General features: G+C 42.0%; 1 protein-coding gene across 2 annotated transcripts; it reads right to left on the bottom strand.

Moving 5' to 3' along the window:
* Positions 1 to 16,083: 16,083 nt before the first annotated feature.
* Positions 16,084 to 87,030, bottom strand: ZBTB46 (zinc finger and BTB domain containing 46). 2 transcript variants are annotated; one of them, XM_039326926.1, is made up of 5 exons: positions 86,514 to 87,030; positions 71,332 to 72,301; positions 52,200 to 52,481; positions 23,986 to 24,161; positions 16,084 to 17,107 (listed from the first exon to the last, which is right to left on the bottom strand). In XM_039326926.1, the coding sequence occupies exons 2-5, from the start codon at positions 72,266 to 72,268 to the stop codon at positions 16,967 to 16,969; spliced, it is 1,536 nt and encodes a 511-aa protein (XP_039182860.1). In that variant the 5' UTR covers positions 72,269 to 72,301; positions 86,514 to 87,030; the 3' UTR covers positions 16,084 to 16,966. The 2 variants fall into 2 exon arrangements, with proteins under 2 accessions (XP_039182860.1, XP_039182861.1); XM_039326927.1 differs by lacking the exons at positions 16,084 to 17,107; positions 23,986 to 24,161 and adding exons at positions 40,903 to 42,150; positions 42,234 to 42,286.
* Between the last annotated feature and the right edge of the window lie 14,591 nt (positions 87,031 to 101,621).

The raw sequence follows: 101,621 nt of genomic DNA, 5'->3' as shown, positions 1-101,621 counted from the left end.
TTACTTCCAATATCTCGGAAGCTGCCCCAAAGAAGAGGGAGTCAAGCTATTCTCCAAAGCGCCTGAAAGCAGGACAAGGAGCAACGGATGGAAACTAACCAAAGAGAGAAGCAACCTGGAACTAAGGAGAAACTTCCTGACAGTGAGGACAATTAACCAGTGGAACAACCTGCCTCCAGAAGCGGTGAATGCTCCCAACACTGGAAGTCTTTAAGAAGAGACTGGACAGCCATTGGTCAGAAATGGTAGAGGGTTTCCTGCCTGAGCAGGGGGCTGGACTAGATGACCTCCAAGGTCCCTTCCAACTTTATTGCTATTATTATTATAGTTCCGTTAAGGAAACGTCTGCAAGAAAACAACCACGCTCAGCGAGTACCAAGGACCCCTCGCTTCCACCCTGAGTTAGAAATATTCTCCTTTATTGGAATTATTTCCCCCCAATGGGTATCCTGTGGAGAAGCTGGGATGTTCCCCACCCATCTGCACACCCAACAAGTTGTGAATGGCTGTCCCAAGCAAACTGGTGCTTCCCTTCTCTTACCCCGCCCCCCCCCCAATTTTTAAAGCTTTGCTCTGCAGTATGGTGGCTGCATCAGAGTGGGCAAAGACCTCCATCCGTGATTGTTAATTTTGGAGATAAATCAATTCTGTCTGCCTGCATCCAAAGTGGCTCCCCCCTCCCCCCCAGGGCTTAGCCATCATCCTGTTGCAAATCTATTCGCAGTGTGTCCTATCGAATGCAGGGGAACATACTTCTCACCTCGCGCTGCACTTCAAGGATGTTGTAATGAATGAACGAACGTTTCATTTCTTGTTAATTCAGGAAGCTTTCTATGTACACTTATTCCCAGATGTGCGCACATACATAACTTTTGAATTGGTAAAAAAAAAACAATACAGATTATTATTTTTAACTGTACGAGTCTTGTCGGCTTTACCTTTTGACCGTCGGCCCGGCTGGGCTTCAAACTTGGGAACCAGCCTCGCTCCAGGTAAGTCCTCGACTTGCAGCAGTTCGGTTTAGTGACCCGTTTCAAAGTTACGACGGCACTGAAAAAAAGGGGACTTGGGAACCATTTTTCACCCGACTTGTAGCCTCCTCCCCCTATGGGCCCGTGATCAAAATTCAGAGGCTTGGCCAGCGGTTCGTGCTTACGACGGTCGCAGCGTCCTGGGATCAAGTGATCCCCTTTTGCGTCCTGACAAGCTAAGTCAACGGGGAATCCAGATTCACTTAACAATCATGTTACTAGCTCAATAAATGCAGTGATCTGCTTAACACAGTGTTTTTCAACCTTGACAATTTTAAGGCATGTGGACTTCAACTCCCAGAATTCCACAGCCAGCAATGCTGGCTGTGGAATTCTGGGAGTTGGAAGTCCACATGCCTTAAAATTGTCAAGGTTGAGAAACACTAGCTTAACAGATGTGGCAAGAAAAGTCATATAAAACGGGGCAAAACTCACTTAACAAATGTTTCACTTAGCAACATAAATTTTGGGCTCAGGTCTGGTCGTAAGCTGAGGACTACCTGTGTTGCTAGAGGCCTTCTAATCAACAAGCAAATTCCAATGGGAAGCCAGATCCGTTTAATGACCGTGTTACCAACTTAATGGCAGTGAGTCACTTAAGGTGGGCAAAAAAGAAAAAGTGGTAAAATGGGGCGAATCTCTCAACTGTCTCGCTCAGCAATGGGAATGTTGAGCTCCGTTGAGGTCGTAAGTTGAGGACTACATGTAGAGTCAGATCCAGCAGCCGGCGGGCAATAGGACAACGCAAACCACAATTTCCAACCACAATCGGAACCAGGATTGCTTCTACGCAATTTGTTGAGTGAGTCGTGCTTGATTTTACCGTGGTAACGTGAATCCCTGCAGTTGTTAAGGGGGACTGTGCGGTTGTTAAGCGAATCCAGCTCCCCTCGTTGACTTTGCTTGTTGAAAGCCGGCTGGGTCACAAAGATGCTTCCATGACTCTTAAATACATGTATTTCCGTGCCTTTTGATCATGTGACCATGAGGATGCTGCGATGGTTGTAAGTACGAGGATCAGTTGTCATGAAACATCTGCAAGAAAGCCACAAAGCTCAAGAGTCCCACAGTCCTCCTCTTCCCCACACACTCCACTCCTTTCTAGCCCTGATGACGTTACCTACTTGGGTTGCGAAACGTCTGCAGGCAAACCACCAAGCTCAGAGAGTATCAAGGACCCCACAGTCGTCCTCTTCCTCCTCCCACACACCACTCCCTTCTAGCAGTAATGACGTGACCTACTTAATCATAAAGTTGGAAGGGTCCTTGGAGGTCATCTAGTCCAAACCCCTGCTCAGGCAGGAAAGCCTATACCAGTGGTGGTGAACCTATGGCACGTGTGCCAGAGGCAGCACTCAGAGCCCTATCTATGGGCACGCGCGCCATGCCCCAGAGATGGCAACCGTCCCTCTTCAACCAGCCGCCCGCTAACTCGGCGAGGTTCCACATGGCCAGATGCATCCCAGCATGGCTGGTTTCCTTCTCCCCCCACCCTGTCCCATCCCTCCTGGCCTCGCATGCTCTCCTTTTCCCGGGCACGACCCACTGCATCGCTTCAACTGTTGGCCGGCCGTCCAGCTCAGAGGCAGCTTCTCTGAACTGCTGGGGGCGAGCTGTGGAGCCCCAGAGTGTGCTGGTTGAGGGGCTGGCAGGCTGCGGCAGCTGACGGACACTGTTGGCCCCCATGCGCTTGCTGGCCTCTGTGTGTGGGGGCCCATGGTGTCAGGCAGAAGTCACCCCAGCCTCTGCCTCGCCTTGCCCTGCGACAATGGCAGCCCCGCCCTGCCATGCCTCACCCCGCAGGACAAGCCTCCTGCCCACCGCCCCACCTGCCAGAGACCCCCTGGATCTCCCCCAACCCTGCCCGGCCCCCACAGGCGTCCCCCACAAGCAACATCAAGGTGACCACGCCCACCTTGGCAACACCCACCCAGTCTGCTATGACTACAGCCACACCCACCCAATGGGCCACACCCACCTGGCACCCGGTGATACATAAGTGGGTTTTGGGTTGCAGTTTGGGTACTCGGTCTCTAAAAGATTCGCCATCACTGGCCTATACCAACTTTATTGTTATTATTATTTCAGACAAATGGCTGTCCATTTTTAAAAACTTTCAGTGTTGGAGCATTCACCGCTTCTGGAGGCAGGTTGTTCCACTGGCTAATTGTTCTAACGGTCAGGAAGTTGCTCCTTAGTTCTAGGTTGCTTCTCTCCTTGGTTAGTTTCCATCCGCTTGGGCCATGAAACGTCTGCAGGTAAACAACCAAGCTTAGAGACCACCAAGGACGCCACAGTCCTCCTCCTCCTCCCCCACACACTCTCCACTCCCTTCTAGCACTGATGGCGTTACCTACTTGGGTCATGAAAACGTCTGCAAGCTCAGAGAGCACCAAGGAACCCACATCTAAATTGCAAAAACTCGTATGGAATTAATTAAAAGAAATACAGTGAAATTCTAAGTACTCATAACATTTTAGCAGCAACGTCCTGATTTATTGAAACAGACTGGGTTGGTGTTTTTTTTTGTTTTTTGTTTTGTGTGCACTGAAGTTAATCCCATGATAAAATACAATCAAACAGGCAGATGGTGGACTGACTGCCTAGGGCGGTGAGTCTCAATCTTGACAAATTTTAAGAGATGTGGGTCTCAGTTATAATAATAAAGTTGGAAGGGGCCTTGGAGGTCATCTAGTCCAACCCCCTGCTCAGGCAGGAGACCGTATACCATTTCAGACAAATGGCTGTCCGGTCTCTTCTTAAAAACTTCCAGTGGTGGAGCATTCACAGCTTCTGGAGGCAGGTTGTTCCACTGGTTAATTGTTCTAACTATCAGGAAGTTTCTCCTTATATTCTAGGTTGCTTCTCTCCTTGATCAGTTTCCACCAGTTGCTTCTTGTCCTGCCTTCAGGTGCTTTGGAGAATAGCTTGACTCCCTCTTCTTTGGGGCAGCCCCTGAGATATTGGAACACTGCTATCATGTCCCCCCTCGTCCTTCTCTTCATTAAACTAGACATGCCCAATTCCAGCAACCGTTCCTTGTATGTTTTTAGCCTCCAGTCCCCTAATCATCTTTGTTGCTCTTCTCAACTGGCTGCTGGGGAACTGGAAGCTGGAAGTTCACATCTCTTTAAAAGTTGTCAAGGTTGAAAAACGCTGCACCTAGACCCCCAGGAAAGTTTGAAATGTTTCAGAAAACCAACTTGGTTACCTGAACTACGGAGAAAAAAGTACAAACGCATGTATCCCCAAGACATAGGGGCACTGAAACCTCTCGTCCCCTCATCTCCCCAATATTAAACATTGCCAATACAAACACAAGTTTATAATAATATATAAAGTCAGTATAATATAGAATATTCTCAGGGGGAAAAAAAAACACCAGTGCTTAAATGCTGTCATCATTTGCTTCAGTAGATAGTGGAAAGCACATCAAAAAATAAATATATATATACATACACATATGTTTATGAAAGCGCGCGCAGAGTATCCCTTATTCTGAAGGAATCCTTTAAAAAAGGCATCAATCCAAATCATACGTTAGAGAATCATAAAAAATTAAAAAGAACACCATTCAGTATGGCTTTTTTTTTTCATCAACAATTGCGCAGGTCACAGAATGAAATAAAATACTGCTATTGCGTTTCCCCCCCCTCCCCAATTTTTGCTTATTTTAAAAAAAAAAAACCTGGAGTTTTAAGTCTCTGGCATTATAACAAAGGAAGAAGCCGCGCAAATTTGGAAGCAACTGAAATGATAGCAGGTCAGCCCATGTTTTATCATAAGGCTGCTGTGATTGAGCCCACAAGCAGAGGCAAAAAAACAAATTGTACACGCATTAAGACATCCTGATGACTTCCCCCCCCCCATGCTGTCTGAATGAGCCTAAGGCAGGGGTCTTCAAATTTGGCCCTTTTATGACTTGTGGACTTCAGCTCCCAGAATTCCTCAGCCAGCCTCCATTTTGTTTATTAGATTTAAGACCGGGGTCTTCAAACTTGGCCCTTTTATGACTTGTGGACTTCAACTCTCAGAATTCCTCAGCCAGCGTGAGGTGGCTGGCCTAAGGTGAATCAAATCTTTGAGGCAGCATCCCTAGAGGCTATTCACAATGGCTGATAATGTCGTTCCGAGGTTTCTGATCTGTAAGAAACATTCGTACATGCATTCGGGCCAGAAACTTTGAAGCAATTGCTACAAAAAAAAAAAATCAATAGATTAGACCAGGGGTCTTCAAACTTGGCCCTTTTATGACTTGTGGACTTCAACTCCCAGAATCCCTCAGCCAGGCAAGCCTGGCTGAGGGATTCTGGGAGTTGAAGTCCACAAGTTTGGATTAGACAGATTTACCTGAACCTGTTCAATCTCTGCTCTTGCAGGAAGAACTGGAAAAAACGTTGATCAGAAACCTCGGAACGACATTATCAGCCATTGTGAATAGCCTCTAGGGATGCTGCCTCAAAGATTTGATTCACCTTAGGCCAGCCACCTCACGCTGGCTGAGGAATTCTGAGAGTTGAAGTCCACAAGTCATAAAAGGGCCAAGTTTGAAGACCCCGGTCTTAAATCTAATAAACAAAATGGAGGCTGGCTGAGGAATTCTGGGAGCTGAAGTCCACAAGTCATAAAAGGGCCAAGTTTGAAGACCCCTGGTCTAATCTATTGATTTTTTTTTTTTTTTTTTGTAGCAATTGCTTCAAAGTTTCTGGCCCGAATGCATGTACGAATGTTTCTTACAGATCTGTCGACAAAGGGGCACGGGCCCTTTGTGACAGGGTCCGTCACCTGAAAGGAGAAAAATCACCATGTGGTCTCTCTTCCCTTTTCACCATTTTGCGCAGCAGGGGGTCAGGCTTCATTGTAAAAAGGGAGGGTTGTGGTTTAAAGTCCCGGAGGAGAGGATGCTGATTCCCTCTCTGCCTTGGGGCGAGGTGGGGAAGAAAATCAATTATATTTGAAGCTGGAAGGAAATTCACCCTATGAAAGCATTTAAATCGATCAGACCCTGGTTTGCTTACACAGGAAAAAAAATTTCTTAACTGATTTCCGAAATGGAATCAGACATATTTGTTTACACAGACATTAAATGCCTGTGTCAAGACTGCTAACATTGGATGTTCTTGCTTGCCATATATGAAGAAGCAAACCTGTCTTATTTAGCACTTCTAGAGTTAAAGCAGATAAAACTAGCCTAGTGGATGGGAAAATTTGCTAGTTAACCATAACAATGTCTGAGCACAATGTTGCCAAGGTCAGCTGTAACTGAAGGGGCACTTCACACTTCACATTAATTGGAGAATGTGATTGATGACTGTAAAATGAAGAAGTGAGTTATGCTTTGTTAGGGGTATTTGGGGGAGGGAAGATTCAGTTTTTGGCTTAACTTTGAATGTGCCGAAGCTAGGAAGAAAATAAAGGATTCTTTAAGGTAAATAAGCCTCAAAGTTCTTTGAAAAGCTGCTTCTTTTCGGAACCATGACAGCCTGATTGTGTTGGCTTTTTCTTTTTTGAAAATCCAACTTGTCACCCTTTAGAACAGGGGTCTTCAACCTTGGCAACTTTAAGACTTGTGGACTTCAACTCCCAGAATCCCTCAGCCAGAATTCTGGGAGCTGAAGTCCACAAGTCTTAAAGTTGCCAAGATTGAGGATGCCTGTTTTAGAAGGCCAATAGTATCCAGAAGTATTCAGAACATGGTTCTCAACCTTTTTAATGTCGTGACCCCCAACCGGTTGTAAGTCGAGGACTACTCAACCGGTCATAAGTCAAGGACTACTCAACTGGTGCAGCACCGTTTGCAGACTGGGACTTTTGGTGGGCTCAGCAGGGCAGAGACAGCCTGGACAATTCCTATTGGCTTTTGAAAGCCAATAGAATTAGACTCTATTCAAGAGAGTCTATTGTATTGGCTTTCAAAAGCCAATAGAATAAAAGGGAGTAGCACAGCTAAGGAAAAGGGGAAAAAAATGGCGGACTGCGTTGTTTGGTGACCCCCGTGAAATGGTTGTTCGACCCCAAATGGGGTCCCGACCCACAGGTTGAGAACCACTGATCCAGAAGATGCTTTTTAGGCCTAAGCCCTAAAGAACCAAAGTAAAGCTACTACCAGTTGGAAAGATCAATTATATATTCAGAGGATGTCTCGCTAATTGAGTACGAGAGTTTCAGGTCTTCGAAGCTGCATGGAGTCAAAACTGGCACCCAATAAAAGCTGAACCGAGGAAGACCTGCCATTATTAACTGGTTAAACATTTCTTTTCGTCCTTCAGACCGCTGCTTGCAAAATGCCCTCGGCGTTTATTGCACCGAAATACAAAGAAAATGCTTTCAGTTCATGAAATTGTGTTTTAATGCTGGGGGGGGGGGGCATGGAGAACCCGTAAAACTGGTTGGAGCTGCACGATGCCCTGGTAGGGTTTTTTTTTTCCTGAAGGTGCAGCTTGCGTGTTATGACCCAAACCAAAAGTGGGGAGTATCATAGCGTAGCATCTTGGCGGCTCAAGATGTTCAGCTAAAAAGTCCATAATGCCCTTTTCCAAACTGGAGAGTTTGGAAAAAATTCAGAGAAGAGCAACTAAGTCAACCTTGGCTCTTTTATGACTCATGGACTTCAACTCCCAGAATTCCTGAGCTAGCATGGGGGAACTATGGCCCCCTCATGACTTGTGGACTTCAGTTCCCAGAATTCCTGAGCCAGCATGGCTCAGCTTCGAAACCTCCCCCTTTTCCCTCAGCATGGCTGGCTCAGGAATTCTGGGAGTTGAAGTCCACGAGTCATAAAAGAGCTAAGGTTGCCTAGCCCTTAACTAAGATGATTGAAGGCCTGGAGACTAAAACATTCGAAGAACGGCTGCAGGACTTGGGTTTGGCTAGTCTAAAGAAAAGAAGAAATAAGGGAGACACGATAGCAGCGTTCCAGTATTTGAGGGGCTGCCACAAAGAAGGGGGGGGTCACGTTCACCAAAGCACCAGAGGGAAGGACGAGAAAAAATGGATGGAAACTGATCAAGGAGAGAAGCAACCTGGAATTAAGGAGAAACTTCCTGACAGTGAGGACAATCAACCAGTGGAACAGCTTGCCACCAGAAATCGTGGGTGCTCCAGCACTGGAGGTTTTTAAGAAGAGACTAGACAGTCACTTGTCTGAGACAGTATAGGTTCTCCTGCTTGAGCAGGGGGCTAGACTAGAAGACCTCCACAGTCCCTTCCAGCTCTATTCTATTCTATTCTATTCTATTCTATTCTATTCTATTCTATTCTATTCTATTCTATTCTATTTATTAAAATCATGAGTAGATGGATGGGTGAGTTTCCCTTAGCACAGTTGAGGTGGCAGTCCAAGGATTTCAGGAGTTGTGTATGATATCACATATAGCCAGCAGACTGCTAGCGCTTGTCACTCAAATCTGTTCTCCACCCCCCCTCCTCCCCCGGATAGTCTAATGATAGGGCCAGCCTTGTGGGTCACACCCACCCTTCCTCTAATGCAGGCTTTGCCAACCTTGGCAACTTTATGATGTTGGATTTCAACTCCCAGAATTCCTCAGCCAGCCATCTGGCTGGGGAATTCTGGGAGTTGAAGCCCAAACATCTTAAAGGCAACCCCCAAGTACTCTAGCATCCATCAATGCCTCTTGTCAACTTTACGAGTCATCTAGACTGGATATATATTTTTTCCGTGCTACTGAAGAATCCATAATTGGCCAAAAAAACAGGCTGCATACAGCACCCTTTTCTATTTGGTCCTCTATCCTTACTGGCTGAAAATCGGTGAGTTTTCCTGGCGTGTCGAGGCACTGAACGCCCAAAACGTAAAGCACAAAACCTCATAGTTTTTAAAAAACCCAAACACCTCCAAACCTACATCTCAGCATTTCTCATCCAAAATCAACATCCAGCTATAAATACCATGTTTACAAACTCCAAGGGCTGGCTTTACACAATACGTAAGCCTAGTAGTACAACAGGCCAGCCCGGCTTTTGATTTCCCTCTGGTGTATTGTCTTTTTTTTTTTTTTTTGTACAAATCACCGCAACGGCCAGAACAGCAAACATGCCTGGCTTGTTTGCAGAACAAAGCAAGCATCACGATCCAGTTGGCCACCGGCCCGTTGAGCCTTAGGATTGCGCCAAAATTGATAGAATTTTATTTTTAGCAGCTTGCAAAGCAACCGCAAATAGAACGACTCACAACAGGTAGAAAATCCCGTGGATAAAATAGTGATAGCACTTAGATACCACTTCACAGTGCTTTTACAGCCCTCTCTGAGCAGTTTACAGAGTCAGCTCTTGCCCCCAATAATCTGGGTTCTCATTTTATTGTAGGATGAAAGGCTGAGTCAACCTTGAGTCGGTCAGGATCAAACGCCTAGCAGTGAGTTTGCCTGAAATGCTAGATTCTGACTGTTGGGCCATCACGGCTCTTAAAAGCTGTACAACATGGCTTATGCCGCACAACCTGTAGGTTTGGAAACTCCCAAGATGTCAGCCGCTTTTCCAACAGCTCCCTATTCGTGGAACATAAAACACAGACACGACCAATGGCTCAACATCAAGCAATCACGTTTTCCACAGGATTTGACGCCTGAACATCTGGAGGTGTATCCCTTGTGGTCACATGAACACAAAGAGCAATGCAACCAACATGGGCGCTAACTTTACAGACTTTAAGGTGTGGTTGCTTCTCCTCTGCCTTTGTTGATAAACAGCTACAAAAGCAAAAAAAAAAAAAAAAAAAGCCCACTATGTTAAGCAGAAAGGAAAGAGAGAAAAGAGAGAAGAACAAAAAAATGAAATAAAAAATAGTCTCTTCAAAATAAATAAAACCCTAACCAACATGGAACAGGGAAGGAAAGGGGAACTAAACAGCTACTTGGAGAGACCAGGGTTAGCTGGATTGTATTCAACACTTTTGTCTCAATTATATGCTAACATTGTAGATTGGACCCACTTGGAACCAATTTTGGCCAGAGGGCAGAGGCAAGAGAAGGCACAAGGAGAGATCCAGGAGAAATTAAAAGCCCCCCCCCCCCCAAATCCCTCTTTTTGTATAGGACTGCATTTCATGTGTATAATTGGAAGTAAAAGTTAGCTTGCCGGAGAACTAACTTGAATAACGCAGCAGAGTGGGAAATGCTATTCTCAAGTCTGGGTATGAGGGAAATGGAATGTCCCCCAAACCTGAAAATTGACACACACACATACCAAATATCTGAATTTGTACCCAGCATTTTTTTTTTTTTTAAAAAGATACCCATTGACATGGAAGCAAGAGGGAACATGGAATCTCAAGAATGCTTTTGGAACCATCATGGATAAATGAGGAAGTTGTCAAGGCAAAGACAGCCGAGAAGCTGAAGAAAAAGTCGGTATCCTGCCCCCAGTGAGGTGGGCATAATTGCTGATTTTTCCCTTTTAAAAAAGTATAAAAATCTTAACATGTCGGCCTCCAGTTGAGATACAATATAAAATGTAAGAAGTTGCCAAGATCTATTAAAATAAAAAAAACCTTACTCCTTTCCCTCCCTTTTGCCCTTCTTTTATTTGAAAATGGGAATAAAATATTTGGTTAGATGTGTTTTTTTTTTTCTCAATGGTTAAATGAACACACTGCTTTGCAACTTAATAGAAGTCCGTGATCTATTCCAATCACCTAAATATCCCACATTCATGCAAGAACTGTATTTCTCCAACCTCCTTAACCAGGACAGAAGCAGACTTAACATCTGCATTTATACATTTATTTATCAAATTTACATGCTGCTCATCTCGTGAGTTGATGCTACATTCGGTTACTTTTAACCTTGGTTTTGGTGTTGTGGGAAGTCAGCTCCCCAGAGAAGGAAATATTAAAAGGGCAGAAAAATATATTTCCTCAAAGGATCTTAAAGAGGCAGAAAAGCATGCCCAATTTTTCTTAATAGCCCCAAATCTCCCTCCCCCAAGCAGCTCTGTAGAAATGCAGATGTAAATAATCCATTCAGGAAGGTTGGAGGCCTCCAGCTAGAAGATTAAGAAGACAAAGACATCTAAAATCTACATACCCCACCCAAACTCTAAGACAGGACATAATAGGATTAATCCACAGATGCCAAAGGGCGCACCCAGACTCAAATCAGAATACACGACACAGGAAATACAAAGCTTCAAACAGGAACAGGAAACAACTCCAAACAAAAGCCCCAGAGGGTATAAAAACCCACTCCCTACATGTGCTCTCTCTCTTTTCTGCCAGAGTCATCTTTCTGTCTGGCTCTCTTCTTCAATAAACTGCAACTTTCTTTCTAAAGCAGTCCCCATGTTGTTTATTCCCGGCTTGGACTGAACCATGATGAAGACTTTTCCTTCAAATGGTCTGAACTCTGTCTGGTTAATTTATGGTTCAATTATTCCGTAAACTCAGAAAACAAGTGGGTGCAATAACTATGTTCAGCACATTGGGTTAACACAGGCGATAAATACATTCTTTGACTTCAGGAAAAGAGTAGCTAAACCCCAGCCTTTCAACAAATGGGTAGTGTGGGAAAAATGACAACTACGATGAGGAAAAACTGACAATTGATAGGTTGGGAAAAAAAGACGTGAACAGAATGGCGCATTTCTTAAATTCCCCTTTCGGTTCTCTTTGCTGCGCAATGTTTTACCCCGGTAAAAGAAGAAGGAAACAGCGAAGCTGTGATAGGTAATGAAATAAATGTAGGTAAAATATTGCCTTGGCAGATCAAGAGCTTGGAGGAAGCCGTTTCTTAGTGCAAACTGGAGTGCAATTTCTGCTCGGACGTTCCGGTGAGAAGTGCAAAACTTAAACGGGAAGCATTTTAGCACCGATAAGCTGCTACTACTGTCAAAGAATGTCTTTCTTTGGATTTGAAGCCCTTTTAGGGGGGGACGCAAACAATTCCGCCTCCCAAATCAACTTGCAGGACGCTTTGGGTGGAGCCCATTCAGTCTTTGGGGCCGAGTGTCAGCCTGCTAGACTCTGTAGAACAGTGGTTCTCAACCTTTTTAATGCCGCAACCCCCAACCGGTCGTAAGTCGAGGACTACTCAACCAGTTGTAAGTCGAGGACTACTCAACTGGTGCAGCACTGTTTGCAGAATGGGACTTTTGGCGGGCTCAGCAGGGCAGAGAGAGCCTGAACAATTCCTATTGGCTTTTGAAAGCCAATAGAATTAGACTCTATTCAAGAGAGTCTATTCTATTGGCTTTCAAAAGCCAATAGAATAAAAGGGAGTAGCACAGCTAAGGAAAAGGGGGAAAAAAATGGCGGACTGCGTTGTTTGGCGACCGCCGTGAAATGGTCGTTCGACCCCAAATGGGGTCCCGACCCACAGGTTGAGAACCACAGCTGTAGAAGCACAAGCAGGCAATTTTATTGCTCTTCATAATCCATTGTTAGACTAGATGTAAGTACTTACATGTATATGCTGCATTTGAAGCAGGCTGTGCAATAAGACTTGGATGTATTTTCTTGTCAGGCTCACCGGATGGATAAGGCCACCTTAGAGCCCAAAAACCTGGCTCTGCCACTTGTGGGCATCCTATTTTGGAAGTGGCTACTAGAAAGATCTCACCTCCATCCCATCTATGTATTGGTTCTTTTTATCTGTCGTAATATTACTTTGAATGTTTCAGCTTTGAACAGCTGATGTTTTAATGTTTAATGTTTTAATTCTGTAATATTCTCTGTCTCTCTGTCTCTGTCTGTCTGTCTGTCTGTCTGTCTGTCTGTCTCTCTCTCTCTGTTAAGGGGGCTTTTTCTGGAGAATTAACAAGGCCAGATGCCTTTCATTCTTGTACGTTTCTCCCTCCTCCATTGACTTATGAAATCAACTGAAAATTAATACAGAAAAAGAAAAAAAAAATCTCTGTTAACTAGAATGTTCCCAGTTCCTTAAGTTACATTATTAAAACCCTCCAGATTCCAATATTGGGTTAGGACCGGCGCCAAAGAAGGAAAGGATACATTACTCTTTAGAAATTGTGATATACTACCTTCGTTGTCAGGTACTGCATCTGATAACACACAGATATGTTAGACACACAAACAAATGCACAAACACAAGGAATCAGCACCTTTCACTATTTGACCTCTCTGATTCTGAGACTTGTTTTTTTTTTTTTAAGGTCAGTTTTAAGATAGTCGTTTTGAGCCTCAAAGTATTCGGAATAAAACCACAAGTTCTGCAACTAAGAACGGAGGTTTCCCTGCTCAAGGCAGGAAGCAAAGATAAAAGGGCAAATTGGCAAAATGACCTTTTAAAGCTGCCCCAGGAAAGTAGCAGTAACCAGCCAGAAATCCTATTGAATCATTAAAGAGAAGGTAACAAAATATCTTGTTTAGAGACTGGGCAGTCACTGTCTGAGATGGTATAGGCCGGGGTAGGCAACCTTGGCTCTTTTACGACTTGTGGACTTCAACTCCCAGAATTCCTGAGCCAGCCAAAGTTGAAGTCCACGAGTCATAAAAGAGCCAAGGTTGCCTACCCCTGGTATAAGTTCTCCTGCTTGAGCAGGGGGGCTGGACTAGAAGACCTCCAAGGTCCCTTCCAGCTCTATTCTATTCCAAATACAGAAGTTTGCTTCCCCAAATGTGCAGATCGTAAAACTCCAGAGAAAGAGGTACTAAGCCCTTTTGAAGAATATGTGGGGTTTTTGTAGGGTTGACAAAAACATCTCCTGACCAGGCTGGGAAACCAAGTGGAAATTTCCCTGCTCAAAAGACTTGCTGTATTGATGTGGTCTTGTGGACTGCTTCAAATGGGGGCTAAAATGGGATAATGTACATATTAACCTGCCCCCGCGAGATGATTAGCACTCGTTCCTTGAAAGGGACTGTGCCACAGACGATCCGTATAGATTCCCCACTCCACAAAACAGCAAAATCGGCCCAGCTGACGTACACGTAGTCCTTGATGTACAACAGTTCATTTAGTGACCATCTGAAGTTACAACAGCATCGAAAAAAAATGACATGACCATTTTTTTACACTTATGACCACTGCAGCGTCCCCGTGGTCATGTGATCAAAATTCAGACACTTGGCAAATAGCAACAGCATTTAGACTTATATGCCGCTTCACAGTGCTTTACAGCCCTCTCTAAGCGGTTTACAGAGTCAGCCTCTTGCCCCCAACAATCTGAGTTCTCATTTTACCAACCTCGGAAGGATGGAAGGCTGAGTCAACCTTGAGCCAGTCAGGATCGAACTGCTGGCAATGGGCAGAGTTAGCCTGCAATGCTGCCTTCTAACCACTGCTCCACCAGGGCCCTTCCTTCCTCCCTCCCTTTTCCTTCCTTCCTTCCTTCCTTCCTTCCTTCCTTCCTTCCTTCCTTCCTTCCTTCCTTCCTTCCCTCCCTCCCTCCCTCCCTCCCTTTTCCTTCCTTAATCTTCCTTACTTCCTTAGGACTTAGCAATAGCACCTAGACTTATTTATTATTTCACTGTGCTTCACAGCCCTCTCTAAGCGGTTTAAAGAGTCAGCATGTTGTCCACAACAATCTGGGTCCTCATTTTATCAGCCACGGAAAGATGGAAGGCTGAGTCAACCTTGAGCCGGTCAGGATCGAACTGCCAAATTGCTGGCAATCGGCAGTCAGCAGAATTAGCCTGCAGCACTGCATTTTAACCCGTGGCACCACAGCTCATAAATCACTCGTATTTCTGACGGTGGCAGTGTCCCGGGATCATGTAATCCCCTTTTGCGACCTTCTGACAAGCAAAGTTGAATGAGGGAAGCCGGATTCGCTTAACGACCATGTGACTAACTTAGCAACTGCAAACGATTCACTTAAGCACTGTGGCAAGAAAAGTCGTAAAATGGGGCAAAACCAGTGGTGGGATTGAAATACCAGAACAACTGGTTCTATTATGTGATGCAGGCCTGGGCCTCCGATGCCTAGAATGGACTTCCGAAAGTGGCATCCATGCACTTCCGGTGGGCCGTTCTAGGCCTGGGAGGCCTCCTCCAGACCTCCGACGCGTAGAACAGACTTCCGGAAGTGGCATCCACACACTGCCGGTGGGCCATTCTAGGCCTGGGAGGGCTCCTCCAGACCTCCGATGCCTAGAACAGATTTCCGGAAGTGGCATCCACACACTTCCGGTGGGCCATTCTAGGCCTGGCAGGACTCTCCAGGCCTCCGAGGCTTAGACTGGACATCTGGAACCCAGCCGGTTCTCCGAATTCAGGTAAATTAAGCTACCGGTTCTCCTGAACTGGTGCGAACTGGCTGAATCCCACCACCGGGCAAAACTCATTGAACAAATGTCTCACATAGCAACAGAAATTCTGGGCCCAGTTGGGGTTTGTAAATTGAGGACTACCTGTAGTGACTCAATACATCCAAGGCTTAGTAACAAGCTACGCGGCTATTTCTTTTAGAGAGCTTGGCCAAGGAAACCCTTTGGTTCCTCCGACTGCTACAATGCCTGGGTTCAAACCTTGGTTCTTTTCCCCAAACGAGAGGAAAAAAAACTTTTTGAAAAAGACAGAAAAGTGAATGTTTGAGACTTAGCCACGAGGGGGCCTATCTGTGGCACGAAAGCCTCACTCTTCCCTCATCAGCAAGCAAAAGCTATGTAAACGGAGGCAACCTGAGGTTTACAAATAGCCCGTGGGCTAAATTAATCCTTGGATCAACCCACTTCAGGGAAAGAGGACCACAGTCTAGGGCAGGGGTAGGCAACCGTGGCTCTTTTATGACTCGTGGACTTCCAGAATTCCAGAGCCAGCATGGGGGAACTATGGCCCCCTCATGACTCGTGGACTTCAACTCCCAGAATTCCAGAGCCAGCATGGGGGAACTATGGCCCCCTCATGACTCATGGACTTCAACTCCCAGAATTCCAGAGCCAGCATGGGGGAACTATGGCCCCCTCATGACTCGTGGACTTCAACTCCCAGAATTCCTGAGGCAGCATAGAGAACTATGGCCCCCTCATGACTCGTGGACTGCAACTCCCAGAATTCCTGAGCCAGCATGGGGGAACTATGGCCCCCTCATGACTCGTGGACTTCAACTCCCAGAATTCCTGAGCCAGCATGGCTCAGCTTGGAAACCTCTCTTTCCCCTCAGCATAGCTGGCTCAGGAATTCTGGGAGTTGAAGTCCACGAGTCATAAAAGAGCCAAGGTTGCCTAGCCCTGGTCTAGGGAAGGATGCAGACTGGAAAGACCCGTTCTTCTCCTGGGCTAAGCTCTCAAATGCTCCCACTGTTTTGTTTACCACGGGCAACCTCGATACCACGTTCCCTTGCTGCTGGGAGGGTAGTTATTTTAAAACATTTTTTTTTATAATTATCGTGGGAGAAGCACACGTCCTCCGTAGGTTAAGTTTGACCGTGTGTGTGGGGGGGGGGGGGGAAACGTATATATTTGAGCGAGGAAATTCCACACGGCCTGTATAATCACCTGGTCGGTTCCGATTGAAAGACTGAGGGGTGGGTTTCTTCCCCCCCCTATTTTTAAAACGATTGGGAGGATTTAAAAGAAGGAAGCGACAGCACGGAGGCAAAGTGTGATCAGAGAACTTATCAGGTGTTCTTTGAAAAAAAAGAAAAGAAAAAAGGGAAGTCTTCACACGTAACACGCTTCTATACACGGGGACCAATGGCCAGTCTCCTTGAGTTTTCCTGATACAGCTCTTCCCACCTTGCGATCCCCCAAACGGCAGGAAAAAAAACCCCAGAAATCCCTAAGAAATCCAAGTGAAATCCTTGTTGGTCTCCTCAGGGTTCTCCTGCTCTGGGCCAGAGTCACTGCCATCCTTCTCGTTTTCCAGAATCGCCTCGTCTTGGGAAATCTCGGCCTCCTCTTTCCATTTCAGCTCCTCCTCTTCCCCGATGTCTTCGTCTCCTTCCGCCTTGAGATCCTCGGGGTCTTCAGCGTAGGGGCCGTACAAGCCCTCCGAGGACCCGTCTCCGCCGGCGGCCTCTCAGTGGCCGGCCAGGCCGTGGCCAGAACAGTCGGTGCACACGCCGTGGCGCCTGGAACCGTGCTTGATGCCCACGCTGGCGGCAGACATGAACACCCGGCTGCACACTTTGCAGACGTATTTTTTGTCTTTGCTGTGGACCTGGGGAGGAAGGGAAAAATGAAAGCCGAGAAAATGAGCAGAGGAAAAAGTCTAGTGTAGATTGTACAGTTCATTTGTTGTACGCTCTGTTGTTCTGTTACTTAGTAACCGTTCGAAGTTACGTCACTGAAAAAAAGTGACTTGTGATGCTTTTTCCACACTTACGACCAATGGTGGGATTCAGCCGTTTTGCTCCACTTTGGCAAAACTGGTAGCTAATTTTTTGTTGCCCAGGCCCAGAATGGACTTCTGGAAGTGGCATTCACACAGAGAACCTGTTGTTGACATATTTGAATCCCTCCCTCCCTCCCTCCCTCCCTCCCTCCCTCCCTCCTCCCTCTCCTCCTTCCTTCCTTCCTTCCTTCCTTCCTTCCTTCCTTCCTTCCTTCCTTCCTTCCTTCTTCCTTAACTTCCCTTCCCTTTGTTTCCTACTCTTGGTTATTATCTGCCCTAAGCCACAAAAGCAAAGCACAAATTAAATAAAATACCCTTGATGTAATAGTGTTTTGCCCCAACTTTATTATTTTATAAGTAACTCAAGGTGGCAAACATACATAATACTTCTTGGAGGGGGGGTTCTTGGTACTCTCTGAGCTTGCTTGTTTTCTCGCAGACATTTCTTTACCCAAACTTGGTAACATCATTATTTCCTGACAGTCAGAACAATTAACCAGTGGAACAATCTGCCTCCAGAAGTGGTGAATGCTCCAACACTGGGAGTTTTTAAGAAGAGACTGGACAGCCATTTGTCTGAAATAGTATAGGGCAGTGGTTCTCAACCTGTGGGTCGGGACCCCATTTGGGGTCGAACGACCATTTCATGGGGGTCGCCAAACAACGCAGTCCGCCATTTTTCCCCCCCCTTTCCTTAGCCGTGCTACTCCCTTTTATTCTATTGGCTTTGGAAAGCCAATAGAATAGACTCTCTTGAATAGACTTTAATTCTATTGGCTTTCAAAAGCCAATAGGAATTGTCCAGGCTGTCTCTGCCCTGCTGAGCCCGCCAAAAGTCCCATTCTGCAAACGGTGCTGCACCAGTTGAGTAGTCCTCGACTTACGACCGGTTGAGTAATCCTCGACTTACGACCGGGTGGGGGTCGCGGCATTAAAAAGGTTGACAACAACTGGTATAGGGTTTCCTGCCTGAGCAGGGGGTTGGACTAGAAGACCTCCAAGGTCCCTTCCAACTCCATTATATTATTATTATTATCGATCATTGCACAGTCAGCCAGATGTTCAGACTGGATTTGGCATTTTGTCTACCTATCGAGTCCTTACCCAGGACCTGGGATAGGCAGATGTGGATGTTTGATGGTATTACAGGTATCGTCGCAGGATGGAAGCAGTTCCTAATAAGGCCGCCTTTTGCAATTGACTAATAGCAAATGTGTCAATGCCAATGGTGTTCAAGTGGTGCTCCAGTTGTTCTGGGATTGCACCCAAGGTGCCTATGACTATTGGTACTACCCTTGCTTGCTTTTGCCACAGTCTTTCTATTTCTATTTGTAGGTCTTTGTATTTTGTTATCTTCTCCAGTTCTTTCTCTTCTATTCTGCTATTTCCAGGCACTGCCACGTCCACTATCCAGACTTTTTTGTCTTTCTTATCGACAAATGTTAAGTCTGGGGTGTTATGTTGCAGGTGCTTGTCTGTTTGAATTCTGAAGTCCCAGAGCAGTTTAATTTTATCATTTTCTATGACTTTCTCTATTTTATGATCCCACCAGTTTTTGCTTACAGGCAAATGATATTTTTAGCAGATCTTCCAATGCACCATTGTTGCTACTTTGTCATGCCGCTGCTTGTAATCAGTCTGTGCAATCTTCTTGCAACAGCTTACCAAGTGGTCCACTGTTTCTTCAGCTTCTTTGCATAGGCGGCACTTACTGTCTGTTGCTGTCTTCTTAATTTTGACTTTGTATGCATTTGTCCTTAAGGCTTGGTCTTGTGCAGCCAGAATTAGTCCTTCGGTCTCTTTCTTCAATTTTCCTGCTCTTAGCCATTGCCAGGTTTTATTATTATCTGCTTTCCCAGCTATTTTTTTCATGTATTGGCCATGTAGTGCTTTGTCTTCCCATGCCTCTATTCTGTTCTTCATTTGGTCGTTCTTGAAGGCCAGTTTGGTCTCTCCAGTAGTTAGTAAGCCTTCCTGATATACTAATTTCAGTGCATCTTCATCATTGTTCTTCAGATATTCTTCCAAAGCCATTTTTTCTTCTTCAACCATCTGATGTACTTGTAGCATTCCATGCCCACCTATTTGCCTTGGTAGATAAAGTCTATCATGTCACTGCCTGGATGAAAGGCATGATTCATTGTCATTATTTTTCTGGTCTGCCTATCCATTGCTTTTAGTTCTGCTTGAGTCCAGTCCACTATTCCAGCTGTGTACCTAATGACTGGGATTGCCCAGGTGTTGATTGCCTTTATGGTATTTCCTCCATTCCATAAAGGCAATCAACACCTGGGCAATCCCAGTCATTAGGTACATTATTATTATTATTATTATTATTATTATTATTATTATTATTATTATTATTATTATTATTGCTAGCACTGATGCTGTTACCTAGTTTGGGTAATTAAACATCTGTAAGAAAACAATCAAGCTTAGAGAGCACTAAGGACCCCTCATATCAAGCCTGAGCTGCAAATAGTCTCCTTTATTAATAATGCTCACTCCTGCTCCTATTTTCACCACAACAGCAGCCCCTATATATTTGAAAGGACATAAACCTACAAGCTTTTCCTTTTTTCTTTTTTTTTTTTGCATTTTTGTGCAAATAGTTTTTATTGTTCATTATCGGCTGACGATCGCTTGTACCCCTTGTACGTGCCTTGCAATTTTCCCCAAAATTTGTTTTTTTTTCAAAATGTACCTGAAATTCAACCGCCGTGGGGTGAGAGTTTGATTTCAACGAAGAACAAAGAAGAGATCTGAGGCATGTGTGTCTGCAGCTGAATTAATATCTCAGAGGCTACCCCAATGGAGCAAATCAAGGGGCATCTGGGGAGCAATTGGTCCCATGTCCAGATGGCCGGGCAGTCATCCGAATGGACAAGGATTCGTGGAGAGGAGGATGGAGGCAGCAGGTTCTGGGTACTATGGCAACAGAGTGCACTGGCCCCTAAATATTGCTACGGAAGCAATGCAAGCTAGCTGCCCATCTTATCCAACAAAATGCCGCCATTTGGCACGACAAGATGCAACCTTGCACCTGCGGTAAGCAGACAGTAGCTTATCGGCTGAGCGTTGACGGTTTTCCCCCGTGGAAAGGAAGACAGCCATTTCCAGGAGGCAACTGGGTGCAAAGACAGGCTGTCTGCAAAATATCCTGCCCGATATCCAGAGAACAGCTGGGAGGAAACAGGATTTCTTTCACGGATGCACTTCCTATGTTTGGATCTTGCTCCAAAAATCTTCGGGATGGTTTAGAGACCTATTCCATCTAAATGACTCTTCAACTTAATGTTCACTCATTTGTCTTTTCCCTTTTAAAAATCTGAAGCATTTGAAATATTCTGTCAGGCTTGTCAGAGGCTATATTTTGTCTATCCTGCTCTATGGAGTAGAGAGTTGGTCTCTGTAAATGTGGATTTACAGGCGGCTGTTACGTAGAAGCTGGGTTGACAAGATCAGAAATGAGGAGGTGATCAGCCGCCTGGGAAAGCCAAGGGAAATCACCAAAACAATTAAAAAACGAAAGTTAGAATATTTCGGACATGTGGTGTGACACCCAGAATAATCGGCATACTCCAGGGAAAGATTGAAGGCAAATGAGGTCCAGGCAGAAGAAGAACATTGTGGCTTCAAAATCTAAGGGACTGGTTTGGACAAAACTCAGCAGCATTTTTTCGTGCGGCTGCTGATAAAAACAGGATCAACCAGGACCGCCAACGTCCGATAATGGATATGGCACAAGAAGAAGAAGTTGGTTCTTCAAGCCATTCTGGAGGAGTGTGTGGGGATGGGTTAGGAAAGCATTGGTCTATTCATAAAACACATTTCACTGGTTCCTGATTTAACCTAGTTTTAAGTCCAAACTGAACAGTACGCTGGATCCTAAAGTAGTCCAATGGACTGAAGGTGCACAATATGCTGTGCTGCCAAAAACTATAACCAAGATTAACCCTAAACCTGCTAGGGCTTTCACTGGCTTGCTTCAATGTGTTGTGTGAATTTGACCAGAAATGCCACTACAGATTTCTTTTCTAGAAGAATGTGACTGTTAAAACATTATGGACATTGACTAACAACTTTTCATCTAGTGGCTGCTCAAAGTCACAATGGCACTGCAAAAAAGTGACTTACAGTAGTGGCCAAAATTGTGGAAACCTTTTGGGAAAAGTGTATTTTTGAGGTTTGATGGCTAATAACACCACTTTTTGGGGGGGGAGCAGTACCATAAAATTATATATCAATGGAAAGATAATTTAATCAAGAATGTAATGCAACAAAGTTTGTTCAATTATCTTTGTTGTATTCTATGAAAAGTTATAGCCAATTAACCAGAAAAAGGAAGCACAACTTGCTTAGGTAGCTTTCCTTCATCTGACTGTAGCCAATGAGCGTGAGTGTTTAGAGAGCCAATCAGGTATCATCTTGTTTTGGCCATGAGCCAATCAGATCACAGTAGGATTCGGTTATTGATGTCCTGTATTGAAGCTGAGAGGAGGACATGTGTCATTGTGTTATGTGATCGCTATTAAGTTAGTTGGCTTTTTTTGTGTTCTTTCCTTTAGTGAGCTTGTAAAACATAATAAAATTAAAGTAATGGTGCAAAGAGTTGACTGGTCGCCCAGAAATGTAAAATGTAAGATGTAAAATAGTATTATTAAGTGAACAAGGCTACAGTTATAAAGAAATTAGAAGAAAAATGGGTGGCAACTTAACCAAAGGTGGCATTTCTACTGTACACTTTTCCCAAAAGGTTTCCACAATTTTGGCTACTACTGTAGTATGTTTAAATGTGTGTTATGTGTAAGGATCTCTTTGCATCTTAAGAAGACAGAACTCTTGGAATAATTCTTCCAACAGGCATCCTTTATTAAGAGAAAATGGTTGCAGGCGTTCTAGACAGGACTTGGGGTCCAAGCTCTCCCATTCAAGGTTTTAAGGGGTTCCCCAGTAGCCCCACCCAATCACCCCCTTCTTCCAGCGACAGTCTCAGGCATTATACTCCCACCCCCTTTTCCTTACTGCCAGCTGGATGGAGACTTCAGAGAGGAGTACATGAAAGGTAATAGCCCCATTGTTATGATTAGTCCTTTTGGTGATATCCACATTCAGCCCCTTTGAAGTGTACTGAAGGAAGTGAGGGCCATAAAGCCCCTTTGTTCACCCCCCCTTCCCCTTCACCGTATGACAGAATCCAGAGAAGGCAGAAATGGGGTTTTCTATAGTTGATAACTAGAGATGAAATATAATTGGATTCTGACATTAAGTATGTGTACACTTTGAGAGCAAGCAACTAAATCTCATTCTTAATGCGTGCCATTCTGCCCACAGTAAAAAATGACAATAAAGCTTATCTATCTATCTATCTGATCATATAGTTTGGCAAAAATATTTCTCTACTTTATAACTATATTGGTTTTCAACAACAAAATGAATTATTTGTCAATTTGTTAGGCCAGGTAGCAAACAAGAAAGAACACTGCTAACACACACTAGCAATGGATTTTAAAAACCTGCTTCTCAAAATCAATATGTACATTCTCTTCATATCGAGCATGCACTGTTAATTTTATTTTACATTTTATTCTGGTCTACTGGATAAGGCAGCAGGCTCAAGAAGCCAGGAGACTGAGAGTTCTAGTCCTGCCTTAGGCACAAAAGCCAGCTGGGTAACTTTGAACCAATCACGAGGAGAGGGTGAGTTCTACTCCCATCTTAGGCACAAAAGCCAGCTGGGTGACTTTGGGCCAATCACCAGGAGACTGAGAGTTCTAGTCCCGCCTTAGGCACAAAAGCCTAAGGTGACTTTGGGCCAGCAATCGCTCACAGGGTTGTTGTGCAGAAAATAGGAAAAGCAGGAGGAGAAAAGAGTATCGTATGTATTTGTCACCTTGATTTATTTCTGAAAAAAATAATAAAGGCAGGATGCAAATAAATAAATAAAAATAAAACCATATTCTGGTTTTGTGTCTTTATTGTTTTCATAGCTCTGTTATGAATTTTATATTGTTATGGATTTTATGATTTTTGCTAACATCATCCTAGGCCAGTGGTTCTCAACCTTTTTAATGCCGCGACCCCCAACCGGTCGTAAGTCGAGGACTACTCAACCGGTTGTAAGTCGAGTACTACTCAACTAGTGCAGCACTGTTTGCAGAATGGGACTTTTGGCGGGCTCAGCAGGGCAGAGACAGCCTGGACAATTCCTATTGGCTTGTGAAAGCCCATAGAATTAGACTCTATTCAAGAGAGTCTATTCTATTGGCTTTCAAAAGCCAGTAGAATAAAAGGGAGTAGCACAGCTAAGGAAAAGGGGGAAAAAATGGCGGACTGCATTGTTTGGCGACTCCCGTGAAATGGTCATTCGACCCCAAATGGGGTCCCGACCCACAGGTTGAGAACCACTGTCCTAGGCAATGTTGGCAAAAAATCACCGCCCAATGAATAAAAAGAAGGCTGCAAAAACTCCGGGCCAAACATCCCTAGGCCGGGGTAGGCAACCTCGGTTCTTTTATGACTCATGGACTTCAACTCCCAGAATTCCTGAGTCAGCATTCCGGGAGTTGAAGCCCATGAGTCATAAAAGAGCCGAGGTTGCCTACCCCTGCCCTAGGCTCACCCATTTTCTCTTTCATGCAGCCCTCCGTCCCATTTCTGTCTGTCGTCTGCCTCTGGAAACGTCGCTAGAGATCCCAACTTACCAAGGTGTGCCGCTTCATGTGCTCTCGCCGGGTGAATTTCTTCCCGCAAATTTCACACGGGTAGGGCCGTTCCCCTGTGTGGGACCGCATGTGCCTTTTCAGGATGCACTGGTGCATGGCTGAGAAGCTGCAGTAAGGACACTTGAACTTCTTCCTGATGACCGTGAATTCATTTACTGAAAAGAAGAATAAAGCAATGCAGATTACAGTTCCCTACTGAGGTTTTGGGTACGATTTGTAAAAATAATAAAAGCGGGATACAAACAAACAAACCAACCAACCGTAAAGTACCATAAAGACAATCAACCAGTGGAACACCTTGCCACCAGAAATTGTGGGCGCTCCATCACTGGAGATTTTTAAGAAGAGACTAGACATTCCCCTGTCTGAGATGGTGTAGGTTCTCCTGACTGAGCAGGGGGCTGAACTAGAAGATCTTCAAGGTCCCTTCCAGCACCTATTCTATTCTATTCTATTCTATTCTATTCTATTCTATTCTATTCTATTCTAGTCTAGTCTAGTCTAGTCTAGTCTAGTCTAGTCTAGTCTAGTCTAGTCTAGTCTAGAATCTGTTTATTCTATTCTATTCTATTTTACAATCAGTTTATTCTCTTCTGTTCTGTTCTGTTCTATTCTAATTCTATTCTATTCTACAATCTGTTTATTCTATTCTATTCTATTCTATTCTATTCTATTCTATTCTATTCTATTCTATTCTATTCTAGTCTAGTCTAGTCTAGTCTAGTCTAGTCTAGTCTGTCCTGTCCTGTCCTATCCTATCCTATCCTAGTCTAGTCTCATCTCAATGTTTCTCTGGTATCGTCTCAACCTATAGTCCTTGGCACAGGCATAACTCCTGTGCTTGAATAGGGGGCTGGACTAGAAGACCTCCAAGGTCCCTTCCAGCTCTATTCTATTCTATTCTATTCTATTCTGTTCTGTTCTGTTCTGTTCTACTCTATTCTGTTCCACTCTATTTCTATTTCTATTCCTATTCTATTCTATTATTCTACTCCACTCCACTCCATTCCATTCCAAGTAGCCTCTGCCACTGATTATTTCTGCATTTTCCCACAAATGCTCTGGATATGGCTTCAGAAAAAAAAATTGCAGAGAGTTATCTTGTAAGCTTTCAACGTTTTTATTTGTGGCGGTGATCATACTATATTTTACAAGGAAGGAATTGGAACAGTCTCTTAATTCCTTCCCCTGCTTAATTTCATTGTGAGTTAAACAGTGACAATATCCACTCTATTTTATTCTACAGGGAAAAGGGAAGGAAAGAAAAAAAAGTTTAAAAGACTCTATGAGGCTCAGATTTGGGGCAACAGCCCCTAAGTACTTCAGAATCTCCTCTACAAGTATCTGATTTAACATTGTTTGATAAAATGTTATCGCAATTTTACACGTCTGATCGAGCATTCTGGGCTAGATGACCGATTATATAATGAGGCATGAAATAAGAAGCTTTAATGAAAGGCCATTTTAACAACTACAATAATTTCTATAGATTTAAAATTACAAGGTAATTTAACAAAAAAAATATTGCAGTACATGTATTGGATATCTATTCCAGCTGGTGGGCATACATCAGTGATGGCGAACCTTTTAGGGACTGAGTGCTCAAACTGCAACCCAAAACCCACTTATGCATCGTCGGGTGCCGGGTGGGTGTGGCCAATTGTCTGGGCGTGGCCTATTGTCTGGCCGTGGCCCATTGGCTGGGCGTGGCTGCGGTGGTAACGGAAGACTGGGTGGGACTAAAAAGTTCAATCAATCAATTCCAACTTTGCAAGATCTTTTTTTTCCATGAGAAGTTGAAATTGACTGATTGATTGAACCTTCTTTTTTTTTTGCACACGGCGGCGGAGGCCTAAAGCAAAAAGGTTTTATAAAACCCAGCTGAAGGCCTAGGACTGGGGTGATGGCGCACGTGCCCACAGAGAGGGCTCTGAGTGCCGCCTCTGCCACCCGTGCCATAGGTTCGCCACCACTGGCACAGATGTTCAATGGGCAGGTTTGGTTAATTGTGGGAGATGGGTCATTGAAATCAACATTTATTCATTTAATGGAGTCACAACTGACTGTCTTTCAAACGCAGGTTATTTACTTATTTCAATAAGAGACAATATCGCTAGCTGTGGGGTTCTTGATGCTGAACTTGGTTGTTTGCCTGTAGACATTTTATTATCCAGCTAGGTTTTATTATCAGTGGCAGTGAGTATGAGGTTAGCTGCAAGTAGCTTATATTGTACTGCCAATTTGCTAAGGGTGTAATTTCCTCTTCGGTGATTCCTGGATTAGATTTATTTATGGTTGTTTTTGTTTTGAAGATTCATTGTTTTTGCCCCCCAAATGTTTACATTATTTCTAAATATTTTCTGAGTGCTTATATTATTTTCTGGGAATGAACAGGAAGATAATGGAAATCGTGCGTGCTTTGATGTTGAAAAGAAATGTATTTATTCTGTCTGTTTTAAAATCTGGAATGACTCTCAGAGGTTTACATCTTAAAATAAATTTGGAACGGCCCTTCAAGGAACAGTGCTAAGCAATAAAAGTGATTTTAAAAAAACCAACATGACAAAGTGATCAATTTGGCAATGTAACATGAAACTTCGAAGTTGCCTCAAGAAAAATTTCTGTCTTAAGGAATGATTTATGAATTAGAGCAGGGGTAGGCAACCTTGGCTCTTTTATGACTCGTGGACTTCAACTCCCAGAATTCCTGAGCCACCTTGGCTCAGCTTGGAAACTTCTCCCTTTCCCCTCAGCGTGGCTGGCTCAGGAATTCTGGGAGCTGAAGTCCATGAATCATAAAAGAGCCAAGGTTGCCTATCCCTGCACTAGATAAAATAGGGCTCTTCAAACTTCGTTCTTTTATGACTCGTGGACTTCAACAGCCAGAATTCCTGAGCCAGCATGAGGGAACTATGGCCCCCTCATGACTTGTGGACTTCAACTCCCAGAATTCCTGAGCCAGCATGGCTCAGCTTGGAAACCTCTCCCTTCTTCCTCAGCGTGGCTGGCTCAGGAATTCTGGGAGTTGAAGTCCACGAGTCATGAAAGAGCCAAGGTGGCCTACCCTTGGGTTAGAGGCACCTGGATTGTCAGAGAAGACCATTGGGTTAAACACTAGCTACCCCTGGAAAACTACGTCTCCACATTCTCACTTGTACATGTAATCCTCGACATATGACCACGACTGACTCCAAATTTCTGTTTCTAAGCAAGACAAGTATTAAGTGAGTTTTGCCCCATTTTACAACATTGTTTGCCACAGTTGCTAAGTGATTCACTGCAGTTGTTAAGTTAGTAATGCGGTTGGAAAATGAATCCGGCTTCTCCATTGACTTGTAGAGTGTTAATACTACTTTACAATGTCTTGGTAAGGCTACACTTGGAATGCTGCATCCAGTTTTGGTCATCATGATGTAAAAAAGATGCTGAGACTCTAGAAAGAGTACAGAGAAGAGCGACAAAGATGATCAGGGGACTGGAGGCTAAAACATACAAAGAACGGTTGCTGGACTTGAGTCTATCTAGTTTAACGAAGAGAATGACGAGGGGAGACAGGATAGCAGTGTTCCAATATCTCAGGGGCTGCCCCAAAGAAAAGGGAGTCAAGCTATTCTCCAAAGCCCCTGAAGGCAGGACAAGAACCAATGGATGGAAACTAATCAAGGAGAGAAGCAACCTAAAACTAAGGAGAAACTTCCTGACAGTGAGAACAATTAACCAGTGGAACAACTTGCCTCCAGAAGTGGGGAATGCTCCAACACTGGAAGTTTTTAATATGTATATGTATATGTAATTGAAATACGGTCATATGTCACATTTTTCAGTGTCACTATAATTTTGAACAGTCTCTAAATGAACTGTATTGTATGTATAAATATGAATATATATATTTAGGATTATTTCTTTAGTACATAATCAGCTCCTGTGTTTATGCAAATTTCTTCTTTGGTTTTTGAGATCTACTATTACTGCTTTTCTATAGGTTACTGCTGAGATTCTGCCAAAGTTTCTAAATTTTTCACTAGCTCAAGATGTTCTCATGGGAAAAATATGAGGAAGGAGGTGTATTGATTATATTTGCTGCCTTCGGTTATTTGTAAAAAAAAAAATAAATAGAGGCAGGATATAAATAAATAAAAAATAAGTACAGTGAGAGCCAGATTTCTTAGGAGGGTAAACCAGTGCAACCAGATACACTGATTTAAGCTGCACCAGTTTCCTAATGCTTGTACTGTTTAGAGATGTATATAATCTCACTTTGTTGATGTAGGCAGAAACATAACAATAACAATAACAACAACAATAATAATCAGAATTCAAACAGACAAGCACCTGCAACATAACACCCCGGAGTTAACAATTGTCGATAAGAAAGGCAAAAAAGTCTGGATAGTGGATGTGGCAGTGCCTGGAGACAGCAGAATAGACGAGAAAGAACTGGAGAAGATAACAAAATACAAAGACCTACAAATAGAAATAGAAAGATTGTGGCAAAAGCAAGCAAGGGTGGTACCAATAGTAATAGGCTCCTTGGGTGCAATCCCAAAACAACTGGAGCACCACTTGAACACCATTGGCATTGACAAATTCGCCATTACTCAATTGCAAGAGCCGGCCTTACTAGGAACTGCTTCCATCCTGTGACAATATCTGTAATACCATCAAACATCCACATCTGCCTATCCCAGATCCTTGGGAAGGACTCGATAGGTAGACAAAAATGCCAAATCCAGTCTGAACATCTGGCTGACTGTGTAATAATAATAATAATAATAATAATAATAATAATAGTAGTAGTAGTAGTAGTAGTAGTAGTAGTAGTAGTAGTAGTAGTAATAAAATGGAGTTGGAAGGGACCTTGGTGGTCATCTAGTCCAACCCCCTGCTCAGGCAGGAAACCCTATACCATTTCAGACAAATGGCTGTCCGGTCTCTTAAAAATTTCCAGTGTTGGAGCATCCACAACCTCTGGGGGCAGGTTCTGGAGTCACATGGGTGACTTAATCACAAGTTTGAGTATTTTGCTGCAGGTACAAGGTGGCAATATGTCTGAGTCCTGATGAGGCACTAAGTAATAATTAGTAACTGTCTTCTATATGGATTTTTGATGTCCAGGCTGAGCCTGTCCCTAGCAACAATGCCCTGGTGCATGGAATGAGGCCAGAAATAAATCTGGAAATGATGTCTACTTAGCTCTAATAATGTCATTCAGAACAGAAACACATATTTCAGAAATAAGGAGAGAGGCACTCATTTAATAGCAGGCAGCTTTAAACCATCATCCCTGCTAAAATGAAGTAGAGCATCTCAGTAATCAGATATAAGGTCTGGAATCAAGCCAGCTTCTACTACATAGGTTGTTGTTTACAATGCCAACTAACGCTCCTAACTCCTAGGTCAGGGGCAGGCAACCTTGGCTCTTTTATGACTCGTGGACTTCAACTCCCAGAATTCCTGAGCCAGCCACGCTGAGGGGAAAGGGAGAGGTTTCCAAGCTGAGCCATGCCGGCTCAGGAATTCTGGGAGTTGAAGTCCACGAGTCATAAAAGAGCCAAGGTTACCTACCCCTTTCCTAGGTTGACAAGGCTTGCATGTTATATGTCAATAGGAGACCTGCATGAACATTGAAGATGTGGCTCGTGCCCCTTGCCGTGCTTTTTATGCACAAAGAGGTCCTAGAACAGTGGTTCTCAACCTTTTTAATGCCGTGACCCCCAACCGGTCGTAAGTCGAGGACTACTCAACTGGTGCAGCAACGTTTGCAGAATGGGACTTTTGGCAGGCTCAGCAGGGCAGAGACACCCGGGACAATTCCTATCGGCTTTTGAAAGCCAATAGAATTAGACTCTATTCAAGAGAGTCTATTCTATTGGCTTTCAAAAGCCAATAGAATAAAAGGGAGTAGCACAGCTAAGGAAAAGGGGGAAAAAATGGTGGACTGTGTTGTTTGGCGACTCTCGTGAAATGGTCGTTCGACCCCAAATGGGGTCCCGACCCACAGGTGGAGAACCACTGTCCTAGAAAGATGTATTCTCAGACAGCTGCAATAACAAGAACCCATGGGTCTAATTTACTAGCCGAATTCACAGCGGACTCAGGAAATGTTGCCCCCTCCAAAGGGAACAGGAATACTCTCTAAGTAAACAGAGGAGGTGAAGCAGGCAGCTTCCATCTTCCTTGCTGAAAAGATTATTTTATGTATTTACTGGGGCTTACGTGCTGCAACTTCCTGTGGGTTCCAAGTGGCCATCCAAACACAGGGTTAAAAATGTTGCATCTTAGGAGGCCGCCTATGCCCGGAGGTAGTCTCAATTTCCACATTGCCTTCAAGCAGGGGTCTTCAAACTTGGCCCTTTGATGACTGGTGGACCAACTCCCAGAATTCCTCAGCCAGGCACGGGTGCCTGGCTGAGGAATTCTGGGAGTTGAAGTCCACCAGTCATCAAAGGGCCAAGTTTGAAGACCCCTGCCTTAAAGCCTTCCAAAATGATCGATCCTTTTAGCCCTCTGGAAGCCCAATAAACTGAGGCAGGCTTGTTCCCCAGGAAGAGGGGCATCACGCGGAAGGGTTACCCCTCTGTTCTATGGTCGCTGACATTTCCACCACCTACAGAGTATCTTCAACAGGTGCTCTCTTCCTAATCTCACTGGGCAGGCAGTGCTTTCATAGGTATCCAGGTCCAGAACCATGAAAGGCTTTAAAGACGATAATCAGAACCTTGAATTATACCTGGAAGGTAACTGGCAGCCAGTGCAGCTCCCAAAATAACACCATGATGGGGGCAAATTTCAGTCTCTCCACAATTACACAGATAGCTGCAGGGATGGTGAATAAATTGCAGCAGCCCCGCTGAGACCCCATGAGAGCATGAATGCTGACCGTGCCTTAGGTGTTTCCGATACAGGAATGACCGCAATTGGCAGAGGAAATGCAATTACGGCAATGGTTCTCAACCTGTGGGTCGGGACCCCATTTGGGGTCGAACGACCATTTCACGGGGGTCGCCAAACAACGCAGTCCGCCATTTTTTCCCCCTTTTCCTTAGCTGTGCTACTCCCTTTTATTCTATTGGCTTTTGAAAGCCAATAGAATAGACTCTCTTGAATAGAGTCTAATTCTATTGGCTTTCAAAAGCCAATAGGAATTGTCCAGGCTGTCTCTGCCCTGCTGAGCCCGCCAAAAGCTCCAGTCTGCAAACGGTGCTGCACCAGTTGAGTAGTCCTCGACTTACGACCAGTTGAGTAGTCCTCGACTTACGACCGGTTGGGGGTCGCGGCATTAAAAAGGTTGAGAACCACTGAATTAAGGGAAGGTTCTCCTGAGCTTGGCTTCCGCCACAAATTCCAAAGAACCCTCCAATTGTGATTCAGCTAGAATACCAGATGAACAATCTAGAATTAAGGACTGATCTCAGGGGTGGGATTCAGCCAGTTTGCACCAGTTCGGCAAACTGATAGCTTAAATTTTGCTGAGTTCAGAGAAGCAACTGAATGGACACTGCTTCCGGAAGTCCAGTCTAGGCCTCGGAGACCTGGAGGAGGCCTCTCAGGCCTAGAATGGCTGAGCGGAAGTGCGTGGATGCCACTTCCGGAAGTCTGTTCTAGGCTTCGGAGTTCCAGGCCTGCATCCAATAAGAGAACTGGTTGTTCAGGTATTTGAATCCCACCACTGACTGATCTCCTATAGCAGTGATGGCGAACCTTTTAGAGACCAAGTGCCCAAAAAATGGCCCCACCCCTGCCCTACCCCTGCCCCTTCTATGACTATATCACATATTTAATCTTAGTATCTGCTAAACCAATTTTGTTATATTTGTTAGTGTCAGCATTCAATTGTCTGAGAAAGAAAATCCAGCAGGCGAAACTCTGATTAGTATATTGTCACTATAGGTAATGGAAAAGAAAACAGGACTGAAGAAAACAAGAGCAATTTTATAGCCAATAATGCAGAAAATACGGATTTTGTCCCAATTCCTCATTTCAAAAACCCAATGAAATTTGGAAAAGTTGAACCATAGGAAAGGCTGAGCGCCAAAGAATTGAGGCCTTTGAACTACGGTGCTGGAGAAGACTCCTGCGAGTCCCCTGGACTGCAAGGCGATCCAACTGGTCAGTCCTAGAGGAGATCCACCCTGACTGATCTTTAGAAGGCCAGATCCTGAAGTGGAAACTCAAGGACTTTGGCCACCTAATGAGAAGGAAGGACTCACTGGAGAAGAGCCTGATGCTGGGAATGATGGAGGGCAAGAGGAGAAGGGGACGTGTAAGGACCCACCCCACTTTGCATCTTAAGAAGACAGAACTCTTGGAATAGTTCTTCCAACAGGCATCCTTTATTAAGAGAAAATGGTTGCAGGCGTTCTAGACAGAACTTGGGGTCCAAACTCTCCCATTCACGGTTTTAAGGGGTTTCCTAGTAGCCCCACCCAATCACCCCCTTCTTCCAGCGACAGTCTCAGGCATTACACTCCCACCCCCTTTTCCTTACTGCCGGCTGGATGGAGACTTCAGAGAAAACTACATGAAAGGTAATAGCCCCATTGTTATGGTTAGTCCTTTTGGTGATACACACATCCAGTTCCTTTCTTCAGAGAAAACTACATGAAAGGTAATAGCCCCATTGTTATGATTAGTCCTTTTGGTGATATCCACATTCAGCCCCTTTGAAGTGTACTGAAGGAAGTGAGGGCCATAAAGCCCCTTTGTTCACCCCCTTCCCTTCATCGTATGACAGAATCCATAGAAGGCAGAAGTGGGATTTTCTATAATTGATAACTAGAGATGAAATATAATTGGATTCTGACAGAGAAGGAGGTGGCTGGATGGAGTCACTGAAGCAGCAGGCGTGAGCTTAAATGGACTCCAGAAGATGGTAGAGGACAGGAAGGCCTGGAGGATCGTTGTCCATGGGGTCGTGATGGGTCAGACACGACATCGCACCAACAACAAATCAAAGAATTATCAAAATAACATTATGTATTCGAGACTAGAAGCAAAGAAATACATGGGAGTATTAAATCCACTTTCACACAATAAAGCAATTATTCATTCCTCTATTGCCCGATCATTTCTGTAGAAAACCAACCTATATTCACTCATCTGTACGGAATTCCGGGTGTCAAACTGATATATGCCAGCTTCAAACATATCAGATTGTTAAGGATGAAGTTCCTTGGTAAGGACAAAGATTCAAGAAGAATAGACTAAAATATCTGAGACGGAATAAACAGGTAAGAGAAAATAGAAGCTACGGCAGTGCATCCCGGGGCGATTTCACTCTTTCCAACTGATAATCTAATTTAATCCTAATCTAATCATTTTTATAGGAGCTTAGGGCAGCTTACTTCTGGGATCCCCCTTCCTTTTATTCTCACCGCAATTACCCTATATCAGTGATGGCGAACCTTTTGGAGACCGAGTGCCCAAACTGCAACCCACTTATGCATTGTCGGGTGCCGGGTGGGTGTGGCCCATTGGGTGGGCGTGGCCCATTGGGTGGGCGTGGCCCATTGGGTGGGCGTGGCTGCGGTGGTAACGGCAGACTGGGTGGGACTAAAAAGTTCAATCAATCAATTCCAACTTTGCAAGATCTTTTTTTTCCCGCAAGAAGTTGAAATTGACTGATTGATTGAATCTTTTTTTTGTACAAGGCGGCGGAGGCCTAAAGCGAAAAGATTTTATAAAACCCAGCTGAAGGCTTAAGACTGGGGTGATGGCACGTGTGCCCTCAGAGAGGGCTCTGTGCGCCGCCTCTGGCACCCGTGCCATAGGTTCGCCACCACTGCCCTATATGATATACATTAGGTTGAATGTTTGTTTGTTTCATTTGCATCCTGCCTTTATTATTTTTACAGCTAACTCAAGGCGGCAAACATATGTCCCCCACATCCTCCTATTTTCCCCACAACAACAGCCCTGTGAAGTGGGTTGGACTGAGAGAGAGCCTGCTTTCATGGCTAAGGCAGAGGTTGAATTCTGCCTTACCCTTGAAAGCTGGCTGAATGACTTCAGGCCACTCTCCTGCTTTCTAGCCTGATGCCTTAACTACTAGACCAGGGGCCTTCAAACTTGGCCCCTTTGCAACCTGTGGACTTCAACTCCCAGAATTCCTGAACTAGCCACTGGGAGGAAGTGGGCAACTCTGGCCCCTTTACAACCTGTGGACTTCAACTCCCAGAATTCCTGAGCCACCACGGAACTCTCAGGAATTCTGCGAGTTGAAGTCCACAGGTCTTAAAGGGGTCCAAAGCTGTCCACTTCTGCCCAATTGACTTTGCTTGTCAGAATTCAGTTGGGAAGGTCACAAATGACTCCGGGATGCTACAATAGCGTGGCTGGCTGAGGAATTCTGGGAGTTGAAGTCCACAGGTCATAAAAGGGCCAAGTTTGAAGACTCCTGGACTAGACCAAACTGGATCTCAATACTGGCACAGAATCCTTCAGTGAATTTCCATAGCTGAAAATTCTATGCCAGTGATGGAGAACCTTTTAGAGACCGAGTGCCCAAACTGCAACCCAAAACCCACTTATGCATCGTCAGGTGCCAGGTGGGTGTGGCCAATTGGGTGGGCGTGGCTGCAGTGGTAACAGCAGACTGAGTGGGACTAAAAAGTTCAATCAATCAATTCCAACTTTGCAAGATCTTTTTTTGTCCCTGCAACAAGTTGAAATTGACTGATTGATTGAACCTTTTTTTTTTTGTACACGGCAGCAGAGGCCTAGAGTGAAAAGGTTTTATAAAACCCAGCTGAAGGCCTAGGACTGAAGTGATGGTGCACGTGCCCACAGAGAGGGCTCTGAGTGCCACCTCTGGCACCCGTGCCATAGGTTCGCCACCACTGTTCTATGCTAATCCAACAGTTCAATTACATGCTGTGAAGGATGTGCAAAAACACTTTTTTTGTTGTTTAAAATAGCCCCGTGAAAAAATATACCGTTATACCTATTAGTAGCCATGAATTTGCAACACACACACACACGGTTGTTCTGATTCCTAAAATTTACTGTCCCAGCTTGCTTTGCTTGCAAACATTTCATGACCTGACTAGGTAACATCATTAGTGTTAAGCGAGCGTGGGTCTTTTTCTCTGTTCATGTACAGCAGCTTGCCCTGCCAGTGTTGGTGGGCGTGTGGTTTTCTCCTTGGTGTTTCTTGAGGAGGGTATTGTTTTCTGTTTGATTGTTTGCCTGGTGTTAATCCCTGCTTATCTGGGTGTTGGTTGCTGGAAAGATGGTGTAAAACTAATCGGGAGCAAACCCCACGTTCACTAGCTCTGATGATGCTAACTAATTGGGTAAAGAAATGTCTGCAAGCAACCCAACCTCAGAAAACAGCAAGAACCAAGGTGGCGCAGCAGTTAGAGTGCAGTACTGCAGGCCACTTTAGCTGACTGTGTTCAGCAGGTCAGCGGTTCAAATCTCACCGGCTCAAGGTTGACTCAGCCTTCCATCCTTCCGGGGTAGGTAAAATGAGGACCCAGATTGTTGGGGGCAATATATACATTGCTTACTGGTGTACACCGCTTAGAGAGTGCTTGCACTTAAAGCGGTATATAAGTCTCATACATAAATAAATAAACAAACAAACTTTACAGTTCAACCCTGACTGGATACATTCTCTTTTATTCCATGCTCACCGTGGGTGGAGCACATTCCTCTCACGCACCTCGGTACCAACCACAGCAGCCAGCCACTCACGCAGGTCCATTAGGCTGCCGCCCAGAGCTGCAGGCCGGCCCAGCATGAAGGAGGTGAAGCGATCAGCTGGGAAGCCCCATGTAGACATGGTAGACCACGGCCAGGGCCAGTAGGGAAAAGGCTACCCTGAGCAGGGAAAGTGGATCCCCATCGGCATCATGGCCACCCAGGCCCAGCAGAGATGGGGGGAGGCACACAATGCTAGCTGGGACTGGGCGTCCACAGCGCCAATGGGGATCCGACTTTCCCCGCTCGGGGTGGCCTTTGGCTTGCTAGCTGGCCGCTTTGCCTCCTTTGTGCTGGGTGGGCCAGGTGCTCCGGGCCTGCATGAGCTGCTGGTGGCGGCAGCGCGTGTCCACAGAGAGGGCCTCTGGCACGCGTGCCATAGGTTCGCCACCACTGGTATAGGGTTTCCTGCCTGACCATGGGGTTGGATTAGAACAGTGGTCCCCAACTTTTATGGCTTGGCAGCCTGACTGGGGGAGAGGGGCGAGGGAGGAACTGGGCCACTTGACTTGCACGAGTGGTGGGCCGGCACACACACGATGGCCCGCCGGCCCACCATTTTTGCAAGTTGAGCTGTGTGCATGTGCACTCCAGCCAGCCACTCACGGGACCCATTTCTGAATAGCCTGGTCATGAGCCCACGGCCCAGAGGTTGGGGACCCCTGGATTAAAAGATCTCCAAGGTCCCTTCCAATTTTGTTCCTCTGTTGTTCTCTGTGCAGGTGACCTCTGGAAGTGCTTGGAATTGGCTCACGGCCTTGTAACAATTACCTTGTAAATGAACAAAGTTGCAATGCTTCACACTCCTTGAAGTCAGCCTTGCTGGCACAATCAGCTTCCACTGAACTGGAAACCAAGTGAAAACAACCTGCTGGGAACATTTTGCTTAAGCCCAACCTTGAGGGATTTCACTTTAGTGATGGGACACGCATGGGAGCGTGTCACAGGCAGCCATTAGCTTCTGGCCTCAGCAAGTGATCTGCCGGTCTCCTTCTTAGCTTAAAGAAAAAAAAAAAGCATATTGTTTCCCCCCAGAGTATCAAATCTAATCTGCTGATCTCTGCCGGTCCATGCTGTGCTTTCTTCTTTCCCCACCCACTGTTTGTCAAAGAGCACAATAAATTATTTAGCAGTCGCCAGACTGTAAAATTGCAGGCTGGCTGTGTTAATTGGAAGGAGAGAGAGGGGGAAAAAAAAATTTGTTTGCACACTCCCGGCAAGCATTTTGCTAGTCCATAAAAGAGGGCAACCGATTTAAAGATTTGCTATTTGGAAGGCAAAGGTTGAGAATAATTTCTACCCGTTTTCACATAAGATACCACAGGGGGAAAATTCTGCTTGGGTTTCCCCCCCCCCCCAGTTCAACTCGGTATACTTTGTATAAATAATTAAAAAAAATAGTTTATCTGCAAGTCTCTACTTAAAGCAGTGGTTCTCAACCTTTTTAATGCCACGACCCCCAACTGGTCGTAAGTCGAGGACTACTCAACCGGTCGTAAATCGAGGACTACTCAACCAGTCGTAAGTCGAGGACTACTCAACTGCTGCAGCCCCGTTTGCAGAATGGGACTTTTGGCGGGCTCAGCAGGGCAGAGGCAGCCTGGACAATTCCTGTTGGCTTTTGAAAGCCAATAGAATTAGACTCTATTCAAGAGAATCTATTCTATTAGCTTTCAAAAGCCAACAGAATAAAAGGGAGTAGCACAGCTAAGGAAAAGGGGGAAAAATGGCGGACTGCGTTGTTTGGCAACCCCCGTGAAATGGTTGTTCGACCCCAAATGGGGTCCCGACCCAACAGGTTGAGAACCGCTGACTTAAAGTAATGATTGGCTTTCAAAGATCATTTGAAATCTGTCGTATCAACTGTTATGTGAAGAATTCCCAGAGGGAGTATTTATGAAAATACAACAGGACAGAATTTCAGGATACTGTCGCCAATAGATCTGAAAACTATCTTAATCAAGAAATATAAATGATGTGTTCTAAATTATTCTACTAACAGTCTTTAATTGTTTCTAAGATTGGTGTCTCCTATGCCTACAAAGCCAGGTTAAACATGTTTCAAGACAGCTTATTTAGAGATGCTGTTACAGGAGAGTACAGGCAGTCCTCAACTTATGAGCCCAAAATTTCTGTTGCTAAGCGAGACACTTGTTAAGAGTATTTTGCCCCATTTTGCGACTTTTCTTGCCACAATTGTTAAGTGAATCACTGCAGTTTGTTAAGTTAGTAACACGGTTGTTAAGTGAATCTGGCTTCCCCCATTGAGTCTCTGCCTGTCAGGTTGCAAAAAGGGATCACGTGACTCCAGCACAACAAAACTGTCATAAGTACGAGTCAGTTGCCAAGCGTCTGAATTTTCATCACATGACCACGGGGACGCTGCAACGGTTGTGAAGTGGAAAACGGCCGTAAGTCACTTTTTTCAATGCTGTGGTAACTTTGAACGATCACTAAACGAGCTGTCTTAATCGAGGCCTGCCTGCATATTTGGAAAAACGAAACCGACCAATTTTTTTTTATAGGCCTTATGAAACTGCTAAGATTAGGCTTCCCGGGAAGTAAGGTTGAAGTGAAGATGCCTTGGTAAGGCCACACCTGGAATACTGCATCCAGTTTTGGTCACCAAAAGTCTGGAAAAAAATCCAGAGAAGAGCCACTAAGATGATCAAAGGCCTGGAGACTCAAACGTACGAACAACCGCTGTGGGACTTGGATTTGGCCAATCTAAAGAAAAGGGGAGACATGATAGCAGTGTTTCAGTATCTGAGGGGCTGCCACAAAGAAGAGGAGGTCAAACTATTTTCCAAAGTGCCAGAGGGCAGGAGAAGAAACAATGGTTGGAAACTGACCAAAGAGAGAAGCAATCTGGAATTAAGGATAAACTTCCTGACAGTGAGGACAATCAAGCAGTGGAACAGCCTGCCACCAGAAATCGTGGGCACTCCATCACTGGAGATTTTTAAGAAGAGACCAGCGGTTCTCAACCTATGGGTCACGACCCCTTTTGGGGTTGAACGACCATTTCACGGGGGTTGCCAAACAAGGCTGTCCGCCATTTTTTTCCCCTTTTCTTTAGCTGTGCTACTCCCTCTTATTCTATTGGCTTTTGAAAGCCAATAGAATAGATTTTCTTGAATAGAGTCTAATTCTATTGGCTTTCAAAAGCCAATAGGAATTGTCCAGGCTGTCTCTGCCTTGCTGAGCCCGCCAAAAGCCCCAGTCTGCAAACGGTGCTGCAAGACGAACTTTCTGGAAAGCTTCCCTCCCTGCTGAGCAACTACTAAAAGTAAGTAAAAGAAGGCCAGGGGTGGGAGGTGGGAGGCCGGTGGGCGCAGGGAGGATTGCTGGCGCACGTGGAGCCCGGCGGGTGCCTTACTTCCCTTGGGCTGGGCCAGCTGGTGGTCCAGCCAGTGGTCGGCCTGCGCTATCTCTGCCGCTTGCCAGCTATGCCTCGGCCGGCGCAGGGGGCAGCACCATGCATGCGCGGCGCTCCCAGGCCGAGGCGGTCACTGGGCGACGGCCCGCATGAAGCTGCAGGAGAGGAGGCGGAGCATGCGCGCCTCCTCCTGTCCCGCCCTCAGGGAAATACAGGTAGTCCTCGACTTACGACCACATGGCTGGGGTTGTGGCATTGGGAAGGTTGGAACCACTGGACTAGACAATCACGTGTCTGAAATAGATCCTCCTGCTTGAGCAGGGGGCTGGACTAGAAAACCTCCAAGGTCCCTTTGAGCTCTGTTCTATTCTATTCTATTCTATTCTATTCTATTCTATTCTATTCTATTCTATTCTATTCTATTCTATTCTATTCTATTCTTGCACAAAAGTCCTTTCCCAAACAAATTTAAGGGAAAAAAGAAAAGCCCACCAACAGTTTGAATGACATAGGCAACACAATTTCCTCACTAGTACATTTACTACCAGAGAAATCGCCCAGGGTACCATGATAATCCACTATCCAAATGTCCACCGTGTGAATGAATTCATTTTTTTAAAAAGCTGTCTAGAATTATCCAAGCAACCTCTTTAAGCGACCCTTGACCAGTACAATGCCTCCTTCACAATGCGTTTTCCATTCTTTTTTTTTTTTTTTTCAGTTGGGAGCTTAACTCTTCGACTTAAGCAAAAAAAAATTGATCTTGCCTTGAAGAGGATGAAGTTCAATTTGACTTAGAAGCCAGGCCTTTAATTTTGCAAATCACACTTAACAGGTGACTGTTTTGCAGATGGCCTTGCAAGCGTGTTGAGTTGGCAGTTTTGAAGGGAGTTGTATTTCATAATATAGGTGAGGACCTGAGGTACCAAATTATTTTTCAGAAATCAGCATTTTGCTTTTCTCACAATAGCATCCAGCTACCTTATATGTATCCCCTTGCTATACGTACACAACAAGTTCTTCCCTTTTTTTGCGAAAAGAATAAAGGGCAGCACAATTCAGGGTTTGCCTTTGTGTTCTTGTACTGGCTTGAATTATGTCAAACTTAGTCCATGAGACTGAGAGTTTGTAATAGAACCAATGTGTAGAAATGATAAATATGAAGAAAAAAAATAGGTGGATGGACTGCTTCCTTTCTAAACTTCTCTTAAAAGGCCAGCAGAATTTTGTAGGCCTACATCAACAGACACAGAATGTAAACACATATCCGTGAGGCCTGGAGGAGAAAAATATATTTACAATAAATGTACCGATATATAATGTTCCAATGAAGATAAAATATGGTCCATGTGTTTTTACCCTGTTGAAGAATCAATGCCGACGTATTTCTAACTAATATACTGCTATTAAGGTAGAATTACACGACAATTGTAAAGTGCTGATATCATATAGCGTTGAAAATGCATTACAGATCATTTAAACCAGTGGTTCTCAACCTGTGGGTCGGGACCCCATTTGGGGTCAAACGACCATTTCATGGGGGTCACCAAACAACGCAGTCCGCCAGTTCCCCCCCCCCCTTTTTTCCTTAGCTGTGCTACTCCCTTTTATTCTATTGGCTTTTGAAAGCCAGTAGAATAGACTCTCTTGAATAGAGTCTAATTCTATTGGCTTTCAAAAGCCAATAGGAATTGTCCAGGCTGTGTCTGCCCTGCTGAGCCCGCCAAAAGTCCCATTCTGCAAACGGTGCTGCACCAGTTGAGTAGTCCTCGACTTACAACCGGTTGAGTAGTCCTCGACTTACGACCGGTTGGGGGTTGCGGCATTAAAAAGGTTGAGAACCACTGATTTAAACCAACGGTTAAAAATACAAAAGTATTTTAAATGTTTTGTCTAAAAATTAGGCACATCAAATTTTAAAATATTAAAACTTTCAAACGGAATTATTTATGCATCTTAGTCATGGAATTTAGAAACGGTAAAAGTAAACAGTCCCTTTCCGTACCTGATATTAATCAGGATTTACTTTAGATTAAAAACACTTATATCACAGTACCAGCCAAACTGAATAGAGGTAGCCCTCAACCTACGACCAAATTGGAACCAGAATTTTCTTTGTTAAGCAAGGCAATTTAACTGAGGCACACAAAAGGTTATGGCCTTTTTTGTCACAGTTGTTAAGCGGGGAATCATGCAGTTGTTAAGTGAATTTGGCTTCCCCCACTAACTTTGCTAGTCAGAAGCTGGTTGGGAAGGCCACAAATGGGGATCATATCACCCCGGAATGTTGCAGCTACTGTAAATATATGTTAAGTTGCCAAGCGCCCAAATTTTGATAATTTGACAGTGGGGTTGCTGCCACAGTTGTGAGTGTGAGGACCAGTTGCAAGTCACTTTTTTCACTGTAATGGTCGTAAATGAAGGGTTGTTAAATGGAGAACTAGCTGTACACTATCCAGTTGAAGCGTTAGGTATTCAAGATCTGAACAGCTGGATTCCATGCCACCCCTAGTTTTTTTTACTTAGTATCATATTCCTGATTTTGATCATATTCTGTAGATGTTCTTCAGGTGGCTGTGTGGAAATTAGATAACAACTTTTCTTATGAGCAGTCAGGGCCTTCCAAGTGCCAAAGCCCCTCCCACAAAAAAAGACATTAGCTGGAGCGTACAGACATAAGAAACCAATTTAAGTCTGTTTTGTCTTGAAATAGTTTGAGGCGGTGAGGGCATTGCACCTTCTTCCAATTGAAATGGATTGTTGTTTTTTTTCATGCCGATCCAAGTTTGACCTTAGTGTGAAGCTTGCAACACTGGAAGCAGGCAAGGTGACCAGGAGGCCTGTGCTCAGAAAAACCAGCCAGTTTTAGCCTTGAATAGCCAGTCCTATCAAGAGGGATAATAACAGAGAAAGAATGTTCTTGGAAATGTTCCTTTAGTGTTGTCAAACATTTTAAATTTTTCCTGCAGGAAATATAGCACAGTGTCCCGGCTCCTGAAAAACTCAAAAACAAATCTCTTCATGGTCCAAGTCCATGTCTTCAGATTGTGCAGTATTCGTATCTAAAACAGGAATAAATACAACGTTAAATTTTAATCTTTATACTTAGAATCGTAAATGAGTAAACTTTGCTCTTTGCATTTACCTGTGGGAAAGCCAGCTAAAAGGCCACAATCCTAGAAATCTGTCATAAGTGATCTGAAATGGAAAAGCACAATTTACATTCACGAGCAGTCAGAAATTACTTGTATTTGGTTTGATTCTTTCACATCCTGTAGCACCAAAGATACAAATAGTATCTATTTCACAAATAATTTGGTGCTGAATCTACAGTAGCTGTAACTTCATAAATATTTAATAAATCTTCTCCCCAATATTATTTTTAATCCCAAAAAGCCAAGCATCCTTTTCCTGGACTTCCAAATTCCAAGAACAAGTCACTGAACCACCATATTTTTGATCGGTTTTATTCTTCTTAAAATCCTCTTTGTTCCAAGTGAATAGTTCAGAAACCAGACCATTAGATATTATATTTAATATTTAGACAGAGAGCTGACTGTAGATTCATACCAATGCGCTTTTTGAGGCTATGATTAAACCAACCTTAAAATTTCCCTCTTTAAAAAGTAGTATAGCAACAGTTGTCTTCATTACTTCATTATAAATTTTGGTTAACTGAAACATGTATTGATTTATATACCTTTACATCCTGTCATTTGTCAAAGGGGTTCAAAATGCTACCTTAGTTCTCCGGCCATTAAGTGTTTTCACATTTTAATTCCATGAACTAGCTTAGTTTAGGAGATAAAGGGTGATATTTAAAACAAAGCCCATAGATTCTTGGTCAAACGACATAATTTTCTCTTCCCTACTATAATCTCACCATGTCCTCAAAAATCTGCTCTGGAGAAATAGAGTTGGCCACTTACAGACCATCTTCTGAGGGCGACTGATTGACTGCAATACAGTAGTGGCCAAAATTGTGGAAATCCTTTGGGAAAAGTGTACAGTAGAAATGCCACCTTTGGTAAAGTTTCCACCCATTTTTCTTCTAATTTCTTTATAACTGTAGCCTTGTTCACTTAACAATACTATTTTACATCGCTTTCTGGGCGACCAGTCAACTCTTTGCACCATTCCCTTAATTTTATTATGTTTTGCAAGCTCACTCAGTGAAAGAACACAAAAAACCCCAACCAACTTGATAGCGATCACATAACACACTGACCAATGTCCTCCTCTCAGCTTCAATACAGGACATCGATAACTGGATCCTACTGTGATCTGATTGGCTCATGGCCAAAACAAAACAACACCCGATTGGCTCTCTAAACACTCATGCTCATTGGCTACAATCGGATGAAGGAAAGCTATCTGATATCAACCTAAGCAAGTTGGGCTTCCTTTTTTTGGTTATTTGGTTATAGCTTTTCATAGAATACAGTACAGATAATTGAACAAACGTTGTTGCATTACATTCTTGATTAAATTATCTTTCCATTGATATACAATTTTATGGTACTGCTCCAAAAAAAAAAGTGGTGTTATTAGCCATCAAACCTCAAAAATACACTTTTCCCAAAAGGTTTTCACAATTTTGGCCACTACTGTAGAAGGAACAATCTTATACATCCCAGGTCCGCATGGACACAGATATGTTCAGCTTCAAAAAGCAACAGGACTCCATGCAATTAAATGCTCAAGAGCACCTAATGTATTGATTCTATTTGTAGAAGACTCACATGGTGAGAGGGGAAAGTGAAACTTTCTCATGCCTTCTCCCTTACTGCTTTTAGAGCAGTGGTTCTCAACCTTTTTAATGCCGCGACCCCCAACCGTTCGTAAGTCGAGGACTACTCAACTGGCGCAGCACCGTTTGCAGAATGGGACTTTTGGCGGGCTCAGCAGGGCAGAGACAGCCTGGACAATTCCTATTGGCTTTTGAAAGCCAATAGAATTAGACTCTATTCAAGAGAGTCTCTTCTATTGGCTTTCAAAAGCCAATAGAATAAAAGGGAGTAGCACAGCTAAGGAAAAGAGGGAAAAAATGGCGGACAGCCTTGTTTGGCGACCCCCGTGAAATGGTCGTTCAACCCCAAATGGGGTCCCGACCCACAGGTTGAAAACCACTGTTTTAGAGAATGTCAGTGAATTTCTTATAAAACTGCTTTATTCAACCTAATACCAAAATATTACTATATGTACTGTTCCTGGACAGAAAAAAAAATTCCCCAAATTTGAATAATTAATTTTGAAATTTCCAAACAAAAGCTCCACCTATTTTATTACTTTTTTGGGGAGGATCTAACTAACAATAATCTCATTGAAAAGAATAGTTTACATTTACAAATTATTTGCGCTATGTATCTGATGTGAAAGACTGTTCTTCTCTATAGGAATAGCAGATTATTAAAGTCAGGACAGTGAATACTGAGAACATTATGAAACTTTTAGCTAAAAATTAAATGCGAGTCTTTTAACCTACGTTATACAGAATTTTAAATTACATTTTACAGTATCAAAAAGTACTACTTATGTCTTTGTGTTTTGAATAATAGCAAGCCTAAAATAGTTCCATATATTTTGATCATCTATTTATCTAAACAATGGTTAGTGGTGCTTTATGATATCTCTGGTATAAGGCTGGCTTCCAAATGTATCTGAATCTGAGCAATAAAAATCTAAAGTATATTTCTAAGCAATAAACAACATGTGTTTTCATGCTTATAGTATCCTAAGTCCAGAATCCATTGATTTCAATTAGGGTTATTTCCAGAAAAGTAAATACAGAACTGCTGTCTAACTGGTCTACATATTTAATGCAGATCCACTATTGTTTCAAGTGGAAAGCATAAATCACCATGTGTCTGTGCATTACAAAGATGATGATAATAATAATAATAATAATAATAATAATAATAATAATAATAATAATAATAATAAAGTTGGAAGGGACCTTGGAGGTCATCTAGTCCAACCCCCTGCAAGGCAGGAAACCTTATACCAGTGGTGGCGAACCTATGGCACGGGTGCCAGAGGCGGCACTCCGACCCCTCTCTGTGGGCACGCACTCCGTCGCCCCAGTCCTAGGCCTTCAGCTGGGTTTTATAAAACCTTTTCGCTTTAGGCCTCTGCCGCCATGTGCAAAAAAAAAAAAAAAGGTTCAAGCAATCAGTCAATTTCAACTTCTCGCAGGGAAAAAAAAGACCTTGCAAAGTTGGAATTGATTGATTGAACTTTTTAGTCCCACCCAGTCTGCCGTTACCACTGCAGCCACGCCCACCCAATGGGCCACACCTACCCGGCACACGACGATGCATAAGTGGGCTTTAGGTTGCAGTTTGGGCACTCGGTCTCTAAAAGGTTCGCCATCACTATCCTATACCATTTCAGACAAATGGCTGTCCAGTTTCCAGATATCTGTCAGCCTTTACAAGAAGATGCAAAAGAGGTATATAGTACTGGCAATATCAGATAGCGTATTTTAATAATTCTGAAATATTACTCCATCTAACAAAGTACAGTCTGCTATATCAGGCCATAGGTTCAGGATTAATTCTCATATCCCCCAAATATTTGACAATACCTGGGCCTATAAAGCATAACCCCAGTCAATTATTATCTTACCTGAGTTGAAAATATCACTCTCTTAAAGAGTTTCTGGAGATACGTTATCAGACGTTGTAATGATGAGAGTGGGGATCTGAGTAGCAAGTTGTAATGAAACCAGCAGTGGAGGTGGTGCTTCTATTTTGCCATTACATCCGTCCCAGGTGGAATTGTTCAACTGGGTGCCAGCCCCTGAGGCACACAGGAAACCAATCCCACCCACATGAATAACCATCAGCTGATGGTTTTACAAAAGGCAGGAAATGAACTGCTGCAGCTTAATCTTCTGTCGGTAGAGGCAGTGAGGAAACAAAACAGTCCAGGACCACGGGTCATTTTAAATAATCTCCCCACCCAAAAGTGAAGAGGGAACCGGGAGACAAGGCGACGAGAGCAAATTCCAGATCTCCTTTGATAGTGGCGTGTTATTCAATCATCAATTTTTCTTCAGCATTCGGTAGCGTTCAAAATATTTTCAAGTCTGTATCGGTTTTCCAAAAGGTTTCTCAAAACATTTTGAAATGAAAATGGAGCCAGAACAACAATGATTTTCAAGTCCCTCTCAATCAAATACTGACTTCCAGATGTTTCCAGAGAGCGATTTTTTTCCTATAAAAATCAAACTGCTTCAATCATTAATTTTACAAAGAGATTCATATGTCATTGTCTTCAAGGTATAATAACACAATTGTCCTTTTCTATTCTTTGATCCTACCTTTGTTCTTACCACAAAAACCAGTAATTGTGAGGAAAAAGTACAACAGATGCAGTGTGCTTTTTGAAAGGTTTGTAACTATTCTCTCTAGTTGAGCTTGACACCTGATGTCTTACAAGATTGGTTTTTTGGCAACAATACAGAAGCCATCTGTAGGAGGTTTTTTTTTTTTTTTTAACTTCTCAACCTAAACTGAAACTCTGGGGATTTCCTGGTGGTCTCTCCTCCAGGTAACTGAACTGACCCTGCTTAGCTGTTCCAGTATCATCTAAAGTTGGATATGTGCTGGTATCTGATGCAATAGAACTTCACAGGAAAATATATATGAATCTCAACAAATATGAAGGAAGATTTGTTTAAAATACCAGAGGAAAAATATCCATTTCATCAAAAAAAGAGAAGGATGAAATGTTACACGAATTTAAATTTTATGGTACCTATGCCCCATAAGTTATATGGGCTGAGGGGTATAAAATATTCCTACTGCTGAAGAAAATAACATGCACCAAGATAAAGCTGAGTATAGCTATTTTTTTAATGTAGATAAACCAAGCATAAGTACTCATTAGAATCATGGTACTCTTTACATTTTAATAGTAAACTAGAATCACAGTACTCTTTACATTTTAACAGTAAACAACCTATTCTATAGAATGACATTAAAATGAGCCGAGGTGGCGCAGCAGTTAGAGTGCAGTACTGCAGGCCACTTTAGCTGACTGTGTTCAGCAGGTCAGCGGTTCAAATCTCACCGGCTCAAGGTTGACTCAGCCTTCCATCCTTCCGGGGTAGGTAAAATGAGGACCCAGATTGTTGGGGGCAATGTAAATATATATATACATTACTTACTGGTGTACACCGCTTAGAGAGTGCTTGCACTTAAAGCGGTATATAAGTCTCATAAATAAATAAGTCTCATAAATAAATGACATGCAGGCAAAAGGCATTCAAGATAATATAGCATCAAAGGAAAATCATTTCTCAATCTCCTCTGTTAAGATATAATCTAATGATATATCATGCTGAAATTTAATATGGTTTGCTAGCTTAAGTGCCAATGTTGAAAGAAATGAACCATAAAGCCCCCTATTGTAAAATACTGTTAAAACAATATAGTACAGAGGTCCCCAACCTTTGGGGCACCAAGGACCGGTTATGTGGAGAGAGATTTTTCCGCGGACTGGAGGATGCGTGGTTTTGTATGCTGCCTGCATCCCGCGGATGGGGCTTTGCTTGTTTGTGCAAACCGGTTGCTGGCATGCCGCGGCCCGGTACTAGTCCACGGACCGGGGGTTGGGGACCCTTGATATAGCAGATTCGTATAAGAAAAAACAGCACAGCATGATATGGCTGACGAAAACGTTAAGACTTGATTCCAAGATATGAACACAGAAATGAAGTGTACCAAATATGCAAAGTCACAGTTCAAGTATTTAGAGATGCCAAGAAGAACCCAGTTCTACACTTGGAATTTCCAAAGCAAAAAAATGAAGAGCAGCGTGCAAACTTTCATCTTATTATCCTGGATCTTATCAGTTTAAGTTATGTAATATAGAGAATAAATGGAGAATATAGAGGCATCTCAAATTTGTGGGGAACCACACCTAACAATTTCAATCTCTTCCGCTAAAATGGTCACGCTGTTGAATGTGTACAGTTATATTAAAAATGTTCCAAGACAGTAACGTCACCGTAACTCTATGCTTATCCCTATCAAAATTGTACTTGGACATCAGAACATAACTCATATGTAGAGCAGTTTTTAAAAAGAAAGCCAATAGGAGGAACTGAAAGAAGATTATAAGGTTATCTAAGTTAATTAGGCAGAGAGCTTCTTGTAAAAAAAAAATCACCAGAGATATGATTAATAGGTTTTAAAGCTATATTGTATATCTCCTTCACCCCCCTCATTTCAGAAGTTTCAAATATCAAAAGAGACAGGCAAGTACAGAAATATTTAGTATTTAATTGTGGAAAAATTTTTACATGAAAATAATTGGCTAATGAAACAAATAATGCAAATGTAAAGCTGTGAATGGCTTAACTCTGGATAAGCAGAAATAGAAATAGTTGAAACACTGATCACAAATAATAAGACTTATTCATCATACTTCATATCAAAGCATATCATATAATTAAAGGCAAGGGAAACCACATTATTGTTTCAGCATCCCCATGGTCATATGCTTAAAACTTTAAGGAAGGTCTTTTTGTAAGAGGAGAAATATATTTCCAGGGTATTACCTTATTTTTCACCCAAGGAGAAAAACACTCATTTCCAAATAGGAGTTTTTTTTTTCCCCCACACACTGACAGTTACAAAAGTATTATTACCTGTCCTTTCTGAAAAATAACTAATTCTTCTGGAATGGTTATCTATGTAAAGCTTAAAGAAAGAAAAAACTGCATTCCAGGAATCAATAGGTCTTTTCTGACTCTAGCTGCCCTCGTACCTGAAGACTTGGAGTGCGCTTAAATATCCTGTTCACTTTGTCAAAACCTCCTTAAGGATGATAAAATAATTAAGATATTCCACAGTAAGACCCCACAGGAGCAGGAATGCACAAGATTGCAGATGTACCTTGTGTTTACAAGAGTACGAAAAACTAAAGATGACTAGTTGTCTTATTGGCAAGGGACCACACACAGGCGTGCACACACATATACACACCCTCCCCACACACCCAGGATGAGAGAAAATGAAAGTCTTTTCTCATTCTCTGCATTTCTAAACAAAATTAACAAACCAAATTGAACCGCTTAGGTAACACCCCCACTCTTGCTAGCTAATTAACCAGTCATTCATAAAATTACCTAGAAGTTGCATATGGTCCAAGAACTGCAAGTTGGTGGCCCCTGTTCTAGGTGTTCTTCAACAGTTGTCCAACATAAAGTGCTTCACTGTGGTCTCAACATGATGCAGTCGACTCAGGCTTAACCGTTGCCAAGTATAGGTTTGTATGCTAAGTTTAGCTAGTAGACTAATTTCAGCTGTGCCAAGTTCTCCTTGCTGCCTATGACATGTGAAATTCAAGGCCGAACATAATCAGAGAGCTCTTCAAGCTATGAAATTGATTTTTTTTTTCAGTGGGAGCACAATCCTTCCAGAACAGCTGAATCCCAAATTCTAAGACAGATTTTTTTTATTGATCAACACCATCATCTATTATGAATATAACCCAGTCCATTATTAATATTACAGTACATGGGAAAATATAACAGAGATTGAAGACATGAGAACATTGATGGCACTTCAATACTAACCTCTAAATTAGCTGTCTCAAATGTCCCATTTAGGTATAAAGTAGAAACCCTACACAAAACTTGAACTCAGATTCCATCATGTTAAACAGAAACACGTTTTAGATTGATCGGAACAGAAAGGCCTAAAGTCACTATGGGAAAATATTGTAAGGCTCAATTCTGTCAGGTATTTCCGAAAGAGATTATTGTCAATGGTATTAAAACTTACTGAGAATTGCAAAAGAAGTAATAGGAATGAACCCTAACTCTACTCCATCCCTTACTGAAGTTCCTAGTACAGATCATCTCTCAGATAAAACACCATCTCCATTCAATACATTGGACAAAAGAATGACTGAGATGGGATCCAGGTTAGAGGCATCAACCGTGACTGGATTCTGATGCCACTCAAATGGAGCCTTTTCTCTGATAGGCTGAGTAAAAAAGCACGATTTTATTTCTCAAACAGTAATTATTGCCGTGGTCATCAAAAATGGGCATTTCCCTTTCTATTTCAAGAAAATAAACCTTAGTTTATCCATTTGTTAATTTGCTTGAATACGCTGCTTATTATTTGTTTTTGTGAGAATTAGTTTTGATCAAGGAATAAACATGGAAAAGAGTGAAGACAATGCTTTTTGCTGTGTAATCAAAAGTAATTAAGTAATTAAAATGCTTAAATCATCATCAACTTAGGCAGATTACAATAAAATAAAATCCAAATCACCACATCAGCAAGTCAAAGAAAACAAATTATAACAAATAAGCCACAAGATTATTATTTATTACCCCCAGAAATCGTGGGCGCTCCATCACTGGAAATTTTCAAGAAGAGACTGGACAATCACCTGTCTGAGATGGTGTAGGTTCTCCTGCTTGAGCAGGAGGCTGGACTAGAAGACCTCCAAGGTCCCTTCCAGCTCTATTCTATTCTATTCTATTCTATTCTATTCTATTCTATTCCATTCTATTCCATTCCATTCCATTCCACTCCACTCCTCTATTCCATTATAATACGACACATTCATACCACAAGACAAGATTAATAAATAAGAAACAAGCCAAAATTTGGTTCCAATAACAATCTTCAAAAGCTTCCAGAAGAATATTGTCTCACTACATTCTGGAAGGTCACCACTGAAAGGGACATCCAGCTTCTGAAGTAAAGTTATTCAAGTGTATGGGAGCCATGATGAAACAACAGCTTTTTCTGGTTCCAGGCCAACCTCACCTCATGAAAATGGGGGACAACACGCAACTTATCCCAGAAGGGTCTCACTAGATGTATCTGTTTTAAATAGACAGTCCTGAAGATACCCACTTTCCAAGCTTTATTTACTGATAATACTTGAATACCCGCTTCAAGAGGGAACAGCAATAATTGACCAGACTGATGCCAAGCAACAAACTTTGTCCATCATTGCAGCAAAATTCCACTATTGCTTAGAATGTGGATAAAACTTGGATGCGGAGCTTTTAAAAAATAAACCTGCAAAATCATGGTTATTAAATCAAGGTTTATTTTGAAAGCTACAAGGTTCTAGCTATTTTAGAAAGGGAAAAGTTGGGAAAACAATAAGGCCACTCAGGGATGTATTCTGTGGTTAACAAAATGAGGAGCAAACCACCAATGGCAAACCACGAGCTATATTATTTAATGGATTTACTTTATGAATCCTTAGAATAGTCTAGTGCAGGGATGTCAAACTGCTGGCCCATGGGCCGGATGCATAATCTGGAAGCCATGCCCACCCCATTGCCGGCAATGGCAAAACCGTCCCGATATGTTGCGTGACATCATGTGACGTAGCGAGTTTGACATGTCTGGTCTAGTGGTTCCGCAAGAGAAAAAAAGTAATCAAACTCTGACATATATAATGTTAGGCATTTTACCGACCCCAGTAAGTACAACAGACACATTATTAATCAAATAAGCCAATAGGCCAGGGTGTGCCATATAGAAAGCCAAGTTTGTCCGTCTGTGTGTATTAGCCTTAAGCTGCAACATTAGAAATACTATTTGACCAACAAATGAAATAGTATAGATGCTACGTATCACAGATTTGTATCACTGAATGTTCTCAAACAATCGAATGGGAAAAATAATCTTAAATCTAAAAATATACCATCACAAGAGGAAGGCAAGTGTTAAACATAGAGGTATTTTTTATGGGTTATAAACGGTACAATCAAAACAAAAATATATTGGCCTAGCCCGGGGTCTTGAAACTTGGCCCTTTGATGACTTGTGGACTTCAACTCCCAGAATTCCTCAGCCAGGTGTGCCTGGCTAAGGAATTCTGGGAGTTGAAGTCCACAAGTCATCAAAGAGCCAAGTTTGAAGACCCCTGCCCTAGCCACTACTTGTGAGACCTGGGACCCAAAATGTTTCAGACACAGAACACCTATTCTCAAGGTGGCTGAGAACAATTCAAGTGGTGTCCACACAGGGACCCAAATTTAGAGTGACCTGAATTCGGTTTAATAGCTCTTTTACGAGCGCTAATTAACCTTGTAGTAGTATACACAGAAACAGCAACTTACAAGACAAGGAATGTGTGCCTTTGGGTAAATATTCAAAGAGCAGAGAACTCTCTTCTCCAAGCAGGTCAGCTTTCAAGGACAATAAGCTATTCTTGCTCATAAGAGCTGCCCGCAAGTTAGCAACTGCTACAGCCTGAAGTGCATCCTCTTTCTCTGGAGTAAGTGGCTGAGAGAGATAACTCACTTCACCTCCTAGGAGTGCTTCATCAACCTTTGCATAAAGATCCACTCTCTCTATTCTGTTGTCAGAATGGTTGGGCTCTGCCCCTGTCAGATCCACACCTGCATGAAAAAGAAAGAAAGAAAGAAACATAAGTTTACATTTAAGCATGGAGACCTAGAAGAAGTGAATTTGTAAAACTCTTCCTTCACATTTGAGCTCACAGCGTCAGCTTCAAAGCTAAAAGGCTCAAAATATATGCTTCCCCCCCCCCCCGGTTACATTTCACATATCAATGTTATTATCCCTTTGCTGATATTACATCCAAAGAGTGTACGCTTTGCAAGATACACTATATACTGTCACTTTGTAGTATCTTTGCTGCTATAGTACGAAAGACTAATTACCCAGTTATGTAAAATTACTTCAGATTAGCTTTTTGTTCCTTTTGTTAACTCTGCTACAGTTTAATCAAAGAGTATACTACTGTTAAATAACATTTTATACCCGTGGTGGCAAACCTATGTCATGGGTGCCACAGGTGGCACGCAGAGCCCTCTCTGTGGGCACGTGCACTGTTGCCCCAGTCCTAGGCCTACTTAATTTTTCAAGATCAGGCATGGTTGGCCAGGTGCTTCCAACTATTTTGACAATATAATTAGATAGACTTATATACGGGAATATACTTTGACAATATGATTACATATGTAATTGCATAATGCTGATGTAACCATCTAGCTTAGTGGAGGCGAACCTATGGCACGGGTGCCAGAGGCGGCACTCGGAGCCCTTTCTGTGGGCACGCGCGCCGTCACCCTAGTCCTAGGCCTTCAGCTGGGTTTTATAACACCTTTTCGCTTTAGGCCTCTACTGCCCTGTGCAAAAAAAAAAAAGGTTCAATCAATCAATTTCAACTTCTCGCAGGGAAAAAAAAAGATTTCGCAGAGTTGGAATTGCTTGATTGAACTTTTTAATCCCACCCCATCTGCCGTTATCACTGAAGCCACGCCCACCCAATGGGCCACACCCACCCGGCACCCGACGATGCATAAGTGGGTTTTGGGTTGCAGTTTGGGCACTCGGTCTCTAAAAGGTTCGCCATCACTGTTTTATACTATTCCCTAACTTAAAAGGTATGTTAAAAAGCAGGTCTCTCGTGAAATTTATTACTCCCATAGCAATGTACCTTGATTTTTTTACAATAATTTTCAAAGATCAAGTAGCAGAATGTGAAGATTATGATAGATCTGACAGGAAGTTATTATAGGATGCGAATTGCCAAGTTTTTAAATTAACCAGCTCAGCAAAATAGATACTAAAAATTCTCCAAAAGTCATTTTAAAAGAAGTTAAGGATATGACCTTGTTAGTATTTATCAGCATCTACTATGTATGGTCCATTGAAATCAGAGGTTTTGTTAAGTTAAAAAAAAAAATGCTTCCCTTCCTAATTTCACCTAGTATTTTTCACTAATAAGAAATTGTTATGACAGAAAATACTTATGATAAATGCTAAAGAATCATAACTGTACCATACATGAAAAATATTGTTCTGTCTGAATACCTGATTGCCAAGGACCCATCCCGATTGTCAAATCATAATGGCACTAAGTAGCCAATCTAGGCCTTTAGTTTGACAGAGTTGCTACCTCTAAAACCATCTGTTCAGAATACATCTAATCAATTCTCATAGTACAAGAGTTCCTTGTACAAGAGCTATTTATTCTTCAGAGAATAGCTTCAAACAAATCTAAAGCAAACAGAATTATTTTTGATCTAGAGCAGCGGTTCTCAACCTATGGGTCGCGACCCCATTTGGGGTCGATCGACCATTTCACGGGGGTCACCAAGCAAGGCTGCCTGCCATTTTTTCCCCTTTTCCGGCGGGTGCCTTACCTCCCTCGGGCTGGGCCAGCTGGTGGCCCAGCCGGTGGTCGGCCTGCTCCGTCTCTACCACTTGCCAGCTACACCTCGGCCAGTGCAGGGGGCGGCACCACGCATGTGCGGCGCTCCCGGGCAGGGAAAGTCCTCGACTTATGACGGGTTTAGTCCTCGACTTACAACCGGTTGGGGGTCGCGGCATTAAAAAGGTTGAGAACCACTGATCTAGAGAGTCTCATTTTATTGCCTGGATACCTAGTTCTTAATCCTAGTAGTATCTCAGCTCTCTTCTGGTGTGTTCTCATTGCCAGAAAATTTCTTCTTACTTCTATGTTGGATCTCTCTTAACAAGCTTCCACCTATTACTTCTTGTCTTGCCTTCTGGAGCTTTGGAGAATAAGTCAAATCTCCGGTTCTCTGCGACAGCTGCTCAAGTACTAGAAGACAGTTATCATGTCCCTCCTAATCCTTCTCTTTGATAGGCTAGAATCAGACATAGCTAGCTCCCTCAACCGTTCATCATATGATTTAGCCTCCAGATCCTTTTTCGTCTTTGTTGCTCTTCTCTGTGAAGCGGTATATAAGTCTAAGGCAGTGATTCTCAACCTGTGGGTCGGGACCCCATTTGGGGTCGAACGACCATTTCACCGGGGTCGCCAAACAACACAGTCCGTCATTTTTTTTTTTCCTTTTCCTTAGCTGTGCTACTCCCTTTTATTCTGTTGGCTGTTGAAAGCCAATAGAATAGACTCTCTTGAATAAAGTCTAATTCTATTGGCTTTCAAAAGCCAATAGGAATTGTCCAGGCTGTCTCTGCCCTGCTGAGCCTGCTAAAAGTCCCATTCTGCAAACGGTGCTGCACCAGTTGAATAGTCCTCGACTTACTACCGGTTGAGTAGTCCTCGACTTACGACCCAGTTGGGGGGGGGTTACGGCATTAAAAAGGTTGAGAACCACTGGTCTAAGGACTATTGCTATTGATCTCTTTGCATGATTTCCCCCCCCCCTCCCATGATTTAATGTAGTTATTAAATAGTCTGAATTACAGATTTGTCACTGGCAAGCCAAGGTCACAAGGACATCTAGCAAGTTGATAGAACCATTTCCTGAATATGTTCTTTTAGAAATCAGGACCAGAAAAGTGTTATTATGGTATCAATAACAATAAAAGTCACTGAGGTCTGTCAAAGCCATTCTTGCCTTGTCTAGTTACCAGATATTGCCGTTTGAGATCACACCACTGCAGTCAATTAAGCAACTTGGAAACAAGATTTTTTTTAAAAAAATCAGGGTAATCAGTATCTATAAATAAGCATTGAACTACCTTGCTGTCCTTCTTCTTTGGGAGCAGAAGAACAAACCATTTTCAAGTTCTTAGTACATAAGAACCAATTACACTGGAAGGCCAGCAAAATCATTTCCAGATTTTGTTATCCTATTTCAGCATTCTATTTTCACACCCACATCAGGAAACTGATGAACCAAGAGCTGTGCTGTCCAAGATTAAATTTACTGCTGTTATATGAAGAAGGGCAAGACCATGAACTATGATACAATGGTGATAGAAGTTGACACAGATAAATGAAAAACTTAATTAAATTGTGGGAGCTGTATCAGACATTGCAGGAATACAAATTGAAAAACCTCCTCCATCTGTTACAGAAAGGAGTTGGAGCAGTTAATAAATAGAAACTCAGATTTAAAATTTTAAATAAAGCCTCCAGTTTATTAATGGGTCATTTATAAAAAAAATCTGATTTCTGCTAACCATTATCAATCTGAAAAACAAACTGAATAAAGTAATAGAACTAGATTTCTGATATATGTACAGAAAAAATTGAGATTTTAAACAGTGGTCTTGACGTTGATGTATCTTAATGATAGAGAACTCAATTTATAGGATTAATAAACTCTTTAAAAAGAGGAGTAGACGAAACTGTTTTAGCTATATTCAGTCTTCTAAATCTTGCTAAAGCCACACTCCCAGAATTGGACACAGTCAAAACAATTTTAAATTATAGCTATTTTTCAATGTCCCTTCCTTTCCAATGGAAATTATTAACTTAAAAATATTATGAAACCAGTGTCATAAACAATTATGGTACATGCCATGTCCCATTTGGTATTTTGCCACATATTTATAATACTTGAAATTAGTTCCAGTTAGTTCACAGGGGCTGGAGTTATACACCACATGAAGTATAATGTAATTTCTTCGATATTAATTTAGGGAATTGTGTAAAATCATCAATTACTGTATGACCTGTAAACCATGCTTTATTTAGCAGAATTTTGAACTACTGCAGTTGTGATTTAGTCAATATATGAAGGGGGCATTATCATAGTAGCCGTGGTTAGAATGTCGTATTGCAAGCTAACTCTGTCCACAGCCAGGAGTTAGATCCTGGACAGTTCAACATTGACTTCAGAGGTTGGTAAAATGAGGACCCAGATTGTTGGGGGCAATATGCTGACATGTGTTAATTGCTCAGAAAGTACTGTAAAGCACTATGGAGCAGTATATAAGTCTAAGTGCTACTGCTATAGTAACCGAGGGTGTGCTAGTAGGGTAAGAGAAATATATATTTACAACCAATCCCTCTTCCAGCTTTCCTTCTATTTCCCACCTAACTGATTGCTCTACTGCTATTCTCTCTGTCCACTTGGAATTATTGTTCAGTACTAGTTCAGTTCATAAGGCGGCCAAATTAACCCTTGATTTGATGAGGAAATTCAATCTGGGATACATTAATAAGGTCTGGAGGGGTAAAATGAGTGGAATTATTTTAATCTGGTTTTGCACATAAAGATTCATGGTACATAACCATCCTAGGCTTGGCATTGGGGTAGTGCAGGGGTCTTTAAACTTGGTCCTTTTATGACTTGTGGACTTCAACTCCCAGAATTCCTCAGCCAGGCATGCCTGGCTGAGGAATTCTGAGAGTTGAAGTCCACAAGTCATAAAAGGACCAAGTTTGAAGATCCCTGAGAGAGACAGATTGCAGTTGGCCTGCCTTCCACTGTATTACCCAATGGCTTTTCTACATGAACTGGCTGAAGTAATTTTGAGAATGAAGTTGTATGCCTCAGGGTAATTTTCTAAGGGGACATTCATGCTATCTTGGATAATCCATTTGGGGATTTTATGGATTCCGTGGCAACCACCAGGCTTTTGAGTGCATCAGTGACCACACACAGGGTAAGACATTCTGTTGATTTCATCTCATACGCTCTTGATCTGGCATTCACCCCATTGTGTGAGACAGATGACCTGATGATAGGAGGGGTTGAAATCACATGATTATATAAGATCATTTGCTGGTAAAGTTTGATTTCACAACATTAGTGTTCTGCTACAGAGATTAAGGGAATCAACCTCAGAACCTCTTGCAGCCCATCTTAGAACCTCTTGACCAGTGGTTCTCAACCTTTTTAGTGCCACGACCCCCAACCGGTCATAAGTCGAGGACTACTCAACGGGTGCAGCACCATTTGCAGAATGGGACTTTTGGCAGGCTCAGCAGGGCAGAGACAGCCTGGACAATTCCTGTTGGCTTTTGAAAGCCAACAGAATTAGACTCTATTCAAGAGAGTCTATTCTATTGGCTTTCAAAAGCCAATAGAATAAAAGGGAGTAGCACAGCTAAGGAAAAGGGGAAAAAAATGGCGGACTGCATTGTTTGGCGACCCCCGTGAAATGGTCGTTCGACCCCAAATGGGGTCCCGACCTACAGGTTGAGAACCACTGCTCTTGACTATTGCACATCATAGCTTATTAAAAATGAGCCACAGGCATGGACCAAATGGGCCCCTGGAATGGATAATGCAGGGGTCCCCAATCCCCGGTCCGTGGTACCAGGCCGCGGCATACCAGCAACCGGTCCACACAAACAAGCAAAGCCCCATCCGCGGGATGCAGGCAGCACACAAAACCACACCCATCCAGGCGCCTGAACTCTTCAGCGGAGCTGCAGCCTCAAGCTCCACTCCCGAACGCGCTTACCGCTGGCTGGACTAACAGTCGCTAGTCCAAGCCGTTTGTTAGTTCAGGGCCCTTCTTGAGGTGATGGGAGGGGGTGTGGGGAGGGGGGAGAGGGATGGGGCCCTGTCCTCAACAAGGCCTGATACCTTCCCAGTGAAGGAATTTAGATATCCCTAGTATTTTTGGAATGGAAATTTTAGAATTTGGTAGTGATCTAATTCAAAGGAAATAATCCAATTAACTAAGCTACTGGAAATGAAATCCACCAATGGAGACTGTACTTGCCTAAGAGCCAAACTTGCACGTCTGTCCAGTGGGCGAGATCAGTCAAGACTGGGATCTCATGGTCCAGGACGGGCGTGGCAACTTTGGCTGACTGATCTGATTGGGCAGGAATACAGTTTCAACCCATTGGTGGATTCTCCATCTCCAGTGCTGGAGAAGAGTACATTCCTGGATCCACAAGTTCTTAAAACTGTTGCCTGAATCCCTTGGTAAAATCCCTTTCTGGATAAGATTGAAACACCAATGATGGTATAATTGCAGGATCTCTTGGAAAAGGAAGATGACTACAATATGGTTTCAGATCAATTTCTTTGTCTTTCTGATTAAGAGCACTGTGGAGATCAGTAAAGCACTATTTTGTGCACCAGAGCTATTTAATATCTGCATGAGGCCTACAGGTGTGGTTATTAAGTAGTTTAAAGTAATGAGAACAATATGCCATTGTAAGTATGAAAATACTCAAGAGAATAGAGAAGAACGTGAAATTTCAAAATCTGACATAAAAGTCAATAATTAGGACAAGCTATAGTCAAGGAAAGCAGCTGGGTTGCCACAATTACAAAGGATAGTAGCAATTTATTTTAAAGGGCAGCATAAATAGATTAGTGAATAGTAGTCTCTAATTAAGCAAATCTTTAAAGCAAACAAGAAAAGCATTCAAAAATAGAAAGGAAGTAAACTCCAATATAGAGAGTTAAATGCATTATTGCAGGAAAGGCAGCTCTTATGGGGAGGAGTAGATGCAATAGAAGATTTTGAGTTTGAGGAAAATGGAATACAGGGTGGGGAAGGGAAATAGACACATAGATAAAAGTGGGGTTGGGGTGGAGCCCTTTTAAAACTAGGGTGTAGTCAAACAAAAGTCTGAGTTTTAAGCAATCTCTTAGCTTCTTTTTAAAAATAACTTGACCTAACCCTGTCATAAAGAAGCCTTAAAATAGAGCTGTTCCCACAGCCTCACTGCTTTACTTATCCTGTAATTGTTCCATGAAACCCGAATATTATAGTCCACCAATTATTGCTGTACAATTACTCAGGGCTACCTCTATTCATTTTGCTGAAGTTAGTGGCTGCTCTGTGCAACATTTTTTTGTACACGCTGCCTATTCTCAGCTTTTCCTCTTCTAATCCCCTCCAGTTGCACCTGGTAACACAATTCCACAACCTCCATCCAATTATCCATCGCACAACTCACATGCCCTCTCCAACCCTGCTCTCAGTTGAAAATCAGTGTACCTTACTCAATCCACCCTGCCAGTCCCTTTTGTCAGAAGTAAAGTCTTCATCCTGGTTCATCCAAGCCGTGAATAAATAAGCAAACATGGCGACTGCTTTGGGAAGGTTACAGTTTATTGCAGAAAGATGGTTCTTCAGGAAGAGTAGAGGAGAGAAGGGCTGAGCACATGGGGTAGTAGGTTTTTATGCCCCCCTCTAGCCTTTTGTTTGGAATAGTTTCCTGTTCCTGTGGCATGAACCTTGAAGCTGTTTCTGAGTGTTTGTCTAGGCCTTGATATCTGTGGTTTAATCCTATTATCATATCCTGCTTCCTAGGTGATGGGGCTAATGACTCCTAGAGTTTGGGTGGGGTATGCAGATCTTCTCTTTTGTCTTCTTGATTGCTCCGGCTTCAATTCTCTGATGGTTTTACATCTGCATTTGTATGGGGCTAAAGTCTTGCTTGGGGCAGAGAGAGAGATTTGGGGCCAGGTTTGGTTTTAAAAAGTATATATTTTTCTGCCCTTTTTAATATTTCCTTCTCTGGGCTAACTTCCCTCACTTTCAAATCCCATAGCCACCTAGATCAGGTAGGAGATAATCCTTTCCTCCCTCCTAAAGCAAATCTCTCTCTTTCTCACTGCTAAACAATGGAATAGTTTATTCACAATAAACTTATTTTTCTCAACAGTTTTCTTGGAGGTGAAGATATTTTATTAGTTTGTTAACTTTTTTTCTCTTTTTATTCTTGCTTTTTTATTCACTAAAGTCATAAAAATAGTCTACAAAAGTTAGAATCAATCAATCAGTCCATCACCTGGTCAATCTATTAAGGAAGCTGATTATTTTATTAATTCAAGAACATTTCAGTATGTCTACACATGCACACATGCACCTACATGAAGAGAGCGTATTAATTTAATTGGGTTTTATACTATAGCAATCGTAAGACTCTTTGCAGGTACACATAAACAGGACATAAACATCCATGCTAAAAAAAATAACATGTTTATAATACAAAAAGTCTAAAACACTCAAATCATTAGTCTAAAACAGTGTTTCTCAACCTTGACAATTTTAAGGCATGTGGACTTCAACTCCCAGAATTCCACAGCCAGCAATGCTGGCTGTGGAATTCTGGGAGTTGAAGTCCACATGCCTTAAAATTGTCAAGGGTGAGAAACACTGGTCTAAAACATGGGTCTCCAAACCCGGGCTGTGGAGTACTACCAGGCCACAGCCTGTTGGGAAGTAGGCTATCTAAGTGGCAGCCGAATGTATGAAGCTTCATTTGCACATGCACAGGATTTAGGACTAAGACCCTCACCCCCCTGCCACCAAAAACACTGATGGCACTGCCAGCGATCCATGGAATCAAAAAGGTTGGGGAACCCTGGTCTAAAAGCTAGAACTATTTTTTCAGTTCCCATTCTCCAATGCAATATTGGTAAATAGTAAATAGGGAAAATAACAATTATTATAATTATTGCTTAAACTCAGCAGCTGCATGATATTTTAAGGACTGCCTAGTAAGAAACATTTTAAACATTCAAATAAGCAATAAATGCTAAGTATTATTAAGATTTATTTCCAGTGCTAAGCAATAGGCTTGTATGTAATGACTGACACTTCGCAAACTGGAATGCTAAATATTTGATTCAGAGAGATTTGGGTCTCTTTCGGATTTCCTAGATTTCAATAAAATACTCCTTAAAGTCTAGATTCTGCTCCAGTTCCAGGTCAAATAAAGCTTCATACAAAGTGATCAGACTGTTGATATATCTACTTCAACTATCTGTGTAAACTATCAGCAGCTATCTATAAGGTTTCAGAAGATTTTTCCCAGATCTAACATGACATTCCAAAAAAAGGAATCTAGGACCTCTTGAACGCTAAGCATATTTTCTACATTAGCAAATAGCAGTGACCATTTTCCTACATTTGAGGAGGTAAAACATACAATCTTTCTCACAGCTTTACCCTTCTTTCCGGATGCCAATGCAGTGTTAAATAACTTTCATCATACACATTCCAGAGAGGACTAACTAGTAGCAGAATGTATTGTACTGATCTTTAAAAGCTTCTGTCCTTTTTCAAGGACCGTGCATGAGATGTATTTTCCCTTTAGTACTTTTTGTCATTCCTCATCCTCCAGTTTTTCTGATGACTCTGTAGGTGTTCAAAAGCCGTTTGTTTGTTTGTTTGACTGAAGCACTGCATCTTATTTTATACTTTTTTTCTTTTTAATTCATTTGGAAGCAATCCTTTATGTCTCTCTTCAACAGAATATGTTCCCATTTTAAAATCTATAATTAAAAAAGAAACCTCATCTCTTCATCTTCTAAATAAAATTTGGTTTTGTTTATCTCTGGTAGGATTAGCCAATCTCTTAAGGCAGTGTTTTTCAAACTGTTTGTAATGATCTGACACTGTTTGACCCAATACTGTAATCTCTTTTTCCAGTCTCATAGAGTCACCCTCCAAAGCCCCAGAATCTGTTGTTTTACACAAGCATCTCAGCAGCAGTAGGGCCAAATTGAATCCTTGACTCACAAACAAGCAATTACAAATTGTTCTATTACCCCAAAGATGTGCCCAAATTACCCTTTGGGGATAGTTATCCCTGGTTTTTAAAAAAACCAGTCTTAAGGATTCTTGTATCAAAAGCCCTGATAGGAACACACAATTAACACTCAAGATTTGTGTATGGTCTCTATTAATCAGGTTTAATGCCAGTTTCAAAAAGGGGTCAAGTTACAGGTTCATGGAATCAGGATATACCCCGTACCCTCATTTGTGATTACGTTAAGATAGAATCTCTGCGAGTTGCTTGAACTTCGTCACAGAATCCCTATGTAAGATGGGACCCTTGCTTAAAAGGTAAATATGACATGTTTCCTCATTTGCCACATTTTGAAATCCTCCCTCTTCTTTTTCAATCAAAGAATCGAACTGCTTGTAGCAGGAATAACCAAGGCGCTGACCTCAAAAGCAGAAAGGCAGGCCCTGGGTGTGAAATTCCAGGGTTTTTGGGTGGGTGTGAGCCCTCCTATCTTTTACATTAAAGTTCAGCTAGTAGTTCCACTATTATGCACTACTTTATTCAAAATGGTTCTGTACTTCCTGTGAAAACATTTAGAGAGGACCAGTTTAAGATCCTACCCCAACAAAAGGTGAGGAGGATGTGAGATAGAAGGCTGACTTTCTCTGTGGTTTCCCTGATTTTATATGTGTTTGTTCCCTTTGTTCTTGGTATGAAGAAACTTCTTCTTGAGCGGACAATTCCACTTTAAGTACAAGGGTGACTCCCTGGCCTTTTCTGATTATGTTGCAATGTTTTTATGGTGGAGAAGTGGGATGCTTTTTGGAAAGACACTGATTTTTAAGGAAAGGAAGTTTTATTTCTTCATGTTTTTAGATATACATAACCTAGTAAAAGGGTAGTATAGAATTTTAATAAATAAAGTAAAATCATCTTCCCCAGGTTTTGATTCCTTGATTTCTTTTTCTACTCATCGCATTCCTTTTTTTGCTGATGTACTGCAGTTAGTTTAAAATGGTTTTAAGTACATTTAATTTATCATCTTAAAATCTAGTGTTAATGTCCAATTAGAAACTAGAGACACAATTTTAAAGAAAATTTGTAACTGGACACTAACCACAAAGTAAAAAGCAACAGATAAGCATTCACTGAAAACTGCTTTCTCTTTTTTCCCATTCTGGGTCAGTTGGTTAATTAGAATGTTAGGAGGGACTGGCGAAATTACGGCAGCAGGTATCTGTACAAGACTGTTCAGTTAGTAAGTAAGTAAGTAGTAGTAGTAGTAGTAGTAGTAATAATAATAATAATAATAAAGTTGGAAGGGACCTTGAAGGCCATCTAGTCCAACCCCCTGCTTAGGCAGGAAACCCTATACCAATTCAGACAAATAGCTGTCCAATCTCGTCTTAAAAACTTCCAGTGTTGGAGCATTCACCGCTTCTGGAGGCAGGTTGTTCCACTGGTTAATTGTTCTCACTGTCAGGAAGTTTCTCCTTAGTTCTACGTTGCTTCTCTGATTAGTTTCCATCCGTTGCTTCTTGTCCTGCCTTCAGGTGCTTTGAAAAACAGCTTGACTCCCTCTTCTTTGGGGCAGGCCCTGAGATATTGGAAGACTGCTATCATGTCCCCCCTCGTCCTTCTCTTCATTATATGCTTTAGCCTCCAGTCCCCTAATCATCTTTGTTGCTCTTCTCTGTACTCTTTCTAGAGTCTCAATATCTTTTTTACATCGCGGTGACCAAAACTGGATGCAGGATTCCAAGTGTAACGCATACTTCCTGTACTCTGTCAGGTTCGTTTCTCTCTCTCTCTCTCTCTCTCTCTCTCTCTCTCTCTCTCTCTCTTATTCTATTGTTTTCCTTAATGTGTTTCTCTGAGGTATCTGAAAACTTATCCATCATTCTGTGAACAATTGATTGTTCCCCAAAAGAGAACCTGAAATGGTTTTTGAATGTATCTATATTTATGACAAGACTTAAACAGGCTCAAAATTACATAAAATGTTTGACATTTTGATTGATGTGATTATTTTATGTTTTTGTATTTTGTGTTACCACCTGAACTGAATTAAACTAGCCAGCTGGAAACACAACTGTAAATAAACTGGGCAGCTGATTCAATCACTTTGAAGAAGCAGTTCTTGTACAATTTATAATTGATGGTCCAAGTCGTCTCTCATTCACTTTGCGATTCTCAGAACTGTCATCCCCAGAATTCTGCTTCGATGGAGGTGCAGGTAGACTGCCCTTGGTGTAGGCAGAGCTTTGTGAAATTTCATTTTTGTCATGATAAAGAGCTGACTTAAACCTGACTGCACGGTCTGCTAAAAGCTAACTCCCTGTTGTTTACATGTCCTTAAGACACACTACTGCTGTTTTTCATCAGTGATCAGCAATGAAGGAAGTTAACTAAGAATCAGAATCTGAACTTACAGTAGTTACTATTCCAAGTTCATTGAAAAGATAGTCAATAATTATTCTATTCAGAATATTTTTGTCTAATGTGCATTATTTCTACTGTTGTAACCTGACATATTTAATTCAAGAAAGTTCATCTACCTGTCATAAAACTATCTCCAGTGATTGATTATATATTTCCATGACCATTGCTTTTATTGTATTGAACCCACTGAACGTTTGGTTCTTAAACTTAATACAACAGGATGCAACTGTAACAGAATATACAGCAGAGAAAAACAGTGCATGCACAAAATTTCACAATAATATGGCCCAGAAGCTGATGAAGAACTGACATTGTGCTACATAAACCCAAAAAACCAGGAAAGAAAACGTTGCAAATATTTTTAGCAGTTTTCTATTCACAGAAGATACACAATGTGATTTAATAAAATACTATTGCACTAGCAAATGATAAAATATAAATGAAATTTGGCCAGAAAGAATCAGCTTTTTTTTTCTCCCAAATGTCCTCTAATGTAGGCACAGATTTCTTGCTCTCCAAATTTTCTTCACAGGAGATAGAGACCAAAAAGGTCATTCTCAGGCAGAAGTTTCCCCATCAAGATCCTGCTTGAATTAAGGGCCTCCAAAGATGATCCTGAGAATACCTTGATTTCAACTGAACAGGACTGCGCAATCCAAACAACATTTGGGACTAGATCAGATTTTATTCTGCAGCAGTTCATTCACAGAACCTGGCAAAAGAGCACGGTGGAGCAGAATTAAAGTGCCTTTGACTGGTCATACTGCTGCTTCCTAGTACCTCTTCCATTTTTTTTTTCTGATCACAGAAAATATATTAAATGTATTAAAGAGATGAAAATAAAATAAATATGCAAAAAGTTTTCACTGATAGTACAAAGAAATAATCCTCTAGAACAATGGTGGCGAAGGTGCCAGAGGCGGCACTCAGAGCCCTCTCTGTGGGCATGCGCGCCGTGGCCCCAGTCCTAGGCCTTCAGCTGGGTTTTATAAAATCTTTTCACTTTAGGCCTCCGTCGCCGTGTGCAAAAAAAAAAAAAGGTTCAATCAATCAATTTCAACTTCTCGCAGGAAAAAAAAAGATCTTGCAAAGTTGGAATTGATTGATTGAACTTTTTAGTCCCACCCAGTCTGCCGTTACCACCGCGGCCATGCCCACCCAACCCACCCAATGGGCCACACCCACCCGGCACCCGACGATGCATAAGTGGGTTTTGGGTTGCAGTTTGGGCACTCAGTCTCTAAAAGGTTTGACATCACTGCTCTAGAAGCACCCCAACAAGTGCTTCTGCCATCAGTGATAAGCACTAATAATATTGCCTATTTGGGTAAAGAAAGCAAGCAAACAACCAAGCTCAGAGAGCGCCAAGAACTCTGCAGGGAGCTATAAAGATAACATAAAAACTGAATTATATGCTCATGGGTATGTATTCTGGATAATATTCCAGGGCAGTATTAATTACATTTCCAAATACTTTTTTTAACATTGGCCATACATAGTGCACATTTGTATACCCAAAAACCAGAGTGTTGCAGATCTGGCTTTCTCTTTCTTTCTTTCTTTCTTTCTTTCTTTCTTTCTTTCTTTCTTTCTTTCTTTCTTTTCTCTCTCTCTCTCTTTCTCTCTCTCTCTCTCCCTTCCTTCCTTCCTTTCTTTTCTTCTTGAGGGACAGGGTAGCATACGAAATGATAAACCAACACTAAAATACTATTGTATCTGAGCCTTCAAATAATCAGATTTAAAAAAAAAACTGACCTCTTTTTAATGAAAAGTGAAATTGTGTGGGAAAAGGCAGACATAACATTTCTCTTTATTATGATGGCAGGAAAACAATTTTAAAACAATACCATATTGATAAGATTCTTCCTTCCGTTGGCCAGCTATACAACTAGAACTCCTCTCCTGACAGTATGCATAGATCCTATCCAAAACAATCTGAAGAAGCCTCCTCTAGGAAATGGTCTGTAATGAAAGACTGACATTTCCATCATAATTAGATAATAAATTTGGAACAAATGGGGCTATTAAAATGAAATCATATACTTAAAGCTTTACTACAAGATGCTGAATGCCCAGGATATTGTTTTCATTATGTCAGAAGTGCTGGCTCATTCATCATTTAAAACCCAAGTTGTTCATTACTGCCAACATGCACCTTTGGACGGCTACCAAAAAGACTGCATTCATCTGTTCAGACGTCAAGTTGAAAGAATGACTTACAGTTAAATGGTCTGAAAGGCCAAAAATAATCCTGATATTGGTAACACATGCATTTCAAGCCCGTTCTTGATGTTATATGAATATAACATTTAACCTACACATTTCTCAAATACATCAAAGTGGTAGAAACTGATATGAATACTGTATATTAAAAATGTGAAAAAGTAGTCTTCGGAAAACAGTGCAATATTTTCAGAGGTGCTCCTCAGTTTATATACGTGGTTTCCTATGTTCAAAGTAGGTTAATATTACTGCTGTTTTGGAGTATGAATTGAAAAACTTTGACTGGCAGGTTGAATGTGAAACAGAGGATTTTCCATTTAACGTGTTCAGACTGTGTCCAAGCCACACCCCTTCCCTCTGCCTTAGTGAGAAGAAAAGAAACAGGGTCACTTCCAAATATCTGGAATGTCTGTAAACTGCCTTGAGGACTGAGGCAGTAGTATATAAATTGCACACATAAATAAAATAAACAACTGATTGTCTATCAGTATTTTTTCTTTCCCAATACTGAAACTTAACAACATGGGCCAAGGTATGTCCATATCCATCCCCATGGGATCCAGATCATAGGAAGGGATCTTGGATCTGGAAAGGGTCTTCTTCATATTTCAGAAATGAATTATGCTCTTTTCAAGGATTTTTTGAATTTGAGCTCTATTTTTCTTAAAATTTAATAATTGCAGTCATTCGCCTGGTTGTGGTTTTCATGGCTAAATAGCTTTAATGAAGAGAAGGATGAGGGGGGACATGATAGCAGTGTTCCAATATCTCAGGGACTGCCCCAAAGAAGAAGGAGTCAAGCTCTTCTCCAAAGCGCCTGAAGGGAGGACAAGAAGCAATGGATGGAAACTGATCAAGGAGAGAAGCAACCTAGAACTAAGGAGAAACTTCCTAACAGTGAGAACAATTAACCAATGGAACAACCTGCCTTCTGAAACGGTGAATGCTCCAACACTGGAAGTTTTTATGAAGAGACTGGACAGCCATTTGCCCTAAATGGTGTAGGGTTTCCTGCCGTTGGACTCGATGACCTCCAAGGTCCCTTCCAACTGTATTATTATTATTATATACTACATATACATGAACCAAAACATCTTATCCATCCAGACACTCCTACCTACTTGCATCTTGCAATCAGGGGGCCTGAAGTATGATAATATATGTAAGCTCCTTAAGTAAATTACTGTATTTTCATTGGCTGGAAGAAAGCCTTGCTTTTGTACCTATAATCTTCCTTCACTTGCATGTTGCCTCAGACCTACAAAGCATGCAAGGCTTCCATGGCTGACAATGTACAATTTGATGTTGGGTCCCAGCAAGAGAAATGCAAAATTGAAATTATTCTTTGTTTCAATTCTAAAAGTTCCTCCTAAACGCAAATGGAAGTGACAAGGACAGATGTGGCTAAACACATACAACAACAGGATACTGAAGATGCTATCATACTGGGTGCTACAGATAATGATTTTTCAAAATTCTTGGTTTAATTATGGATTATAAATGCTTAACATGAAAAATGGAGGAAAAAAATCATTATTTGAAAAAGTGAAAATAAGATTTGCTTTTGCTATTAAGAAAGGTGTATTAGAGATAGATCTTTTTCAAGAATAGATACAATTTGGATCACAAAGACTTTGCCTACTAATGTTCAGAAAATGGAAATATTATTAAAGACTATCAGACCACAACCCAGTGCCTTAAAGTTTTAGAAGAAAAAATGGTTCTTTCAGATGTGTTGGATATTCTGGAGAAATTGGAGCAGCAGAACAAAAAGCAAGCTGTGTTGATCTTTTTGGATGCAGACAATTTGAACTGGATGTTCTTGTTTAGAATTCTGGAAGATATGAACTCTGGAGATAATTTTATTGAACGGTCAAAATTGATTTATACTTCAGAGAACCACAATCATTTTTAATGGAGAATAACAAAACCTTGTAAGATTGAAAAGGGGACAAGACAAGATTACTGCTGTTTCTACTCCTGTTCACATGCTGAACAGGACAAGATGAGAAAATTGTAGGAGTAAAGATTAAAAAAGAAACTTGTAAATTAAAGGCATTTGCTGATGACTTAGTAGAGGGAGTAAAAACATCAATGGAAAAATTAAAGGACTTTGGTATGCTAGCAAATTTTAAGATTAATAATGAGATATGTAGTGATAGTAATTTTACTAGTAGATATATTAATGTAATAAATATAAACTGTATGATATTTATTACATTTAGAAACCACCCAGTTCCCTTACAGAATGCTTCTGGGCCGTGTACAAGTAAAATATTAATACAGAAGCAAAGATAGTTAAAATACAACATTAAAAATTAATGAAAAGGTGGGTGGGCCTTCAGAGTACTAAGCAGCCCCATGGCCCCTGTGAGCGCCAAGCCAGAGGGCAGAGCCAGGTCTTCAGCCATTTCTGGGGGCCCATCTCACATCTTGGAAGAGAATATTTCAAACGGCAAGAGCCACGGCACAGAAAGCAAGGGCATAATTATGTTAAGACATGAAATGAAATGAAGAAGGACTTGTTAAGATGGGAGAAATTAAAATGGACACTATTGAAGAGAATTTCTGTGATTAAAAATGAATGTTTTACCTATAACAGTGGTTCTCAACCTGTGGGTCGGGACCCCATTTGGGGTTGAACGACCATTTCACGGGGGTTGCCAAACAACGCAGTCCGCCATTTTTTCCCCTTTTCCTTAGCTGTGCTACTCCTTTTATTCTATTGGCTTTTGAAAGCCAATAGAATAGACGCTCTTGAATAGAGTCTAATTCTATTGGCTTTCAAAAGCCAATAGGAATTGTCCAGGCTGTCTCTGCCCTGCTGAACCCGCCAAAAGTCCCATTCTGCAAACGGTGCTGCACCAGCTGAGTAGTCCTCGACTTACGACCGGTTGGGGGTTGCGGCATTAAAAAGGTTGAGAACCACTGACATATAATGATGTTTTTGTTTCAGACAGCATCTCTTTTGACAATTGATGTATTTTCAAGCAACGGCAAAAAGATATATCTAAATTTATATGGCAAGGGAAAAAAACAAGTTAAATATGAAGTATTATAAGAGCCAGTTTGGTCTAGTGCAGGGGTCCCCAATCTTGGTGACTTTAAGACTCGTGGACTTCAACTCCCAGAATTCTTCAGCCAGCTTTGCTGGCTGAGGAATTCTGGGAGTTGAAGTCCACGAGTCTTAAGATCGCCAAGGTTGGGGACCCCTGGTCTAATGGTTAAGGCACCAGGCTAAAAAGCACAAGAAAGCACGACTTCTGAGCAGGTCCTGCCTTTGTCATGAGAGCCAGCTGTGTGACACTGAGCCAAGCACTTTCTGTTTAACCCAAGGGGAAAGTAGGAGGAGGAAAGTATGTTGAGTATGTTTGCCACCTTCAATTATTTGTAAAAATAATAAAAGCGGGATACAAATAAACAAGTAAAATAAAGGAAAGAGTAGAATTGGTCTACCAAATTTGAAATCTTATATTGCCGCCTGTTGTTTGGTTTGGATGAAGGAATGAGTGTTGCTGAGAAACAAAAGACTTTTAGAGTTAGATTTACAATGTTTCTCAACCTTGACAATTTTAAGGCATGTGGATTTCAACTCCCAGAATTCCACAGCCAGCAACGCTGGCTGTGGAATTCTGGGAGTTGAAGTCCACATGCCTTAAAATTGTCAAGGTTGAAAAACAATGAGTTAGAAGATTAAGAACTGAGCTTTTAACGGCATGGAGATTTATGGCACAATAAAGTTAAATGTGGGTTTTAAAAACCACTTTTTTAGATATGCCATACTGAGAATATGGAATAAATATTAACATTCAAATGAAGCCAGAACATTTCCTTTCAGGACTGACGGATACGCAGTTAAAAAAGAATCATGGAAGAGTATTTCAATACAGGATTACCACGGTGAGATTATTTTATGCACAAAGATGGAAAGTTCCAGGACTACCCATCATGGAGGAAATGGGCTGGTGAAACTGATAGAATTTGATGACAAAATTGACAAAACTTGACTGGAGAAAGGTCATTATTGATATTCATCAAAGATTAGAAACCCCTTATGGACTTTTTGTGTATAAAAAAAAGGAAAATGATTTTATGATTTATTAGAAAGATTATAGAAAAGGGGAATAATGGTATAATCTTAGAGATGATATATGTGAGAGGAAGATCAGATGCCACTTTTTTGTATTTCTTTCTATGTTTTCTGTTCTCTTATTTTCTTTTATCTATCTTTTTCTCTTTCACGTTTATCTTTTTCTTTGAATGTACTTGTAAAACACATAAAATATTTTAATAAAAACCACACTATTTAAAAACTTTTAAAAAGTTTTTTTAAATTAATATATTCCAAACAGTTCTTCTTGAGTATTATATAATTGCACAGAAATGAAATTAAACATTCTTACTTGCTTCTTGATGACTGTATGGCCATCCAGGGGCAGTTAGAAAGGGAGGCACTGGTGAAGTTGTCCTGCTGTCACCTCCAAATTGTTGTGTAATGTGACGCACAGTATCCTTGTTTTTTCTATTCTTCCTACGCCCTGTAGGCTGCCACCCATCTGTAATTCCTTGTTCTGAGAAAGCATTTTGCATTGCACTATCTTTGGCAGACTGCAATTCATTCCCTCCATAATGAGGTGGAGAGATCTGTTCTTCTTTGACACGCAAAGTCCCATAGCCCAAATCAGTAGACCAAAGTGACTGGGATGAAATGTCATCGTGACTATCTGATTTTGGCTCTTGATCCTCTTTTCCACAAGTACTTCCTCCTTCGTGACAGCTAGCAATAGCCGAATCTCCAGAAGAGTTTGCTGGACTTGTCCTTCGAGCCAGCCAGGGAGATATGCTCCTACCAGCGACAACAGCAGAAATCAGAGCATCCGTACTACTGCTAGAGGAAGCCCCAAATTCATAATCAATAAGGTCGTCGGATGCATCAGACTTTATGCTTATGTCAAGAGCAGCCTTGATGAAATTGTGACAAGCTTGCACAATATCGGTCATTTGAAGATAGCTGGCCGCTGACATCACCTCAATAACATTCCTGCTGGTCAATGCAAGGTGTGCTGAGTACATGAAGTCAATGATTGCTTTAAAGCCCTGTGCCGTTACAATATCCAAATGAGTGACTGTGGCTTGGTCGGAGGTCTTCTGCACCTGACAATACAATGTCTTGAAGTAACGACTACTCCCAAGTAAAATATTTTTATGAGCCTTGAAAATCTTTCCCTCCACTATGATGCAAACATCGCATAGGATACCATGCTGCCTTTGTTCATTGAGTTCCTGAAGCAGATGATGATAATGGGAGGCAATCTCCATGTCTTCCTTCTGATTATTCATTTAGAAGTATTTGCACTCCCACGTCTGCACACTCTGCTGGGAAGAAAGAGAGACATTGACACTACTGACACCAATGGACATTTTTCTCTCAATGCAGACAGGAGCATCAATGCCAAACATCACAGGGGGTCATTGGTGGGAGGAAAAGGCTAAAACTAGCATATCTGCTAAAATTCCTGTAATGATCAGCATTCTACATTAGCAAAATCATTTCAAAGGAGCATCTACCCTGGGTTTGATTCAACTCTGAGAGGTAATTCATCAACTTCATGTTGTTTAAAAGCTGAGTTATAAGGTATTCAAATAATTACTCAAGCATTCTGTACCTATGAATCTTTCAGATACAATTAAGAGTGATTAGTTTTAAATTCTAAAAAGAAGAACTTAAATTTATAGTGGGCAAAGATCACAATCAAGCTATGGCTGAAATTGTGTACACATACCAATTCCGTTTTTCCAGAGGGATAGCAGTAATTCTCAAGGAAGCAGTTATCCTTAGACTCTGTACTAAGAGAGCTATACAAAAATTCATTTCAACCTCAGTTTACTTACATCTTCAAGATGAGAATCACCAAGTGAACAATCCTTGATAATAACCACCAATTTTAAAGTAAGCCTTATCCTATGTCTTCTTCCCTTTTATTGTTGCAAATCTTAATACGTTTATTGCCTCAATATAGTATTTGTGCAACATTGATTAGATAAAGTTAATATAATACACAATACAAAGTTAGCATTCTAATGTTTAGTTGACTTGGAATATGGGAAATAAAAAGGTCCCTATGTTGGTGATGCTCAAGCAACGAGCATGTGTGCTATTGCTTGTGCTACTCAAACATGCAGTCTAACATACACAAAAATATTAAAAAGGGGAGAGAAAATCTAAGATAGAAAGGCAAAGCCATGGGAGAAAAAAGTCTCTGAGAGCCTTACAGTGCTTGCAGTTATACATTAAAATAATACATATAAAGGTAGTCCTCAACTTAAGACCACAATTGAGCCCCAATTTTCTGTTACTGAGACATTCGTTAAGTGAGTTTTGCCCCATTCTACAATCTTTCTTGCCACAGTTGTTAAGTGAATCACTGCAGGTTAAGTTAGTAACACAATTGTTAATGGAATCTGGCGTCTCCATTGACTATGCTTATCAGAAGGTCCCAAAAGGTGATCATATGATTCCCCAGGACACTGCAGCCATCATAAATATGAGCCAGTTGTCAAACATCTGAATTTTGATCATGTGGCCCTGGGGATGCTACAACAGTCGTAAGTGTGAAAAACAGCCGTAAGTCACTTTTTCACTTTGTAAACTTTGAACGGTTACTAAGCAATCTGTTGTAAGTTGAGGACTACCTGTAACAAGAAGCATTTAAGATACTCTGTTCCAACAAAAAAGAAAAGGCATAGTTCAGAATTCTAGTCATATGCCAAATGACCTCCAGAAAAGCCAGATCTTCAAGGGTCGTCAAAAGCTTAAAAGGGGAGGGAAAAATCTCTAGTTCCAATGGAAACGTTTTCCAAAGTAATAAGAAAGCGGAAGTCAGGGCCTTGAAGTGGGCTTTATCTCAGCAAAGGGTCTCTTAACATTCTTTCTTTCCCTGGTCTTGCCAAATGCTGTAGACAGATTCCACTCACAAAAGGCTGTCTCAGAGATACCAAGCGCCCTTAGGCCATATATGGCTTTAAGGCCATAACCAACATCTTCCACTGCATGTGAAAGTTAACCAGCAATCAATGCAGGGCCTCCAGAAGAGTTATTGGATAAACCTTAGTGTGTCCATAACTAACTAGGCTGACCCATGCTGAACCAGCTGTACAGATAATCCTCGACTTACAACAGTTCATTAAGTGACGGTTCAAAATTACAACGGCATTGCAAAGTGTCTTATGACCGTTTTTCACACTTGCGACCATTGCAGCATCCTTGTAGTCACATGATCAAAATTTAGATGGTTGGCAACTGACTCATAGGACAGTTGCAATTTCCCAGGTCACGTGATCAGCTTTTGTGACCTTCTGACGAGCAAAGTCAATGGGGAAGCCAGATTCACTTAACAACCTCGTTACTATCTTTACAACTGCAGTGATTCACTTAACCACTGTGGCAAGAAAGGTCATAAAATGGGGCAATACTTAACAAATGTTTCACTTAGCAACAGAAATTTTGGGCTCACTTTAAGTAAGTCGGCGACTACTAGTACTTTCTGAATGTTCTTTTTAAAAGGCAGCCTCACATACAGCAGGATACAATAATCCTAATACTTTGGACAAGAAAAGGATAGCTATGCAGGAATCCTGGACAGAAAAGCACATAGCATTAATGCTAATTTCAAATTTAGATCAAATATACAAGAATAACCAGGCTAGTTTCCACTAGCTAAACATAATAAAGTGTTAACTACTGTTACTAATCCAGCAAACCTAATCTCTTCAAACTCTGAGGTTCAATTGGCCTGGTTTTTTCCATTCTGACTTGTACATCAAGATACTTATCTTGACATAGTAATATGGCCTTCAAGTCAACGCTGACAGTCAAATAGAACAGAGATGGAAAAGAGACAGGCTGCTTTGAGTAACCCCTTGGGAATAGACCATTGGATTGCATCTGCAGCCTTGACCAGTGCTATTTGTGATGGGCTGGAGACCTCAACCTGAGAACTTTCAAGTGTTGAAACAATATCTGTAACAGACTGATTTAGAACTTTAAACTCATCCCTTCTTATGACTACCCAGATAACCTAATCCTTTTACCTATATTGGAAATGCTTTGGGTCAGTTTTTTTCTAAATCTAAGACTGTATGACTTTGAACTTTTATGTGAAAGCTAAGGGAAGAGACACAAACTCAGGTTTAAAAATTATTGCTTCTTGGAATTCTATGAAATGCAAGTCTGGTTAGCTTTCAGAATCATCTCACACATTTCTACTAGAGCAAACATGCAGTGGTTTTGGTATACAAGAGACCGCTTTGACAACATATATGCAGATCTCTCAGGAAGGCATAATAAGTAAAAATAGAGAGATTCTAGTTGATATGACTTGCCCTTGCTTAAATATTTTGTACATGTTCATACAAAAAGAACCATGAATGCATCTCCTCCACAAATCAAGGTTAATATAATAATCCTGATGAGTACTTCGCTACTCTTAATTTTGTGATAGCTTCCTTTTAGACATATGGTTCAATTTAGATGAACATTATTTTGTTAATGTAGTATTAAAGGCAACTGTGCTGGATCAGACTAAAAAGCTGCCTAATGTAGCATCCTGTGCCTATAGTTCCTGTGGGAATACATACTGTAAACAGGCCATGAAAGCAACAGTGTTATTGTTCCCCAATGACTGGCAGTCAGAGGCACGCTAGCTCAGATCTGAAAGAAGCATACAAGCATCATTAATTGTATTATCCTCCATTAATTTGTTTAATCCCTTTTTAAAGCTGTCCAGCTTGGTAGCCATTGCTACATCTCAGGGAAAGGAATTCCATATGCTAACTGTATGCTGTGCAAAGGATGTTCTTTTGTCTATCTTGAATCTTCTTTCATTCAATTTTTCCACATGAGTGAAGATTTAACATCAGATCTTGTTTATTCTTCCGAAAGTGGTTGGGTCCAAGTCTGTCTTTCTTGCATTTAATATATTCATCTTGTCTGAAAGTATCTGTCAAGTTTTCTTCATCTGGGTTACATTTTTGGGACTAGATAGTTGATTCATAAACACATATACATATAAACCTGTCAGCTATTTCCCTTTGGAATAGGGAAAATTATACAAAGCAGAGACAAGTAGTAAAAAATATGCCAAAGAAATTAAAGACATGAGATAATAAAAGGAAATAAAGCTAATAGGGTACATTTACTGCTATCTTTCCCAATTCCTTTCCACACCTTTTTACATTTGTAAATTATTCTTCTTTCTACTATATCTATATATCATTTCATATCCTGGCCTGAAGAAAAGGCAAGGTTAAACTCTAGTAAATGAAAATTTCACTATCAGTAAGTTAATGAAAACTTAATGAGAGTAGAATATGCAGTGCAGTACTGTATTCCAATCCAAATTGAGAGTTATGCTTTGTTTCTGGCATGAGTATCTTGTGCCAGGAAAAGATATATCCTCTTTAAAGAGCAGTCAAAGGAATTGAAAGGAAGAGATGCATACACCAGATCCAAAGACGGTCAAGCTCATATAGTACGATATAGTATGAATTTAGTATGTTATAGAAAGATCACCCAATACTCGTCTTATAAGGCAGCCCAAATATATTACTCTTCAAAAACATGCTACTAACAGGGATGATATGTTGCTACTGAAAATTCAAACATAATTTGATGTCTTTTGATCTGAAGATTAGCTATGTGAAGCACAATAAAAATGACCTCAAGCAGACTTCCGGTCCTGTGCGGTAGCGACTGGTTGCAGGCTTGCGGAACGCCGCACCCCCACGGTTAACTTTCGTCCTGCCTCGAGACCCTAATGGGTCCAAGCCACGCAGAGAGGCAGCAAAGAAAGAAGGGTGCCCCGGCGACTCTGGAATGACGGCAATCATTCTGTTCGTCTTGGGGAAAGACTTCTAACCCGACAGGAGAAAGGCTGTATCTCATCGATCAGCCTAAGCTACTTGCAACCGGAGTCCAAAAGAACTAACCAGCACTACAGTAAACATAGTAATAATAATAATAATAATAGTAGTAGTAAAGTTGGAAGGGACCTTGGAGGTCATCTAGTCCAACCCCCTGCTCGGGCAGGAAACCCTACACCATTTCGGACAAATGGCTGTCCAGTCTCTTCTTAAAAACTTCCAGTGTTGGAGCATTTACTGCTTCTGGAGGCAGGCTGTTCCACTGATTAATTGTTCTCACTGTCAGGAAGTTTCTCCTTAGTTCTAGGTTGCTTCTCTCCCTGATTAGTTTCCACCCGTTGCTTCTTGTCCCGCCTTCATGCGCTTTGGAGAATAGCTTAACTCCCTCTTCTTTGGGGCAGTCCCTGAGATATTGGAATACTGCTATCATGTCCCCCCTTGTCCTTCTCTTCGTTAAACTAGACATACCCAATTCCAGCAGCTGTTCCTTATATGTTTTAGCCTCCAGTCCCCTAATCATCTTTGTTGCTCTTCCCTGTACTCTTTCTAGAGTCTCAACATCTTTTTTACATCGTGGTGACCAAAACTGGATGCAGGATTCCAAGTGTGGCCTTACCAAGGCATTGAAGAGTGGTATTAATACTTCACGTGATCTTAGTGCTTGAAACTGGGTGAGGAATCTGATTTTCCCTTTTCTATCCTCACTTAATTTCCTGGAAAAGATCCCCAAGAAGCAAAATACCTCCGAAAGTGAAGGAGGGGGACTTCCGCCCCATCCTTATACTAACGGAAGCGGCGAATTAAAATTTCTATGGAGGATCAAAATATATGGTAATAAAATAAATTTATAAACTTGAAAGCCAAAATTTAAATTTGGACAAGTGTAAGATTGTTGAATGGTTATGACTCTCATTTTAAAGACCATTGTTCATATTGAAAACTAAATAGATACTGACACCTAGTGGTGGATGAAGATTATGACAGCTATGATTTCCACAGAGAAGTTGCCAAAATCTGGGAAAAGCTAATCTGTCTTTGTGACCTTCAAAGCTTTAACAATAAAGAACAGCTGTGACTAAAAAAAGACAACAATCTGGGCTGCAGACAAAGAGAGAATTACAAACTTTAGAAAAAAAATATTTTTTGAACACTTTGTAGATTACAAATATCTATTTAACCGGGATTCTAAAGTTATTTGCAGATAAGAAGGAAAACTTCAACTTTTGGCCATCATGAGCCGAGGTGGCGCAACAGTTAGAGTGCAGTACTGCAGGCCACTTTAGCTGACTGTGTTCAGCAGGTCAGCGGTTGAAATCTCACCGGCTCAAGGTTGACTCAGCCTTCCATCCTTCCAGGGTAGGTAAAATGAGGACCCAGATTGTTGGGGGCAATGTAAATATATATATATATATATATATATATATATATATATATATATATATATATATATATATATATATATATACACACACACATTGCTTACTGGTATACACCGCTTAGAGAGTGCTTGCACTTAAAGCGGTATATAAGTCTCATAAATAAATAAATAAATCAGAGACACGTAGACAGAACACACCAAGAAAAATACCTCTCAGGAAGAGATATATAGTATACTGCAATTAATTCAAATAACACTGAGTTCAAACCACAAAGAAATCCAAAATAACTTTGAAAATACAAATCAATCTATTTCTATTACAACAAAAAAACTTTCAGGAAACAACAGAGAAGGAGCAGACAAAACAAATAAGTGGACATAAAATTGAAAATAGAGACTTAAAGACGGAATTTAACAAAGCAAGAAAACATGATTTAATCCTAGTGGGGAAAAAACAACTCATCCCTTAAGACTACAAAATAAATCTGAGGACAAAAAAAAAACAGATTGGATAAAATGGAATGTAGAGATGTTGAAAATATCAGAGAGAAAGGAAGTGAAAAGAGAAGCAAAGAAGGAGAAAGACAAAAAAAATTCAAAAAACATGGAAAAGCAAAAGCCTCACATAAAGAAAGACACTTTATTCGATATACTTCTTATACCTACAGCAACAGTCATGAATATACGGAAAAACTTTGATTCAGCAATACACATTGATCAAGAAAGATACTGGTCAAAGGAAAAAGATTAACGAGAAAATTAAGAAAATAGATGATGGGATCTACCAGAGAGAATATTTAAAAAATAAACATTTGTTTGACTGTGGTTAAAGAAATAGAAAAGATTCTGAATACATATATCATTCTAAGAGAGATGAATTCCTTAAATGATACATTTTTATATATTATAATTTCCCTAAATTCAGACACATTTAATTATCTAAAACATTTCCTTCATCTAAGCCAGTGATGGCAAACCTTTTAGAGACCAAGTGCCCAAACTGCAACCCAAAACCCACTTATGTATTGTCAGGTGCCGGATGGCTGTGGCCCATTGGGTGGGCATGGCCTATTGGGTGGGCATGGCTGTGGTGGTAATGGCAGATTGGGTGGGACTAAAAAGTTCAATCAATCAATTCCAACTTTGCGAGATCTTTTTTTTCCAGCGAGAAGTTGAAATTGATTGATTGAACCTTTTTTTTTTCATACGGCGGTGGAGGCCTAAAGCGAAAAAGTTTTATAAAACCCAGTTGACGGCCTAGGACTGGGGCAATGGCACACATGCCCACAGAGAGGGCTCTGCGTGCCACCTGTGGCATGCATGCCATAGGTTCGCCACCACGGATCTAGGCCATTTCAGCAGTATTATATTACTTATATTAAGAAATAAAATAAAAAGGGGGGAGAAGCATAAGAAGAATAAAAAAGAATAAGAAATTTTGGGAATGAATATATAGTAGCTTAGGAGGAATATATATTTTAAGTAGTATTTTATTTTTTATGTTTCTTTACTCTTGCTCTTTTTTCTTTTTCTTTATTGTTTTTACCTATTCTTTAAGAAATGTAAAAGTGTTGAGATGGTTTATATGGGAAAAATGGATTTAAATCTTTAAATCTAATTATCTGTTAAGAAAATCTTAACCAGCAAGAATACTTTGAACTTTATGGGAGAAACAAATCTAAATAAGGACTAACAGGATATAAGATGAGGCAACCAGAATGAGTAGATAGAAAAGAAATATGGTATTGATGAGATCATTATTTCTAGGAATATTGGGAAAAAATCATATATGTAACTTATTTATCAAAATAATAAGAACGTATTATTTCAAGGTTTGTAAAGAAGACATTTTGGAGAAATCAACTAAATGTACTATGTGGATTATGGATTATAGAAACCAATTGTTAATGATTTTTCTTGACAAATGTAAACCCAGCAAACACACTATTTACCAACTATTAAGTGATTTATGTTTTAAAAAAATCAATAAAATATATGGAAGAAAAAAAAATAAAAATGACCTCAAGCTTCCACCAGTTTTAAGTCAATGTAAACACAATTTTACTGATGGGCAGGTACCACAATTACTACAGCAATATTGACATGTGGCTTCAAAGAAAAACTATCATGTTTTTGATGTAATATACTAGCCAAAACATTTCTTCTGGACAGTTCTTTGTATGCATGGAAGTGAGCACAGCTGTGAATCAATGCTAGTCTAATACTATGAATGCTATGCTTGCTACTGAGATTAGAATCTCAGCCAAAATAATGTAGGAACAATTAGACATTAATGAAAACAGTTTCTCTCAAAATCCAATCAAAAAATATTCCTAGATTTAATATAATACACAGGATTATAGTGCACCTTAGTCAAAATGTTAAATACATATACATTTAAATATATTACTTTTTAAAATTATATCTCACAAGTTAAACATTATTAAAAAAAGATGTGAGGTTCTTTTCTTAATCTATTCATGAGGCTTATGGCACAATTTACTAGGCCAGCACAGTCTTGAGCAGATGATTATAAATTATACTAGCTACAATACTTATTATTCTTAAAAACATGCAAATCATGTGTATGATTCCTTTGTTTTCCTACTAAAGATGCAAGAGAAGAGAGCAAGGACAATGGTAACAGTAACCTTTTAAGTTCAGTTTGACTATATTATTCAAGTGGAATCTGAAATAATGGCTGCAATTAACACTTCACAATAAACAAGAAATCTTTACATTTCTGATGTAGGAAGAAACAAACCATAGCATCCTGGATCACCTATAATGCTAAATCACAACGAATAGATTTTCAAAATAACAAAGGCTTAATATAATGTAGACTTTTACCAGTGCTGTATCACAGAATAAATAAGATTCTTCCAAGACTCTTCCATCTTTCAAGGGTTTCCCAGGTTAAAATCCTATTTCAATTTTTTGTATTTCAGTATTTCTGAAAATAGGGGCTAATACATCCCTCATGTACAGTACATGGCTGCTGCCAGCTTGGTTCTACCGATAGTCCTCAACTTACGATCATGCGTTTAGTGACTGTTTGGACTTACAACAGCACTGAAAAAAGTGACTTATGACCATTTTTCACACTTACGACCCATTGCAGCATCCACATGGTTACGTGATCAAAACTTGGACGCTTGACAACTGACTCATATTTAGGATGATTTCAGCGTCTTTGGGGTCACGTGATCCCCTTTGGCAACCTTCTGACAAGCAAAGTCAGTGGGGAAGCCAGGTTCACTTAACAACCATGTTAAGATAAGATAACCTCTATTATCATTTTTTACTGCAGGCACAACGACACACATCAAAAATGAAATGTAGTTGACCGCTCTCAAAGTGAACACATGCATGGCACACACCTAAACATACTATATACAACATATGTATAGACCTACACCCCTACATATACATACATAATTAACTTAACGGTTGTGATTCGCTTAGCAACCGTGGCAAGATCATAAAATGGGGTAAAACTCACTTAACAACTGTTTTGCTTAGCAACAGAAATTTTGGGCTCAGTTGGGATCATACTACATACTACCTGTACAAAAATATATATACCTGAAGAATTATTATATGTGCATATATAACGAGTAACTATATCCTATTACAAAATCCCAAATGATCAGCCTCTTATCTCCCATTCTCCATTCTGCCTTCTTCTCTGACAGTTATACAAGCTTTAACCAAGTTTTAACTAATCGGGAACCCTGCAAATGTTGTGAGCAAAGGACCAGCCTTCATAGCCCTTAAAATTCTGGGATTCTGTGTGTGGGCACCTCCTAGAATTTTATCCAATGTTTATCCAATGTTTCCATTTCTGGAAATGGAAATCCACATATCTGGAGGATACCTATATTAAGGAAGCCTAATGGTACCCAGTTCTTTAACATAACATTAAAGTATATCTTTCTTTGTATACTTCTATTTTTTTGACTGCCTTCCTCTAGTCTAAATCACTTTTCTACCTTCTTGTTAAAAGGTAATATGCCTAGATCTTGATCCAGTATTTCAGATAAGAAATGTGAAGTGCAGAATAAAGTAGAATGATTATTTATTTCTACATTGTATGTGGAAATAAAACCACATTGTACTCTGGTTGCTTTATTGTGCCATATATCACATCAGAGTTTTTCTTTTTTGTAGTGGCTTATTGTCTATTCATATTTAGTTTTCATTTGTGATAAAGACTCTCATTTTTTTATATGGCTTTCAAGATATGTATCTATGTCCCATATCTATTTTTAACTATTGTAATGCTAAATTTTCCATTATTTCTAATTTATTTTATGTTTTCTGTTATTTTATGATACTGGTTTCCATTCTAAGAAAATTATTTATATTTCATTTTCTTTAACTCTCTGCAAAATTGAATACAATTCACTTGATCACTTATCAGTAACAAATGTAATAAAAATCACAAAACTCTGAATCTGAATCACACTTCTATAAGGACTTGCTGGCTGGATTCATGCATTGTCCTGATTTTATTATAGTGCATATATTTTTATGCACCGTCTATAGTTTAACTATACAATATATGATCCCATTTTTTTTATAATGTAAGACATGGAACATGGTTAGCAGATACAAAGACTAAGTTCACATAAAACAGATTATGGGGACTAGATCTCTGAATACAGTACTGTTTTCCAAAATATGCGTACAATTACTTGTGTTGCAAGCAAAAATATTTTAATCCTTTTATTAAAATAAAAATTAATTATCTGTACAGAGTTCTTACAAATCTGCTTTTAAAACAAATGTGGAATAATTAATCTGGCATCTTAAAAATGTTGGCTTTTAGTACTACTGCAACATAAGTTTGAAAGTTTAGCTTTAAATTTTTAATTTGCACTGTTACTATTTGAAAAAAAATCTTAAACAGTAGAACTAAGAGATTTTATGAAAATAACTCTACTGAACCTTTAACTAACTGGTACATTACTACAGGAATTTGAGAATATATCAAATAGACTATTAATTCTATTATAGTTTTTCTATATATAAATTAGTAATTCAGGGAATTATGAATAGAAAAGAGAGCTAATAGGAGATAAAGGGATAGATAGACGAAAGTTTTCAAAGATTTTAACTCAGCTTTTTTTCATCTTATTAACCAATTAAATTAAAAAAATATAGCCAAAATAGCCAAAAATACTTTGACATAATATAGCTAAAATTACTTTTACATAAACTAGAATGAGATAAATATGTAAATCTATACAATTTTTTATTAATAAGAACATTACAAGAAAGTGAGGTATTATTGAAAAAGTTCACATAAGGTAGAAAATGAAATTAGCTGTCACATAACGCTAGCTTCTTTTTAGTTAGTAAGGTACTATCCTAGCTTCCCCACAAAAAGTGTGCCAAGGTTTTATTATAAAATTACTCAAGCATCTCTTTTAGATACATCACCTGGAAAAAAACTAATTACGATACTACTATAAAACTTCCCTAAAAATACAAGCCATAGGGATAATATGGCCCATTTCCCTTTTTTCCTTATATTTTAAGATCTGACCTATATATTCCCCATCAGTCATTAAAATGTTTGTCTAATTAGTAAATACTACCCTTTGGAAAAAAAACAGATAAATTAATTGGATCAGTTTTTAGAATATATTACAACCTGAAGTAAACCCATTCTATTAGAACAAAATTTCAATCAGTGAACTAATTTACCAACAGCAAAAGTAGTATTTCATCAGAGGAAATGACAGCCAGAATTAGTGGTGAGGCTGATACTGTAAATGTAGCACAAGTTCTAAATCAAGACACAAGTATTTTACAGAATGCAATCTGTTATATGATATAGTTAAACAATAATTGTCCATTACATAAATTAAAACTGTAAATGAGGAGTCCTTGGTGTTCCACTGTTCAACCCTGAGCTACATATATTTTCTTCTACTGTATTGAAACTGTACATATGTATCACATAAAAAGATTTCAAGAATGAACTTGACTAATAGTAGCTTATTCAACTGCTATAAAATCATTTCAAATCAGCTAGTCAATAAAACAGAATTGTCTAATATTATGCACTTCATGCCTGGAAAAAAACTTTTCCAGAGAGTTGAAGATTTTAAACCAAAAGTTCTCTTTGGACAAAGCCTCTTATAATAGAAGCAACAGACAGACAGATGATAGATAGATAGATAGATAGATAGATAGATAGATAGATAGATAGATAGATAGATAGATAGATAGATAGATAGACAGATCTGCTTTATGATACATAACAATCATTTCAGCTCAATAAAGGTACTTGCTATATCCTTTTTATACTATCATGAAACAAAGCTGATAATCCTCTCAGTACTCCATGTTAAACAAATTCAAGAAACTGAAAATAGGGAGAAAACTCAATTAAGAATGAAACTATTCTTGCATACACATTTTTTGTCCTAAATTAAAAATATATATCACTTTAAGTATTCAGTTACTCAATCTGTTCCAGTTAATCCACCTTCCGCTGTTTTATACCACAAGAAATATTTATTATGCTTTATTTGTCATCAGGGATTTCCCTATAAAAGGCTACTTAGATTACATCTAAGAACAAACCTATCTATTTACACGTACAAAAAGAAAATGCTAGCTTTGAAAACTCTACACCACTACTGCCTTTTTCTTTTAAGAAGCCTATGACTTCTTTCCTCTACTAATTTTCTAAGGACAGCCCTTCTGTTAAAAGGTCCTTACCTGCATATATTTTCAAACTGGTCCCTTAAGTTGTTGAAAACAATTTGAATAACTCCCATAGCTATAGGGAAACTACATTCTGAGGCTGGGTTTCAAGGTACGGGGGTGACTTTTAACGTTTCCCCCTGTCTGCAATTAAAATGGAGGCAAAGACCAGGCACTCGGTGCCAGGCTTTAGGTAAAGAGACAATCACCCCAAACAGAACCGGCATGGCTTTAAAGAGTTCAGAAAGAGAAAGCAAAAAAAGTGGGAAAATATACACGTTTCATCAACGTTATTACCTCATTCCTTTTTTTCTCTCTCTCTCCCAAGCAGTTTGGTGTCACTCTATCTCTCCCTCTCTTAAGGAACTCTTGGTCCAACTTGCACAGATGCTTAATTTTTTTTAGAAAAGTTTTTTTTTTTCTTATATTAAATATTTCTTTATCAGCCCAGCCCGGGGTGGTTGGTCTTCTTTGGCGAAGTGGCTCTGCTGTGAAAAATGCCCCCTTGTCTCCCTCCTCTCCACTCCCTCCAGCTGGGTGTTGACGCAGCAGAAATTACCAGCTGGAAAATTCCCCTTTTGGAGGTGGGGGGGAGGGGGAGGGGAGCAGCAGGAGGGGGTTAACCCCCTGCCAGTCAGCCTCCGCCGGCCCTCAGCCCTCCCCCCCCAGCCCCAAATAAGGCAGGGCGTCCCGGGGCGAAAGGAGAGCAGAGGCGCCCCCTGCCCCATTTGCGGGGAGGGGGGGGGTGTTTAACCTGGTGTCTCTGTCTCATCTCCCCCCCCAACCAAGCAACATTCAGGATATTCCCATAACAGCCCTCAAGGTGGCTTCTTTCCCCCCCCCCCAAAGGGGCGCTTGGAGGGGGGCTTCTGCTCTCTCTCTCTCTCTCTCTCTCTCTCTCTCACACACACACACACACACACACACACACACAGTCTCCCTTCAGAACAGCAAGCAAGGTGGAAGACCCCCCCCCCAGTTTCAGGGGGCGTTGGAGGGGTCTTCTCTCTCTCTTTCATCTCCCATCTCCCCTCAGAACAGCCCTCAAGGTGGCCTCTTCACCCGCCCACCCACCCCCAATCGCAGGGGACGTGTTTTTGGGGGGGCATTTCCTCTGTATCTCTCACTCTCCCCCCCCCCGGTTTCCCCTCAGAATAGCCCTCAAGGTGGCCTCTCCCCCCCCTCCCACAGCTTCAGGGACGCTTGGGGGGGGCATCTCGTCTCTCGCTCTCTCTCATCTCCCCCTCCCCACCTCCCTTCAGGAGACTGGGAGAAGAGCCCGCAAGGTGGCTGGACCCCCACTTTACCTCAGCCTCAGGAGGCGCTAGGGGGGGGGCATGAGAGGGGATTCACCTCGAACCACGCCGGGGGGGGGGAAGCGAGAGGAGAGGAAGGGGCCCCCCTCCCCCTTTCGCGGGCGCTGAGGGGGCCACTTCTCCGGGCAGGGACCCCCCCTCCCCTCCCACACAGGGCGCCCCCTTCCCCTCACGCGCAGATAGCCCCCTCCCTCCCTCCCTCGCGCGAGGAAAGTTGCCAAGTTGCGAGCGGCTTTCGGCCTCAGCTTACCTGAGGGGGGGGGGCCGCGGCCACTCGCTCTCGCCGCGCTCCCCTCACGGGGCTGGGGAAAACGGAGCCGCGCTGAGTGGGGGTGAGAACCGCCGGAGCGCGTCCCCGCCTCCTCCTCTCTCTCTCTCTCTTTTTCTTTTTCTTTTGCCTCTCTTCTGCCCCCCCACCCAACCCCCCCCAGGACAGGGGGGAGGGGCGCGCGCGCTCTCCTGCCGCCGCCTCCTCCTCCTCCTCCTCACCCAACTTGGCCGGAGAGGGGGAGGGGCCATGCTCGAGCCCGGTAGAGCCGGCAAAGGAAAGGAAAAGGAGGGGGCGGGGCCCGGCCGAGGCTTTTTTAAAAAAAAGAAAGAAAGAAAAAAAAATAGAGCAGGCGATGTGGTCCCTGATTGGGTAGAGGGGGACCCCTGTCTCCTTGAGCCACGCCCCTTGGGAGCCTCGCGCGTCTCTTCCTCCTCCCCCCCCCCCAGAGAGAGAGAGGGAGGGAGAGCGAGGGCGCGAGGTGGGAGCGCAACTGTCAAGCGGCCGGACCTGTAGGGCGCTGGGCATGATGGGATAGAGAGAGAGAGAGAGAGAGAGAGAGAGAGCAGCCCTTGACAGGATTGTTGCCAAGGGCAAGCGGAGGTTTCCGTTGTCCTGGCAACGGTCAGGGCCTTTCCTGCCCTCGAAGGAGGGGGCAGCGGCGGGAGGGAGCCGCGCTCCGCGGGCGGGGAAGGTTCACACGCTGCCGGTGCGCTGCCCTCGCCCCGAGGTGCTGCTTTCGGGAAATAAAACCCAGAAGTCCGTGCATTCCAGAGGCAGGAAGGTTCCCACGGGTGTTCCTGGCGCTCAGGACCCCCAAAGAGGCAGACCCGTACAGCAGCTGGGTTCACACGACAGGCTGCTGCTGATAGGAAGCTGGGCAAAGGATGGTTCAGGGTGTGTTTGCAAACAGACAGGTAGTCCTCGACTGACCACAGTTCGTTTCAAAGTTACAACAGGGACTTGCGACCGTTTTTCACGCTTATGACCTTTGCAAGCCATCCCCACGATCATGTGATCAAAAATTCACAGGCTTGGCAACAGGTTCATACTTAACGACCGTTGCTGTGTCCCAAGGTCACGTGATCCCCTTTTGCGACCTTCTGACAAGCGAAGTCAGTGAGGGAGCCAGACTCAGTGAACAACTGGGTTACTAATTTATCAACTGCAGTGATTCATTTAACAACCGAGGCAAGAAAGGTCGCAAAATGGGGCAAAACTCACTTAACAAATGTCTCACTTAACCAGAGAAATTGTGGACTCAATTGTGATTGTAAGTCGAGGATGAGGACAATTGGGGAAACAGCTTGCCTTCAGAAATCGTGGGTGCTCCATCACTGGAGGTTTTTAAGAAGAGACTGGACAGTCACTTGTCTGAGATGGTATAGATTCTCCTGCTTGAGCAGGAGGCTGGACTAGAAGACCTCCAAGGTCCCTTCTATTCTATTCTATTCTATTCTATTCTATTCTACTCTACTCTATTATTATTTTCTATTTTCTATTCTATTCTATTATTATTTTCTATTCTATATTCTATTCTATTCCATTATTCTTGGGCGCTCCATAACTGGAGGTTTTTAAGAAGAGACTGGATAGTCACTTGTCTGAAATGATATAGGTTCTGCTTGAGCAGCGGGTTGGACTAGGTCCCTTCCAACTATTGTATTATATTGTATTGTATTGTATTGTATTGTATTCTATTCTATTCTATTCTATTATTCTTGCAGATTTTTAAGAAGAGACTGGACAGTCACTTGTCTGAGATGGTATAGGTTCTCCTGCTTGAGCGGGGGGGGGCTGGACTAGAAGACCTCCAAGGTCCCTTCCAACTCTATTCTAAGCCACGGCTCACTGAATTATCCCTTTGCCAGAGTTCCTACAATGCTCTGTTTCGTTTACAGTCCAGGCACCCTGAGCCACAAACTCACTAGCCACTTTTTTTAACTTGCATCGCTTTGTTTGCAGATGTTCTCTTTGTACACGTACATACATGCATATACCATTCTGCGCCTTGTGTTGCAGCGTGTGTTGCTCCGGTGTATGTTTGAGCTACTTAACTGGATTAATTTGGTCAAGTCTGGTTAATGTGCTAGTGCCTGGCACAAGCAGAGATCCGCTAAGATGACATGCAGTCATGCGTCGCTTGCAATATTTCATTACGGGGAAGCAGTAAGCAACTCAGCGAAAAACGATTAAAAAACAGTCCTCCTCGTGCATTGCGTTTCTCAAATTGTGGGAGAGCCACACTGCACACAACTGGGGTTGCCAGGTTCAGGTGGCAAAAATCCAGAGGACTGCAAATGATGGCTAAATGAGAAAATTGGTGCTTTTGAGTTCCAGATGTGGTAGTTTTAACATTTACAGCCATTCACAGTGTCCCATGGTCATGATTTACAACTTTTGTTACTGTAACCCCGTAGTGGCTTCTGGTTCTCTAACAGAAACACCTGTTATGAACAACCGGTTCACATAATGACTGCAGTGTTTGTTTAACAGCCAGGGCATTTGCTTTGTGTGACTGCCATGTGAGCTTGACGACTCCCACAAAAAATATCACAAAATCAGGTTGGTCAGCATAATCTATGAGAATAATTCTGGGCTCCGTTAAAGTTCGAAGTGAAGGTCTAGCTGTCCTGTATACAGGTGGTCCTCGGCTTACAACAGTTCATTTAGTGACCGTTCAAAGTTACAACGGCACTGAAAAAAGGAACTTAGGACTGTTTTTCACAGTGACAACCTTTGCAGCATCCCCAGGGTCATGTGATCAAAGTCCAAATGTTTGGCAACCGACTCGTATTTATGGCCGTGGCAGTGTCCCAGAATCACATTGCGAGCTTCCGGCAAGCAAAGTCCATGGCTAACTTCACAACTGCAGTGACTCACTTAACAACCATGCCAAGAAAGGTCATAAAATGGGGCGTAACTCACTTAACAGTTATCTCACTTAGCAGCATACTTTTTTTAGCTCAGTTGTGGTTGTAAGCTGAGGACTATCTGTATGTAATTTCGAACATAAAATGATGCCTAATGGGCCTGCCTGCGGTTGATGTGTTGCAAGCGCCAGTGAAAAACCATTTTCGGTCTCTTATAGTTGCTTATTTGGTCTCCTTTGGCAGAGCAACTAATTGGAAGATGGTCTTGGATAATAACAGAATGACAGAGTTGGAAGGGATCTTGGAGGTCTTCTAGTCCAGCCCCATGCTCAGGTAGGAGACCCTATATCATTTCAGACAAATGGAATGGAATGGAATAGAATAATGATAAAATAAAAGAATGGAAGGGAAGGGAAGGGAAGGGAAGAGAAGAGAAGAGTTGAGTTGAGTTGGAAGGGACCTTGGAGGTCTTCTAGTCCAACCCCCTGCTCAGGCAGGAAGCCCTACACCATTTCAGATAAGTAGCTGTCCAATCTCTTCTTAAAAACGTCCAGTGTTGGGAGCATTCACAACTACTAGAGGCAAGTCATTCTAACTAAGTCTCCTTAGTTCTAGGTTGCTTCTCTTCTTGATTAGTTTCCATCCATTGCTTCTTGTCCTGCCTTCGGGTGCTTTGGAGAATAGCTTGACTCCCTCTTCTTTGGGGCAGCCCTCAAATAGTGGAAGAGAGCCACCATGTCACCTCTAGGCCTTCTTTTCATTAAACTGGACATACCCAATTCCTGCAACCGTTCTTCATTTGTTTTAGCCCCCAGTCCTCTAATTCCGCCTGGCTGAGGAATTCTGGGATTTGAAGTCCACAAATCATAAAAGGGCCAAGTTTGAAGACCCCTGTTCTAGAGTCACAACATCATAATCAAAAGGTAGGGAAGACTTTTTTTCAGTTTCAAGTTTTTTTTATTAATTTTACAATATTACATTTACATATTTGAAAAGTAGCGTGGCGGCTGAGCACAGTAATTCCGTTACATTTGAATATCATCAGTACAAATCTCAAATTATTACAACAAACTAATTCCCTCTCTTTCCCCCATGATATCTACTGCCATGTTCAAACCAATACAGTTCTTATTCTATTATTCAAACAAAACATACCTTTCTAATATGCATCAATAATCTTCAGTCTATACATATCTTAATTAATTTGATATTCCACCTTTTATTTAGACAATAACCTAGTAAGTTTTTCTTAACTTTAATTTGCCATTGATATTTAAGTTTAACGTTTAATCTTTGTCATTTCCAGGTTTTAAATCAGTGGTTCTCAACCTGTGGGTCGGGACCCCATTTGGGGTCGAACGACCATTTCACGGGGGTCGCCAAACAATGCAGTCCGCCATTTTTTCCCTTTTTCCTTAGCTGTGCTACTCCCTTTTATTCTATTGGCTTTTGAAAGCCAATAGAATAGACTCTCTTGAATAGAGTCTAACTCTATTGGCTTTCAAAAGCCAATGGGAATTGTCCAGGATGTCTCTGCCTGCTGAGCCCGCCAAAAGTCCCATTTTGCAAACAGTGCTGCAAGTTGTCTGCAGCGAAGGCGAGCTGTCTGGAAGTTTCCACCCCTCCCTGCTGAGCAACTACTAAAAATGTAAGTAAAAGAGGGCCAGGGGGGGGGGCACAGGGAGGGTTGCTGGCGCGCTTGGGGCCCGGCGGGTGCCTTACCTTCCTTGGGCTGGGCCAGCTGGTGGCCCAGCCGGTGGTCGGCCTGCGCTGTCTCTGCCGCTTGCCAGCTACGCCTCGGCCGGCGCAGGGGGCGGCACCACGCATGCGCAGCGCTCCCTGGCAGGGAAAGTCCTCGACTTACGACCAGTTGGGTAGTCCTCGACTTACGACCAGTTGGGGGGTCGTGGCATTAAAAAGCTTGAGAACCACTGTTTTAAATGATCCCAATTTCTAAGTCTCCTACCTCACATTTGGAGCTAATCATTTTTTTTTCTTTTCTTCCTTTCACTTCCTGGTATAAATGTTGGTGGTTTATTTTCAATTTTTTCTCTTTCTGGAAAGGAAGACTTTTTTTCTCCTCCAGAGAAAAACAGCCTCAAGCGGTGGACATTACAGAGGCGATGTTGCAAACACAAATTACCAACCTTTGCAAGTATCTTCCTACAGCATGCTAAATCTGGTTAGTTTGTAACCTGGATTGCTTTTGTAGGTGAGGAGATGCGCCAACACAATGGTTTGTTTGGTTTAGGGCAGGGGTGGGCAACCTCGGCTTTTTTATGACTCATGGACTTCAACTCCCAGAATTCCTGAGCCAGCCTGGCTCAGCTTGGAAACCTCTCCCTTTCCCCTCAGCGTGGCTGGTTCAGGAATTCTGGGAGTTGAAGTCCACCAGTCATAAAAGAGCCAAGGTTGCCTACCCCTGGTTTAGGGTCAAAGTTATTATGAAAAGCCAGCTGGCTGGGGGAATTCTGGGCGCTGAAGTCCACACATTTTAAATTAGCCAAGATGCATGGCTGGTTGGGGGAATCCTGGGAGTTGAAGTCTGTACATCTTAAACGTTGCTGAGGCTGGGAAACACTGCATAAAGGTGTCCTCGTTCCAGCTGCTTATGACTCCAAATTGTCTTTGACAGGAAGGCCTGGAGGAACGTTGTCCATGGGTTCATGATGGGTCTGACACGACTTTGCAACTAACAATAACAATAACGCCGAGGTGGCGCAGCAGTTAGAGTGCAGTACTGCAGGCCACTTTAGCTGACTGTGTTCAGCAGGTCAGCGGTTCAAATCTCACCGGCTCAAGGTTGACTCAGCCTTCCATCCTTCCGAGGTAGGTAAAATGAGGACCCAGATTGTTGGGGGCAATGTAAATATATATATACATTGCTTACTGGTGTACACCGCTTAGAGAGTGCTTGCACTTAAAGCGGTATATAAGTCTCATAAATAAATAAATAAATTGATTTCAGGCATGCATGCTGTACTTCCCACCCTCCAAAATTAGTTCCTCCTCCTCCTCTTCCTCTCTCAGCTGGAAGAAAAATTTATATTTATTTAGCTGGCCTTCAAGCAGGATTCGATCCTTTGCCAGGTACAGCAGCTGCAACCCTGCTTCTGGCTTGCAGTTCCCCCAAGTGAGCAGGGCAGACCCAGGCAGAAATGTAAGAATCCCCCCCCCCTCAAAACCCGGGAGTTCACCTCTGCCGCCTCTGAACACTTTCTGAGGTCTCTGTTTTTCACTTTGGCAGATTGTTTTGCACACACAAACAGCCGGGCAGGAAAAGGGAATGCTGCATCTGCATTTTGCATCCGCGTTTGGTCCCAGATTTAAAAGGGCTTCTCAAATAACATAACCTCTCAGCAGAATGGGAGAGATTGCTATTTTCAGGCCGCTGTGGTTAATGTAAGCTAGGGCAGGCGTCTTTTGGCCCTGTTCACACATACAGTCATCCAGGTCCCAGGAATGCAGAATGTGTGAACTCTCTAACCCAGCTGTTGTCCACGCTGCTAACATTGGATGTTTTTGCATCGACAACAGATGGAAATGTAGCCATCTTTTTCCCTTTTGCTTTTAGAGTTAGATGATGCTGGGAGGGGGGGGGATGTGAATGAGAGTCCAGCTAGACCAGGGGTAGGCAACCTTGACTCTTTTATGACTCGTGGACTTCAACTCCCAGAATTCCTGAGCCAGGCTGGCTCAGGAATTCTGGGAGTTGAAGTCCACGAGTCATAAAAGAGCCAAGGTTGCCGACCCTTGAGCTAGACATAACAACACTAAACCTAGCATGAGAATCAAGGTTATTGTAATCAGAGTTGATAAAGAATGGGTGGGGCTGAAGAACTGGAGAGGAAGCCCATGGTTCAAGCTAATTGGGGAATGTGATTTATGACTGTTAATGGGAGGAGGGAATTGTGCTTTGATACTATATGCTCAGGGGAGGGGAATTCAGTTTTTGGCTTCGATTATGCAGTGCCGATATTGTGTTACTTGAATAAAATATTCTTTAAGGTAAACAATGCCTCAAAGTCCTTTTGAAGGGTTTCATCTGTCAGAACCATGACACCTTGTCTTAACAACAGTTCATTTAAGGACAGAAGTCACAACGGCATTGAAAAATGACTTGCGGCCATTTTCCACCCTTAACGACCGTTACAGCATCCCTGTGGTCACCTGATCGAAATTCAGATGCCTGGCAATCAACTGACTCATCTTTAGGATGGTTGCAAGTGTCCTGGGATCACGTGATCACCTTTGACAACCATCCGACAAGCAAAGTCAATGGGGAAGCCAGATGTTACTTAAAACAACCGTGTTACTGATTTAACAACTGCAGTGATTTACTTGACCACGGTGGCGAGAAAGGTCGTTAAATGGGGCAAAATTCACCTAACCACTGTCTCGCTTAGCCACAGAAAGTTTGGGCTCCACTGTGTTCGTTAGTCGAGGACTACTTATAAATTTTATCAAATAAATAAATGAATGAGTAAATAAATAAATGAATAAATAAATAAATGTGTTTTCCTAAATAAATAAATATATCTCGACTTTTTGTTCATGTCCTGTGAGAAACCCTGCTGGCTTTTGTTTGGGGCTAGATTCATGCCGTGCTGTGCAAACTTACTGGGGCTCCACTGATTCTCGTGGAGTCCTAGTGGACGATCACTTGACCATGAGCCAGCCGTGTGCAGCAGCAGCCAAAAAAGCTAATACAATCCTGGGTTGTATAAACAGAGGCATAGAATCAAGATCACGCGAGGTATTAGTACCACTTTATAAAACCCTAGCGGGACCACACTGGAATACTGCAACCAATTTTGGTCACCACATCACAAAAAAGATGTTGAGAGTTTGGAAAAAGTTCAGAGAAGAGCAACTAAGATGATCCAAGGCCTGGAGGCCAAAACATACAAAGAACAGCTGCAGAACGTGGATTTGGCCAGTCTAAAGAAAAGAAGAAATAGGGGAGACATGATAGCAGTATTCTGGTATCTGAGGGGCTGCCACAAGGCAGAGGGGGTCAGGTTGTTCACCAAAGCACCAGAGGGAAGGACGAGAAACAATGGTTGGAAACTGACCAAAGAGAGAAGCAACCTGGAATTAAGGAGAAAATTCCTGACAGTGAGGACAATCAACCAGTGGAGCAGCTTGCCACCAGAAATCGTGGGCGCTCCATCACTGCAGGTTTTTAAGAAGAGACTGGACAGTCACCTGTCTGAGATGGTGTAGATTCTGCTGCTTAAATGGGGGGTTGGACTAGAAGACCTCCAAGACCCCTTCCAACTCTGTTATTCTATTCTATTCTAAATTCTATTTATTCTATTCTAAATTCTATTCTATTCTGTTCTATTCTATTCTACTCTACTTTACTCTACTCTACTCTACTCTACTCTAAATTCTATTCTATTCTATTCTATTCTATTCTATTCTATTCTATTCTATTCTATTCTATTCTATTCTATTCTATTCCAGAAGCCCCTTCCCTGAAAACAGGGCCTCTCTAGGAACGCCCCTCTCTGATCCCTTGCTTATTCCTCCCAACCCCAGCCTGGCAGAGAGTCAGGGTTACTGAGGACTCCCGCAGCAAGGAACCAAGTGGGAGCCCCTTCTCCTCCTTGCAACGGCTGAGAAGACAGAAGTAATGGCCGCCCCGTGTTTGCACAACTGTGCAAACAAAGGCTCCCACTGGCTTTGCTCCTGTCTCCTGTCTGCTGAGTGTTCCCGAAAGAAGTTGCTGGCAAAGGAAGAATGACTCAATTCCAGGCTGTGTTAAGTCAACACGTTTGGGTCTGCACCCTGGGATGATCCAGCCAAAACTAACCCCAGTTAACAATGACCAAGTTGAGCGTTGGCTGGGTGCGATGGGCTGGTTCTATGCAAAGGTAAGTGCACCAAAATTCCACAGGGCTACCCGGATAGAATTCCTTTGCAAGGGATACAGCAACCATTCAGAGCACATAGAACAGGGGTGGGCAACTACAGCCCCTTTACAACCTGTGAACTTCAAGTCCCAGAATTCCTGAGCCAGGAATTCTGGGAGTTGAAGTTCACAGATCAGAGAGGGGTCCTATTTGCCCATCCCTTGACAAAAAACATGGAATACCAGGATTGGAAGGGACTTTAAAGGTCTTCTAGTCCAACCTCCCGCTCAAGCAGGAGACCTTATACCGTTCCAGACCAATGGTTGTCCAATCTCTTCTTGAGAACCTCCAGTGATGGAGCACCCACAACTTCTGGAGGCAAGTAGTTCCACTGATCAATTGTTCTCATAGTCAAAACGTTTCTCCTTAGTTCTAAGTTGGTTCTCTCTTCTGGAAGCATCTCCTGATTGGATCTTCTCTTCTTCTAGGTTAGGTTCACTTCTTCTTTTGGGGATGTGCTTGACTTCCCATCTCACACAAAACTTTGGGGTTTGCACATCTAGTCTCTCATCCAAGTATGAACTGGATCCAATCCTGCTCACTTTGAGTTAAGCCAAAAGAAGAGAGAGCTACTTGACATACCTGGTGAATCCCACTTGCCATGAGGTCAGTCAGTCAGTCAGTGGAACTACTTGGTTCCAGAAGTTGTGGGTACCTCTTTTAATAATAATAATAATAATAATAATAATAATAATAATAATAATAATAATAATAATAATAAACGATACCTGTAATACCATCAAACATCCACATCTGCCTATCCCAGGTCCTGGGTAAGGACTCGATAGGTAGACAAAATGCCAAATCCAGTCTGAACATCCGGCTGGCTGTGCGATGATCCATAAAGTTGGAAGGGACCTTGGAGGTTATCTAATCCAACCCCCTGCTCAGGCAGAAAACATTATACCATTTCAGACAAATGGCTGTCCAGCCTCTTCTTAAAGACTTCCAGTGTTGGAGCATTCACAGCTTCTGGAGGCAGGTGGTTCCCCTGGTTAATTGTTCTCACTGTCAGGAAGTTTCTCCTTAGTTCCAGGTTGCTTCTCTCCTTGATTAGTTTCCATCTTTTGCTTCTTGTCCTGCCTTCAGGCGCTTTGGAGAATAGCTTGACTCCCTCTTCTTTGGGGCAGCCCCTGAGATATTGGATTTTGTCCCCATGAGCTTTCATATATGGATGAAGCTACAGGGAAAGGCGGATTTGGAAGCTGGGGGGGGGGTCACCACAACATCCCCACCAGCATTGACAGGGCAAATTCCTTGCCTATAAACAAGAGAGCAAACCCCACCCCCTTCTAGCACCGATGATGTTACCGAGTTTGGTAATGAAACGTCTGCAAGAAAACAACCCGCAGAGAGCAGCAAGCTTCCATCTCAGAGATAACGCTGAGAAGGTCAGGTTGACCTCCATCTTTGCTTAGCTGTAGGGAGAGCCCACAAAAGTGACATCTGATGGATTCAACTGTTACTTCTTGATTTTTTTTTCTATAGCTGATTCTACTCTTTCATGCAGGGGTTTGTCAAAATTTTCCAGCTCTTGAATAAAGTAATTACCCTCACACCAACACGCACAACCCCAAAACAAAACACATAATCTGTTGTTTCAACACAAGCAACACTGGGTCCTCAACTGGCAAACAAGCAATTGCAAATTGCTCCATTACTCCTAGGAGATGCCCAAATTAACCCCAGTGGAAGACCCGGTGATTTAATGTGGTTGTTTTCAAGATTCATCGCTCTCTCTCTCTCTCTCTCTCTCTCTCTCTCTCTCTCTCTCTCTCTCTCTCTCTCTCTCTCTCTCTCTCTGTGTGTGTGTGTGTGTGTGTGTGTGTGTATGTTTGGGTTATTTGGTTATTCAACCTGCATTTTGCCTTGGGAGCTGTTGAGACAAAAAGATGATTCATGCATTTTTAAATAAACAGTACGTTTAGGGATATAATTATTATCACTTGGAATCCAATTCTTGGCTGGAGGAGGGGGTCTCTCAGGATGTCCTCTGAGCACCCCGCCCGATCTCTGAATGGAAGAGAGGAAGCCTGTTCCCCTGTGTCAAAAATCATTGGGGGGGGAGGGCAGGGGAGGGGTTGGGGCAACCTGTTTGAGCAGCAGCTTAAAACAGTCCAGTCTGTTTCCAATCCCTCCCTCAAAAAAGCCACTTGACCTGCAAAGAAACAGGGATTCTTGGTGTTCTATCCCCTAAACCAGCGTCTTTCAACCTTGACTCAACTTTAAGATGTGTGGACTTCAACTCCCAGAATTCTCCACGGACTTAGCTGGGGAATTCTGGGAGTTCAAGCTGACATGGGGATTCTGGAAGTTCAGGTCCAGACATCTTAATGTGGCTATGTTTGAGAAACAAGGCTTTAGACCAGGGGTCTTCAAACTTAGCAGTCTTCCAATATCTCAGGGGCTGCCCCAAAGAAGAGGGAGTCAAGCTATTCTCCAAAGCGCCTGAAGGCAGGACAAGAAGCAACGGAGGAGCCGAGGTGGCGCAGCAGTTAGAGTGCAGTACTGCAGGCCACTTTAGCTGACTGTGTTCAGCAGGTCAGCGGTTCAAATCTCACCGGCTCAAGGTTGACTCAGCCTTCCATCCTTCCGGGGTAGGTAAAATGAGGACCCAGATTGTTGGGGGCAATGTATAATATATATATATATACATTGCTTACTGGTGTACACCGCTTAGAGAGTGCTTGCACTTAAAGCGGTATATAAGTCTCATAAATAAATAAATAAATAAACGGATGGAAACTCATCAAGGAGTGAAGCAACCTAGAACTAAGGAGAAACTTCCTGACAGTGAGAACCATTAACCTGTGGAACAATCTGCCTCCAGAAGCGGTGAATGCTCCAAAATTGGAAGTTTTTAAGAAGAGACTGGACAGCCATTTGTCCGAAATGGTATAGGGTTTCCTGCCTGAGCAGGGGGTTGGACTAGATGACCTCCAAGATCCCTTCCAAATCTGTTATTCTGTTGGAGACTTCATGGATAATACATCCACCTGCTCTTCTTGACACAAGGTAGACATTATCTTCATCTAAGACAAGGGTCTTCAAACTTGGCCCTTTTATGACTTGTGGACTTCAACTCCCAGAATTCCTCAGCCAGCCACACATGGAATTCTGGGAGTTGAAGTCCACAAGTCATCAAAGGGCCAAGTTTGAAGACTCCAGGCTAGGGCAATACATTTTTGATTTATTGTACCTTTCATAATCCATAAAAAATACCTCTACGTATAACACGAGTCATAAAAGAGCCAAGGTTGCCTACCCCTGGTATAGGGTTTCCTGCCAGAGCAGGGGGCTGGACTAGAAGACCTCCAAGTTCCCTTCCAAGTTATTCTTTTCTGTCCTGATGACTGAAATGGAAGGGACGTTGGTCACAAGAGTATATGAACTTACAACAGTTCATTTAGTTCAAAGTTACAACGGCACTGAAAAAAGTGACTTGTGACCGTTTTTCACACTTATGTGCAGCATCCCCCACCCCACCCCCATGCTCACAGAATCAGCATTTGACCACTTGGCAATTGGTTCGTATTTATAATGGTCGCAGTCTTCCGGAGTCCTGTGATCTCGTTTTGCGACCTCTTGACGAGCAAAGTCAATGGGAAAATCAAATTTATTTGGTAAGGCCACACGTGGAATCCTGCATCCAGTTTTGGTCACCACGATGTAAAAAAGATGCTGAGACTCTAGAAAGAGTGCAGAGAAGAGCAACAAAGATGATCAGGGGACTGGTGGCTAAAACATACAAGGAACAGTTGCTGGAATTGGGTATGTCTAGTTTAATGAAGAGAAGGACGAGGGGGGACAGGATAGCAGTATTCCAATATCTCAAGGGCTGCTCCAAAGAAGAGGGAGTCAAGCTATTCTCCAAAGCGCCTGAAGGCAGGGCGAGAAGCAACAGATGAAAACTAATCAAGGAGAGAAGCAACCTGGAACTAAGGAGAAACTTCCTGACAGTTAGAACAATTAACCAGTGGAACAACCTGCCTCCAGAAGCGGTGAATGCGCCAACACTGGAAGTTTTCAAGAAGAGACTGGACAGCCGTTTGTCTGAAATGGTATTGGGATTCCTGCCTGAGCAGAGGGTTGGACTAGATGACCTTCAAGATCCCTTCCAACTCTATTATTTTGGATCATCGCACAGTCAGCCATAATGTTCAGACTGGATTTGGCATTTTATCTACCTATCGAGTCCTTACCCAGGACCTGGGATAGGCAGATGTGGATGTTTGATGGTATTACAGATATCGTCGCAGGATGGAAGCAGTTCCTAGTAAGGCCGCCTTTTGCAATTGACTAATAGCGAATTTGTCAAAGACAATGGTGTTCAAGTGGTGCTCCATTTGTTTTGGGATTGCACCCAAGGAGCCTATGACTATTGGTACTACCCTTGCTTGCTTTTGCCACAGTCTTTCTATTTCTATTTGTAGGTCTTTGTATTTTGTTATCTTCTCCAGTTCTTTTTCTTCTATTCTGCTGTCTCCAAGCAGTGCCACGTCCACTATCCAGACTTTTTTGTCTTTCTTATCGACAATATTATTATTATTATTATTACTTCACAACTGTGTTACTCATTTAACAGCCACAGTAAGAAGGGTTGTCGAACGGGGCAAAAACTCACTTAACCCAATGTCTCGCTTAGCCACGGAAAGTTGTTGCTCAGTTGTAGTCATCATGCGAGGACTGCCTCTAGTCTTTTTAAAGCAAGCTCTCCCCAGCAACCTCCGGGATCTCATTCCCAGCGTGGGGTGGGTGAAGCAGGATGCTTCCCTTAGTGGGAGTTGACCAGCTGACTTCAGGTTGTTGTTTTTTTCCCCATGATGTGAAAGGAGGCATTTGCTGAGCGGTGGGAAAAAAAAAACAAACACTCTGGGGAATTCCCTCTAAATTAGCCCTGATAAATCAAAAGGTAGGAGGAGGAGAGATGGGTGGGTGGGAGGGCAGGGCAGGATGTGCACAGCCTCCCTAATGCTCCAGATACGCTCCTCTCCTTGCTGAAGCCCAAAACAGGAACGTTGAGAAATAAGTTTGTGTTTTTAATAAGATGCAGATGCAAAAAGGATAACAAAGATGGGGATATCTTTTTTTATAAGGTTTTATTGAATTTTATAAGGTTGGGGAAAGGATGGGGTCAGTATAGGGCAGGGGTAGGCAACCTTGGTTCTTTTATGACTCGTGGACTTCAACTCCCAGAATTCCTGAACCAGCCTGGCTCAGCTTGGAAACCTCTCCCTTTTCCCTCAGTGTGGCTGGCTCAGAAATTCTGGAAGTTGAAGTCCACAAGTCATAAAAGAGCCAAAGTTGCCTACCCCTGTCCTAGGATGCCACTGAAGGACCCAATGTTGGGTTTAGATTAGGGGTAGGCAACCTTGGCTCTTTTATGACTCGTGGACTTCAACTCCCAGAATTCCTGAGCCAGCATGGCTCAGCTTGGAAACCTCTCCCTTTTCCCTCAGTGTGGCTGGCTCAGAAATTCTGGGAGTTGAAGTCCACAAGTCATAAAAGAGCCAAAGTTGCCTAACCTGGTATAGGGATTAAGGTTCGGGATGGGAATCAGGATTGGGATTGGGACAGGGATGGGAACAACAATGGGGTTGCCCCCCATTAACATTTTCAAGCTTTAGCAAACAGACTATTGTCCGGATACATATGTTCAATAATACTAAGTAATATAATAGTAAATGGCTATAATGAATATGATAAACGATAATCATAAACGGTCAATCCGTATCATTCATCTTACTAGTATATATTCACGATAACACATTACCTTCATTTCTCACTAGTTCGTTTTCCTAACCATTGGTAAAAATTATCCCATATTTTGAAAGAAACTGAATCTTCTTTCTCTTTAATCTCTAAAGTTAATCTATCCATTTCTGCACATTCTAAAATTTTCTTAATTAGAATCTCTTCAGTTGGTAAATTTTCATTTTTCCAATATTGGGCAAATGTTATTCTCTCTGCTGTCAATATATGCAATATTAAATACTCATTCTCCTTCTCAGTATTCCTAGCAGAAACAATTCTGGCTTAAATTCGATCTGTATTTTAGTAAATCTTTTCCAACCACGTATGAATCTTAAGCCAGAATTTTTTCGCTCTAGTCTAGGGCAGTGGTTCTCAACCTGTGGGTCGGGACCCCATATGGGGTCGAACGACCATTTCACGGGGGTCGCCAAACAATGCAGTCCGCCATTTTCTCCCCCCCCCTTTTCCTTAGCTGTGCTACTCCCTTTTATTCTATTGGCTTTTGAAAGCCAATAGAATAGACTCTCTTGAATAGAGTCTAATTC

This window comes from Crotalus tigris, unplaced genomic scaffold (genome assembly GCF_016545835.1).
Source record: "Crotalus tigris isolate CLP2741 ecotype Arizona unplaced genomic scaffold, ASM1654583v1 scf7180000024347.1601321, whole genome shotgun sequence".
Lineage (NCBI taxonomy): Eukaryota > Metazoa > Chordata > Lepidosauria > Squamata > Viperidae > Crotalus > Crotalus tigris.
Note: the sequence above shows the minus strand (reverse complement) of the source record. Positions and strands in the feature narration are given on the sequence as shown.

Bases quoted from the DNA above. Each gene is read 5' to 3' on its own strand.
- ZBTB46 (XM_039326926.1), bottom strand. From the start codon at position 72,268: ATGAATAATCAGAAGGAAGACATGGAGATTGCCTCCCATTATCATCAT. The intron at 52,482-71,331 runs GTAAGAATGTTT...TTTTTCATGCAG, and splicing joins ATACAGTCATCAAGAAGCAA to GTGTGGATCTGACAGGGGCA. The intron at 17,108-23,985 runs GTAAGTTGGGAT...CTTCCTCCCCAG, and splicing joins ACATGAAGCGGCACACCTTG to GTCCACAGCAAAGACAAAAA.